The following is a 144179-nucleotide window of genomic DNA, read 5'->3' as shown; positions in this document are numbered from 1 at the left end:
TACACATCAATCGAGGCTTCGGTCCACTGCCTTCCCAGTGCCATGTTTGGCATTCTCCGAACTTAAGTGAAAGCTCATCGAGAACTTTTTGTGCCTCCAAAAGGACACCACCTTCGGTATACATATTGGCCAATCAGTGCTAAGCACGGCGTTTACTTTCAGCATCTCCTTAACCGGCATTATCATTGTGAATTTTATTGCCAAAATTTTCCCATATGGCATACTAACCGAGCGGACTAGATTGGTACAGAACCGGCTCTTGGTTAACGGGCCAATATCTTGGCAACTAGAACTCCGATCGTTGATCTGAAAAGACTGACGTGCTGCACAAAGTGAGCACTTCAGACCCATTCATTCTCTTCATCTCTGATCCCTCAGCTGCACTTGCCCAATCCAAGAGGGATCTACAATTGACTCAAAATTCAAACTGCCATAACTTTTTCACCGTAGCTCCAATTGACGAGCCGTAAAGGCAGCCCGGTAGAGCACTTCAAGCAATACAGCTCTAGATCATAATCTCCCATCTATAATTACTTCACACATACTCCTTTTTAGCATCATCGAGGCATTTGTTGGCCCTTTAAAGCCGCATCATCTGGCATACATTAATCGTAAAACTAGCTTGTTAGCAAGCTTTGAACGCTGATCATTAGTCAGGTAAGATTCAATTAATCTCAATGTGCATCTTCCTAGTATCTTTATTAGCATGGGAGCGGAGCTACACGACATTCTTCATAAGTGAGCCAATTGCCAGGACTTTGGCAGTGCATGTATACCATTTGTGGATCTCTTTACTAAGACCCTAAGTGTCTGTCTATGCTTAATGCGGTATTGGTGATATTTTTTGAGTTTTCACTCAATTTTAAGGGGAAACTCTTTTTTCTATATTCTTGTCATGTTCTATGAGTATTTTTAGTTTTTCTCTCTGATGGTTTAGTGGTCGTGTTTGACTCCCACTTTGAAAGGTTTTGTCAGCTTGGACATAGTTTAGTGTTCTTGTACCGACTCTCGTAGGAGTGTGGATTACGTATGCTTATGTGGCTTGTGGGACATATGTCTAACCTCACCATCCTATCTTATTGCAGTATTAGCGAGAACCACAATTAAATTGTCAATCCATGGGACGAAGCTGACTCGACTAGTGCATAGAGGCTACAAAAGGTTGTCAATCTCTCGGAAAACAACTAACAACTCGCATCTAACTCAAGCTACACTCAAGTGACTGAAACCACCAAAAGCCAATCGCTCATATGCAAACAAATCACATCCGTTACAGCATCAAATGACATCCAAACGTAATGAAACTTCTAGGACATGTGTATAAGACCTAAGCAGGCATGCTCATGGTCTCAAACCCCACTTTAGGTCAAGTTTCAAAATCGTAATTATTAAGAGCAGTGGATTCTTGACCTAGTCGTTTCAAAAGGCATCTAAATGCTTGGCAATGATGCCCCAATACCCCGCCTATGCTTAGTTTTTGATTTGAAAGTGTAAATTCCTAGTTATGATGAAATTAGGTTGTTGGTCGATGACGCCAAAAGCTACAAAATACCGTGATGTGTTTACATCAATGCGTACAACTCTTATCTACGGTTGCAATGCAATAAACGTGACTACAATGTGACAAACCGGGGAGGGAGTAGGAAGCGCAAGAAGGAGAGGAGTGAGCACCATTAGCTCACACTGCGTATTTCATTATCGAAAACTGAAGAATAACTTACAAAAATTGGCTTTTATACCTTAGCCAAGGTTTTTGGTTGTTAAAACTAATAATCTGGGAGTTCTACCAAGGATGGGTAATGACAGGTTGATACAATCTGGAAGCTTGTAGCCCCGGCTCATTAATTACAGAGTTTATCCAAGAAAATAGGAGTTACAATATTCCCAATTTATCAAAATAATAAGTGTTTTACAATGAGAACTACGAAAAATGGTATCCGTGTTAGCTTGCTGCTAACATTCCCCCCCTCCTTGCCTGTGACGTCCCTTAACACATCTTTATGGGTTGAAGTAGTCTTCGGCTGGCGGTTGGCGAGGCGATGTTTAAGGCACTTAGTGCCTTTTGGTATTTATCTTCCTTTCTTTATCTGGCACTTGCAAAAACTACATAGTTACTCTGTTCTTCAGCTCCACTGTTGAGTAGCCTACAAACCTTGAGGTCAGATTGCTGATCATTGGCACAAATATCTTCATTCTCCTAGTAAAGAATCCCGTGTGAAACGCTTCCTCGAATGCCAACATATTGTGTGAAGGTAGAAACATGCATCTGGTGAAGAATCCATAGAGGACTTCTTTGGAAGGTTGGCCACTCAGATCATAGCACAAACCTTTATTACCCTCGAGGAATGAGATCCAAGGGGCACTTGTTTGCTCTGGCTCATCGAACACTTTGATGCATGTGAGCAGCATTCGGCAGATCTTATATAGCATAGCACATGATAAATCTGGTAGACTTTTAAAGAATGACATGGCGCCCTTTAGGGTTTTCACCATGTATTCTTCAGCCGCTGGTCCATATTCTGGAGCAGGAAATCTGGGGTAGTTTAGCCAAGTTGGCCGCTTCTTGAGTAGTGTGTCATGTGCTATCCAAGTCCTTACTCTTGGTACAAGACAGAAATTCGGATCTTTTTGCAAGGCCGCAAGTGCTCTCATGAACAAAATCAAGTCTCTTGGGTTTTGGTTCAACCAGCTCAGCCTCCACTTCGGGTGGTCTTTATTTGCGCCCTTGACTTGCATGTCTGTGTAAAGCCTTCCTTTTACCTGTAGTAACTCCACTTTTATCAAAGGGTATGGCAGGGACTGTTGGTGCCATTGCTCATTGATTTGATTAAGAGTGAGTTGTGTAACATTGACAGAGTGAAGAACTCTCAACTCCCAATCCATTGCTGCCTTCCATTGCTCATCTACCTCTTGTGTAATCTTTTCTTTTAGTGCATCTTCTTCAGCATTTGAGAGCTGGACCATGGGCACTGTGTCTTCTTCTGTAATGGGTACCTGAAAAACTTCTTCGCCACTCAACTATATTGTGGACGTGTCTCCATTTAGCAAATGATAATGAGGGGATCTCTATCTGAGGCTGCTCCGAAGTGCCTGCCTCTTCTTGAGTTTTCGTCCTTCCCTCTCTCAGTAGCTAGTTAACTCGTTTGAGTTCAGCTATCTCCTTCAATAGTTCATCTTCTCTTTGGACCCGCATCAAGGCCAGGTCTCTGCGCTGAGATTGCTCTAACCTTAGCTCCAGCTCGAGGTTTTTCTTTTTCTTTTTCTAGTTCCTTGTAGACCTCATCTGTACCTTTGATCAAGGCGACGGCTGGATTTTCTCATATTTGCCGCAAGAATATCGCATGATCATTGATTCGTTGTTTTGAGTGTTGTAGAGAGGCATTAGCTACATCTAGCTGTACTTGGATTTTCTGAGCTGAGAGGGTGGTAGTGAGAAGTTCATTTGTAACTTCCGTCAACTCATCATCCTTAGCCTTGCACACATCTGATAGTTTGGTAAGCAGCTCACCCAACTCTTCCATTTCTCTTTGTTGCTTAGAGCGAGATGATGTTGTTCAACTTCTGCTCTCAGTTCCTGCACTTGAGTGACAACTGAGTTGATGTCTCTACAGCCTCTTGTGTGTCTTTTGGCTGTGTCAGGACGGCTGGTTGCTGTTGTTCTTGTAGCCGTGACTGTTCTTTTTCCGTGGAGGTAGAGGGTGGTGCTTCTGCCTCTTGTTGTGATGCGGTAGAGAGTGGTTCCTTTGCATTTTGCTCCTTTGGATGCTCAAACTGTGTGGTGTCCTCTTCTATTGTAGGACTTGCTACCTTTTTGGTCTCTGGCTCCTTCTCTATTGGTTGCTCTTGAGTAGATCCAATTGCTTGTTGTGTAGATTCAACTGTCTTTTGATGTTCAAGCTCTTGTGTAGCTTCAACTGCCTTCTCTTGTTCAAGCTCAGCTTCTTTAGTTGGTTCATTTGTGGTGTCTTTAACTGCCGGTGATGGTGGTGGGCTCGGCATGGGTTGATCTTGGTGTTCAGAGATAGGAGAAGAGATGCGGGGAGACACATCACCTTGGGCTTGTTGTGCTTCTCCTTGCGCAATGGTCTCCTTTGCTCTCTTTTGTTCTTCTTACTCTTTTGCCTTCCTTGCCGCTTCTTTGGCTTCCTTAAGCTTTAAAGCTTCTGCTTCTTGGTACATATGTTCCAGTGCTTCAATGGGTTCTTCAGCCTCTTTCCTAGTGTGATGCTTGGTCCTTGGTTCCTTAATTCCACTAGGCACCCATTTTTTCGGGTCCTTTCCTTGTGCTTGTTGGCTACGTTGTATGCATGTTTCTCTCCTTCAAACCGGGCTTGCTTTTGGACGGGCTCTTCTTGGTGTGCTGCCACGGCCTTTCTCTTCATTTCCTCCCTTCGTGCTCTTTTTTCTTCATTATCCGAGCTTTCACTGCTGTGCCTTTCCGGCAAGCTTTCAGCCGACTCTTCATCAGATTTGTAGGATCTCTTTACTAATCTTGTAGCTCGAGAACATGGTTGAGCTGACAGTATCCAAGTGTTTTGGTCTGGGGCAGGTGGTAGGTTGTCGGCCATGCCGATGGCATGGTATGCAATCCTTGTCAATACCTGTGGTGCACCTAGGTAAGTAATCTTTCCTTCTTTCTTTGTGCCTTTCAGAGTGGTCAAGAAATATTGTGCGTGGTCCACCGGTTTCCTGGTTGTTGACTTGAGGACTTGCGTGAAAGTGGTGGCAACTGCATGATTTGGGGTGGTATACCTTGGTGGCCTTTTAGCCACAAAGTGGAAGTGTTGGTGGTATAACTTGGCTGGCTCTTCCACCTACTTGTGAATTAGGTCTGCAAAGGTGGCTGCGATGGTTTCTTTGGTGAAAGTACCTGCCATTTTCCTCTCCATTGCCCTCATCGTCATTCCTTCTGTGGGCAGTCTGAGTGCTTCTGCCACTATTTCCTTGGTTATTACCACTTCAACTTTATTCCCCTAAGGGTCAGAAATCTAGGTAGTTAAATCTTCTTTAATCGTGAATAAAAGCTCGTAAGATTTTTGGAAATCCACACCGCACGGCTCCTGTTCATAGAAATCTTTGAGTCCTAGCCTGCAGTTGGCTTCTTTGGTCTCAGGTTTCGTGGCGACATCATACACTTCTTTCGGTAGGAGTTACAACTCTACCTGATGTCCCTCCTCATTCTTGAATCTGCCGGTGAACACTGTGGTGTGATGCTCTTCTAGCTGTTATTTTGAAAGATAACCTACCTTGGCGGCTTTAAATGAATCTGGATCCAATTGGTATGCGGGTATCTCCTGCAATTTTTCTTTCTGGTTGACCTTCTTCTTGGCCCTCTCTGCTGCTTGCATGGGTCCTGTGCAGCGAATGGAGTGTCAAAGTTAGCAGATGTGACGGATTTTACTCTGAAATGTCCTTTAGTCTGAAATGCAGACAATTTTGGTCTAATTTGCTTCAAATCAATTTTTGAACAAGCATAGATGCATAAAAACATGCAAGGAGCAAAATTGTAAAGTCCAAACAAATTTTTGCAACCAAAGTAAATAATCGCGATTATTTACAGTTGAGTATTTTTTTCAACATTTTGCAAACTTGGCATCACAAGCTTGAAGTATATACCAAATACATGCTCTGAGTGAAATATGGGCTCATTTGGATGCATAGGATGAAAATGGTACCATATTTTGGCTTTAGGTCTATGAAACAGTAGATATAATGGTTCAAACTTGTCTAGTGGGCTTAACACATCATGTACTTTGGATATATGATGACAAAATATCAAAATTCTCCCATTTTGAATAGAAAGTAAATAATCGAGATTATTAACATTTCTACCAAAATCAACATTTTTTGGTACAAATTGGTTCTAGGCATTGTATAGAACCTGTGTATGTGATATGAGGTGATTTGAATCAAGAAATGTGATCCATAACCCAAAATTGGCTTGCAAAGACTTCTTTGCATTTTCTGACAATTTTCCAAGTTATAGATGCTCATTTTGGCTCATACATGATTTTTGGCATGTAATAGGTGTGTACACATGATAGGTGAGGTGATGATACAATTTCCAAGAAAAAATAGTGCAAAAGTAAATAATCGCGATTATTTATAGCAGTCACAAATGTTTTTGCAAAACTTATAAATTTTGACCTAAACACATTCTATACACCTAAAACAAGTCATAAATTGAATTTGGTCAAGTTTGGTCTTGCCGGCATCACTTTGTGCTTTGTCGACTCTAAAATCACCGATTTCTGTGACTACACTGCCCTGGTCTGTACTATCACACCAAATACATCTATTAACAAACCCTTGTTTGGGCTGTTGTCTTTGCCTAGGAAGTGGCCCTGATGGTTGGCCTTTTTCTTCAAGCTTTGCAAACTTCACCTTCAAGTCACGCATTCCCTTCACAAGCTCATCTAGCATGGACTCATCAAACTTAGGAGCGATAAAAGTAGGCTTTACCATTTTGTCAGAAGTTGAGGTGGAAGGACTTGTAGTGTTTACTACCATCTTGTCCCTTCTTCTTTGTCGTTTGGCAAGCAGTGAGACAGCACCTTCAACCTCATTCTAGTCGGTCTTTAGTCCTTGCTCAGCATCTTTATCTTCAAGAAGAAGCTCCAAATTTTCTTGAAACTCTTTACCTGCAGCTTGTAAGAAAAGATCTGTCTTCTCTTCATCTAGTGTGGCTCTTTCTGTCCTAGTGAGTTGTGCATAGCGCCGCTCAAATTCCCTAAGTAGCTCTGTTATTAATAGTCCTTGCTTTGGCTTGACTACCCATTCTAAGAATGTCCTTTTGGTCACTCTCTCCGAGTCCTCCATGAAATATTCCTCCTTTAAAGCTACTTTGAGTTCTTCCCAATTTCTCCCATGCCCATCTTTAATTGCCCTAACATGCTCCCTAATTTCTGGAGCAACAACTAGCTCAAAGATTTCAATCATCTCACCTTCTGACACGCGATGCAGCTCCATCTCCTTCACATACTCGCGTAAGTACTTGGTTACATCTTTGCCATTGAACTGATCCATTCTGTTGACGACCGCTTGTATGGCCTTCGTTGCTGAAATCTCCCTTCTTTCAGTAGCATGTTATTGTTGCATGAACATTGCAAATGCTTGAAACATTTGCATTGTTGTTGGGTCAAAATGCATACCCTCTTGCTCAACATGATCACCCATGGTTACCCACAAACTCTCACCCTGGCAGTTTCGCGTCGGGTTCACCAAAAATATGTCGAGAAATTTGCGATCTTGCCAGGAAAGCACCGGGCTTATGGCTGTGAGAGTTTGTGAGAGAACTCAACAAAAAATATATGAAGGAGTTAAACCATAGATGCCATGAAGACTAGGGTTTGGAAAGAAGTGCAATCAAAGAAGACTCACTCTTTCTCTCTTGCGCTCACACACACAAAGAAAGAACACAAAAGAGAATGTCAAAACAATACGAAAATGAAAACATCAAGGCTATGGTCATATCATATCATGGGTAATATGAAAGGGTTAATGGATGAGTTAATGGCATTCAAGCTTGGCTGACTAAATAGGCTACGAATTGTTCTTTGGAATTGTAGTTTTGTGCTTACCATAATATAGATATTTTGTCTAGTGATTGGGATTAATTGTGTGTACAAATCCTCTTGGTTCATAGCAAGATAACTACGCTTACATCAAAAGAAAAATTATAGTCTATGAGAGGTAGTATGATGGGATCCGGTGAATCAGGTGATAGAAGTATTTCATTGAGCCTTTCAGGGCCGAAGAGAAACACTATACGTTGTTGAAAGTGTATTTTACGGCTAATCCATACGTTAACTCTAATAGATCGTACAGAGTGAAAGCGATAGAAATGATCATCATGTGGGTTATTCATCTAGGATAGTATGTGAGAAATGTAGATATGAGAGAAGTGAAGAGATGAGAAGTTTCCCTCCCAAGCCCTATTCTTGCCCGTAGGCAATAAGGATACTGCGGGGAGAGATGTACCTGTAGCAAAGAGAACCTAGAGAGGATGAATTACTAAGAATGAGAGAGATAGGTTTGGTTAAGGAGATGAGATTAGATACATATATATATATATATATATATATATATATATATATATATATATATATATATATATATATGTTGGATTAGAGATGAAAATGAAAACAACAAGAAATCAAGAAAACATCAATGTAGAACACATCTTACTTGAAACCCTTCGGCACCATTATTGATGGGAGAGAGAAGAAGAGAGGATAATTCCACTTTGATTGATACACCAAGTGCAAGACCTTCTTTGATTAGAGTTGATCTTCCAAGGTTAGCTTGTTGCAAGAATGGCTAGTCTCCCTCTAGGAGAAAGTGTAGGCTTGGGCTTATGTTAATGGCTAAGTACAATTAGGCATTACTACTCACTCCCTCAGGAATTCCTCTCATCAATGGCTTGAATGCTTGAGTTCTTTCCAAGGAAGAAGAGGTCCCCTTTTATAGGTGAAGGGAACCCCCAAGGTTTTACACAAGAAGAGAGGAGCCAGTGTGAACATGAATTGGAAAAGTTGGAAATGAGCTGTCCTTGCATGATGTGGGCAGACTGGGGTCCAGTATTTTGATCATATCTCCTCAACCGTGGCTCCAAATAAAAAAGTAAAAATATGGGCAAAAAATTAAGCTCATTAGCTACGATTTTTATTTTAAAATTGTTTTCCAATTCGGATTGGAACCTTGTGTAAAAAATTCATCAAAATAGGGTCCATTTATGGCAGCAAAAGTCTTCATGTGGTCTCCTTAGCCTAGACTTTCATTTAATTCACAAGGACACCTCATGCCATATGAAAGCATGACATTGCTCCTTGACAAAGTTTTGTAATCATGCTTGCAATAATGCATTAAAATAAGTGTATCTTTGAAATCATGCCACCTAGTGTCCCACTAGGATTTGATTCTCTCCTAGTAGCTATTTAAAAAGAAATATAAGAAAAGTATAAAAAATATGTAGAATATATATATATTGGAGTTTACCCTAGATATAGGATCTAGCTAGGGTGTGAGATGATAATGAAAAAGTAGAAATAAAGAATCAATGCTTTTTGCCCCAAGTTAAAGAGGCGGAGCTATTGATGCTTTTCCCATAGTATTTTCTGATGGTAAAGTAAGGATAGGTTACCCTTGAGAAAAATAATAGGATGAGATAGAAGGCTTATTATTATACTTAAATATGCATATGTACACTATAGGAAATATAATTATGTATCTAAAAAAATACAAGATAGATCTTGTAGCATGCGTTCCCACTATGGACGTGTCACAGCACGACACCGTACAAAATGGATCATTGATGAGTAAAGAACTTAGCCCTCATGTCTCGTGTGAGACGGCGCTGAAAACAGACAACTGTAGACTCTGGAAACGATGCACGAAAGAGGTTGAAAATCTCTCTCTGCAAAGGCCACAAGTGGAAATGAGGTGGTTTTAGCCTACCTTGGATATCTATACCCGGACTTCCCGAACCATTTTTACCCAGATTCCCCCGTTAGTCCTACTAGGCCGTGAAATCTATGCTAGACTCAAAAATTTCTTTGATCGGATTTCTGTAGCTCATTCTCCAAGAATTTTGTAAAAGTAAGTATGGCTGCCTAATTTAGGCTTCCCGCTTCCATCTTCTGATTTCATTGAAATTTTTTTTTCTTCTCCGCCTTGTCTTTGTGATCACCATCGTGTCTTCCGTTTTTCCATTTGAGCTTCTTTGCTATTTATTGTTAATTTTTGACCTGTTTATTGAAAAAATCAAAGAAAATAACAAAATGCTCTAAAAAAGTAAAGTGAAAATCCAATAATTAAGAAAGTCCATTTAAAAACACAGCTTTATTGTTTTTTATTGGATTTCTCTATTTTTAAGTCTCATTATCAATAAAAATGATGAAAAATAACCAAAATGGACTATTTTTTGATGATTTTCTTATAGTATATACACTATTTACACTCATCGAGAAGATATATTATCAGTGAATTTTTCCTTGATGATGAATTATAAGGGCATTATTAGGTAATTTTGCAAAAAATCACACGTTAACATCGAACTTTTTCCTCCCTCTTCGAACATTGCCCTTAATTACTTAGTGCCCTTCCACCCCTCCTAGATGGCGTACTCCGGGACTACTATGTGCATGGTTTGAAAAATCGTGTCTATGCGTAGCCGGGGTTGGCTCTATCATGCTTTGAAGATCAATGCAATTCAAAACACTATGCTGTGCAAGAGCTGGGTCTTGAGTAATTAACTCAAGGGTTTCTGATGTCGAGGTTTGTTGTTGATGTCTCCCAAAGAGCAAATCTTGTAGCTTGTGTGCTCTCTGTTTGATTGTACTATCAGGATGCTTCAACACGCTGATTGCTTGAACTGTTGGTAGCACTTTTGATTGTTGTTGAGCTTTTTCTCGCCATTGGTAGCTTGGTTTGCTTGTTGCTGTATGGTGTGGTGGAGTCTTTTGAGACTTAACTCTCTATTGCTTGATTGGCTTTACGGTTTGTGGCGACGATAAGTGCTCCTTTTTCTTCCAAACCAATTTCATGTTAGGTTCCTTGCTCGGAGATGCTCGTCTCTGTGTTTTTACCCTTGTAACCTTCTTTTGCTTTGTCAATGATGTTTTGGGCACCCAAATTTGAATCGGCTTATCTTCAAGATGTACTTTTGGTACCCAAATTTGCCTGACTCGTTGCATGCTACTTGTAGCATTTGCTTGTCAAGGGGATGGACAAGATTGACTACTTCGTGGTTTGGTCTGCTGATTGCTTCCTTTCCATTTCTCCTACCTTGGTGCAATTGGAACAATCAGTTGCCCGCCTTTAGGTGATAGCTTGAGTTGATTTGTATCCCAATCTGGTACTGCTTTGTATGTCCGCATGCAAGGAATTCCAAGAATCGTCGTGTCATTCATGTGTTCATCTGGTAAGCATACAAACTGATGAGGTCATGAACATCCATGTACTATCACGTTCAAGTTGACTACTCCCAATGTTGGGGTTGGGTTCTTGTTGCATCCTTTGATTGTCGCTATTCCTGCTGTCAATGCTTGACTTGTTTCCTTCTTGTACGTGGAATAACTGACTGCATTTACTCTAGCTCATGTGTCGACCAAAGCATTGGTGCTATGATTGTTGACTTGTACTTTAATGCGCAGGTCCATTCCGTCTAACTAGTCATCATCTGTTGATACTGCATCTTTAGGTAATTCCCATTGTCGGTCATCTATTTCCAGAGTGTTGATGGGAAGCGATATCTGTTGATTCCTGAGAGCAGCTTTTTGTTTGAGTACCCAAAGCCGAGCTTCCTCTTGGGCTTCATCATTAACCTGCTGTCGTTTAATCCTCCTTTGCGTGGCTGCATGCATCCTTTATAGCAATTCATTGGTTAGCAGCAAATTATATTTCTTTAAACGACATCCACTAATCCAATTAGCCATTGGTTCACCATCTAGGGTGGACAATTTTACGGCTCCACTTGGAGATACATCTTCAATGATAAACGGTTCGTTTCCCTTTTCCTTAAACTTGGGAATGTGTTGCTTAAGGGAATAGACTAAAATTAAGTCCCCTTTCTTGAAGATTTTTGTGATTAAGTGGGAATCAAAAAACTATTTTTGTTTCTTCTTTTGTGCATAGATGTGAGCTATAGCAGTTAGCCTTTGCTCATTTAGCTTTCCAAATCTTCAAGTCTTTCTGACAATTCATATCGAGTCCACTCAAGATTCCGTGCTACCCTTAATGTCGGCAATAGAAATTCTACTGACAGTATGGCATCAAGACCATAAACAAGGTTAAAGGGTGTAGCATTTAAAGCTGTTTTGAATGAAACTCAATAAGCCCATAGAGCAGCATGGAGATTCATTTCCCAGTCTGTCATTTCTGAACTAATCACTTTAGTCAACATGGAGCTAAGAATTTTGTTTGTATGCTCAGCTTGTCTGTTTGCTTGTGGGTGATAGGGAGCTGATTTGTTATGGATGACCATAAACTCATTAAGCAAAGACTCAATTACCTCATTGAGGAAATGAGTTGCCATAAACTCATTAAGCAAATACTCGATTACCTCATTGAGGAAATGAGTTCCCGATCACTGACAATTTCTATTGACAGTCCATATCTCATGAATACATACTCATATAAGAATGCAGCAGTGGTTCTGGCATCATTCTTTTGAGTTGCTTTAGCCTCGGACCACTTGGCCAAATAGTTTGTAGCTACAATGATATATTGAGCTTGGGCTCTATAAGAAGGTGGCTATATTGGCCCAACAAAATATATCCCCATTTTGCGAAAGCTCTAGCCCCCATCATTGGTCTTAAGGGCATGCTATCTACACGTGCTATTTTTTCTCGTTGACAAGCATCACACCTTCGAACATATTCTTTGGCATATGCAAAAAGTGTTGGCCACCATATGCCTGCCATCAAGATTGCTCTTGCGGTGGTATCACTAGAAAAGTGACCTCCAGCTAATCTAGCATGTGCTTGTTCTATAATCGGAATATACTCGTCTTCATTTGCACAAAGACGCAAATGTTGATCTTTACCTCTCCGATACAATTGGTTCCCAATAAGAGCACAGTCTCTTGCTTCAGTTTCAATTTCTCTTTGACGGCCTTTACTCATATCCTCAAGAAATGTTCGGCTTGATAAGTAAGTAAACAGATAGTTACTCCATTTAGAAGCATGTGACATTTGAAACAATGTTACATGAGGTATGGGTGTTTGTTTTTTACGTTGAGGACAAACCTTTATCAAACATCACTCCTCATAGTCGGCCAAAATACTCCAAGTCTCAAGATTCCTTGCATAGTTTGGTCTTCCGCAAAGTGAAGTCCTACTATGGTAACATGTGCTTGACTTATGTACTGTTTTTTTTCATCAGGATTAATACATAAGAGCAATATTCCATCTCGATTTCTTTTGTATAGCTTACCAGGTAGTAATTGTTACATAGCCAATTGCTCGATTAATCTGATTGTAATAGGAAGTGGCATTTGTGAATCCACTTAAGCTATTGTCATCAATGACACCATGTTTTTCGATCATCGAGGTATCATTTCCACGGAGAACAAATAGGCATCTGGTAGATCATCGTCTACCCCTTTAGGTGATTCTCGTGAAACAATCCTTGACAATTGATCTGCTCTTTGATGTGTAGTGCCCTTTTTTACAACCACAGTGAAATCAAATTCCAGAAGAATGATGAACCATCTCACTATTCTTCCTATGCTGCATGGCTTGTTGACCAAGTACAACAAAGCTTGGTGGTCTACAAAGAACACAAACTTGTTGGCTAATAGGTAATGTCTATACTTTTTAATGACATAGATCATTCTTAATCCTTCCCTTTTGGTGGTGGTGTAATTCTTTTCCGCCATGTTCAACTGTCGGCTAGCATAAGAAATAGGAAAGTCAATTTTCCTGTCTCCTGGTTGAGCTAGTATACAACCGATAGCAAAATTGGAAGCAGTTACATGTATATGGAATATCTTATCCAATCTGGTGCTTTCAATATTGGAGCTGAGGTGAGAGCTTTCTTAAGCTTCATGAAGGATTCTTCACATGCCTCGGTCCACTCAAAGTGTGTAATCAAGCTATACATGGGTTTTGCAATTATAGCGTACATGTAGATGAACCGTCGGTAATATCCACAATGCCCCATGAAGGCTTGTACCCCCTTGACTGTTGTTGGTTTAGGCAAATCAGCAATGATATGAATTTTTTCAATATCAGTAGCTATGCCATTTTTAGATACTATATGTCCAAGAATTTTTCCTTGTCTACCCATGAATTTGCACTTTTAGGATTTAAGCAAATCCTATAAAGTCTACATTTTTCAAATACCTTTTTGAGATGTTCAAAATGATAAGCCCATGATTGATGAATGTATGCATAGATCATCAATATATACTTCTAAGAATTTCCTAAGATATTCTTTAAAATCATGGCTCATCAACCTTTGAAATGTAGCTGGAGCATTAGTTAACCCAAACGGCATAACCCGATAGGCAAAAATACCCCATTCGGTTGCAAAAGCAGTTTTACGTTGATCTTTTGGGTCAACCAAAAGTTGATTGTATCCCGAAAAGACATCTAAGAAGCTATAAGCTTCAACTCGTTCTAAAACATGCTCAGTGATTGGAAGAGGAACGTTGTCTCTAATGGTAGCTGCATTCACCTTTCTGAGATTAACACACACTCCTAATTTTCCATTCTTCTTGGTACTACCACAATTGGAGACACCCAATTTGTGTGTTCAATTTCGTAAATGAATTTGGCTTCCTTTAGTTTTTCAAGCTCTTCTTTTATCTTTCTGGCAAATGTTTCATTATACGTGTATGGCCTTTGTCTACTTGGTTTCGCATCATCTCTCATGGGTATGGTATGTTGACAGATTTCTAGATCAACACTTGAGATCCTTGTAAGACCAAGCGAAGATATCTCGGTATTCATTTAGTAAGCTTAGAAAAAGCTCTTCTTCTTCTTCTGTTAGGTCATTTTCAATGTAAGCAGGTCTAGGCTCTTCTCCTGGTTTAGCCAGGTCTATCTTTTTAGCGTTTCACGCCCTTCGTAGGACTCGCCCTGTTTTTGTAGTTCCCTAACAGGTTGTTCGAGTATTATTTTTGATCTTGGAGAGTATACTTTTTGTAATGGGATGGAACACTCATTACATCCTTACCATCCTCTTCCGTGGTTTCCATTTCGGTTGTATATATCTCCTTTAGAGCTTTTTTTAACTCTTAATATTTTTTTTTCCACTCAACTGGTGTCATGATTGGCTTCTTATCCTGTTGGTTTGCTTGATTATCCTTCCTTGTTTTTCTCGATGTTTTAGACATTTTTGGATTTTTATTTGAAGGATATCTGCCAGTGATTTTGACCTTGACACAATCATTTGCATCTATCTGCATCATGAATTGTGTTCTACTGGAGACTGATGGCATAGGTCGTGTTTTTACGTTTCTAGTGTCTCTTTATCGTCTATACCGTTTCTAGTGTCTCTTTATCGTCTATACCGTTTTTGTCTTCTTGATTTTTGGTTTGGAAAGTCAAAAAACTTTTCCTCTCCTCCTTTCAAGAGTAGCTTAGCTCTCACATGTTCTTTTTCTGACCCCGAACCTTCTGAGGTACCTGAGTGTTCATCTAACTCATCTGTTGCATCATAGTAGAGGTTTGAAAAGACTTGTTGAGCTTTCATCAAGTCCTTGGGTTCCTCATCTTCATCTTCAATTTTGAGGGTTGAAATCATTTGGATTGGAATTATGTCGTAGCCATCCTCATTGCAAAATTGAGTAGGCATAGATGTATTCACACATACATCCATTGTCGTTAAAATTTGAGTCGAATCGAATGGCTCAAACAAATGCTTTGGAAAGAGTTCAGGTACATAGGCTTCGTTTGTGTAGTCCCTTTCTAGAATACATTCTTCTCGTTTTAAGCTTCCGTTTTCTGAAGCTCCACACATCCAAATAGGAGTGTCTTTGTTTAACCAGGAGGGAAGATTAGTTTCAGCCAAAGAGACTGAATAATCAAACTCTTGTATGGGTGTTTTCAAGACATCTTTATAAGTGTGTTCTTTTAGATTTACTCTTGTTATAGATCCCACTTGCTTCAAGTACAGATAATTGTTTTCCCAATCTTGGATAAGTTGTACCTGTCGCATCAAAGGTCTTCCCAATATGATTTCATAATCGAGTTTTTTTCCAAAGTCTACTACGGTAAAAGTGTGTTGATATTCAATTCCATAGGAATTGACTATCACCATTTTAAGCAGCCCTAATGATCTCTCAATGTGTCCGTCAGCCAATTGCAATTCCATTCGAGTTTGTCTAATAGCTAGTTGTCCCCAGGATTCCCATACTGCTTTCGTGGCTATGGCTATGCCTGTTCCACTATCCAATATTTCCATGGTTTCAATGTCATTATATTTCAGTGGAAGGGTGGTGTTTCCTTCTTCCCCTTCGTAATATTCATCGACTTTGTTCATTGGAACATATCGAATCTCTTTGTTGTCCATTTCGTTTTTTAATTTTCTCAATTTTTTTTGAGATTAGTTCCGTTATCCCCACCTTCTCTAGGGTTTTTTGTAGATCATTCCATAAATATGGTATGAGTTTTAATAGCTCTCCCAAGGTAAGAGTGCATTGAATGGGTGTAGACATGATTGAATGAATGTTGTCTACTTTTAGGGTCTGTTTAGCTCTTTTTACTTGAGTGGTCTTACACACTATGGATTCATCTTCGTTATCTCCCAAGTAAGAGGGTAATGTTTTCAAGGTCAATGGTTTCGATATTCGCGAAGCTTCAGATCCGCAATCCCCATACAAGAATTGTACATCCATATTCATATCAGAAGGTAGGTTATCCAACCAAACTTCATCTATAGAAGCTGACTTTAGAGTTAGGTTCCCATCATTGATCTCTCTAACTTTTTCCCATAAGTGTCTTGGCCAATCTTCCTCTACGAATGGAATTTCGTCTAAGGCATCTTCGCTGTCCGGCACTATAAGTTCTTGTTCTTTTTTTTCAAGGTGGGGTTCTACCACCACATCGGGTTTTTCTTTAGTGTCTCTTACCACAAGCTCTTCAGGTTTTGCGATACTTTCAAGCTTGGGTTTTTGTTTTTGAGCATTTCTTGCGTGATTCTTACCAAATTTTGATAAGTTTCCACCATCCTTCTCCATGTCTGGAGAATGATAGTTTTTCCATTTGTTTTCCATGTTTTAGCCTGCTTTAAGTCCTGTTTGGTAGGCTTCCAAGGCTGCGTTAATAGGCTCAAAAATTTTATCAACCAGAATGGATCCTCCAAATTTCACGATTATTTCCTTGATTTCACTTCTAATTTCTTTCACCTTTCCTTGGAATAGTTTTTTTGCTTTCTCCTCGATTTTAACCCGTTGTTTTTGTTTTCTCATCTCATACATTTTGCTTCTGCTTCTTTTGATCCTTTGAGAGGAAACTTTCGTATTTTCCAAATCATCAGAGGAGTTATGTTTCTTTTTCTTGGCCTGGGCTCTAGTGATTACCTTGATTGGAACAATCGGTTCACTCTCTAATCTGCTACTAGGTATCACTTGGACTACGTTTACTACTGTTTTACCCTTGTTTAAAGGATTTTTAGGACAATCTTCCAGAAAGTGTCCTCCCTTTTTGCAACATTGTATGCAATAGGCTTCAACTGGCTTGAGGTTTTTGTCACACTCTGGACATTCATTTTTCCAATGATCATCTACGCCACAGTTGTGATAGTTTCCCATTCTTGGCTTAATCATGGGTCTTACCATGGGAGGTCTGACACCTTGATTAGCTATATAATACATTGGTGTGAGCTCTAGTGGAGCATAAGTCACGGTTTCCTCCATTGGTGGTGGATGTGAATTATACCAATCTCCTTCTACAATCATTGTAGATGGACTAGGCTCCGCATAGGGTGTAACAGGCACTAATGCTTATTCATCTATGACTCCTTCGGAATGCATGTACTTTACAGGCACTACATTATGTCCTGGGTACGGAGGTTGTTGACCCAACACAGGTTGAGGTCTTTCCATACCCATTGGTGGTCTTTGAGCTTGGGCCATATTAGGCTGATATTTGTACATGGGTTGTCCTTGTGGCCTCATTGGCACGTACTGAACATTCCCATCATCCTTTGGTCTGCAATAGCACTCGTGGGTCTCATGGTTGGTCCATTTACCCTCAATTGTACACCATTTTTGTGGCCTTATTGGTTGTCCCTGTTGAGGTATCCCTTGTCCTGGTCCCCTCATAGGTGCTTTTTGCATGTTGTTCATCATGTCGGTCATCCTTTTGACCATATGTTCTATGGTTGAAAGTGGTGTTGCAGCAACCGTTCCCACTTGTGCTGATTTAGTGGATGTTGTTTTCTCGCTTTGGTTATCCTTAAGGGCATATTCTTCGTCGAAAATATCACAATTGTCTCCTAAGTCAATAGCATCTGACACACACTCTTCTAGGGTTGTATACTTTTTACTATAGAGTATAGCATGAAGTTCTTTGTTTAGCAATCCCTCTAGAAACAAATATACGAGTCGTTCTTCTGCAGGTATCTCTAGCCTTGGGCATTTGGCAATGTATTGTTTCATTCGAGTTGCACAATCCCTAATAGACTCACCATGTTTCTGTTTAAAGCTGTAGATTTAAGCTACCGTATTATGTTTGATACCCATTTTGGAACAAGCAGCTACAAATCCTTGAGCTAATGTGTTCAAGTCCATGATTGACCTTGGTGGAATGTTTTGGAACCATGTCAATGCTTTTCCTTCTAATGTCATTCCAAACCCCTCGAATTGAGTATGGAAATCGAATATACGTTCTGCTCTTAGCACTTGCTTAAAGCTTGCTAAGTGGTCGTATGGATCCCCTGATCCACTGTATGTTCTGACCCATTTTTGAAAATCAGCTGGTCTGACACGTCTGTCTGGTTCAACTCTCGGTCTCCTGGTAGTTGGTCCTATTCCGAGTCCTTCAAACCAGTCTGTTGGAAATGGTGACTCATGTAGCCCTGGAATGGCCTTAGTGTCACCAGGTTTTCTACGTGATGAGGTGGTTTCTGGTTTCTTAACATTACTCTCAAATGATCTCTTGTGGTGTTCATCTCTTGGGATTGTTTCTGGTCCTTGTCCCAATATCCAATCCCTTATGGAATACCCTTGGTATTTGGTTTGTTCTATCTCCTCAGGAGTCATCATAACAAAGTTGTTATTATAACAATCCCTAAACAGGTAGGTTGGTAGGTCTGCTGATCCCTTATCTTTGATCTTGAAGATATAGATGATCTTCATGCCCATTAGTTGTCCTGGTTTGGCATGTGAAGTCCACAGAAGATATTTTATGTTTCTATCCTCCCAACAATAGACTCCGATCCTAGGATTATCCGTACTAAGCCGTTTCAAAGGCTTCAGATTTACTTGATCGTATCCCTCGAATTCTAAAGTTGGTGGTCCTTTTTTTGCTGACATATCTGGGATTATGTTGTTTACTTATAACCCTCATTTGTCTATCATATCAGGGTTTTCGACTTGTACATACTGAGTTCCGTTTCTGTCCATGTACATTTTTCCTTGTTTGTTTGCCACAATCTCTTCTTCGAACTCAATAGCATGGTCATCAATGCGAATAGCATACTCCTTGTTAGGGTCCAAGTAAACCTGAGCTCCATGGCGGTTAGTCTTATAAAAAGAGAGTATATGCTTATAGCGTATTGTCGTTCTGGTTTCCGAGTGAGTTGAGTAAAAAGACATTTCAGATGTTGAATCTGAAAAAGTGTCTGAAACTTCTGCAAGGATTGTGTGCAACCTGGAAACTGAGTGAACATGTACCAATTCGGATCCGATTGAACCCAAAATTGCCTGGTGGCTTCGTATTATGATGGTCTAACACTTTACAAGTTCAAAAGTCAAACTGGTGTCCCTGGGTAGCAATAATAAATAATCACGATTATTTACTTTTGCTAGTTTGTTACACTTTTTGGCTTGGTTTGGCAAGTATATAACCTGTTAAAATCCCTGCACAAGTTTCATCAAGTTCGGACAAAATCTGATCAAGTTTATCAACTGTTTGTGTCCGTAGACTTTGATTTCAAGAATCTGGCTTAAGTCTCACTTTTGTGATCCAAATTTCACCAAAATTGATTTGTGGGGTCTACTTGATATGCTTGACCTAGTGGTATACTCACATTTGCAAAATTATCAAGTTTTGAAGCAGATGTAAATAATCGCGATTATTTACTCCAGCTAAATTTTTGTAAATTTTTGTCCCAACTTTGACACATATATGTTAAACACCTCAAGTTAAGATCACTAGCCAAGTTTCATCAAGTTTGAGCAATTTTGGTCAAATGGTCACCAATTTTCTGTCCGTAGACTAACTTTGCAAATTTGGTCACGATTTTCAATCCAGTGATCCAAATCTTATCATATCTGATTTGTGGGCTTATTACAACATGGTAAAAGTAGTGGTATGCTGACTTGGTCAAAAAAGTTGAAAAATGGGATAGTTGTAAATAATTGTGATTATTTACAACTGGTAACTTTTTGCATCTTTTTGGTCAACTGAGCATGTACACATGTTTATCACATCAATATAAGCCTATGAATCAAATTTCAACAAGTTTGGACAATTTTTTTCCCAATTTACACTCAAGTTTTAAAAAGTCAGTACAAACTTTAGTTTTTACCCAGTTTTTTGTCAGTTTGACGATCCAAATCTTTTGTGCCTTTACAAAAGTTGTTTGTACACATGGAATGAGTCAATGGTATGAACCTTGGTCAAATCTGAGCTAAAAGTTAATAATCACGATCATTATCTTCAGGCTTGAAAGGAACACTTTTTTGTAAATTTTTCAAAGACAGCTTTTACATGAGCTATTTTAAGCCTATGAATCAAGTCAAAACTTAATTTGGCCTAAAATGTCAAGAAAAAGTGAATAATCTGGGTTTTGGCCAACTCTTGAAATTTTTACCTCGAAGTGTCCTTGAGCTTACCAACTGGTTCAAACAACCTTTAAGCTTACTCTCCAGCCAGATTGAGTGGTTTCGAGTCTTTTCGTGTTATTTCTAGCCGTAGATCTGAAATTCTGCAACTTCCAATAACAACTCACAATGATTCTTTGAGAGAGAGCAATGTTCTGAATTCCACCTCAGATCCTACTTACCCTACTCCTACATTCTCATGCAATGGAGTTGTGGAAAGTGTCCACAAACACTCGTTTTCTTGTCTTTTATGGTTTTCTGAGCATTGATCTTAAAACTTGTGTCGTCTACCAATCATCCTCAAAATCCTAATCTATTTCTACAATCCTACAATCCTAAAGGCACTCAGCAAGTACCATTACTTCCAAGCTACCTCTACACAGCAAAAGACAACAATCTTAGGCTATGCGGTTTCTAAAAGAAAGTTTTGAACTCTAAGAGATCCTAGAGGAAGTTAAAGGATAACTTCATAGGACACTCCCGTTTTTCCCTAGTTTAGGTCTCTTCGATCTCCGGCAACGGCGCCAAATGTGGGACGCATGTCTAACCTCACCATCTAATCTTATTGCAGTATTAGCGAGAACCACGATTAAATTGTCAATCCATGGGACGAAGCTGACTCGACTAGTGCATAGAGGCTACAAGAGGTTTTCAATCTCTTGGAAAACAACTAACAACTCGCATCTAACTCAAGCTTACTCTCAAGTGACTGAAATCGCCAAAAGCCAATCGCTCATCTGCAAACAAATCACATCCGTTACAGCATCAAATGACATCCAAACGTAACGAAACTTCTAGAACATGTTTTTAAGACCTAAGCACACATGCTTATGGTCTCAAACCCCACTTTAGGTCAAGTTCCAAAATCGCGATTATTAACAACAGTGAATTTTTGACCTAGTGGTTTTCGACCCAGAGTGCATCTAAATGCTTAGCAATGATGCCCCAAATACCCCGCCTATGCTTTGTTTTTATTTGAAAATGTAAATTCCTAGTTATGATGAAATTAGGTCACGATCGACGACACCAAAAGCTACAAAATACCGTGATGTGTTTATGTCAATGCGTAGAGCTCTTACCTGCGGTTGCAATGCAACAAACACGACTGCAATGTGACAACCTGGGAGGAATAGGAAGCGCGAGAAGGAGAGGAGTGAGCGTCGTTAGCTCACGCTGTGTATTTCATTATACAAAACTTAAGAATAACTTACAAAAATTGGCTTTTATATCTTAGTCAAGGTTTTTGGTGGTTAAAACTAATAATCTGGGAGTTCTACCAAAGATGGGTAATGACGAGTTGATACAATCTAGAAGCTTGTAGCCCTGGCTCATTAATTACAGAGTTTATCCGAGAAAAATAGGAGTTACAATATTCTCGATTTATCAAAATAATAAGTGTTTTACAATGAGAACTCCGAAAAATGGTATCCGTGTTAGCTTGCTGCTAACATGACAGACAGATAGTCACAGGTTTCATAGGTCTTTTACAGATTTCTTGTAGGCAATTTCTCTTGTGGGATACATTTTGAGCTAGTTTGCTTACTACTTGCGTATATGGTTATACGCTTTACGTTCAGTTGAGCTATTTGTCACATATTGTATGCTTGCAGATATAGTATATTGTAGAGCTGGTTTATGCATATGTGAGTATTGACTTTGATGCGTATTATCGTAATTTCCATGATTGTGTAGTGGTCAAGTTATCTCTCACTTTGCTGTCAGTTTGGCATGGTTTATGGTTGAGCTTTTGCAAGAGCTATTTACTCGGTTTATAGGGGAGACTACTAGATTTCTCTTAGGATTTTTCTCAGGATTTCTTGCCATAGTTTGATTTCTTGGCATCCACCTAGCAGACATGTGTGAGAGTTTAGAGTCTATGGTGATGACTCGTGAGAGACGACGGTCTCGTAGTTGCCGATATATGCGTTGTTGGCATTGTGATCACACGGGGCACATTTGACACCATTGTTTCAGACATATGAGGTAGCAGTGGAGATCTATACATGATACACATGAGGTTTTGACACATGCTAGAGGAGTGGCTTCATATGTTAGTGACGATTATGACATTTTTACCTTTAGCATTCCTCCAGATTAGATGTCTTTGAGAGGTGACACTTCTCTCCGTTGGTTACTAGATCAGGATGCAGTTTTCCACATCACACCGCATCGTGAGTGGTTTAGCACCTTCTCTAGTGGGAGCTTTGCTTGTCTACACTTGGCCGATGGTTCGGCATTTGACATTGCAGGTGCAGGAGATGTTTACTTGTCATTGCCCAGTGGTGCATCATATACGCTACGACAAGTGTGCTATGTTCCTCAGCTGAGACAGAGCTTCATCTCATAGAGATAGTTAGCAGATTGTGGGTGTCACGCATTGCCTACAGAGCACTCTTTCCAGATACATTGTGTCTAATTAGTGATTGCCACAGAAGCCCGCACTGGCTTGGTATATCCTATGCATGTATCTGAGATTTGAGAAGACATAGTCTCGGTTTTGTTGCTGAGATGCTTTGAGCGAGAGACGAAATGTGTCTCCTTCTTGGGTGAGCTCTACCATGCTCACGAGACAGAGCATTTAGCTGTGCAGGACGTGCCATTAGACTCTGTAGAGATAGAGGTAGAGCAACAGTGCTCTAATGAGACATAGCAGGTGTTGTCAGAGTCTTTGCAGGCAAAGGTAGAGTGGATCTACTTCCTAGAGACACAAGCAGAGATGACAGACATAGAGTTCTTTGATATACTCATGCTAGAGGCTGTTGAATTGGGGTCAGGACACACAGTTTCGCCCATGGGTGAGAGGGACGTAGCCATTCCAGTGTCAACATTGACACTTTCATACATGATGGATAGTCTTGATGATGCAGTACATGCAAATAGCGCAGGGAAGGCGAGTACAACCAGGTTTGTGTAGATTTCGTCAGTATTAGAGCGTCTCATGTACGACCTACTATTATCAAGGCCTGACCTAGCAACTGTAGTGGGAGCATTTGCAATAAGGATTGTCAGTCATACGATGACTGACACTATCATGATGCATAATGAACTTTTTGCGGACCATACATAGTAGTCTGCGAGATTTACTTGCAGGCTCTAGCATGGATACGTATGTTCGTCTACCACTAGAGCCGATACGGCTGCATGTAGATCAACTGAGCGAGCCAGTGGGCGTAGGTTGAGAGAGTCTCTTACCTGTTTTCATGATAGTAGTTTAACTAGTAGGACTCACTTATTGACACATTCGTCTTTAAGTGGGAGATTGTTTGGATAAAGGCGACAATGCCTTGCCCGGCCACCCAAACTATGGACGCCCGCCCACTATTCACCTTATTGTGTGTATATATATACAACAATAAGGAGTGGATCATTTGAGTTTTGCTCCACCCACACAATGTCTACTCTCTCCCTCTCCCCTTCTCGCGTATACACACCGCACCGTGCACACACGTATCCACGCACACGCACTCTTCAATTGGTAATGAGGACTACCAAGGTTAGGAGGCACATTTTGAGAGGGTGATGGTCAATCTACTAGAGCATAGTCGTTGTGTAGTTTGGTCTTGGAGTTTTTCTTTTCTTGGTTGAAGCACTTTGATCCTCCTCCCATTTGCAAATTGAAATTAGTGCTTCCCAGATACTTTGACTTCATCCAACTCTTATAACAAAGTTTATGATAGAAAATTAGTTTTTTTTTCTTTGATTGTTGCTACAAGTTCCATATGGCTAGAATGGCACCTATTCAAATCTTTTCACTCTTCCTCTTAGTTTCTCAACTAGCGCCATGGTTTGCCCTATCTCTAGAACAATTGGGATGTTGGATAGGGAAGCATTCAAATACTCAGTGTATGGAGGCCTCATTGCCCAATGGACCATTCACAATAGTGGTGTTGCCATTTCCACAAAGGGAGTAGGGAGGGAACGGTTTGCAAACCCACAATTTTTGTGGTGGATGATACTTAACATCAAAGAAAATTGAGTTGTAGTTGGGCTTACTCACTTTGTGAGGACTTGAGACTTTTAGGTTTAGGCTATTTTTTATTTATAATTTGTAGTCCTAGTTTGTATCTTTGGTTTGGAAAGATGTTTTGAACTATGTTGTGTGCAACTTTTGCGTAAGAAGAATGTTTCAAGATCATGCACTCACGACAATACATCCAAGGGTAGGCTTCATGATCTTGTTCAACTTTCTATTCACGCTAAGTTTTGGTGGATTGCAGAGTTGTAGCTATCATTTATTTGAGCAATGTTGAAGTGATGGTGTAGGGAATGGTCGCTTAGTGACCATTCCCAACCGTCAAACGTCCAGAGCGAGGGGGGGCAAGCTGAGGCTACACTGTGCAGAGCTACGACAGTTAGGCTGCAGAGCGACACACTGAGCAAATTCCACTTTGTGAGAGCAATGGTTCATTCCCACTGCTAAGGTGGCACAAGTTGATTGGACCTCAGGGTTGAGGAGGCTGGTGCAATCTGCATGTAGAGCTAGTGGCTATCCATGCATGATAATGTCTGATTCCAAGGAGGAAAGGTGTGTAGATGGACAACTGAGAACCTCTGTCCCCTCCCTGGACTTTGACAATAGATTAGACACCCAAAGGTTGCCTTAAAAGTTTATGTACTTCAAGGTTTGGAGATTGCTAGGCACTGGTACGACACATACTTGGAGCTATACAACTCACAAACCACACATAAATATGGTGAAAGCTTCTCTACATGATAGGTTATCTTTTACACCTTGTCTAAATAGCATACCTACGTGACATATCACCTTCTTGAATTGAATATATGAGTACATTTCTTTTAGGACATTATATTTTAGTTTCTTTTGGATAAAATATCTCAAAAAGTTGTGATCCCTCTCTTTGACATGAGTTCTCTGTTCCTTGTGTGTGTGTTAGAGAGAGAGAGAGAGAGAGAGAGAGAGAGAGAGAGAGAGAATTGGCACTATCTCTCTCTCTCTCTCTCTCACTCACACACACTCACACACACACACACACACACACACACACACACATACATTAGTCATTGACTAAATATGGTAGTAGCTCCTTTTGCCACTTATGGCTTCGGACTCTACGAGATAAAAATACAAACATCAGACACACACATTGTCCTAAAAAAAAATACACACACATTGTTCATTACTTTCACCCCTCAAAATACTCATGCCTTTGGTGAGCCAAAAAAGGTTTTTATGCAAGCATGACACCTTTTAAGTGACTCTTCAACTACCAACACTTTAGTTATCATCAATTACTCCCTCACTACTTCTATGAGGGCCTAAACCAATTGTGAGCTTCATTCAATATATATATCAACAATTCTAAAGCCATTTCTTTAAGTGGAATCTCCTAGAGATGCTATTTCAAGGAGGGAAGAAAAAGAGCGATAGCCAATTGGGATGAGGCAATGCAAAGGATGGGAGGTAGGTGGCAATCACAAGGGAGAAGAAGTGCAAGGGTGGCAAGCAATTGATGACAACTAGCAGGAGGTACTCGTCGACGTAACTGGGAGGTGACATGGGACAGCTACCACAACAAAGAAAAAGGAGCATTTTTTCATGAGAATACATTACAAGATTTATAAAGCACAATCATGTGCTTTGAGGGAGGGGAGGGGGGGGGGGGATGGGATATTGCTTGGTCCTCAAGTGCTCCTTGTATAGAGTCATTAAAAAAACAAGGTGAGGAGGCATAAAAGCTTGTTAAAGTTTAGGGAGGATGAAATTTATAGGGACTAGATTTAAATGAGTGCCTGCAATCAATTAGATGTCATTTTTGTTGTGTTAACACATGATCACAAATGCCTTATATATTACGAAAGCCCCACTTAAACAAAAAGCTTAAGGTGCACATTGATATTTCAAAACAAAACAAAATAAAAACAAAAAGGTGAAAAGTGCACATTGGTATTTCAAAACAAAACAAAATAAAAATTAAATAAAATAACAAACAATAAAATATAAAAACCTATTTACAAACTAAAACAAAAATATATTTAAATATTTTTATTAAAAAATGTAAATTTAATAAACATAAAAAATAATAAAACAATTCAATGAAATATATTTTTATGAAGTTTTATATGAAAAGAGTCTCATAAAGTAAATTATTTATTTTAAGAAAATAAATCAATATTTCATATCACGTGATCAAACTCTTACGAATGTACTCCTTAATCCCTTGTTGTCTAAGGGGCCAAAAAGGTTAACAGTACTATCGAGAGGATGCAAAAGGCTATTTTACCCTCAAAACGTGATTAGCAATCCAGGAATCTTTGCAATTACTACCACAACCAAACTTCAATAAAGTGGACTACCCACCAAAAGGAAGTTCACACTTATTTTGCAATACCAGGATTCTATCGATGTCACAAAAGGACGTGTATACATTGTTTCATGGTGTTGAAATAGACATTCTTCTAGGACCTTTTTATTTTGTCCAGTAGAGATTAATCATGAGAGGACTAATAACTCTGTAATTGCTAGGGTTTCTCTCTACACATGTAATTTTGGAAACAAGTGGCATATTTCAAAAATGACTCCATTTGTTGGAGAGTGCAATAATATTTGGTGCAAGCACCATAATTGTTGCCAAACACATAAAAGGTGACACTACAATGGTTCTCGCTTGATCCTTGTCGTAACGTAATTGGTATCTATATTAAGTATATGGGGGGAAGAAATTCAGGTCCCCCCTCCTGCCACGCGTCAAAAGCTCCTTCAAACGATAGGTCTGGCGTGCGGTTTCGAGAGCATTGCGATGCACACACACACACACACACACACACACACACACACACACAGAGAGAGAGAGAGAGAGAGAGAGAGAGAGAGAGAGAGAGGTGACTGAAAGCCACCAATCGCACTAGTCTATCTAAGATGGAAGAGACAAAGCTATGCAAGGGTGGGTTTGTTGGGTTACAAGGGCTTGCATATTGTGTCTTTTAAGGAAGCCTACAATAGACACATCCCAAAAGGACACCATACTTTTTAGCGTGTTAAAATGTCTTCGAGAACAGCCAAAAATGGTGGAAATATTTGAATCCAACTTTTATACTAGTTTTTAAAGTTCCTCTAGAACCCACGACTTCCTTTACAGCTTTTTTTTATTTAAAGACTTATTTTAATTTGTAAATGGTCCCCTCTTCCAAACCCATGACTTCCTTTTCAACTTTTTGTTTTAAAATGCCAACACAAAAAGTTTTGAAATGCCAACATGGGACTTCACCTTGTTAACAAAAGAAAAGGAAGGGTGGCCTCAAAATTGCCCACACTTCCATTAAAGTGCTCCAGAGGTTTCTAGAAACAAGTCTCTTTGAAAGGGGAGGGCTATCTATGTCTTTGCATGTTGTGTCCCAAGTCCAAAGGGAAAAGTGCAAGGGTCTCTTTGCTCACATAATAGCGTAACTACTTTAAAAACAAGTGATAAAATCACAAGGTCTGTTAGGCCCCCTTTTATATGTTTTGTGTAATGCAATCAACTTATATAATTGACCATATATAACGTTAATTTAAAAATATAAATACAAAAAATGACAGGCAATTTTGAGATTGTTTTGATAGACAAAATAGCCCTTGACAAAAAAAGTAGCATCAATTTTAGGCCTTGATCTGAAGGTAGATTCCACTTTAAAATCACTACATCTCTAAGCTTTATTTAAAAAAAACAGAAGCGTGCACATAGAATTGAATTAAAAAAAGCACTCTAAGCTTTAGATCCCTATGCTCTACACCCCACTTTAAAAACTTTACATTTTTAAACTCTAGAATCTTTTTTACAAATTTAAAAGTGTAGATCCGTAAGTTGTAAATTCCACTTTAAAAGCTTTAAAGTTCGAAGTCCTAAAACTCTAGCGTCTCGGGGTGACCTTTCCCCTACTTGTGGATCCATGTAACATTTTCACTTTCTTTAATTCAAAGTTTTACCTTCTAATAAAAAATCCTCTAGGTCCTCATTGGATCATGGGAGACCTTACTTTAAAAGTTCTAGATTTTTAAGTTCTAACTTAGCTTTAAAATCTTTAAAACTAAAAATAAAAAATCTTTAAAGGTTAAAGTCCCAAATGATAAATTGCTTCTATAAAGTTTTAACTAACAAAACATGCAACTTTAGTCTATTACCTGAAAGTTTAAAGGTGTGAACCAAATTCTCAAAATGAAAAGGTGGGTAACACAAATTTCAAAATGAAAAGGTGACTCTTGGGATTTGTGGAGCCTTTAAGGCTTTATCATTTAATATATAAGGCTGTCAATGTTTCATGCTTCCAAAGGCCAAAGGCATTGGGCAACCCAAAATCTTTTCCTTGATATAAGAGAGTTCATTTCATATTTCAAAACTCAAGACATGCCCATCATTAGACTTACACAATTCATTTCAATGAGTACCCACTATCTTATTTCAACCAATCAACATTTTTGACATGTCAAAAAATGCTTAAAAATACAACTCAACCTTTTTCCTATTTTAGTCAACAAAAAGAGAAGTGATCTCTATAGCTTTTACCCTTTGAGCAGGCCAAAAACTCTTGATGTTGCGTTCAACTACCTACATGCGGAATCTTTTCTTCATGTATTTGTTGTTGCAATGGACTCTCATGCCACATCAGCTGTAATGTCTACAACTTTTTTGTGCATTTATTTGTGTACCCTTATCCCTATCATACTTGCTACCTACCTCAAAAGCAAAATCATTTATGGGGACATAGTTCTTGTGAAGAGGGTAGCTGAATGAAACCTTCAAATTTGTAGTCATGCTTATTGAGCTTTCACCTAAAATTGAATGGGGGCAAAATTTTCATCTTCACGTGTGCTTTTTGTTATGACACTCACAACTTGTATTATAGAGCTATGTACATATCATATGGTTGGCGATTGGGTACTGGATCTGTAATGGAGTGTTTAAGCGGGGATCTCAAGGAAGATTGATCATAAAAAAGAAGTAGCACAATCATGGGTCCCCCACGTTTTGAACCTGCAACCCCCAAGTTGATAGGTTGATTATTTCATCCTTCGCCACATCACAATCACATCCATCCTCTTTGGCCTACTTGTATTTTTTGGTGACTTGATATCTCTAGAGACATGCCTCCACGTGGACTTGACCACCAGTTTGCTATCATTCACCACCTCAGAGTAGTTCCTAGCATAGTGGCCAATTCTAGGGCATTTGTAGCAAGAATTGGGGAAGGAGGCAAGTGCTAGATCTTGTCGAAAAGCTTCGAAGCATCCCATGTTGAGATCCAAATATTTGGGAATCGGTTTGCCCATGTTCCAAAAAATGTAAACCTTTACATCCAAGCTAGATCTAACCCGTTGTGGCCTCGGTATGAATAGCACTCGACCCATCATAGAGGCAATGGAGTAGACATGATCATGCAACCAAAGCAGAAGATTTTAGATAGTTACCCACACACGAAAAAAATTCATAAACTCTTCATTTGGATAGATCTTTGGCACCCATGGCATGGCGTATGAAAAATAGGAAGTCCCCCCAAACATCTCCTCTAATAACAAGATTCTGCATTGTTTGTTCAGAGGCACATTCCACCACATAAAAGCCTTTTCCCATTATCGTCGGTCCATGAAGTAGAACACCATCGGCCTAGCGCAGTAGGATACCACACTTTTGCAGAGCTAACTCTGGGCTAGAGTCAACATTCAACGCATATCCGTCCACATCTCTGTTCTAGCTAAACAAGATAAACCCATGAAGAATTTCCTCAATTAGATTGCGAGATCCTAAAGAGATGGCTTGAGGACTTTTTAGGGCCACTTCCCTAGCAACAAACACAAAATTTGAACTCTGCAACACCTCTCTAAAATAAGCAGGGTCCCGTTCCCCCCCCCCCCCCCCCCCCCTTAAAACCATCTTGCCGTAAATACAATCCTAAATTGGGCTCCATGGAGAAAGGCTAAATTGGGGACATCCCTTTTACCAAGAAGTTTAGTAAGGAGTGCTTAGTATGTGGCACAAAAGCGCTAATTATTTCTTTGAAGGGTTTGACGAAAGACCGCTTATACAACGAAGGGTCAAACAAAAAAGCGATTATTATGTCCTTGATGAAGGGTTTGATCACAAGAAGAGGGATGGGAGCAAGAGACACTACAGCTTGTCCAAGCCATGTATCTGTGTGAGACTGGCAACACCCGATGGCTACGAGGTTAGCACCGAAGGAGGCAGCACAACACCATCACACACACTTCAATCAATCTTTGCGGAAGCAGTCTGCTTGATGTAGACACCCACTACACCTTATTGGACAACTTCTTTCACCCACCTCAGTGGTCAATTTCACCGCTTGAGACCTAACTTATTGTGCAAGCTTCAGACCTCTATGGCTTGTTGGTGTTCAAGGGAAATGGGATAACCAATTAGACCATTTGGTTGCTAATATGCGGAATGAATATTTTTTAGCTAGCTTATAAAAACGAATCTATGGAGATGCTCACATAGCTTTGAGAAGAAAAAAAGGGAGAGACAGCACAAGGAGCATTAGGAAAAACATGGACTTTGCATGGGCCTTGTAAAGAATCCTAATGTTTAAGGATTAAAGCTAATGTTGTGTAGGGTTAAGGGGACAAGCATTCACGAAGCTAGTTTTGAGTAGGCTTTTCTAGCCTTTTTTAAGGCACATGTAGGATGTGGACCTACGAGGTCACTCTCTCTCTAGCTTTTTGAAAGTGAAGGGAGTAAAGGGGTGTGGTTACATCAGCAAAAATGTGGTTCATAAGCGCCAAAATTGTCATTTTCAGTTATTTTTGAGTTAAAACTCCCTCCCAACATAAATACATATCAAAAAAAAATGACCTTTTTTTAAAACTTACAAGCACTGATGGTTCACTTTTGAAAATATTTTCCCTAAAAAAAAAACCTTTGTTCTCTCCTCCTCTTCCCTTGTCTCTCCCTCCCCTCTACCTCCATGCCCCCTTCTCTCCTCCTCCTCCCCTCTCTCCTCCCATTTCCCCCCTGTCCCCTTCTCTCCTCCCATCTCCCTCTCTGCCCCCTTCTCTCCTCCTCCTCTCTCTCTCTCACTCTCCCCCCTTGACCCCTTGCTTCCTCATACAACAACTGCCATGGTACTCATGGACATCACAAATCGTATGCCTCCACCACCATGTACTCCGCACACCAAAAGCGTACACATTTTCTTGCCCACGGTGTCTGCACCCAAGGCTACACGTGAGGGTGAGAAGAGATCATCATAGGAACATCGTGCCGCCGGTGAGATCAATATTGACATTTAAGTGGATGGACATTTGTACCCTTACGATCCTATAAGCCGCTTTGATCCATTGTTTAATAATAGCCTTTTGATATCTCTTCAATATCTTGGGAGGGGAGAAGCATGCTTGTTAGGCTATTGCAAGCAGTTGTCTATGGGTGCAGGTGCTTCTTTGCATTCGTGGATGCACGAATGTCCAAGATCAAAGCAGTGGCATTACAAGAAAGTATTGCCTCTTTGACCTTAGGCAGCCCAGGGCTATGCTTGAGGTGGGAACCCGGCCCAAGCTTGAGGTGCTTGTCGTGCTTGCTGACTAAGGTGATTGAGGTGCTTGTCGTGCTTGCTGACTAAGGTGCTTAAGGTGCTTAAAGACTAAGGTGCTAAAGTGCTCCATGACTAAGGTGCTTGAGGGGCTTAAGGTGTTCCCAAAGTCAACCACAATCCCTACTCATGGGGGGGCAAGCCTTTATTGTAGGGGCATGAGAGAGAACACACAAACCCTCACACAAGTCAAGCCTTGCCTAAAGAAGCAACAGGGACACATGTCAAGTTCCTCTCCATGTTGCCCTCATAAGGTTTCTAAAGCCTATTGGTTGGCCTCTCAAGGGGTCCAATGATAATTTAGCTAATTTAATTGATTTTTTGTGCATTTATCAAGTCCTCTCTATCAAAGGGAAAAGGGGGACACTTTTTTCAAGGCTAGTAGGGTTGCTTGATATGCACTCTGCATGTGATTGGCTAGGCTTGTAGGGGTCCAATCAACTTCCAGTATGGGGGGGGGGGGGGGGGGGGGGGGGGGGGGGGGGGGCGTCGACCAAGGAAGATAGGGGCTTGCTTACAGAGTATACTCTCTCTCTCTCTCTCTCTCTCTCTCTCTCTCTCTCTCTCTCTCTCTCTCTCTCTCTGTGAAGTGCAAAGTGCAAGAGCTCCATCTCCTTCTTCAAGCTTGTTGAGAAGTTGAGAGCCTACACCAACACTCTTGGCTATGGAATGCAAATCCAACCAAGAGCCATGCTCCAATTCTTAAGCTTTCCATCTTCTTCATCATCATTATTATGCTATTATGCTATGCTATGCAAGAAGAGTGATGATAAGTGAGAAACTATCTCTTTCTCATATGGTATTTCTTCTTCCTCTTCCCTACTCTCATTCCCCGCTAGCTCTCTCCACCTTCAAAGGTATTTGAGGCCTTGGGACTGAGGTCGGGGATGGTTAATGCTTTAACAAGATTATGTTATGCTCGTGATGCATGAAGCTTTCCATCTTTATTGCATCACCTAGGTCACAAGGAACACAAAGATTGTATTGTACCAAGTCTCTCTTGATGGGAGAATCTATAATACAAAAGCCTATTGGAGGGGGGACCGGCCCCAAATAAATCTGGTCCTCAACTGTTATCAAGTTCTCTAACTCTCTCTCTTGCAAAAGTATTGTTCATGCCAAGTTAATTAAATCTATGGTTATGTTGCAGCGGCTAATGAAATTCACCGTCTATGTTTTCAAAGTAGTCTCATGGAAATGATCACTCTAATTCTCTTAATTCCGCTTTTCTCAAAGTTCTTAGGCCATTTCCATTACATCAGCAAATCATCCACATAGAGAATGACAATGAGAAGTACATCACCCTCACGCTTTACATACAATGTGCTTCTTGTTGGATTGTTACAAAAGCCTTGTTTGACCAAATGAGTGTCAGCCTTCTCATACCAAGCACGAGGAGATTGCTTCAACCCATACAAAGTTTTCTTACATTTAAACACTTTATCTTCCTACCCTTTAATGACAAAACCGCAAGGTTGTGTTACATAAACTTCCTCCAATATGTCACCATTCAAGAAAGCAGTAACAATGTCTAACTGATGTACATCCCAACCAAAATGAGCTTCCAATGCACATAGAAAATGCACAGTAGTCATACGACAAGCGGGAGCAAAAGTATCTTCATAATCTATGCCTTTTTTATGTGCATAACCCTTTGCAACAAGTCGAGCCTTATAGTGATCAATCCCACCATCCAGCTTGCGTTTCAACTTGTAAACCCACTTCCTACCAATAGCTTTTTTTCCAGGAGGCAATTCACATAAAGTCCATGTGTCATTTTCTATAAGTGCATCATATTCTGATTGCATGGCAGCCATCCAATTTTTGAATTTTGTGCTTCATCAAAAGACAAAGGTTCATCAACATCACATAAACTAGACACAGCCAAATCATAACAATCTAATGCATAAGATGCATTGCGAGAACTTGAACGAGTACGACTAGACAAAGGTGCATTCTATTTACTATCACGCAAAGTGTACACCGGCCGTTTTGGCATACCTCTAGCATGCTCATTCTCAACCCTTTCCTCATCAAGTACATCATGTACATATGCATCAGTATTAGGCTGATCTGTAACATTTTCAGAAACTTCCACAGGTTATACATTTGCGTCATTGGAATTCACATTTGAACTTCCACCACAAAAAAGAGGCAACAAAGTGTCATAAATGTCATGTGAGCTTACATTATTGTCTCTGGTACATGACAGCAGGGGATGAACAGAATCCTCCTACATTTGACAACCTTATCATCCAATTTTCAGCGTTGCGTTTGTGGCACCAAAACATATGTCAAACATCCAAAAACACGCATGTGCTCAATAAAAGTCTTTCTATCATGTCATGCTTCATATGGAGTTGTAGACTGCAAAGCTTTTGTAGGACACCTGTTAAGTACATAAGTGGCACACATAATAGCCTCAAGCCGAAACGAGTGTGGTAAAGCTTGACTTTTGACCATACATCTTGCCATTTCCGTAAGTGGCTTGTTTTTCTCTCGGGAATACCATTTTGTTGAGGCGTATACGGCACTTTACATTGGTGTTTTATCCCACGACTAGCCAGAAATGCATTAAATTCATGAGACATATACTCCCCCCCTCGATCTGAATGGAGGGTGCACATAGTACATTTTGAGACAGTTTTAGTCATAGCCAAAAATTGCTTGAAGCACAAAAACACTTCGGACTTTGCTTTAAGCGATGTGAAGTAATGTTCTTTGTAGCACCACTGTCAAAATACCACACATATGAATCTATAGCAACTGACATGCATGCATCATGGACAGAAGGATCATAAGTGCACTCTGCACTAAAAGTCCATTATGCATCAACATTAACATCACTGTCTCCTTTCACAAAAGACTCAATAGTAGTTGCATTTGTAGTGGAACCAGCCTCTTGCTTCTTAGCCTCTTTGTCCTGTAACTTAAGACACTGCTTGATCAAGTGATCATTAGCTTTACAATAATGGCCCTTTTCACCAAAATTCCCAGAAGAATTGCTGCCATCAGAAGCATTAGAAACAAGTGATCCACCACTCATAGAAGAATCATGAGAAGTGGCTACATTGCTACTACCATCTTTTCTTTGAGCAGCAATAAAGGCATGTTCAATTGCACGTTGTCTAGTCATGTTTTTTCTGGAAAGTGACTTTTGCAGTAGCAATGTGCAGGCATGTTCAATTGCATGTTGTCTAGTCCTGTTTTTTCTGGAAAGTGACTTTTGCAGTAGCAATGTGCATAATGCAACAACTTCTGGATTTCCTTGGGTCATAAGTCTCCAAGTACTAGCAAAATTTAGTAAGAATCTGGCAAAGCATCAAAAACGGTCTATACAAGGGAACTGTCAGAAATGACTTCGCCTACAAAAATAAGTACTCATTGATATCGTTGACTCCAGCAAGGAAAGTCTCATTTTCATCTTCCTCCTGCATAATCTTCGACTCTAGCTCTTTACATAGCAATGCAATTTTTGTCTCATTGCGAGTTGCATAAAGACCGGCCAGAATATCCAAAGCTTGTTTTGCAGATTTTGTTGAAAAAATGTGAGGAGTAATAGTGCGCTTCACAGAGAACGCAATCAATGCATGAGCCTGCATATCTTTCACATCTCAACGAGCTTGCTCAGCCGTAGGCAAAACAGCTCCGACAGCAGCAATCCTGCCACCAGCAAAACCTGCAACATCCTCAACATCGCCTACATCCTCAGAAGGACGTACATCAATGCCCTACACAATATTCCAGGCACCCTTTGACACAAGGACATGTTGCATCATATAAGCCCACATAGGGTAATAGTCCCCATCTAATTTATCCGTAGCAGCAACCATCTTGAACACATATGTGTTACTGTCAGCCATTGCGAATGTTGCACCTGATGTGAAAACTACTCGAAAAGAGGAGAAACAAAGCGGGAACAACATGTGCTATATAGCACCACCCGTAGAAGAATGTAAGGGGCCTGTTATGCAAAAAATGGCACTGACAAAAATTATACACAAAGTGACGAAATAGCATGTGTAGTATTGCATGTAGTGGAAACAGAGGCAGAAATGAGCCCTAATAAAAAATCTGAGCAGACTGAGCTCTACGAACTCACAGAAATCAAAGAAAGTGTGTAGGCATGTGCTGGAGTTGTTGGCGACTAAGCCAGGAGGACGCAACCTGCTTTTAAACCATTTTTTAAAATTAGGATTGTCGAAAAACACACATAGCTTGGAAAAGACGAAGGAAACTCAATGCACACGACAGAGAGTGTATTACTTAGTGTGCAATGGAAAGATAAGATAGCCCTAGAGTGATGGCATATATACGATGCACGAGGGAAAAACCTCCTAGTGAGGGAAAAAATGCCCCGACGGTCCTAAGTGTGTTCACACACATCACTACCACATGTATATGGTAACAAAGTGGGACTGTCCACAAAGAAGGCAACAAGAAAGATTGTTTGTTGTGCAACATAGCATTGTGTCTGCATAACGTATTGATTTGCGGTGATAATGCATAATATGTAGATTGGGGTGCATCAAATCACATGACTAGCCATAGAATTGTTGAGCAATGGAATCGGCTACCTAACTCAAGTTTGGAAATGCCAAGAGTTGACTCCTATTTGTAACTTTGAAATTGAAGCGGAACCAAATACTTTTATGTAAGAGCATCCTTGTGTGGGAACCAAACGTTGTTGAAAAAAAACACATTTTCTTGGGCTTGAATGAGGTGAAAGTAGCAAGACTGCCATAATTTATGCCAAAATCTAAGGCATCTATCGAGATTTATAACTATAATGCCCAATTCTTTACCTTGAAAATTAGGTTCCAATGAAATTATAATTGGGATTTATCATTTTCAATCAAGAAATTTACACTAGAAACCGAGATATCTGATCACTAGAACAAAATCACTATCAAGGTTGCGATGCAAAGCATTATTCATAGTATCTAGATTTCCACCAATGCAATGAAGGATTTGGCTCCTTACACTAAGTGTCTGCATAACTAAACGGTCTCCCTTTGAAGCCTCTTTTACATGGCAAATATGGTGTTGTATTAACGATAAGTCTGATCATATCATATTTATCCTTGTGGGACCTTCTTTTGGTCACAATGAACAAGTTAAATGAGAAAGTGTTGAAAACTAGATGGCTATGAAGGATGCACAATCGTACCATTCACTATGAAAGGAATCATTCGATCTATGCTAAGAATCCTCCCCTTAAACCTAGGAGTATGGACAAAACTCCCTCGCCTTGAACAAAATGAAGTACAATGACTTATAGGTCTTCGCCTTGAACAAATGAAGTACAATGTCCAAACTCCCTTACAAGCAACAAGGGGTAAGGTAAGGCATCCTACATGGATACATAAACCATTGACAATACCCAACATTTCTAACTCATACCAACCGATATACACATTTATTCAACAAGCTTTTGAGTATAAGCTCAAAGGTGATCGACTCTTTATGCTTGAAGGAGATATGGTTCGCCATCGAGTACGATGGAAAGAGGAGAATTACCAGATTCTTGATGCTAATAATGAAAGTGTTTCAACAAGCACTATGCAATCAAGATTATTCTTCTAAAAATCTTGCTTAAAGGCTATGTATTACCTTACATACATTCATTCTTCGTTCACTGCTACTTCTATAGCATGTATAAGCAACCACATAATTAAGTTTAAAAATTAGTTCCCACGCATAATGAGAAATTTATGACCAAAGCAATGGTTTTCGGGCAATTTTGATCTTTTGTTTCTTCTCATGTCTCATGGAATCACTAGACCATTGCTTCCTCCCTTTTTTTTCTCACTTTTTTTTAGTGAAATGACCAATTCTCTTCAAACTAACAAACCTATATTGTATTGCTGTCACTACTTCAATTAATATGTTAACGTAGAGCATCATTTATGAGAATTTTCTCATCTATCTGTTTGATGGTCACAAATCCATCGACAAAATCAGTAAAGACATTTTGCAAAGTTATGTTTTTCGTAAACTAGCAATTTAAGTGGCTGCTCGCGCAAAGTCTTGGGTTGCCAAACTTAAGAGAAGGGTCACACGCATCAAAAGCGTCAAGTTATAATAAAGCAATCTCACAAGCAACCCAATTTTGGCAATCATAGTGAATAGTTTTTTAACTCAAAAGGCACAGTTGCACACTGAATCTATTATCGAGCTTCCAGGAAACTGTGACATTATCTTGCTATTGTCTAGCAACAATATGTATGGATTTCACATTTTTTGTGTGCTCCATCTATGTGAAAGAATTAGACACTACCACAAATCTATTGAGCTACAAGACCATCCTAAATACCATTACCATAACTATATTTATGTTGGCATCTACACACTTAAGGTGTGGCTATGAGGTCTTGAAGACTAGAGAACTATGAGACCCGAACCAAGGACATACCAAATTCCAAAAAGGCACCAAAGGATGAAGGTAGGCGACAATAGCCAAGGAGCAATGAAACTTTGTAGAAGACTATCACAGTTCCTCTATCTTGGGGCCATTCAAAGCCTGGAGAGCTTGATCCTACCATAACTACCTTGATTAAGGGGAGGATTTGCTCTCCTTCATGGAGACGTGCATGGCAAAATAACCTTATGGCATTGAGTACCTTCCTCATGTCATAGTCCAAGGCCCAATGGGAGGGTTTCAGGGTATTATGGGCCATGTCTAATGACCAAAAACCAACTCTCATTTAGAGAGCATGGGAGTCAAGTTAATAATGAGCCACACTAGTGGCAAGAAGAGTGCATGCACAAGATACTTGTCTGCAGTGAGAACCATGTGAGTTATGCCTATAGAAAGATGCTTTGTATCCCTCCCCATAATGGATAATCAAGTGATTTGCTTAAATCTACATTTGAGTTTTCTCTCTTTGGTTAGACACCCCCCATGAATGTTTTTCTCACGCATCAACCCTATGCCTAACAAAATGGGGGTAAATGGTTTTCGGATTTTCTATTTCATTGATGAGGACCATTTTGACCACACGTTTAATTATCGATGACGCACTACATGATTGACTTAACGTGTAAGAGCAAACCTTGAAGAAGCGTCAACACATTCATGCTAAGAAAATATATTTGTCCATGTGCTGAAGCTTACCTTCAAAATATCTCTGCACTTTTCAAATGTCAGGTCACCTTTTATCTCTGAATAGAGGACACTAGATCTAAGAGAATCATATTTCATAATGGCACCATCCCTCGTGCTTTTCAATAAATGCAAATATATTTTTCAGCAAGTATCTTTGTCAAACAACCTGATGGGCAGGCATCTGTGGATAAGGGGCTGACATGCGAGTCCACTACAAAGGAGTTTGCAAATGGAAGGCTCAAGTAGCATTGTGTGTGCATAACCTCAGTGTTCCAATGCCAGACTGGAAGCAATACCTTTCATTGAATACAAAGGAAAGCTGCAGGTAAGGCATGAATAGGCCTTCAAACTAATCACTCCTCCTCCTCGATGGTCCTCTCCCACTTGACCTCTTTCCAAGCTTACTTCGCCGCTTCTTGAACATGTAGATGTATAAACTCTGCCACAGGAATGCATACAGCATCAAACCGCCCTGAAACACCAAGGCAGCAAGTTTAGCACATGTTGCACATGGTCCAGGAAGTATGAATTTAAGCCTCCATTCTCACCGTAACAAAATTGTAGTAAAATGGTAGCCGACTGAATAGATTGCTGTAAAGATTTGACTGCTTTAGATATGGCAAGGCCTGGTAATATAGAAGTAATGCAAGCACACAACACCCCTCATAGCTCAGTGATGGTCAAAATCTCCATATCTACAGGAAGTACAACCTTGCTCACCTTCCCCACAGAGAGCCCCAATAGGATATAAGGGTATAAATACTGAGTACCTGCATACATGAATAGGAATCAACAATTTGCACCGCTTAATTGAATGTTTAGCCAGACATGAACCTTCAAAACCCAAACCTATACCTTAGCCAGGTTAACCACCATGGACAAAGACCAATTGTGCTTAATGCATACTGTGGGTATCGAACGACCTACATGTCACTTTGCACTCACTCAGTACACCCAGCAGCAAAAATGTACAAAACGGAAGCAGTTTGTGGTAGTAGCTTTTCTACCTCAGTCAATGACCATGCTGCAAAAGTGATAAATACTGACGGAAGCCTCTGGACCTAAACAAAAAGTGATTTCGTAGAATTAGTCCTTGCTGGAACTGTCCTAGGCCCTACCAACCAAATTAGACAGCTGCTTAACACAAATACTTTGGTTTTAGCTTTGACGCTTTCAACAAATAAAAAATATATGAAAGTAAAAATAACACTGAGCTACTGCAAGTTACATGATGGGAGGCAGCCAAGACATTGGTCACCATCAACTGACAATCTCAAAGTCACAATTTATCAGCAAATCAAACTGATAGTAGTTCTTCGTAATTACCACTACTCACCCTTAGCATGTGTCTATGCATTTTTGTGAAGCTTTATTTTCTGGAAAGAACATGATCAAGTCTTTATGAAAGTGTTGCATGCTGTCCTGGCTTCACAGTTGGAGAAAAATATTGGGTTTATGTTTGAGGCAGAAAGAATATCCCTATTGTGAGAAGTTGTTTAATCTAACAACTGAATGCGCTTTACCAACGAAGTCAAATAATCGTCCTTTAGAGATAATAGCGAACACTAAAACAACTTCCTTACAACAGAGCAAAAATACAAGTGTGATATAATTAACCAGACAGAAACCTTTGAAACATATAGGTGTATGCAAGCATTTACAGTCGAAGCTTTTAATGAGAAAGAATGTTTCCTAAAGCTCCCACATACCTGAACCGTGTTGTACCATCACCTACAGTGGCGCGACCAAGGAGTACACGTGGCATGCGCAGACTGGGGTGGAGTCCACTAGACGACACCGGATGTCAAGAGGCCAAGCACACACGTCTGTGGTGTGATGCGCTACACACACATATGGACATCTAAGGCCTCTTGGCATCCTGTGTAGCCATGTGGCAATTGTGTGCTCCACTGTCCCGCTTTGATTGTGCATTGCTAGCTTTTTTTGAGAATTTAGAGATCTTGTGCCAAACTGAGAGACTCCATCTCCTTATCAAAATGTGTAGAGCCACCAGCTTTAACTAGTTTGGGACCAGGTAACATGGATGGAGCATAACAAGGAAAATAACCAGGAAACAAGTTTGATTTTTTTCTATAAAGAAGCTGTTGAAGTTTTTTGAAGCAGTGCAGTTCAAACATGTGAGGAGAGAACAAAACCAGGAAGCAGATTGATTGGCTAGCAGTCGTGTTCAGACTCAAGTGTCGAGCTTGTATGTGGGACCGGCCACTTATACAGGTAGAGAGACTTCGAAGGATATTGATGATTTCTTGAGTACATGTCAATGTTTCGACGGGCTTTCCAAGCTACAAAAGAGGAGAGTTGTTCAAAAAGCCAAAAGGTTCACTTAGGTTGGAGAAGATCTTATGATGCACGGTAGAGATGGGGTGCTACGTCATGTCCTTTACAAGGAAGAGATCGGTATGGTTTCGGATCAATGCCACGAAGAAAGCGGTCATCAGGGTAAGAGTCAAGTTTTGTTTCGTATCTTAAGAAGTGGGTTCTGGTGGCCTTCTGTTGTGGGAGATGTGCATTATTGGTGCAAAACGTGTCAACATTGCCAAGTGATGGGTGAAAGACGACTGGTAGCCGAGTAGCAAGGGACTATCATCGCACATGATACCTTTGAAAAGTGGGGTTTGGATGCAATTGGTCAATTTCCCAAGTCAGCGAGCGGTAAGAAATATGTGGTAGTGGCCATAGACTACCTTACCCGGTGGGTCGAGGCTAAAGCAGTCAAAGAGGTAAATGCACATACTGTTGCTCAGTTTGTATTTGATTGCATATGTTGTCACTTTGGAGTGCCTTGGGTGCTTATATCAGATCGGGGACAAGGGTTCAGAAGCAAGTTGGTGCGTGCCTTGGTGGACAAATTGGGGATTCAACACTGATTTTCATCTCCATACCATCCGCAGTGCAATGGTTTGGTGGAAAGTGTCAATGGGCAGATAGTCAAGATGCTTACGAAGTATATATACCAATAGGTTGAAGGGTGGGAATCTAACCTTGACAAATGTTTGTGGGCTTACAGGACTTCATATAAGGTGGCAACCAACTTTACTCCATATGAGTTGGTATATGGCAAGGAAGCGGTCCTACCTGTGCAGCGAGAGAGAAGAGTAGCAAAGTTCAACCAACATTTGCGAGCCAAGCGGATTGAGAAGGGCAATCTAGTGATGAAGTACGAGAGTTAAATTGACTTCACCTTTCAGAAGAAGTTCAAAAAAAAGTGGACGGGACCTTACAAGGTTCATCAAGTTTTTCCCAATGATACTTATGAACTAGTCAGGATGGATGGTCGGTTCCTCAAACACAGGGTAAATGGTCTGCATCTCAAGCTCTATTTTGAAAGGGAGCTGGTGCCAGCAGTGCATCAGATTCTTATGCAGGGGGTGGGGCAACCCACTTGAAGGTTTGGCAGTAGGATGCAATAAAACTATGTAAATATGGTTTTAGTTTTCTCATAGTGTGTGCCAGGTTTTTCAGTTAGTAGTGGAATAAGCTTTTATGTGGTTGAGCATTAATGCTCAACTGGGGGGTGGGCAATGATTGTGTCGACTCTAGAAGGTGGCATGGGCAGATATATGCAGGCTAGCAGAAGCATGGAAAAGGGCTGCAGCAGCTAGGAGAATCATGGGATGACAGGTAGCAGCGGAATTGTATGCCTAATGCAGCTTATAGGCCAAGGAAGGCTCCATGAGGGGCTAATTTTGGATAGCAGATGAAAGAGATGCAAAGTGCATCTTTTGGGTCCAGGAATGAAGAGCTTGAAGTGCTGCAGGAGCAGGTCCAAACGGCTCACCAAACCGAGCTACGGATAACCATTAACTCCATCATCCATAGTACGTATTGTTTGCAAAATAAAGATACAAAACTGACAAGCGTGAATTGATGAAAGTATATCAATGACAATTGTACACATAGGCAAAATCACTTGATTGTTAAACTTTGCAAATGTAATAATTACAAACCATTGTCATTATTGAAAAAATATACATGGTTTTCAAAAAGACGTATAAAAGTCGTCTCATGATACATAAGCTATGACAAAAAGAAACTAATGCTATCTAGCTACGGCTAAACTGACGTTGTCTAATCAGACGTCTCATCGCATCCAAGCGGCGGGATAGGGCATTTGGGGATAGGTGGTCCAAGTGGAAGTCGAGGTACAGGTTTGTAGAGCTCAATTTATGGAGCCTACCCATCGTTTCAGATTGCGAATCAGAGCTATGGTGTGCATTTTATGGCCAGTTGAATTTTTCCCGCGGGTCGGGTCTGAGCCCACTTGGTCGCATTGGAGGATATGCCATCTAGTATCTTTTGGGCCTTGCCAAAGTTCTCGATGATAGTGTGTGTCATGTGGAGTCAGCACGAATCGACGGTGCATCAATCGGATACTCGGTCGGCTAGATGCGGCACGATGACGTCGGGAGGTAATGCCAAGAGGAAGGTGGCAGAAGTTTTTTTGGCTTTTTTTGCAGCCTCGGAGGACAGACTTGGAGATCTCAAAGGGGGGCAAGAGAAGGTGACAATGATGAAAACGATGGGTTTCAAGTCAGGCTTCAAAGCCGGTGCATAGGCCTACTGGGCAGAACCAAACAGGGTACCCAATTCAAGCAAAGAAGAGGTTTTTCTAAGATTAAAAGAGGAGTTTTTGAAGGCCATTGGAGGGAGAATCGCCTGCGAGTTTCCACGTGGCAGGCAGGTTATCCCACATGCGCAATGGAAGGGCTGGAGGGACACGGTATAAGTACTGGGCCGTGAGCCCTCTAATGGACACAAGGGAGGAGAGAGGGGAGCTCTCCCTCCCGTTGGCTATGGCGCGTGAGCGGCAGCCCTTCTAAGCGCTGCGTGGGGCGATCGGTGGTGATTTTGGCCAATGGCGAGGCGGCGATGGGGCGCTCGCGCCTGCGTGGAGTGGTTGATGACACGGCAGGTCCGCGCTAGCGATGAATCCCGCGGCTCCGTTGGAGCCCCAAATGTTTGAAGATACTCGGCCATTGAATTACAAAATCCCATCACAAATGCATTCATGTTAGAAAAAGACAAGAATCTATGTATCAAATACCAAGAGGCTTAGGAATAGCTTCAGCAGTGGAGGAATAGTTCAGCACTAAGCTAACAAGTACATCCTAGTATATTATGAGGAGCAATTTGTAACATTCCATGTATTTTTCACATTATTTTATGCTCTTGACAGTTGGTCGTTTACCCACCCGACTTATGCAAAAAAAGTTTATTGTGGATGTTAAGTTGGGGCTATAAGCTTCTAGATTGTAATTCTCACCTCTAATATCATTTTAAATTGATGTGAGCCACTTTTGTCCATGGACCAAATTCTTAAAGTTTGATCTAAGTAAGGTCACTTTTGACCATTTTGAAATGTTGAGCGTACTATAATTGTGTCTATATATCTACAAATTCTATCTACTCCTTACTCCCTTGTTGGTTGTTACATTTCAATTCTAATTGCTTTTACACCTTGGGAGATGAAGGCTCTTCAAGTTAACGTAAGTCTCATGCTATTTCTTAATACTTTTGATGGGCACCTACAATTTGTTTGATGTCGTATCTTAAGATTTAGGTATCAGATTGACAAACCGTGAGGTGCATAAGATAGCTCTCTTTAATCCTAAGTTGTTGGGATCTGAATCTAGTCTTTGGAAATTTAAGATTCACATGAGTGAGAGCATAAATTGTTGTTTGCATTGATATTGTTTTCCAAGGATCTGACACGTCCTTGTTGCCTCCATGCCCTAGCCAGGTCTACTATGTCCCTTGTATTGACAAATAATGTGAGGTTCGTGCTAATGCTACAATAAGATTAGAATAGGTGGGAAAACCATTCAACAAGCTCCTCTTGCCAAACCTTGCAACTGCAATTGACTTTTTGGTACTCAAGAATTGCAGAAAGCTTGCTTCATGCATCTGTCATAGCAGCCACTTGTGACTTGTGGTGACTCAGCCGCGATGGAGGTAGAAAGCTCATAATGTCAGTCCTGCAACCAAGATGAGGAGAGATATGCTACGAATAGGTTCTTTTCAAAAACTCGACGGTTCATGACCTTCCAAACTTTTTGAAAGTATCTATTAGCCAAAAAACTTAAACTAAGCAAAAAAAAAAAAGTGATCTATTAATATATAACCAATTCATTTTGTTATTCGTTTTCAAATCTAGAATATAAATGTCAAATCGAAGGAATTCCCATTGTGCTTCTTTTAGGAGAAACAAAACCATTCAACAAGCTCCTCTTGCCAAACCTTGCAAGTCCAATTGACTTTTTGATACTCAAGAATTGCAGAAAGCTTGCTTCATGCATCTAGCATAGCAGCCACTTGTGACTTGTGGTGACTCAGTTGCGATGGAGGTAGAAAACTCATAGTGTGAGTCTAGCAACCAAGATGAGGGGAGATATGCTACGGATAGGTCCTTTTCAAAAACTCGATGATTCTTGACCTTCCAAACTTGCTGAAAGTAGCTATTAGCCAAAAAACCTAAACTAAGCAAAAAAAAAAAGTGTGATCTATTAATATATAACCAATTCATTTTGTTCTTTGTTTTCAAATCTAGAATATAAATGTCAAATCGATGGAAATCCCATTGTGCTTCTTTTAGGAGAAACAAAACCATTCAACAAGCTCCTGTTGCCAAACCTTGGACTCCAATTGACTTTTTGTTACTCAAGAATTGTAAAAATCTTGCTTCATGCATCTGTCATAGCAGCCACTTGTGATTTGTGGTGACATCAGTCACGATGGAGGTGAAAACTCATAGTGTGAGTCCAGCAACCAAGATGAGGGGAGTTATGCTATGGATAGGTCCTTTTTAAAATCTCGACGGTTCTTGACCTTCCAAACTTACTGAAAGTAGTTATTAGCCAAAAAACTTAAACTAAACCAAAAAAAAAAAAAGTGTGATCTATTAATATATGACCAATTCATTTTGTTCTTTGTTTTCAAATCCAGAACATAAATGTCAAATCTATGGAAATCCCATTGTGCTTATTTTAGGAGAACGAGAGAAGTCGTATCAATTTAATCATACAACTATTCACCCCTCAAAATACTCATGCCTCTGGTGAGCCAAAAAAAAGTTCTTATGCAAGCATGGTACCTTTTAAGTGACTCTTCAACTACCAACACTTTAGTTATCATCAATTACTCCCTCACTACTTCTATGAGGGCCTAAACCAATTGTGAGCTTCATTCAAATATGTATCAACAATTCTAAAACCATTTCTTTAAGTGGAATCTCCTAAAGATGCTATTTCAAGGAGGGAAGAAAAAGAGAGATAGCCAATTGGGATGAGGCAATGCAAAGGATGGGAGGTAGGTGGCAATCACAGGGAGAAGAAGTGCAAGGGTGGCGAGCAATTGATGACAACTAGCAGGAGATACTCGACGATGTAACTAGGAGGTGACAGGGGACAGCTAGCACGACAGAGGAAAAGGAGCATTTTTTAATGAGAATACATTACAAGATTTATAAATCACAATCATGTGCTTTGAGGAAAAAAAAGAACAAAGGTATTGCTTGGTCCTTAAGTGCTCCTTGTATAGAGTCATTAGAAAAACAAGGTGAGGAGGCATGAAAGCTTGTTACAGTTTAGGGAGGATGAGATTTATGGGGACTAGGTTTAAATGAGCTTACAATTAGATGTCATTTTTGTTGTGTTAACACATGATCACAAATGCCTTATATATTACCAAAGCCCCACTTTAAAAAAAGCTTAACGTACACATAGATATATTTTAAGAGTCTCATAAAGTAAATTATTTATTTTAAAAAAATAAATCAATACTTCATATCATGGGGTCAAACTCTTATGAATGTACTCCTTAGGGTAAAGGGGCCAATAAAAAATCGCCCCCCTCTAATGGGACCGTGGACCCCCCAAGTTTAAAATTGTAAAGGTCCAATATTGGGACACAAGTGGCCTTGTGGTGAGGTGGTTAACTCAGCTCAACTTTAAATCATAGCCGTTGGATCCAAGTTCAAGCCTTGTTGGCCGCCATGTCTCATAATACCCCCTTGGTATGGCTTTTAACTCACGTCCATTTTTGTTACACATAAAATCTTCGACGTTATTGCGCGTCGTCGTTGAAGCACCGTCTGTGGGCGAGATTTTTACTATAGGTAGGCATTGATGAGCTCTTCCAATTGCACACATCCAACCTGAAAACGGTGGAGTATGCTGGCAACAATTTGCAATGCCCCTTAGGTGGCATTAAGTTGGGGGTTTTACCGTAATCCCTTGTTGTCTAGGAGGCCAAAAAGGTTAACAATACTATCGAGAGGATGCAAAAGGCTATTTTTACCCTCAAAACTCTTGCACGTGATGAGCAATACAAGAATCTTTGCAATTACTACCGCAACCAAACTTCAATAAAGTGGACTACCCACCAAAAGTAAGTTCACACTTATTGACCACGATTCTATCGATATCACAAAAGGACGTGTATATATTGTTTCATGGTGATGGTGATGAAATAGACATTCTTCCTGGGACCTTTTTATTTTGTCTAGTAGAGATTAATCATGAGAGGACTAATAACTCTGTAATTGCTAGGATTTCTCTCTACACATGTAATTTTGGAAACAAGTGGCATATTTCAAAAATGACTCAATTTAATGGCTTATATATCCTAACGTTGGAGAGTGCAATAATATTTGGTGCAAGCACCATAATTGCTGCCAAACACATAAAAGGCGACACTACAATGGTTCTCGCTTGATCCTTGTCGCAATGTAATCGATATCTACACTAAGTATATGGGGGGGGAAAAATTCGGTCCCCCCCCCCCATGCATCAAAGGCTCCTTCAAACGGTAGGTGTGGCATGCGGTTTTGAGAGCATTGTGATGGATGGAGAGAGAGAGAAAGAGAGAGAGAGAGAGAGAGAGAGGGGTGACTGAAAGACATCGGTTGCACTAGTCTATCTAAGATGGAAGAGACAAAGGTATGTGTGGGTGGGTTTGTTCTGTTTACAAGAGCTTGCATATTGTGTCTTTTAAGGAAGCCTACAATAGACACATCCCAAAAGGACACCATACTTTTTAGCGTGTTAAAATGTGTCTTCGAGAAGAGCGAAAAATGGTGGAAATATTTGAATCCAGCTTTTTTAGTTTTTAAGTTCCTCAAGAACCCATGACTTCCTTTACAATTTTGTGTTATTTAAAGACTTATTTTAATTTGTAAATGATCCCCTCTTCCAAACCCATGACTTCCTTTTCAACTTTTTATTTTGAAATGCCAACATGGGACTTGAGTCACTTCACCAAAGAAAACCAAACAAAAGAAAGGGTGGCCTCAAAATTGCCAACACTTCCATTTAAGTGATCCAGAGGTTTCTAGAAACAAGTCTCTTTGAAAGGGGAGGGCTATCTATGTCTTTGCATGTTGTGCCCCAAGCCCAAAGGGAAAAGTGCAAGGGTCTGTCTCTTTGCACACATAATAGCCTAGCCTAGTTGCCATAACTACTTTTAAAAAATCTCTTGATGTTGCGTTCAACTACCTATATGCGGAATCTTTCCTTCATGTATTTGTTGTTGCAATGGACACTCATGCCACATCAACCATAATGTCTACAGCTTTTTTTGTGCATTTGTGTACCCTTACCCCTATCATACTTGCTACCTACCTCAAAAGCAAAATCATTTATGGGGGCATAGTTCTTGTGAAGAGGATAGCTGAATGAAACCTTCAAATTTGTAGTCATGCTTATTGAGCTTTCACCTAAAATTGAATGGGGCAAAATTTTCATCTTCACGTGTGCTTTTTGTTATGACACTCACAACTCGAGTCTTGTATTATAGAGCTATGTACATATCATATGGTTGGTGATTGGATACTGGATTTGCAATGGAGTGTTTAAGCGGGGATCTCAAGGAAGATTGATTATAAAATAGAAGTAGCACAATCATGGGTCCCCATCATTTTGAACCTGCAACCCCCACGTGACAGGTTGATTATTTCATCCTTCACCACATCACAATCACATCCATCCTCTTTGGCCTACTTGTATTTTTTGGTGACTTGATATCTCTAGAGACATGCCTCGTGGACTTGACCACCAGTTTGCTATCATTCGCCACCTCAGAGCAGTTCCTAGCATAGTGGCCAATTCTAGGGCATTTGTAGCAAGAACTGAGGAAGGAGGCAAGTGCTAGATCTTGTCGAAAAGCTTCGAAGCATCCCATGTTGAGATCCAAATATTTGGGAATCGGTTTGCTCATGTTCCAAAAAATGCAAACCTTTACATCCACGCTAGATCTAACCAGTTGTGGCCTCGGTATGAATAGCACTCGACCCATCATAGAGGCAATGGAGTAGACATGATCATGCAACCAAAGCGGAAGATTTTAGAGAGTTACCCATACACGAAAAAATTTCATAAACTCTTCATTTGGATAGATCTCTGGCACCCATGGCATGGCATATGAAAAATAGGAAGTCCCCCCAAACACCTCCTCTAATAACAAGATTCTGCATTGTTTGTTCAGAGGCACATTCCACCACATAAAAGCCTTTTTCCATTATTGTGAAGTCATTTATTGTGTTTCTATAGTTAATAGCTGCAAACACCCACTTGCATAAGCTTTGGGTCGTCATTCGTCGGCCATGAAGTAGAACACCATCAGCCTAGCGCAGCAGGATACCAGACTTTGCAGAGCTAACTCTAGGCTAGAGTCAACATTCAACGCATATCCATCCACATCTCTGTTCTGGCTAAACAAGATAAACCCATGAAGGATTTCCTCAATCAGATTGTGAGATCCTAAAGAGATGGCTTGAGGACTTTTCAGGGCCACTTCCCTTTGCAAAGTTTTTGATGGTACGTTTTTGGCCGTTAGCAACAAACACAAAATTTGAACTCTGCAACACCTCTCTAAAATGACCAGGGTCCCCCCCCTTAAAACCATCTTGCCCTAAATACAATCCTAAATTGGGCTCCATGGAGGAAGGCTAAATTGGGAACATCCCTTTTATTAAGAAGTTTAGTAAGGAGTGCTTAGTATGTGGCACAAAAGCGCTGATTATTTCTTTGAAGGGTTTGACGAAAGACCGCTTATACAACGAAGGGTCAACCAAAAAAGTGATTATTATGTCCTTGATGAAGGGTTTGATCACAAGAAGAGAGATGGGAGCAAGAGACACTACAGCTTGTCCAAGCCATATGTCTGTGTGAGACTGGCAACACCCGAGGGCTACGAGGTTGGCACGGACGGAGGCAGCACAACACCATCACACACACTTCAACCAATCTTTGCAAAAGCAATCTGCTCGATGTAGACATCCACTACACCTTAATGGACAACTTCTTTCACCCACCTCAATGGTCAATTTCACCGCTTTAGACCTAACTTATTGTGCAAGCTTCAGACCCCTATGGCTTGTTGGTGTTCAAGGGAAATGGGATAACCAATTAGACCATTTGGTTGCTAATAGGTGGAATGAATATTTTTTAGCTGGTTTATAAAAGCGAATCTATGGACATGCTCACATAGCTTTAGAAGAAAAAAAGGGAGAGTCAGCACGTGGAGCATTAGGAAAAATATGGACTTTGCATGGGCCTTGTAAGGAATCCTAATGTTTAAGGATTAAAGCTAATGTTGTATAGTGTTAAAGGGACAAGCATTAGGAACCTAGTTTTGAGTAGGCTTTTCTAGCCTTTTTTAAGGCACATGTAGGATGTGGACCTAAGAGGTCATTCTCTCTCTAGCCTTTTGAAAGTGAAGGGAGTAAAGGGGTGTGGCCATGTCAACAACAATGTGGTTCATTAAGCATCAAAATTGTCATTTTCACTTATTTTTGAGTTAAAACTCCCTCCCAACATAAATACGTATCAAAAAATCATTTTTTGACCTTTTTTTTTAACTTACAAGCACTGATGGTCCACTTTTCAAAATCTTTTTCCTCAAAAAACAAACTTTGTTCTCTCCTCCTCCTCCCTCCTCCCTCCTCTCTCCCTCTCCTCTCCCTCCCTGTCCCCTTCTCTCCTCCTCCTCGCCTATCTCCTTCCATCTCCCTCCCTGCCCCCTTCTCTCCTCCTCCTCCCCTCTCTCTCCCTCTTCCCACTTGCCCCCTTGTCTCCTCCATCTCCCTTTCCCCCTCTCTCTTTTCATCATTTTCTTCCTCACACAACAACTGCCATGGTGCTCACGGACATCACAAATCATATTCCTCCACCACCATGTACTCCGCACACCAAAAGCGCACATATTTTCTTGCCCATGGCGTCTGCACCCAAGGCTGCACATGACGGTGAGAAGAGATCATCATAGGAACATCGTGCCACCGGTGAGACCAATATTGACATTTCAGTGGATGGCCATTTGTACCCTTACGATCCTATAAGCCGCTTTGATCCATTGTTTGATAGCCTTTTGATATCTCTTCAATATCTTGGGAGGGAAGAACCATACTTGTTAGGCTATTGCAAGCAGTTGTGTATGGGTGCAGGTGCTTCTTTGCATTCGTGGATGCACGAATGTCAAAGCTCAAAGCAGTGGCATTACAAGAAAGTATTGCCTCTTTGGAGAGGGAGGTTGAAACTCTCCAATAACAAATGTAGTAAAAGGATGTCCACGTTATGAAGCTTGCCAACAACATCACATATTTGAAAGAAACACCCCTTGGTGCAAAGGAGCACAAGTGCACATTTTCATCCATTGAAACTCTTGCACATTTGGGTGGAGCACACAAACGACGAGTGACAGCCACAAGGTGATTTGTTCTTCACTTGCAAGATACATTTTTACTTAACACTATTCGTTAACATTTATCTTATTTGTTTCCAGAAACTTCATCTAGGAGGCATGCAGTGGAACAAGCCAAGACGATCAAGTCAACCTTCTCACTAGTTGTTTCAATACCCATGATGTGATTTCTATCTTATAATCACATGGGGGAAGCACATTAGGGATGCAGTTACCAAGGAACTTATGCACAAATTGGAAAGTGTGTTTAGTGAAGATGACATGCAACAAGCTTGTGATGATGCTTGGATCAGCACCAGAGCATACAAGGCTATTTTTCAACTCCTAAAGGATGCCCTGAGAGAGCATGGTATTGTGGAGAACCTATTTTCCATTCCGCACAAAGTCAACCTTGAAAAGAAGGCAACAAACAAAGATGTGTATCTCTGCATTGGGGAATACCTACACATTGAGGACACGATGCCAGCTTCGCTTTATGCACATCAAAAGCAAGGGAAAAAGATAGGAAAAACTACATAAGACCTTCGGAGAAGGGCTCCCCTTACACAATATGGATAATATTTTTGTGGACCTTAGAAGGTTTCAACAAGCTATGCTTAGATTCTACGAGTTACCTCAAGAAGGTGACATAATATACTTCTTTCTTTTGGTTGTGTTCTTCTCATCATAAACTTTGAAGTTTAAAATCTTGCCTCTACTTGTTTTGCAATGCTTGGCACAAAGGTCGCTTTTGTGCTGAAACTCGATGAGTGTCAAATAGTGAAAGGTTGGCTAAGTGTCGCTCTAATTAATGAAGGCATGTTGCAAACCAAGCGAAGGGATTCAATCAAGCCATCTCCCACCCCGTCTTTCAGTGTGTAATCAGAGAGAGACATTTGGTGGTTGGGTGCTATTGAGGTGCCCAAAGAGACTAATGGAGTACTTTCATGGATTTTTGAGATGATTCCATGGATCACAGAAGTAATACACTCCAACTTAAAGGTGAGAATTTAGAGGTTGAGGGTTTTGGTAGCTTTGATGTAGAGTGGCACCTAGGCGGGGACTTGAAGACCATAAATTGTTTGCTTGACTGCAAACAATGGGCTTCTTCTCTCTTTCCTTGTCCATTTTACACTTGGGGGTACAAATCTAACAGACAAAAGTCACACAAGAACTTTGCAAAGGGTGGTTCAATGCTTCCATGGCAAGAGAATAGAGACGAAGGATTGGACAATCTTGATGTTAGAGATGAAGGCACACAATGAGAAGTGTCTATTTTGAGATGTCCCATGGTCAATGCCTGAGATCGTGCACCAAACAACAAGGCTTGGAATCCAATCTTTCCATTTCCTCTATCTAATGTATATTTTTGTACATTACATACATTCATGCGCATTTTTGATAGGCTATCCACAATGACTATGCTTTCACAATGAAGCCATTGAAAAAGTCCAATGAAGCAATCAAAAGGGTGGAGACACTTCTAAATTCCATTACCTGTCACGGTGGAAATGTATCAATTGTTACTACAAAGAACACAGGGGAGGCCCATGAAACCACCCCACAAGTGTCCACAATGAGTGGACCAAAAGCCAGACACTTTTTGAAGAACGCAACCCAAGGAAACCCAAGCCGATATGATGCTCAAAATAGCCCCAACCACAAGACAGGTAACCTTTGGGAACTCTGGAAGGAATTATGCAAGTCTTCTAGTGACAATGACTCGAATGGTGAGCTTGTAAACAAGCGTAAGTAAGTTTGGGCAATTTTTGATAAAATGATCAAGCTTATAGGTCTTACCAGCACAACAAAAGACAACGCCAATCATTTCAAGAAGTGTTGGTGGATTTCACCGAGATCTTTATCGTTTCTTGGGGTGAAAATAACATCACACATTACATGGTAAGCCATATCACATAGTGAACTTATTACAAGAGATTGTTTTCATTTAATATTGTGCCTCATTTTCACATGTGAACGGTATATCTTCTTTGCGCATGAAGCATTTTTTATGCACAAATATGGTTCACTTGAGATTTTTAGCACTCAAGGCATGGAGAAGTCCCATTATCGAGCAAAGGGGGTGTACATTTAAAATACTCATCATGGTGTTGGTATGGTGCAATCTAATTATTTAGAAGAGATGTTCAACTAGTTTTTTTGCGCGAAATTTGCTCGTAAGCTCACCATGGAGCGTACGTGACAATCCAAGATTGCAAGGAAAGTGCACGAATTGAGTCGTCAAGAGCACAACAACAAGTGGCGAATGTTGCAAGGCCCCACCAAGCATCATGCATGGCGCCAACGTAGGGGGTGGCAAGGGTCCTGGTGGATTCAGTGCCAGTGACTACACGTGAACGCAAGGTCCAACTCTTCTTTACATATATTTTTATTAAAGTTCGGGAAACCCTTTTAAAAAGTAATAGCTTTTTGTAAAAATTATAGTGTGAATGGGCCCTTATAGATATTAGGTCCACTCATTAGTCGCTTATTTCTTCTGCACACATGAGTTCTTACCATACCCGATGGCGTGCACCAAAAAAACCGCCAAAGAGAATTCGCCTGTCAACAAAAATACTCTCTATGGATGCGAGGAGCCGGCGTGGCTGAAAGGCATAAGGAAACATCCAAAAATACCTGGCCGTTCTTGGCGCTCTTCAAGCACTGGGCAGGGTAGTCATACATAAGAGTCATCGCGGGCAGAAGACACGTCCCGGGCACATGAGTAGCACCAGCAAGGGGAGCAAACACCACAATGCAGAGTTAAGAAACGCGTCGAGCATTGGTGAGAAGAAGAGAGACCACCATCATCGGAGAGTAACAGGGAACAGCCGCCATGCCACCAATCACAAGTAGAACCATCTAGAGCTCAAGTGGTGCATACAGATAGTGAGTCAGAGACAAAGCCACCATGGCAGCGTGCTAAGATATTGTACACACATCGGGTGCCAGTGGCGGGGAAGACACTACCCTGTGGCCAAGGAGCTCTCCCTATAACAGAAGTCGAGAGGCAAGGGCAGAGGAAGATGATGAGGAGCTTGAGGAGGCGGCACAACCCGGTAAAGCATGTAAATTGTTGCAAGTAAAAAGAAATTTAAGAAGCCCAAGTGCCACCTACCAACAAATGTACAAGTGCCCCCCTGACAACCTCAACGTAATCACAAAATAGCAAGGGCATTTGCAAAAATCCGCCACTACCAGAAGACAACCGAACTGTTGATTCAACAATCCCCCTTTGCTTGCACGATGAAGGAGGTGCTCCAAAGATATGGTAATCAATACAGAATGCAAGAAATGGCATTGTGGGTGATTCAAGAAGCTGCAGAGGTCCACATCATCTCTGTGCTAGAAGATACCAACCTCTACGCCATACATGCAAAGAGATTGATGATACAACCAAAGGAAATGCAGCTTGCACATTGATTGAGGTGGGACTTTAAGCATTAGCCGAAGTGCAAACCTATCATTTTGTATTACCCACCGTGCTTTTGTAATCAAACTTTTTGACAATGACCAAAGGACTGAGAGTTTTGTATTTATTGTCTCCAAAATCATTTAACTTTTAGCTTCTTAATGTGTCTAAGTTAAACAATATATGTGTATAGAACAAACTTTGAGTCCACGAGTGTGAAGGGGGAAGGGAGTGAGTACAGTGCATGAATGTTTAAATTAAATCATAATTTGTGCATTTTTAGAGTCCTGGAGTGCAGACAAGGGCAAAAAATGCAAAAAGGGGGTGGCCACAAGGGCGCACAGATCAGCCAAACAGGGACGGTCCCTGTTTGGTTGATCTGTGCGCCCTTGTGGCTAGCCCCATTTTTGCATTTTTTGCCCTTGTCCCGACTCCAGGATACCAAAAATGCACATATCTTGTATAAATTCAAGTGTTTATGCACAATTGAGTGTTGTCTCCAACAAAGGGGGGAGTTTAGTGCATGAACAATTTAAATCAAGCATAATGTGTGCATATCTAGAGTCCTTAGGGGCAGACAAGGCAAAAGAATGCAAAAAGGAGGGTGACCACAAGGGCGCGCAAATCAGCCATACAGGGGTCCTTGTCTGGCTGATTTGCGCGCCCTTGTGGCCACCCCCCTTTTTGCACTTTCTTGCCTTGTCTACCTCCCAAGGCTCCAAATATGCACACATTATGACTGATTTAAATTGTTCATGCACAAACTCACACCCCTCCCCCTTCCCCTTCCCCCCCCCAAATCCCCGTGGCAGTGACACAATGAATTGTTACGTAAGTGAAAAAAGACACCAATTTCTTAATCACAACACTAAGTTCAAGAATTTACAAGATAGAGAGAACATTGAAAAGAATGTGCAAGGTAGAGAGGAAATTCTATGTATTTCATTACTTTTGAGAAGGTAGAAATTTACATCATTCATTCGAGGAGCCCCTAAGTCTCTAAGCCATTTCTTGGTGCCTCTCTTGCACATAGGGCAACTCCCCGGCCAAGAGGGAGTGCGCTATCACCTGAGGGTCAATTGAGCCAACCGAAGCATGTATTCCTATATGGGCAAGCACCTTGCCACGGAAGCTAGTGCCAAATGCTATGCATACAAGGGATCTACGCACTAGAAACACAAGATGCACAGTTTGGGCAATGATGCATAAACACAAAACCTTGCTCAAATCTTTCAACGACCACGTCATGAAATGGATTTGGGGAGTAAACTCATTGTGTACAATGGCAACATCGTCAGGGGGAGTTTTCCTATGTAATGCGCAAGGGAAGACTGTGGTCCAAAGGACTGTCGCTTATCGCCCGTCCGTGCTGTAAACGCACGGACGTCCGTCCTGAGGGTCAATTGAGCCAACCGAAGCATGTATTCCTATATGGGCAAGCACCTTGCCACGGAAGCTAGTGCCAAATGCTATGCATACAAGGGATCTACGCACTAGAAACACAAGATGCACAGTTTGGGCAATGATGCATAAACACAAAACCTTGCTCAAATCTTTCAACGACCACGTCATGAAATGGATTTGGGGAGTAAACTCATTGTGTACAATGGCAACATCGTCAGGGGGAGTTTTCCTATGTAATGCGCAAGGGAAGACTGTGGTCCAAAGGACTGTCGCTTATCGCCCGTCCGTGCTGTAAACGCACGGACGTCCGTCCTGAGGGTCAATTGAGCCAACCGAAGCATGTATTCCTATATGGGCAAGCACCTTGCCACGGAAGCTAGTGCCAAATGCTATGCATACAAGGGATCTACGCACTAGAAACACAAGATGCACAGTTTGGGCAATGATGCATAAACACAAAACCTTGCTCAAATCTTTCAACGACCACGTCATGAAATGGATTTGGGGAGTAAACTCATTGTGTACAATGGCAACATCGTCAGGGGGAGTTTTCCTATGTAATGCGCAAGGGAAGACTGTGGTCCAAAGGACTGTCGCTTATCGCCCGTCCGTGCTGTAAACGCATCAAGCTCCACGACATCCTATCATAAACCAAAAAAGGGTAATAAAAATATAATTAAGGTTAGTACAAACAACATTGAAATTAGGGTAGAGTTTACCTCTGCTCCTTGTCCTCCTCCTCTCTATTGCCCATGGCATCCAAGTCGATGCATGACTTCAGTGCATCCAAAGGCAAGAGATCGCAAGTCACTCATATCCTTGCATGTGGGGGGATAGATATGGCATATTTTATGATGTGCTCCTCCATGAACACTGAGAAATCTCGACAAATGCGTCCGTGTGGAGTTCAATTGTGGCATCAAGGTCGAGGAAACGAGTGAAGAAGGTGTGAAGATCACAAATTGTGTACGCATGGAATCCATAGCAAGTTTAGTATAGGAGAGACAAAGACCAAGGTAGAGAGAGAGAGAGAGAGAGAGAGAGAGAGCACGTGCAGCTGCACCTCCTAGAGTGGAGTGCTACACTAGCATGGAGAGAGAGAAGATGGAAGAGGAGAGAATAAAAACACAAGCACTCGGTGCAATCTCCCCCCGTGCACGAGTGAGCATTTTCCTCTTGCACGTACTTACTTTATAGATTTGTAAATTCTCAGAATGAATACACAGTGTTTGGCCAGACATTAATTGGCCATCGCTCATAAAGAGCACTTTAACAATAATCTGGTCTCCTTTGTACATTCCATAAAGCATCTATGCCTTTGCCACTAGTCAGGTGGAATAAACAATAAACACAATTCATCATTTCCATTACATACCTCTTCGTTGGAAAATGTCCTCTATTAAAAAGTTAAAAATTTGCAATCATACTTGGTGTCTTTAAGGAAGAGGGTGAAGCGTGACAAAGCGGTGGATGTGGGTGCAGATGCAGAGGTTGTGGAAGCATCCATATCTAGTCCGGGGTGTGGACAGAAAGTGGAAAAGCTAAAGGGTTGCAAAATTGAAAAGCTAGAATGAGTTATCCAATTCCCCCTTTTATAATGGTGCCTTTTTGCAAGAAGGCACTTTTCCACACCAAAAAAATGCTTTAAAAAGGCACTTTTATCAAAAAGGGACTTTCGTCTCATTGTGACGCGTACATTTCAACAACTACTAAAAATGGTACTGAAACAAGTTGTACACAAGACCACTATTGTAGAATGAAAAATCTTATTCAAATTCTAAATTTGCCGAAGCAAGGCCAATTGATTACAGAGGGGATTGTTTCCGAAAGTGTAAGAGTTATAAAGCTATAACAGCGATAGCATGATTCCATCCATGCCCCAATCATCCTGGAACTTCATTTTTTCTTCCATTCTCTTTTCAATCCACAGACATTCTCAACAATAATTAGGCAATGATCCTCAAACTTTGATGGAGTGAAAATTTGGTGGAAGGATTCTCACCTTGTGACCTTGTAGACAAAATTGAACTTGTTGAAGGTCCTCAAAACCCATAATGGCCAAATGTTCTTGCACATTGCTGAGAATCCAATGCTTGTTCACTTTGAAAGCTTCCAAAGCATCATTGGGAATCCTCATAATGTCAAAGCTTGCAATAGGGCCATCTACACATTGTAAGGGAGTCCACACTCCAAGCTTGCACATCCAACGATCATAGATTTCTCGTATGTACAAGGAGGTGTGGATTTTACTTAGCACATCCCAATACCTGTTACTCCAACCTTACACCGATATCTATCCTACCCTCCGCAAAACCCTAGTCCTCTTCTAAAAGCCTCCCTAAATCCTTATAATACACATACATACAAGCATTGGGGTAGTCTCCACAAATCCAAACTCTTTGAAGATATGCACAAAACAATGAATAGGCAAACACCAACTCAACCTCCCAAATCTAGAAGCTTTAGAATGTTTCAAGGAGTGTTGCACATCTATTACCGTCTTTTGCTTGAAAGATGCTACCGATCGTAAATCTCGATGTGGCCACTTTATACTTAATAACGAAGATACTTTGATGTGTTCAAGCTTCCCATACCCTTGTATAGAAGTAGGTGCAATATAAGAGTGAGAATAGAACTAGTTTGGTTGGACAAAGGTGTGAAAAAATTGTTGCTCCAATATCCGCATGTATAGCATTGAATGTGTTGGAGAGGTTATGAAGTGGCTGCTCCTCCACCAATGTGGATGGAAATATGACTGCAAGATCATGGAAAATCATAATTATGAAGCCATGAAAATATTCCATTGTGACTTCACACCCAGTTTTGTATTCTCAAAACATGTACTTACAATGTGCTGAGAATCGAGGTGGTTGCAAGTGCATGCTTGACATTGTGAAAACATGTTGCACAATGGCTATGGTCCCCTTGTCCTTGCGATTCTTAAAGCCAAGGACCTTTCCTTTCCAATGATGATCCAAGTTTTCATGGTTTTGAAGACGATGAGGGCCAATAGCAGATGGTTGCATGTATATCCAAGCACCTTTGGTGAACTCTTGTGGCACCCACTCGCCATCTATACCTCTTGTGTTGTGGCATGCAAGTGTTGTGATGTCATCCTTTGGCTGCCTTTGGGGAGTAGAGCTGGCCATGGATGAGCAACGAAAATTAAGAGGAGGAGAAGGACCTTGCTTGTTGCTACAATATAGGGGTGGGAGAAAGGAAATGAGATTACTTTGTGTTTCAATGGGAGGTGGTAGTGGCAGAGGGGCGGAGGAGCGTGGTGAAAATGGAGATAGGAGAAGGTGGATGACCCTTGCTTGGTGTGGCAATTGGAGGTGGGAGGGGAGAAGAGAGGAGCTTCTTGCTATAGCAATGGAGATGACAATAGAGAGAGAGTATTGGAGTAGAGGGTGAGTGTGATGGTTGCAACCAAGGAGGGCTTGGAAAAGGGGTCTAGAGAGATAAATCACTTTTTAGGTATGGAATAGTTTTGGGGGGGCTTTGGATAGTAGAAAGTGATGTTTCAAAAAAGTTAATTTTCTTGAATTTTATGATTTTTTTGTGCACGTTTTGACTTTTGAAGGTCTAACAATTTCGTTTTTTACCATAAAATAGGTTTTGCGGGCTTTTAAGAAGATAAGATTTGATCTTTGAAAATTTTAAAGTTTGTTAAATTTTTGGGGTTTTTTCAAAACCGGATCAAAAAGGAGGGAAACTTGAAGGTTCCAAGTTCCCCCCCTCCCCCAACCCCACACCTTCTCACTAGGTAAGAGGCCATTAAGAAGGGTAAGACTACTTTGTCCCCCTACTATTTTGAGGGCATAGAGTGTGTCCACCACTCTCTTCTCATTGGTTGGCCTCTAATTAACCTTAATCCCAAAGGGCCCAAAGGGTTCACATTTTTCCTAATGAGAGAGAGAGAGAGAGAGAGAGAGAGAGAGAGAGAGAGATGTCATGCGTCAGCACGAGTGTGGAGGTAGAGAGAGACTTTTTTGATGTGTGATGTAGCAGTCAAGCCGGGAGAGATAGAGAGATTTTCTTTTTCTATCACTCACAATGGTGTATAGGATGCCAAGCCACCTCTCTCTCTCTCTCTCTCTCTCTCTCTCTCTCTCTCTCTCTCTCGCACGCTCAAGCTCTCTTTATACATATATATATATACACATATACATATATATGTGTGTGTGTATGTGTGTGTGTGTATATATATATATATATATATATATATATATATATATATATATATATATATATATATATATATATATATATGTATGTATGTATGTATGTATGTATGTATGTATGTATGTATGTATGTATGTATATGTATATGTATATGTATATATATATATAATAGAGAGAGAGAGAGAGAGAAGCTTTTTTTGTTGCAAACTTTGGGTAGTTTATTTATTTTCTACATAAATGTACAACAGTGATGGAATGAATGCTATTGCTAGTGAAAGCTAGACAAGAACATACCAATGTCATGATGGATAAAGGTTATTGTGAGTACATTGAAGGTGAACAAGAAGAAGCACTAGTGTTGCCTTGAGGAGGATCTTACTCGTGAATGCGACATTGCTACTACCATCTTTTCTTTGAGCAGCAATAAAGGCATGTTCAATTGCACGTTGTCTAGTCATGTTTTTTCTGGAAAGTGACTTTTGCAGTAGCAATGTGCAGCCATGTTCAATTGCACGTTGTCTAGTCCTGTTTTTTCTGGAAAGTGACTTTTGCAGTAGCAATGTGCATAATGCAACAACTTCTGGATTTCCTTGGGTCATAAGTCTCCAAGTACTAGCAAAATTTAGTAAGAATCTAGCAAAGCATCAAAAACGGTCTATACAAGGGAACTGTCAGAAATGACTTCGCCTACAAAAATAAGTACTCATTGATATCCTTGACTCCAGCAAGGAAAGTCTCATTTTCATCTTCCTCCTGTATAATCTTCGACACCAGCTCTTTACACAGCAATGCAATTTTTGTCTCATTGCGAGTTGCATAAAGACCGGCCAGAATATCCAAAGCTTGTTTTGCAGATTTTGTTGAAAAAATGTGAGGAGTAATAGTGCGCTTCACAGAGAACGCAATCAATGCATGAGCCTACGTATCTTTCACATCTCAACGAGCTTGCTCAGCCGTAGGCAAAACAGCTCCGGCAGCAACAATCCTGCCACCACCAAAACTGCAACATCGCCTACATCCTCAAAACCAGGACGTACATCAATGCCCTACACAATAGTCCAGGCACCCTTTGACACAAGGACATGTTGCATCATATAAGCCCACATAGGGTAATTGTCCCCATCTAATTTATCCGTAGCAGCAAACATCTTGAACACATATGTGTTACTGTCAGCCATTGCGAATGTTGCACCTGATGTGAAAACTACTCGAAAAGAGGAGAAACAAAGCGGGAACAACATGTGCTATATAGCACCACCCGTAGAAGAATGTAAGGGGCCTGTTATGCAAAAAACGGCATTGACAAAAATTCTACACAAAGTGACGAAATAGCATGTGTAGTATTGCATGTAGTGGAAACAGAGGCAGAAATGAGCCCTAATCAAAAATCTGAGCAGACTGAGCTCTATGAACTCACAGAAATCAAAGAAAGTGTGCAGGCATGTGCTGGAGTTGTTGGCGACTAAGCCAGGAGGACGCAACCTGCTTTTAAACCATTTTTTAAATTAGGATTGTCGAAAAACACACATAGCTTGGAAAAGACGAAGGAAACTCAAGGCACACGACAGAGAGTGTATTACTTAGTGTGCAATGGAAAGATAAGATAGCCCTAGAGTGATGGCATATATACGATGCACGAGGGAAAAACCTCCTAGTGAGGGAAAAAATGCCCCGACGGTCCTAAGTGTGTTCACACACATCACTACCACATGTATATGGTAACAAAGTGGGACTGTCCACAAAGAAGGCAACAAGAAAGATTGTTTGTTGTGCAACATAGCATTGTGTCTGCATAACGTATTGATTTGCGGTGATAATGCATAATATGTAGATTGGGGTGCATCAAATCACATGACTAGCCATAGAATTGTTGAGCAATGGAATCGGCTACCTAACTCAAGTTTGGAAATGCCAAGAGTTGACTCCTATTTGTAACTTTGAAATTGAAGCGGAACCAAATACTTTTATGTAAGAGCATCCTTGTGTGGGAACCAAACGTTGTTGAAAAAAAACACATTTTCTTGGGCTTGAATGAGGTGAAAGTAGCAAGACTGCCATAATTTATGCCAAAATCTAAGGCATCTATCGAGATTTATAACTATAATGCCCAATTCTTTACCTTGAAAATTAGGTTCCAATGAAATTATAATTGGGATTTATCATTTTCAATCAAGAAATTTACACTAGAAACCGAGATATCTGATCACTAGAACAAAATCACTATCAAGGTTGCGATGCAAAGCATTATTCATAGTATCTAGATTTCCACCAATGCAATGAAGGATTTGGCTCCTTACACTAAGTGTCTGCATAACTAAACGGTCTCCCTTTGAAGCCTCTTTTACATGGCAAATATGGTGTTGTATTAACGATAAGTCTGATCATATCATATTTATCCTTGTGGGACCTTCTTTTGGTCACAATGAACAAGTTAAATGAGAAAGTGTTGAAAACTAGATGGCTATGAAGGATGCACAATCGTACCATTCACTATGAAAGGAATCATTCGATCTATGCTAAGAATCCTCCCCTTAAACCTAGGAGTATGGACAAAACTCCCTCGCCTTGAACAAAATGAAGTACAATGACTTATAGGTCTTCGCCTTGAACAAATGAAGTACAATGTCCAAACTCCCTTACAAGCAACAAGGGGTAAGGTAAGGCATCCTACATGGATACATAAACCATTGACAATACCCAACATTTCTAACTCATACCAACCGATATACACATTTATTCAACAAGCTTTTGAGTATAAGGTCAAAGGTGATCGACTCTTTATGCTTGAAGGAGATATGGTTCGCCATCGAGTATGATGGAAAGAGGAGAATTACCAGATTCTTGATGCTAATAATGAAAGTGTTTCAACAAGCACTATGCAATCAAGATTATTCTTCTAAAAATCTTGCTTAAAGGCTATGTATTACCTTGCATACATTCATTCTTTGTTCACTGCTACTTCTATAGCATGTATAAGCAACCACATAATTAAGTTTAAAAATTAGTTCCCACGCATAATGAGAAATTTATGAGCAAAGCAATGGTTTTCGGGCAATTTTGATCTTTTGTTTCTTCTCATGTCTCATGGAATCACTAGCACTCTCACAAGCAACCCAATTTTGGCAATCATAGTGAATAGTTTTCTAACTCAAAAGGCACAGTTGCACACTGAATCTATTATCGAGCTTCCAAGAAACTGTGACATTATCTTGCTATTGTCTAGCAGCAATATGTATGGATTTCACATTTTTTGTGTGCTCCATCTATGTGAAAGAATTAGACACTACCACAAATCTATTGAGCTACAAGACCATCCTAAATACCATTACCATAGCTATATTTATGTTGGCATCTACACACTTAAGGTCTGGCTATGAGGTCTTGAAGACTAGAGAACTATGAGACGCGAACCAAGGACATACCAAATTCCAAAAAGGCACCAAAGGATGAAGGTAGGCGACAATAGCCAAGGAGCAATGAAACTTTGTAGAAGACTATTACGGTTCCTCTATCTTGGGGCCATTCAAAGCCTGGAGAGCTTGATCCTACCATAACTACCTTGAATAAGGGGAGGATTTGCTCTCCTTCATGGAGGCGTGCATGGCAAAATAACCTTATGGCATTGAGTACCTTCCTCATGTCATAGTCCAAGGCCCAATGGGAGGGTTTCAAGGTATTATGGGCCATGTCTAATGACCAAAAACCAACTCTCATTTAGAGAGCATGGGCGTCAAGTTAATAATGAGCCACACTAGTGGCAAGAAGAGTGCATGCACAAGATACTAGTCTGCAGTGAGAACCATGTGAGTTATGCCTATAGAAAGATGCTTTGTATCCCTCCCCATAATGGATAATCAAGTGATTTGCTTAAATCTACATTTGAGTTTTCTCTCTTTGGTTAGACACCCCCCATGAATGTTTTTCTCATGCATCAACCCTATGCCTAACAAAATGGGGGTAAATGGTTTTCGGATTTTCTATTTCATTGATGAGGACCATTTTGACCACACGTTTAATTATCGATGACGCACTACATGATTGACTTAACGTGTAAGAGCAAACCTTGAAAAAGGGTCAACACATTCATGCTAAGAAAATATATTTGTCCATGTGCTGAAGCTTACCTTCAAAATATCTCTGCACTTTTCAGATGTCAGGTCACCTTTTATCTCTGAATAGAGGACACTAGATCTAAGAGAATCATATTTCATAATGGCACCATCCCTCGTGCTTTTCAATAAATGCAAATATATTTTTCAGCAAGTATCTTTGTCAAACAACTTGATGGACAGGCATCTGTGGATAAGGGTCTGACATGCGAGTCCACTACAAAGGAGCTTGCAAATGGAAGGCTCAAGTAACATTGCGTGTGCATAACCTCAGTGTTCCAATGTCAGACTCGAAGTAATACCTTTCATTGAATACAAAGGAAAGTTGCAGGTAAGGCATGAATAGGCCTTCAAACTAATCACTCCTCCTCGATGGTCCTCTCCCACCTGACCTCTTTCCAAGCTTACTTCGCCGCTGCTTGAACATGTAGATGTATAAACTCAGCCACAGGAATGGATACAGCATCAAACCGCCCTGAAACACCAAGGCAGCAAGTTCAGCACATGTTGCACATGGTCCAGGAAGTATGAATTTAAGCCTCCATTCTCACCGTAACAAAATTGTAGTAATTAAATGGTAGCCGACTGAATAGATTGCTGTAAAGATTTGACTGCTTTAGATATGGCAAGGCCTGGTAATATAGAAGTACTGCAAGCACACAACACCCCTCATAGCTCAGTGATGGTCAAAATCTCCATATTTACAGGAAGTACAACCTTGCTCACCTTCCCCACAGAGAGCCCCAATAGGATATAAGGGTATAAATACTGAGTACCTGCATACATGAATAGGAATCAACAATTTGCACCGCTTAATTGAATGTTTAGCCAGACATGAACCTTCAAAACCCAAACCTATACCTTAGCCAGGTTAACCACCATGGACAAAGACCAATTGTGCTTAATGCATACTGTGGGTATCGAACGACCTACATGTCACTTTGCACTCACTCAGTACACCCAGCAGCAAAAATGTACAAAACAGAAGCAGTCTGTGGCAGTAGCTTTTCTACCTCAGTCAATGACCATGCTGCAAAAGTGATAAATACTGACGGAAGCCTCTGGACCTGAACAAAAAGTGATTTCGTAGAATTAGTCCTTGCTGGAACTGTCCTAGGCCCTACCAACCAAATTAGACAGCTGCGTAACACAAATACTTTGGTTTTAGCTTTGAGGCTTTCAACAAATAAAAAATATATGAAAGTAAAAATAACACTGAGCTACTGCAAGTTACATGATGGGAGGCAGCCAAGACATTGGTCACCATCAACTGACAATCCCAAAGTCACAATTTATCAGCAAATCAAACTGATAGTAGTTCTTCGTAATTACCACTACTCACCCTTAGCATGTGTCTATGCATTTTTGTGAAGCTTTATTTTCTGGAAAGAACATGATCAAGTCTTTACAAAAGTGCTGCATGCTGTCCTGGCTTCACAGTTGGAGAAAAATATTGGGTTTATGTTTGAGGCAGAAAGCATATCCCTAGTGTGAGAAGAAGTTTAATCTAACAACTGAATGCGCTTTACCAATGAAATCAAATAATCGTCCTTTAGAGATAATAGCGAACACTAAAACAACTTCCTTACAACAGAGCAAAAATACAAGTGTGATATAATTAACCAGACAGAAACCTTTGAAACATATAGGTGTATGCAAGCATTTACAGTCGAAGCTTTTAATGAGAAAGAATGTTTCCTAAAGCTCCCACATACCTGAACCGTGTTGCTCCACTGTCCCGCTTTGATTGTGCATTGCTAGCTTTTTTTGAGAATTTAGAGATCTTGTGCCAAACTGAGAGACTCCATCTCCTTATCAAAATGTGTAGAGCCACCAGCTTTAACTAGTTTGGGACCAGGTAACATGGATGGAGCATAACAAGGAAAATAACCCGGATAGTCCTTGCATGGTAGGATAGAAAGGTTAAGGCGGTGGTGGGGATGGGGATGGCAAAGAAGAGGGAATTGTAGTGATAGGGAAAATAGGATTCTCACCTTAGTCATGGTGAGGAAATAGCTCCCAGAATAGAGAAAACAGGTGGAAAAGGTGGAGCAATTGACGGTTGAGGTTTAGAAGCAGGTGCCAACCGAGGTAGAGTACATCCCAATATCTCATAAAGATTCTAGGCATCTTTACCTTCCGCATAAGGTGCATACTGTTAAGAGTTCAGATTCATGTCCAGTGGTGGGTCTAATATCTCCCAGGAGCAGATTAGGGAGTGAGGGTTGTTTTGTGGCTGTGCCCGCGGCCGTATTTGAGATAGACGTACCTTTCTCGGCGATGCATTCCACGGTGTTGCCCACCCGGTAGGTTGGCACGAGGCAAAACCATACTGGGTGACATGAGGTACGACCCCCGTTCCTAGGGTTTCCTACGGTCAAAGTCTCGAGTCTTCCGCATTTACCCTTTTCTGTTGCACCTTTGACATGGTATTAGAGCCACAGTGTGCTCTCAAATCGAATTGGTGATCTGTGAGAGTTTTTGGTGCTGAATTTCCACGACAACAAAAGACTGTTTGCTCTTTTTCTACATTTTTCACTCATTTGGGGCTGATTGTGGCGGAAGTGGACAGATTTGAAGTTTTCCTCTCTTCTACCTCTCGTCGCATGCCCAAGTTCTTCCACACGGTGGAGGAGCAATGATTGTGACATGAATTCGGTCCGTGATGAAGAAGTACAACCTGAGGTTGCGGCGGCAGTGGTGGTGACCACGCGTCAACGAGGAGTGGGGAGATTGGTCCCAGTTTTACCCCAACATAGGTGATCAACCAATCAAGATACCTACCCTCCCTACCTATCCATCAAATCAGCAATTGAATCGCAAGAACTATGCCATTTGGAAATCGACCATGATGGCACCTTTACGAGCTTGAAGGCTTTGTTTTGAGCAACTTTCAAAAGCCAAAGGACCCTACGAGCAAGAGCAAAGTTGTAGGAGTGTGTCAATGCTCAAAACCGGTCTTTCATAATCCTCAACAGTGTACCATCAGTCATCAGTCACATCCAATTGATAAAGGACGCAAAGTTGATTTGGGATCGGCTTTCTTCACTATATGATCAAGTTTTCTCCAATGAAGCGGATAGCCCTCAAGGTGCAGTTGAGGACACTGGATGCGAAGAACTTGTTCATGAGGGATCACGTCAACAAGATGCAGGAGATTCAACAAGAGATACTTCATATGGGAGAGCTTATCAGTCCATAGGACATAGCCATCCACCTTTAGGCCCAATTACCTCCTCTATATACCAATTTCTATTCTTCGTTGATTACGAGTGGTCGACTCCCGTTATTGGGGACTCTCAAACCCCCTCACGCGTCCGTACTCAACCAAACTTCATGTACGCGCGGTGCCACGAGGGCTCCCGCGCGTCGATCTAGACGTGATCTCGGGCCGTTTTCTGGACGAGCCCATCAACGAGCCGCCAAAGGGACTCAAGTCAGTGGACGCGAGCCTCCTAGCACGCAAGCTCCAAGTTGCGGGCCCTTGGCCTCTAGGTGAAGGTGTTCGTCTTGTGTGAGGTGCAACGGAATAAATGTTTAAACTTTGCTCAAGATGAGTGCTCCGAACTGTGCTCAAGGTTCCTTTTACTTACAGAAGGGAGAGCCTTCCGTTCCTTTAGTGAGAGAGTGCAATGGACACAAGCAAAGTGAATGGACACTGTGAATGGAAGTGTATGAGACTGAGAGATAGAGAGAGAAGAGAATACGACACCAGAGACGTTGTAAAACCCTCCTCCAAAGGCCCCACTCTCTACGGCGAGAGCGGTCTACTTATGATTGCACAAATCTCCACAATGCTTGGACTTGCCGATGATGTCGACGACGATGAGGACGACGACGAGACGGACTGAAATTTGAAAACTCTAATGGCTGAAATCTGCAAATCTTTATCTGCTGAATTCCGACTCTATGTCGATGGCGACGATGCGACGACGCGCTGAAAACGCAAATGCTGAAATCTGCGTTTTCCGGGCTGAAACTGTAAACCTTGTGAAATCTGACCGTGCGGCGAGGATCTGCTGCGGGAAGGTGAGATCTGCAAGGTTCGGGACTCGATTTGCGTTGGCTAAGGGCTGAAAATTGAAAACGCTGATGGTTCTTGATAATCCGTCGCGGTAAATCTGCGGGCTGATATGCAAATCAAAAACGCTAGGACTGAAAATGGCTCTGCTGTCGTCGGATGGCCTGCAACTGCAAAACACTAGGTCTCTTGTTGAGTCTTCCGTCGCCCGGGATTTGCAAAAGCAAAAACGCTGGCTGATCTGGTCCAAAAACGCTAGGGCTTGGGGTTCTACTGAGAAGTTGCCTGTTGAGCGAGTGCTCATGCTGCCTCTTCTGCCAATTAGTGCCAGTCTAGGTTTGCTTATATACAAACTTACTCAATTTGCCCTACATACTTTCCAACAAAAGTCACTTACAAATAATAAGTGAAAAATGTCAAAAATAGGGAAAATAGGCTAAATGCACTGAAAAATTCCCCTGAAGGATTCTGATGGGAATGCTTATGATCATGTTGTGTGCAACCAAACGATATGCATCTACACTAGGTGTCTGAACATGCACGGTCTGCGAACACACTCACAAAAGTCCCAGATCACTTCTAAATCTAGACTGACTGGACTGACTGAACCCTGATCATGTTGTAGCTTGCCCACGGACACATAGGGTTGGATGTGTCACGTGACATCTTGAGTGTCCCTGGCAACCCCGTAACAACTGAATATTGTTTCTTGGGACGAGATTCTTTCAATGGTGTTGGACTAGGTGGAGTGGTTCAATATGGGGAAGAAATCAAGCTCCAAAGCCTTGATCAATTCTTTCAACAACAATAACAAGAAGCAAAAGGGTAAGAAGAAAAGCAACAAGAAGAAAGAAAAGAAGAGTGATGCCGAAAAGAAAGCCTTAAAGGCAGAACGGCATTGCAATCATTGTGGGGACAAGGGCCATCATGGCGGAAGTGTCCAAAGCGAGTTGGAGATGCTTCGAGTTCTTCAACCGAGTGCTGCAATCACCAGCCTTTGTTCATTTGGAGATTCTACCCTCAAAGTACTCTCTCCAAGGACATCGGAGATTGGAAGATGGATAGGATTTTCCAAGAGTATTGATCTTTTGTGGGCACTTTCTTTGACGACATTATAGTTTTCTCCAAGAATGAAGCAGAGCATCGACATCATCTACTACAGGTCTTTCATGCATTGCGCAAGCATAGATTGGTTATCAATGCCAAAAAGAGAGAGTTTTTCCTACCGGAGATACAATTCTTGGGACACATTGTCTCAACAAAAGGAGTGCAAAAAGAACTGGCCAAAATCAAAACTATTCACGATTGGCCTGACCTAAAGAATGTTCACGATGTTCGAAGCTTTTTGGACTTGTGCTCTTATTATCAGTGGTTCATTCGGAAGTTTGCATAGATAGCTTCACCTTTGCATTTATTGACTCAAAAAGGAGTCCCTTTCACATAGGGATCGACAGAGGTGATTGCTTTTCAGATGCTCAAAGCAAAATTGACTACAGACTAGTGTTGTCTCTACCGGACTTGCAAAAGCCATTCGAAGTTTATTGTGATGCTTGTGGTCGTAGTCTGGGAGCAATTTTGATGCAAGAAGGCCATGTTATTGCTTACGAAAGCGGGATGTTATCACGGCCAAAATTGGTAGCACAGATATATGAGAAAGAGCTATTGGCAGTCATCCATGCTCTTACACAATGGCGGTACTATTTACTCGGAGCTAATTTTTTAGTCTTCACGGATCATCAAAGTTTACGATATTTCTCGTCACAGTAGCAGCTTTCGGAAAAGCAGATGCAATGGGCTAACATCCTCTCACAGTTTCATTTCAAGATTGTCCATGTTCAAGGACATAAGAATTTGATGGCAGACGCATAGTCTCGGAAGCCCCTGGTTCTGGCTATTTTCGCGATTCATCACAAAAGCTTCGAGGATATGGTAGACCAGTACGCCACAGATCCTGACTTTGTTGACATTTTTTCTCAAATACAGAATGGGGAGACAGTTTCAAGTTCTTCCATAGTGATGGCTATTTGATGCGGAAAACGATGTGTTACATGACCTTTGAGGGAAAGGTCTTAACAGAGTACCATTGTCCACCTTTTTCGGGTCGCCGCAGCATAAATACGACCTATAAGGGTGTGGAGCGTTACTTCTTTTGGCCAAGACTCAAAAAGGAGATGGATGACTTTGTTCGCAGTTGTTTAGTATGCCAAAAAGTCAAGTTTGACGCACAGGGACTACTACAACCTTTACCCATTCCCATCTGCCCCTGGGAAAGCATTGCTATGGATTTGCATCTTTGATCTCCCCAAGACTCAAAGTGGGCATGATGGCATCTAGACAATCATTGATAGATTTAGCAAGCAAGCTCATTTTATTCCAGTAAAGAAGACGGTCAAGCCTGATCATTTAGCGAGACTATTCATTGCTCAAATTTTTTGGTTACATGGCTTGCCTAAGACGATAGTGTCGGACACAAGTCCTCAATTCACAAGTTTGTTTTGGAGGGCCATTTGGGAGAGCGTTGGCACGCGGTTGCAGTTCTCATCATCATTCCACCCACAGACTGATGGGCAATCCGAGATAGCCAATTCAGTGGGTTTGGATTTATTGAAGTCTTACATCTCTGATCAAAAGACTCAGTGGGAAAAATATTTGCCTTTGGTGGAATTTGCCTACAATAACACAGTTCACTCTTTGACGGGAAAGGCGCCATTTGAAGTAATTGAAAGTGCTAAGAAGGTCCCTCCCTTTCTAAGCACCAAGGACAAGATTTTTTAAGTCTATCAGTACACGAGGGATTTGGACACTGCTTTTGCCAACATTCACAAGGCTCTAGAGAAGTCTCAAGCAACAGATAGACATAGACACGACTTGCAGTTGAAGGAAGATGATTGGGTGCTCTTATGTTTTGAGAAGGCACGCCCAAGGAAACAAAAGGGAACGGAGCGGAATTTTCAAACGCTTAGCATGAGGTATTATGGACCTTTCCAGATTCAGGAAAAGATAAATGATGATCCTTCAGACTCAAGTTGCCAAATACTTAGAGGATTCACAATGCTTTTCATGTGAGTCTCTTGAAACCCTTTTAAGGGTAAGGTGCCATTGACGGGAAGCCTGATGAGCAACCTGAAGTGAAAGAGAGCAAGGAGATACTCGTTCCAAAACGGATATTGGTCCATAAGGACAAAAAAGTGAAAGGTAAAGTGATTCGGCAGTTCTTAGTGAAATTTAAGAACTATCCGGCATTGGATGCAAAGTACATGGAGGAGGACCTCGCAGATACTCCTCAGATTTTGGAACTTTATCTTGAGGCTTTCAGCATAGCTGCGTCTATTCTAAAAGATCCCGCAGATCAATAGGGTTGAATCTGGTGCAGAGAGACTGCACGAGAGGCGAGTCACTCCGCTCCTTTGTCACATATTACTTGGATGGAATAAAGTCACTAATTTCTCTTTGGATTTCAGGGATACTCCTGTGCTGACAGTATTCTGTTGTATAACTTTATGAAAATTGAAAATGGAAATTCTTGAACTTGAACCTGATTGATGTGTACTCTCTCCATGGTTACCAGGAACACGAACGGGGTACGGGAATAGGAGGGTCTGGAACGAGACGGAAACGGGGAGGAAGAGGGGAGGCCAGAACGAGAACGGGACTGAAACAGTCGACTAGAGTAAGGCTTGAATTATCTCCATTCAGGTTAGTCCCAAATCAACTCCTAAACAACCCCAGAACTACACTCAAATTGCCCCAAATATGTCCCCCAAACAACCCCAAATATGCCTCCAAATGCCTATTTTTTTGCCCCCAGTTGCCTCAACTCGGCATTCCGCCGTTCTGCCTCATGTTTCTCCTCGATCCGGAACACCATTCCGGTTACACCCCGTTCCGGAACGACGTTCTGTTCTCGGCTCCGTTTCGAGAACGGGACTCATTTGGAACACCGTTTCGAAGTGTTTGGGCTGTTGTCACGTGACAAATCCAACCCTATGTGTCTGTGGACAAGCTACAGCATGACCAGGGTTCAATTCAATCAAGTCAAATTAGAATAAGAAGTGATCTGGCACCTTTGTGAGTCTGTCGCAAACCGTGCATGACCAGTCACTTAGAGTAGATGCATATCCTTTGGTTGCACACAACATGATCATAAGCATTTCCATCAGAATCCTTCAGGGGAATATTCCAATGCATTAAACCTATTTTCCCTATTTTTGACATTTTTCACTTATTATTTTAAGCGACTTTTGTTGGAAAGTAGGTAGGCCGATTTTGCTAAGTTAATATATAAGCAAACCAGAGTTAGCACTTTCTGGTAAAAGAGGCAGCAGGAGAACCTTGCTCAACAGGCAACTTCTCAGCAAGACCAACACCCGCAGTAGCCCTAGCGTTTTCAGCCATCTGAGGACCTAGCGTTTTTGCATCAAATCAACCTTAGCGTTTTGTGCACAGCAGATAAGCCCCGGCGTCATCACGACACAGCAGATCAGCCTAGCGTTTTGCATTTGCAGAACAACCGGCGACAACAGAAGACCATTTCAGCTCTGGCGTTTTTGAATCTGCATCATATACCCCAGCGTTCTGCAAATTCACCGCGACGGAACATCAAGAAACCCCAGCGTTTTCAGTTTTCAGCCCTTAGACATTGCAGAACAAGTCCCGAACCTCGTAGATCTCACCTTCCCGCAGCAGATCCTCGCCGCACGGTCAAATCCCGGAAGGTTTACAATTTCAGCCCGGAAAACGCAGATTTCAGCATCTGCGTTTTCAGCGCGTCGTCGTACTGTCGTCATCGGCATCGTCACCGACTTAGTCAGAATTCAGCAGATAAAGATTTGCTGATTTCAGCCCTTAGAATTCTCAGGTTCCCTTCCCGTCTCGTCGTCGTCCTCATCGTCGGCAAGTCCAAGCATTGTAGAGATTTGTGCAATCATAAGTAGACCGCTCTCGCCATAGAGACCATAGAGAGTGGGGCCTTTGGAGGAGGGTTTTACAACGTCTCTGGTGTCGTATTCTCTTCTCTCTCTATCTCTCAGTCTCATTCACCCTCACGCACAGTGTCCATTCACTTTGTTTGTGTCCACTACACTCTCTCATTAAAGAACGGAAGGCTCTCCCTTCCCTAAGAACAAGGAACCTCGAGCACACTTCGGAGCACTCATCTTGAGCAAAGTTCAACATTCATTCCGCTGCACCTTACATTGGTATCAGAGCTTTGGCAGTGTTCTGTATCACTCAAGGAAAGAACCACAAGAAACATAGAATTTTTTTGGCTTGTTGAGGTCGCACGAACCCAAGTTCGCTTGGGCGTGTCGATTCCTAATCGTGTTTTTGAAGAGTGACAGGAAACCCAAGAAAGAAGGGCTTGTCCAGCCTCCCCTTGTGCCTCTTTTCACTCATATTTTCCCCAGGAGGTTTTTCCGACCCTCCCCCTTCCCCATCTACGCCAAGGATTACACTAACTCCTATGGAGGAGTTGGAGCAATTGTTTATGGATAGGAAGTTAATAGGATGAAAGAATGGCATCCATAGCACGTGAACACGAACAAAGAAGGGCACCCATAGAGCGTGAGCGCGAGCAAGCACGCTTGGAGGCCAAAGCAAGAAGAGCCGAAATGGAGCATGAGCACAACGAAAGGAAAGCCGCATTCGTCCTATTTTTTTCCAATGTACAAGCGCAGCTTACAGAGATTCAAGAAAAGGAGACTCTCTCAGTATCGTCTTCTTTTCCAAAGCATGACACACAAGATTTGCATGATGATACGCATGATGATTTGAATGATAATGATGAGCATCATGATTCGGATGACAATGACAAGCATGATGGTTTGCAAGATGATCAAGATGTGGTTTCTCACAAGCATGATGATTTGCATGAAGATGATGTGATTGTTCACAAGGATGATGGTTTAGTAGATACTTTCTCTAGTGAAGCTAACCTCATTGCATATTCGATCAGTCACGAAGAACCGATCTTGGCTCTCGAGCCTAGGTCCAAAGAACCCCCTCAGGAAGAACCGATCTTGGCTCTCGAGCCTAGGTTCAAAGAACCCTTATAGGAAGTACTATGTGTTCGAGTGATTTGTCAGCACGCATTGTACGAGTGTTTCATTCGTGATCGTTTCCTGTATTTTCGTCAGCGTCTATATGTGATCCCTTTTCCTAGGCATGACATATTGTACGTTGAGTGTCACAAAACGGGAGCGTACACGAGCACTTAGAAAATCTGAAAATCATAATTCTTTGAGAACATGAGAGAAGGGAGAAGATCGACACAATATTGGGGACCAGAAGATGGGATGGTCCCCGCCCGTAAAGAGTATTCTTTTATTCAAGGAGAATTCTTATACAAGCACGAGAACCCGAGGAAACCCCTCCGTTCTGTAATCTTAGACCCGAAGGTCGTGCTTTCCCATAAAGAGGCTTGGGCACAAGGCCGTTCCTTTCCGTAAGGGACTTAGGCGCGAAGCCGTGCTTTCCCGTAAGGGACTTAGGCGTGAAGCCGTACTTCCCATAAAGGGCCTTCCCGTAAGACGGGAGATTCCTGCAAAACAAACCACACAAACACGCAACAACAATTCGTATGACGAATCCACAATAGATACATGTCACTCTTGCGCGGGAAAAGCGACTTCCGTGCTTCATAGTCTCGCGATCTCTTGCGGCAGAGTCTTCTCTTGCTGATGTTGGTACCTCCCGTGAGTGAGGGCATGTGGTGCTTTTATAGCTCCCTGGCCACGGCACGAATAACTGCTCGCGTAGAGATCGCGGCCGTTTTTTCTTTTTTTTTTTGACGCTGTTCTACTCGAAATAGGGAGAGAGAATTCACTGGCTGGTTTTGTTGCTTTATCTTCTAAGTGGCTGCTTTATTTTATTAATAAAGAGGCCGGTCACTTTTAAGTGACCGGTCACTTTATAAAAAGTGTGAATCTGTTCAAACTTTAAAAACTCACTCTGTTAGTGAAAACAATGCTACACGGACACATTCCAGGCGTCCCCGGGTGCAGGACACGACACAGATGCAATGCAGACACAGACTCCTCGCGGGAAAGCATCTGCCCTCCCGCAATTGTTCCTACTTTTCGTAAAAAGCTTCATTGAACCCATCTTTATTCTTGTGCTTGCGTTCTTACGCGTACTTTCTTACTCAGTTCGGATTTCCTCCTTAGCCTACGGGATGCCCCCTTACTGATGCACCCGTCACCCATCATGTGACGCATCAGAGGCACTCGTAACTCGACCCTTTCCACCGAACTTACGAAAACTCCTTCGCGATGTTTACCGTCGCCCATCAAATGACACATCAGAGTTGTCCGTTCCTGATGGCAGTTCCTGTAGCTACAATCTTTTAACAGTTCTTAGTGCACATAATAAAATATCATAAAAAGAGATTAATCATTAAAAATAAGAAAATAGTCCAATTAGCAACATCCCTCTGGCTTCTAAACAGTTGACCTCAACTGTAGTGCTTGGACATATACCTCCAGTATCTCGGGATAAGCTGCTAATTCCTCCTGCGTCATCCGCTGAGCATCTAGATTCGAATAGTTCTTAAACTTAACCAAATACTTTCGTGTTATCTTTCCGGATTTGAGAGACCGCTCCTGATGACTTACCATCTGCTCCGGTTGGAGTATTTCTTCTGTTTCCTCAACCTCAGGAGGTTCCTCAGCACTAGGCTGGCTTGGAGACGGTCCCACATACGGCCGGAGTAAACTGACATGGAAAGCATTATGGATCTTCCAATTAGGCGGTAGCTCTAATCGGAAAGCGACATCATTCACTCACTCAATGATCTTAAACGGCCCATAATAACGGGTAGAAAGTTTTACCACTTTCCCCTTATGAGACGCTTGTTTCTTAAGTCTTGCCTTCTCAAACTTGAGTAAGACTAACTGTCCGACTGTTAAGTCTAGATTCCTTATGTGCTTGTCTGCAGCTTTCGTATGCTTTTCCTGAGAGCGTAGGATAGCTCTCCTAACTTGCCCGTAGGCGGTGTCCAAATCCCGGACAAATTCATCTGCCACAAAGATCTTATCCTTAGTTAAAAGGATGGGTGGAAGCAGAGGCTTACCATAGAGAATCTCAAAAGGTGCTTTCCTCGTCGATGAGTGTATGGTATTGTTATACGCATACTCGACAAGAGGCAAATATTTCTCCCAGTCAGATTGCCGGTCTGACACATAAGCTTTTAACATATCCAATACGGTGGAATTGGCTATCTCACTTTGCCCATCCGTTTGAGGATGGTAGGCAGATGAAAAATTCAGCTTTGTACCAAGATTATCCATCAAGGCACACCAAAAATTTCCTGTCATGCGAGGATCTCGATCGCTCACAATAGACTTAGGCATTCCATGATGCTTGAAAATCTGTGCTAGAAAGACCCTAGCCATATGATCTGCTTTGATCGTTTTCTTGACTGGTATAAAGTGTGCTTGCTTGCTAAACCTGTCCACAATGGTCCATATCGCGTCATTTCCAGTTTGAGTTCTAGGGAGATCCATGATGAAGTCCATGGCAATACTTTCCCAAGGTTCATTAGGCACAGGCAGAGGTTGTAGCAACCCAGGCGTCTTATGCCGATCATACTTCACTTTTTGGCAAACCAAGCATTCCCTGACATACTTATCAATGTCTTCTTTAAGGCTAGGCCAAAAGAAATATCTTTCCATTGCTAAGGTCGTAGGGAGAATACCCCGATGACCCGCATAAGGCGAAGCGTGTGCTTCATCCATGATCTTCTTTCTTAATGGTTCCGCCACACATATGGCCTGATGGTGGTAGAGATAACCGTCCCGAATGGAATAGGGAAACTCATTCTCTCCACGATGTAGCTTTCCCCAAATGGTGGAGAAGTCTGGGTCATTCGGATACAAATCCGGTAGTGCTTCTAATTCTTGGTGATATACCGAAGTGATAGCATTCACCCTTGGCCGCCTAGACAATGCGTCTGCGACCACATTCTTACTCCCAACCGTGTGAAGGATCTGGAAGTGAAACATAGACAAAAAGTTTGTCCACCTCATCTGCTTCTCAGATAGTTTCCTTTGCGTAAGAAAATACCGCAAACTCTGGTGATCAGTCTTGATCACAAAATCCGCTCCTAGAAGATAGTGCTTCCAGTTGGATAAGGCATGAATCACAGCCGAGAGTTCCTTTTCGTAGATTGATGCATGCAACTCTGCATCCTTAAGCCGTCTGCTTTCATAAGCCACTACATGGCCTTCTTGGTTTAACACTGCTCCGATGCAATCGCCTGAAGCATCGCAGTGAACCTCAAATGGTTTCCTTAAGTCAGGCACTATCAAAATAGGTCCATGGCTTAGCAAATACTTGAGCCGATCAAAAGCTCCTTGTTGTCTCGATCCCCATCTGAAAGGAATCTTCATGAAGTGGTCCTGCTACATGAGCAAATCCTCGGACAAACCTTCGATAATATGAACATAATCCCAGAAAGCTACGTACATCATGTACCGTAGTGGGAATAGGCCAATCTTCTACCACTCGGATCTTGGCAGGATCCATGCTCACTTGATTGTGAGAGACTATATTGCCGAGATAGTGTATCTCAGAGAGAAAGAACTCGCTCTTCTTTGCATTCACATGCAACTCATGCTTTCGCAATTCTTGAAACACTAAGTCCAAGTGCTTCCGATGTTCCTCTTCTGACTTAGAGAAGATGAGTATGTCGTCAAAGAATACTCCCGTAAAAGCTCGATACGGGCTGAAAATGCGGTCCATCATGCGATTGAACGTCGCAGGAGCATTGGTCAAGCCGAAAGGCATTACCAAAAATTCATACAGTCCAAAGGTCGTGCAAAAAGCAGTCTTATGGACATCTTCAGGGGCGATCCGTATCTGATGATACCCACTCTTTAAGTCTATGCGACTAAAGACACTTGCACCCTGCAACTTATCAAGTATATCATCAATCCGCGGATCGGAAAGCGATTCTTGATTGTGATCTTGTTTAAAGACCGATAGTCTATGCACATTCGAAACGTGCCATCTTTCTTCTGCACCAGTAGAACTGGAGAGCAGTAGGGTGAAGCATTGGGCCGTACTAACCCTTTCTCTAGAAGCTCGTTGACTTGCTTCAGAATTTCCTCTTGTTGAGCAAGACTTACCCGATAAGGGGGTTGATTGAGAGGCGAGCTACCCGGTATGAGATCTATGCGGTGATCTTCCGGGCGTACCGGAGGGAGTTCATCAGGAAGTGTTTCCGTGAAACAATCCTTGTACTTTTCAATAAATTGAAGACGCTTAATTTCCAGACTAGAGAGAGAGTCCCTGCTAGTTTTATCCTTTGCAAAAATCAAGCAGAAACACACTTCTTCATTTCTTTCTTAATGGAGATATGGCTTACTATTGGGAACAGCCAATCTCCTGCATCAGCTTGAATCTTTATTTTCTTACCCCCATGATCAAATGTGAGGGTCTTTTCCACATAATCGGGAATAGGTGTCATGTGAAAGTGCCATGGCATACCCAAGATGATATCACATCCCTCGATGGGTGCCATCAAAAATGATTCGCGGTCCTTGTACTCGCCAATCCGAAGATTGAGTTGTCCTTGCACGGGAGTTGCATTGGTTGTCAACCCCTCGAATGCCGATCTGGATGTAACCCGTGTGCCAAGCTGAGCCGGTGTAAGGCACAGACGTTCTGCAGTATACAAGGAGATGAAGTTATCAGTGGATCCTGGATCATAGAGAATCAGTACTCGCTGGTTGTTCAAAGACCCCCAGCCCTTCAGAAGTTGACGCTTCCCTTTCTCCGTTTCTGTGTTTCCTTGAACATCTGGAATTGAATTCGAGCTTGGCGGTGCGGGTTCCTTCCTTGCTTTCTCTGGCCTCGTGGAGGCTTGCTCTTGTCGTTGCTGCTTTAGCAGGCAATCCGGTTTCATATGTCCTTTCTCGCCACAGTAGAAGCATCTTCCTTCCTCTCTGAAAGTTTGAAGTTGAGTAGGAGAAAGATACTTAGTTCGCTTGCCAGTGCCCTCTGGCTTCTTAGAATGGTCATCGTCTCTAGATGGAGGACGTTTTCTTCCTTGGCCCCCTTGGTCATCGTAGACCCCTCTTTGTCTTGCACGGTAAGTGCTATGCTCCATCTTTCTGGGCGTCCCAGTTGAGTGCAAATCCTCAGCAATGATTGCTGACTCCATCATCCTTTGAAGAGTATCATGCGGATACACCTTCATACTCTTTCGAAGCTGCGGTTGGAGACCCGCTTCGAACATTCTTTTCTTTTCCTCGTCGGCAATCTTCATGAAGGGAGTGACCTTCAGAAGAACCGATGTCACAAAGTGATGACGTGGCGGACAGCAGAAACCCTAATTTCTGCCAGAAACCCTAAAATTCCTGCAAACCCTAATTTTTGCCAAAAACCCTAAATTCCGAAAATCGCGGAGACGGATTTTTTTATTTATTTTTTTTTAAAAAAAATTTAAGGAAAATGATGAGCGACGCGAATTTTGCTTTTGCTTTTTTTTTATAAAAAAAAGAGAAGACTCTCAAGAGAGAGAGAGAACTGATGCTTTTGATTTTAAAAGCTTTTGGGGCTCTGCTTTTGGGCATCCCTTGTAACCTTTAAATTAGTGGTGAGGGCCTCACTTCTCAGAGCATCTGGACGTAGAGTCTGAGAGTGAAACCCTAACCGCTCTCTTGTACTTTGATGATTGATTAATATAAAAAGAAATACCGAAAGGGGCGCCAGTCTTTGGGGACAATATCTTTAGGCACGGAACTCCGCCGGGCCAATGCAAACCTATTGTGATCTGTGAATTGTTTTGAAGTGGTTATTTGGTGCTGTCGCGGTTGATTCTTGACTTGGAGTGTCCAAGTTTGTTACAGTGGTATCAGAGCACGGCCGATTTCTCTTTTACGGGAAATCCGATCCCCGAAAATTTTTTTCCGCGGCACCTATGGCTTCAGGCAATGATCAGTCGACTCCCTCTGCATCTGGAGATGCAGGCTAGGATCACAACGAAGATTCAGACAGAGAGTATGGCCCGCCTCGGCCTACTCAGGCGGAGCAAAGAGAGATGGAGCGTCGTCAATTGATTGGTGATGCAACAAAGATTATGCTCAATTTTGCCAAGGACCCGAAGATGGCAAAATATATGAACCAGACCTCTTTGAAAGAGGTACAGATGGAGTGGCAGAGAACCACAACACCACTCCCGAAACCCGCTCTCAAGAAACCTTCTGCCTCCAAGAAATATACGGAGAAGGAACTGGAGAACGTGGTTGATGCACGGATTGCTCAGCTTTTCGACGTGCAAAAGAAAGGCAAAAAGCACGGCAAAAAGCAGAACAAAGGTACTGACTTCCCGGGATATTTGGGTCGTCAGTCGACATTCGACAAAGCAAAGAAACGGAAGAAGCGTGTTCGATTTGAAGGAGTACCCAGTTCTTCTTCTTCTTCTTCTGACAGTTCTTCTAGCTCCTCGGATTAGAGCGAAGAAGACAGAAAAAAGCAAAAAGTGAAGCAAGACACAAAGCTTCGGAAAGGGCAAGAAAAAGGCAAAGAAGGCTACATCTCGCCCAGAGATTGACAGTTCTACTGAGGACTCGTCTACTTACAGCTCAGACTCCGATGACGGAAAGTTTTATGCGAACAAGAAGAATTTTTTTTACAAAGCCAACCAGAATGACTTTCTCGAAGATAAAAGCAAGAAAGTCCGAGAGTTTAAGGAAGGTGGCCACTCGATCAAGTTTGATACTTTTGAGGATACTCAGATGCTTCGAAGGCTTTGTCTTTTATACCGCAGTTTGACATCGCTTTCGCGGGAGGACGCTATTCAGAGCACTCCAAGATTCGGAGAGCTGCCTCTTACTTTAAGGGGAATGCTCGTACTTGGTGGTCCACGCTTCTATTAAGCAAGACTGTGCCAGTTACATGGCTGAAATTCAAGAGGCTTTTTATTTCTTCTTGGTTGACTCAAGAGTTTGAGCGAGATATACGAGCTGCTTGGAACCATCTCCGGATGACCAAGAGCGATACAGTGAATTTTATTGTGAAAGATTCTGGAGCTCTTTTCTACCCGCCTCTTCATTCAAGAAGATCTCGTTCAGAGAACAGATTGAGCGGTTTACCTTGGGTCTACCTACAGAGATCCGAGATCGCTGCTTGGAACAGAAGTAGGCTTCTATTCAGGAGTTGATGAGTCATGCGAAGCGGGGCTTTGCCATTCACTCTGGCAGTCTGACCTACCCCATAGATGAGGCCATGACACAACGAGCCGAACAGACTTCTGGGAATGAAAGTAGAATGAAAAAGAGCAACCCAGAGACAAAAAAAGGATGCACGACCCAAGCTTACTCCTGAGGAGAGAGCTCGCTTCATCAGAGAGGGGAAGTGCTTTGGATGCGGGGAACATGGACATATTTCCGCAAAGTGCCCTGATAAGGCACAGAAAGAACAGAATGATAAAGACGACGACAGGTCTGAGAGTTCGAGAGCAGCTGAGGAATGTGGCAGAAAAGGCAGATAGAAGAGCAGAACTGGTACCACATGGCGTGGGACCTGCACCGAATCTAATGAATGAAAGTACAAACTTTGCCGCTTTCGGGGCAAAGTGAAGGATCAAGAAGCTCTTTTGAAGGAGCCAAGGCCAACTTCTTTTCACTTGGAATTGGCGGCTCGATTTGGAACTGCGCCCGGCAGACTGACGCCACAGGCGGAGGTAGTTCGACTGGCACCCGGATGGGATGTTGCCATTACACCGAGCATTCGCAAACTTCGTTTGCAATGACAGGGGTGTTCAGGGCACGTGAGTGACGTTCTACTCGGGATCCCTTGGTACCACAAGAACTACGCCGTGGTTGACTACCGAGCTAAGAAAGCGACTTTGATAAATGAAGGACTTAGAGATTGTACTTGATGAACTTCAGTTTTCTTACTCATTCTTTTGGGAGAACTGAACGATGGATAAAGGTTGAATATGTTTTGACCTGAAGAAAAGAACGCCAAGATTTTTTTCTCCACGCTCATGCCGATTGCTTTTGAGAGGGCCTGAAGATCATACCATTGATCTGATATCTGGAAGCACGCCACCGAATCGGCCACCTTATCGTGTGAGCCGAGTACAGAATGAAAAGATTATGAACTCAGTGAAAGACCTCTTGGAAAAGGGTCTTGTCCAGCTTAGTACTTCACAGTATTGCTCTCCAATGTTGTTGGTTTTGAAGAAAGACAGATCTTTGAGAATGTGCATCGATTATAGCACTCTCAACGAAATCACCATCAAGAACAGATTTCCGATTCCTAGGATCGATGATATACTCGACAGGTTACAGGGATCCTCGTGCTTTAGCAGGATTGACTTGAAGAGTGGATATCATCAGATCAGGATAGCGCCAGGAGATGTCTACAAGACAGCTTTTCGGACGACTTTTGGGTTATTTGAGTTTTTGGTGATGCCTTTTGGCTTAACCAATGCTCCTGCGACATTTAACCGGATGATGGACAGGATTTTTCGAGAGTACAGGCTATTTGTTGGCACTTTCTTTGACGACATCATTGTTTTCTCGAAGAATGAGGCAGAACACAGAGATCATCTGCTTCAAGTCTTTTAAGCATTACGAGATCACACGCTAGTGATTAATGCAAAGAAAAGTGAATTTTTCCTACCATGGATACACTTTTTGGGACACATTGTGTCAGCAGCACAACAGGAGTGCAAATGGACCCGGCCAAGATAGAGACTATCCGTGATTGGCCCGATTTCAGGAATGCCCATGAAGTTAGAAGCTTCTTGGGACTATGTTCGTACTACAGGCGGTTCATACGAAAGTTTGCAGAGGTTGCTTCCCCTTTGCATATCTTGACACAGAAAGGAGTACCTTTTTCGTGGGGACCCACATAGGTGACTGCCTTTCAGACATTGAAAGAGAAATTGACTACGGGACCTATTTTGACTTTGCCGGATTTGCAGAAGTCATTCGAAGTATATTGTGATGCTTGTGGTCGTAGTCTGGGTGCGGTCTTGATGCAAGAAGGCCATGTCATAGCTTACGAGAGCCGTTTGTTCTCTAGGCCGGAGATGACAGCACAGATTTATGAGAAAGAGCTTTTGGCGGTTATCCATGCTCTTACTCAGTGGCGGCATTACCTACTCGGAGCGGATTTTATTGTCTTTACAGACCATCAGAGTTTGCGCTACTTCTTGTCACAGAAGCAGCTTTCGGAAAAGCAGATGCGATGGGTGAACATCTTGTCACAGTTCCACTTCCAGATTGTCCATGTGCAGGGACAGAAGAATGTGGTGGCAGATGCTTTGTCTCGGAAACCATTGGTTCTGGCTATTTTCGCGATACATCATAGGAGCTTCGAGGATATGGTCGATCAGTGTGCCACAGATACAGATTTTGCAGATATTTTCACACGGATACGGGATGGGGAGACAGTAGCTGGATACTCCCTTCGGGAAGGCTACTTGATGAAAAAGACTATGTTGTGCGTTACACAGCCGTTGAGGGAAAAGGTTATGACTGATTGCCACTGTCCACCTTTTACGGGTCACCGCAGCATTGCTACCACCATGAAAGGGGTAGAGAGAGATTTCTTTTGACGGAGACTGAAGAAGGATGTGGAAGAGTTTGTGCGCAGTTGCTTGGTATGCCAGAAGGTCAAGTTTGACAGGCAGAAGGCACAAGGATTGTTACAGCCTTTACCCATACCCACCCGCCCCTGGGAAAATATTGAAATGGATTTCATTTTTTTTTATCTCCCGAGAATACAAAATGATCACGATGATTTTCCGATTACATGGCACGCCTGAGACGATTGTCTCCGACAGAGACCCCAGATTTATGAGTTTGTTTTGGAAGGCAATTTGGGAGAACATTGGCACGCGGTTGCAGTTCTCGTCATCGTTCCACTTGCAGACTGACGAGCAATCTGAGATTGCCAATTCAGTGATTTTAGATTTATTGAAGTCTTGTATCTCGCATCAGAAGACTCAATGGGAAAAGAACTTACCTTTGGTGGAATTTGCCTACAATAACACGATACACTCTTCGACGGGGAAACGCCATGTGAGATTGTTGAAACTGCTGCGAAGGTTCCATCCTTCCTGAGCACGAAAGATTAGAAATTTGAAGCGGATGAATATTCGCGAGATTTGGATACGGCTTTTGCCAAGGTTCGCGAGACTTTACAGAAGTCTCAAGAACGACAGAAAAAGGCAGCGGATCGCCATCGTCGCGACTGGAAACTGAAGAAGGATGATTGGGTGCTCTTACTTTTAAGAAGGCACGTCTAAGAAAGAAAAGGGAAAGGAGAGGCTTTTTCCAAAGCTTAGTATGTGATACTACGGACCTTTCCAGATTACTGACAAGATAAATGATGTCTCCTTCCGATTGAAACTGCCAGATACTTGGAGGATTCACAGTGCATTGCATGTGAGTCTCTTGAAACCTGTTAAGGGTGATGTGCCTGATGATGGGGAGCCTGATGAGCAACCCAAAGTGGAAGAAAACGAGGAGATCCTTGTTCCTGATCAGATTTTGGCACATAATGATACCAAGAAGGGTAAAGTCCGAAGGCGGGTTCTTGGTTAAGTTCAAGAACTTTCCTGCATTTGATGCAAAGTGGATGGAGGAGGAGGACCTAGCAGATACTCCTCGGATTGTGAAACTTTACCTCGATGTTTTGGTTTAGCATAGTCTACTCCAAACGGAACCCAGAAACTCAGCTTGGCCGAAGATCTGGTGCAGTGGGATGCACAAGAGGGGAGTTACTCCGCTCCTTTGTCAACAGATGCCTCGATTTTGATACTAAAGTCATTGATGTCTCTTTGAGCTTCAGGGATACTGAGAGCTGACAGTATTCTGCTGGATGACTTTATGAAATGGAATTCCTGATTATGATACTGATTTGTTCTTGACTTCAATCGGACATCGATGAGGTCCCGATTGGACCTAGATGTGATTGCTAGCTACATTGCCGATAAATCATGGTCTAAGATCCGAATGAATGTTGAATGTCATGTGATGTCCTGTGATGTCTGGTGATGTCCTGTGATGTCGTGTGATGTGACTGTCGATTTTGTACATGTGCTAGATGTGTGTTCCTAGTACGTAGGTACTAAAAGTCAGTGTCTGCTAAGACGGTTTATGGCTTTTGTCGGTTTTGCAGGCGTAATCGCGGTCGATTACAATGCTTTCAAGAGGGGGGTATGTCACAAAGTGATGACGTGGCGGACAACAGAAACCCTAATTTCTGCCAGAAACCCTAAAATTCCTGCAAACCCTAATTTTTGCCAAAAACCCTAAATTCCGGAAATCGCAGAGGCGGATTATTTATTAAAAAAAAAAATTTAAGGAAAATGATGAGCGACGCAAATTTTGCTTTTGCTTTTTTTTTATAAAAAAAAGAGAAAAGAATCTCAAGAGAGAGAGAGAACTGATGCTTTTGATTTTAAAAGCTTTTGGGGCTCTGCTTTTGGGCATCCCTTGTAACCTTTAAATTAGTGGTGAGGGCCTCACTTCTCAGAGCATCTGGACGCAGAGTCTGAGAGTGAAACCCTAACCGCTCTCTTGTACTTTGATGATTGATTAATATAAAAAGAAATACCGAAAGGGGCGCCAGTCTTTGGGGCCAATATCTCTAGGCACGGAACTCCGCCGGGCCAGTGCAAACCTATTGTGATCTGTGAATTGTTTTGAAGTGGTTATTTGGTGCTGCCGCGGTTGATTCTTGACTTGGAGTGTCCAAGTTTGTTACAACCGACCAATACTTGTCCACATAAGTCGTTACTCTTTCATGTTCCTTCTGGGCAAGCCAGTCCCATTCCTTCCGTATGCCCTGCTCGAAGTCAGGTGGAAGAAATTGTTCATAAAATTCAGATTTGAAGCTCTCCCAAGTTCTGGCCTGAGAACCTTCCAGAAGCTTGGCTAACCACCAATTACTTGCCGTTTCCTTGAGGTGCATCCCCACATGGCGTAATTTGGATTTTTCTGTGAAGTGCCCATTGGTAAAGGCAACTTCAAACTGTCTGATGAAGGACAGTGCTTTGGAGATGTCTCTCCGTCCGTTGTAGGTTTCGAACTTGATGTCCTTGTCGCCCGATTTGAAGACTCTCATGCGATGTTGAGACTTGCGACCATGCTTCTTGAATCGAGGCTTATCTTTAGGTTGATGTAGGGTAGTGGCAGTAGTAGCGGCTTCCTTCTTCTGACGAGATGATCGAGAAGTAGAAGTATAATCAAGAGAGTAAGATGGAGATGAGATAGAGATGTCCTTGCTCTCATCTAGCAAAGAGAGTGCTTTTTCCTGGCCTTTCCTTGAAGTAGGCCGTTCATTCCGATCCGAAGATCCTTTGTGCACCTCGGCACGTTCTTCTTCTCTTGCCTCTTGTGGTCTCACGCCAACAGTGTTGTCTGGATGCTTGGCTGCATCAGTTCCATTCGTTTTCTTCATTCCGCCCAAAAGCTTTTGGACGTCTGGCAACAGTAAGATTTGTTGCAACTCCGCAAGCTGAGCTTGCACTTGTTGAAGCTCCTCTTCAACGCTTCTCCCTTGGCTCGACATGGTTCTTCCCGTTCTTCCCGGAATCGTCCTTCTTTGCAGAGAAAGAGAGGAGTCCGAGCTCTGATACCACTGTCACAAAACCGGAGCATACACGAGCACTTAGAAAATCTGAAAATTATAATTCTTTGAGAACATGAGAGAAGGGAGAAGATCGACACAGTATTGCGGACCAGAAGATGGGATGGTCCCCCCCTGTAAAGAGTATTCTTTTATTCAGGGAGAATTCTTATACAAGCACGAGAACCCGAGGAAACCCCTCCGTTCTGTAATCTTAGACCCGAAGGTCGTGCTTTCCCGTAAAGGGGCTTGGGCACAAGGCCGTTCCTTCCCGTAAGGGACTTAGGCGTGAAGCCGTACTTTCCCGTAAGGGACTTAGGCGTGAAGCCGTACTTCCCGTAAAGGGCCTTCCCGTAACACGGGAGATTCCTACAAAACAAACCACACAAACACGCGACAACAATTCGTATGACGAATCCACAATAGATACATGTCACTCTTGCGCGGGAAAAGCGACTTCCGTGCTTCGCAGTCTCGCGATCTCTTGCGGCAGAGTCTTCTCTTGCTGATGTTGGTACCTCCCGTGAGTGAGGGCATGTGGTGCTTTTATAGCTCCCTGGCCACGGCACGAATAACTGCTCGCGTAGAGATCGCGGCCGTTTTTTTTTTTTTTTTTTTTTTTGGGCGTTGTTCTACCCGAAATAGGGAGAGAGAATTCGCTGGCTGGCTTTGTTGCTTTATCTTCTAAGTGGCTGCTTTATTTTATTAATAAAGAGGCCGGTCACTTTATAAAATAAAGTGTGAATCTGTTCAAACTTTAAAAACTCACTCCGTTAGTGAAAACAATGCTACACGGACACATTCCAAGCGTCCCCGGGTGCAGGACACGACACAGATGCAATGCAGACACAGACTCCTCGCGGGAAAGCATCTGCCCTCTCGCGACTGTTCTTGCTTTTCGTAAAAACTTAAAAGCTTCATTGAACCCATCTTTATTCTTGTGCTTGCGTTCTTACGCGTACTTTCTTACTCAGTTCGGATTTCCTCCTTAGCCTACGGGATGGCCCCCTTACTGATACACCCGTCACCCATCATGTGACGCATCAGAGGCACTCGTAACCCGGCCCTTTCCACCGAACTTACGGAAACTCCTTCGCGATGTTTACCGTCACCCATCAAATGACACATCAGAGTTGTCCGTTCTTGATGGCATTTCCTGTAGCTACAATCTTTTAACAGTTCTTAGTGCACATAATAAAATATCATAAAAAGAGATTAATCATTAAAAATAAGAAAATAGTCCAATTAGCAACATTGAGCACGTTTAACTCATGAATGAGCACAAATGTATGCAGATTTTTCATTAAAAGCTGAAAAGTATACATTCACGGAAGTCACATTCCATGTCTCTTCCTTGGCATGATACATTCGTAGAAAGAGCACATGAAAGTATGAGCACCAAGCATGGGCATTTCCATTGTGAATTGCCACAATTGATTGATTTAGATCAGAAGAGAAAGATTTGATCTCATTGTTTGCGTGTGTGTGGTGAACAATTTGGCACTCCGTCTCTTTGTTCATCTACATTGCATGCACAGTCTTTTAGGAAGACGAGATTTTTTCCAGTCACTTTACATGGAATAGGTATGTTCATGTTTTTGTGTTGAAAGTGGTTTCAGGAATTTTCAGCCATGGAGATTCTTGAAGAAGGAAGAAGCATGACTCTAGACGAAGTTGAAGCATTGAACGAGCCACAGAAGACTTTGTGTAGCTTTCGACGCGGCCCAAAGAAGCAAGCGTTGCAGGCCTTTATGAAGTTCAAGTACCGCACGACCCACACATCAGAGTGGGCAGGCGAAGAGTCCCTTCCAGGATTCGGATGTTATTGGCGATCTCCCTCGACGCCATACAATTCGGTACCAATACATCACTTTGAAAAGGAGGGGATGTCACGTGACACAACCAACCCTATGTGTCCGTGGACAAGCTACAGCATGACCAGGGTTCAGTTCAATCAAGTCAGTCTAGAATAGGAAGTGATCTGGCACCTTTGTGAGTTTGTTCGCAAACCGGCTTGACCAGTCACTTAGAGTAGATACATATCCTCCGGTCGCACACAACATGATCATAAGCATTTCCATCAGAATCCTTTAGGGGAATTTTCCGCATTAAACCTATTTTCCCTATTTTTAACATTTTTCACTTATTATTTTAAGTGACTTTTGTTGGAAAGTAGGTAGGGCAGTTTTGCTAAGTTAATATATAAGCAAACCAGAGTTAACACTTTCTGGCAGAAGAGGCAACAGGAGCACCTTGCTCAACAGGCAACTTCTCAGCAAGACCAACACCCACAGTAGCCCTAGCGTTTTCAATCGTCTGAGGACCTAGCGTTTTTGCATCAAATCAACCTTAGCGTTTTGTGCACAACAGATCAGTCCCGACGTCATCAGGACCCAGCAAATCAGCCTAGCGTTTTGCATTTGCAGAACAACCGGCGACAGCAGAAGACCATTTCAACCCTAGCGTTTTTGGATCTGCATCATATACCCCAGCGTTTTGCAGATTCACCACGACGGAACATCAAGAAAACCAAGCGTTTTCAGTTTTCAGCCCTTAGACATTGCAGAACAAGTCCCGAACCTCGTAGATTTCACCTTCCCGTAGCAGATCCTCGCCACACAGTCAGATCCCGCAAGGTTTACAATTTCAGCCCGGAAAACGCAGATTTCAGCATCTGCGTTTTCAGCACGTCGTCGTCGTACCGTCGTCGTCGGCATCGTCACCGACATAGAGACAGAATTCAGCAGATAAAGATTTGCAGATTTCAGCCCTTAGCATTCTCAGATTTCAGCCCGTCTCGTCGTCCTCCTCATCGTTGTCGACATCGTCAGCAAGTCCAAGCATTGTAGAGATTTGTGCAATCATAAGTAGACCGCTCTCGCCATAGAGAGTGGGACCTTCGGAGGAGGGTTTTACAACGTCTCTGGTGTCGTATTCTCTTCTCTCACTATCTTTGTCTCATTCACCCTCACGCACAGTGTCCATTCACTTTGTTTGTGTCCATTGCACTCTCTCATTAAAGAACGGAAGGCTCTCCCTTCCCTAAGAACAAGGAACCTTGAGCACAGTTCGGAGCACTCATCTTGAGCAAAGTTCAACATTCATTCCGTTTCCGCTCGTGCACTGTTACACTAACTCTCCTGTGATTTTGTTTGAGTGCAGGCTTGAAAGATGAAATGACTATAATATTTCGGCCTTGAGGATCTATAGACATGATCGCAATAAGAATTAGCTAATCCACATCAATGATGTAAGGTGCAGCAGAAGTGGATGTTGAACTTTGCTCAAGATGAGTGCTCCGAACTGTGCTCAAGGGTTCCTTTTACTTACAGAAGGCTCTGAGCCTTACGTTCCTTTAATGAGTCTCTCGCCATAGAGAGGGGGGCCCTTGGAGGAGGGTTTGAGAACCATCTGGTGTCGTACTCTCTCTCTCTCTCTCTCTCTCTCTCTCTCTCTCTCTCTCTCTCTCTCTCTCTCTCTCTCTCTCTCTCTCTCTCTCTCTCTCTTAACACCTTCATTCACCGTGTCATTCACTTTGTTATGATCATTTGCACTCTGATCTATGCTATTGATTGCACAAATTTGGTACAATGGTCTAGATGCCATGGACTTGCCGACGATATCGACGACGATGATGACGGCAACGAGACGGGCTGAAAATTGAAAACGCTAGGGGCTGAATTTAGAAAATATGGTAACTGCTAAATTCTGACTCTATGTCGGCGAGGACGGCGATGATGACGACGCGACGACGACGCACTGAAAACGCAGATGCTGAAATCTGCAAACAGCGGGCTGAAACTGAAAACGCTGGCTGATCTGACCGTGCGACGAGGATCTGCTGCGGGAAGGTGAGATCTGCGAGGTTTGGGGATGCTATTGCGCGGTCTAAGTGCTGAAAATAGAAAACGCTGATGCTAGAGCTGATTCTATCGCGGGAATCTGCAAAACACTGATGTTGATCTGCAAGTTGCAAAAACGTCGGGCTTATCTCTGGATCTGCAAAACGCTAGGTACTCTGCTCCAGAAATAGCGCTGGCTGGTCTTGATGGCTGAAAACGCTAGGGAGTTCTGCTGGTCTTGTTGAGAAGGTGCACTACAAGTTGTAGGACTTTTGTTGCCTCTTCTACCAGAAAGTGCTAGCGCTAGGTTTCTTTTATAGAGCTTAGCAAATTTGCCCTACCCAGTTTCCCAACAAAGTCACTTATTAATAATAAGTGAAAATAGATAAAATAGGGAAAATGGGTTCTGTGCACTGTTAAATCCTCATGATGGATACTGACTATGTTGATGATCATGATGTGTGCAACCAAAGGATATGCAACTACTCTAAGTGTCTGGGCATGCACAGCCTACGCACAGGCTCACAAAGGTGCCAGAACACTTCCTAAGCTAACTTGAACCCTAGACCTGAAGTAGCTTGTCCACATGCACATAGGGTTAGATGTGCACGTGACAAGTGAGGTCCGTTATGGATCTAGATGCGATTGCTAAATACGTTGCTAGGAATCATGGTCTTTGATTTGGAATCAATTTCTATGTGATTGATATGATGTGAATGTGCACTGACTGAGTCGTCTGTGTGCAAGTGCTAGATTTGTGTTGTCTAGTGCGTCGATACTTAGAGTCAGTGTCTATTGAACTGGTTTATGGCCTCTGTCTGTTTTGCAAGCGTAATTGAGGGCGATTACAACTCTTTCAAGAGGGGGATATGTCACAAACTCATGATGTGGCATGTCTATAAGTGTACCCAACTTGTAGTACGTACCGACAAGGCCCTAGGGACACTAGAGAGCTTAAAGAGCTGGCAGATTGGCTGTTGTACGGAATTCCCGCAATTCATGTTCGTGCTAACGTGGCTGTCTGTACGGATTTCCGCATATCACGTTGGCTGTGTTGATGTCGCATGCCGTACAGAATTTCGCTTTTTGCGCTGTCTACTTGTCACGTGACACATCCAACCCTACGTGTCCGTGGACAAGCTACAGCATGACTAGGGTTTAGTCAGTCAAGTCAAGTCAAGTCTAGAATAGGAAGTGATCTGGCAATTTTGTGAGTCTGTTCGCAGACCGTGCATGTCTAGATACTTAGATTAGATGCATATCCTCTGGTTGCACACAGCATGACCATCAGATTCCAATCAGATTCCATCAGTAGCATTTTTACAATGCATAGACCTATTTTCCCTATTTTTGACATTTTTCACTTATTAATTTAAGTGACTTTTGTTGGAAAGTAGATAGGGCAATTTTGCTAAGTTAATATATAAGGAAACCAGAGTTAGCACTTTTTGGCAGAAGCGGCAACAAGAGCTCAGTTCAACAGGCACCTTCTCAGCAGGACCCCAACAGGCCTAGCGTTTTTGCATCTGCAAGAAGGTCTAGCGTTTTGCACCCAGATCAGCAAGCGTTTTTGCATCTGCAGCTGCCTGGCGACAGCAGAAGACAGAGTAGCCCTAGCGTTAGCAGTTTGCACCAGTAGATCAGCAGCGTTTTTGCAGATCACGACAAATCAGCCCTAGCGTTTTTTCATCAACCTGACTCCTCAACGTTTTTGCAGATCTTCGTGACGGAATTATCCCTAGAACCTGCGTTTTCAATTTTCAGCCTTTAGACACCGCAGATCAAGTCCCGAACCTCGCAGATCTCACCTTCCTGCAACAGTTCCTCGCCACACGGTGGGATCCATCGAAGTTTGCAATTTCAACCCGGAAAACGCAAATTTTAGCATTTGCGTTTTCAGTGCGTCGTCGTCGCATCGTCGTCAGCGACATCGTCATCGACATAGAGTCAAAATTCAGCAGATAAAGATTTGCAGATTTCGGCCCTTAGAGTTCTAGATTTCAGCCCGTCTCGTCGTCGACATCGTCGGCAAGTCCAAGCATTGTAGAGATTTGTGCAATCATAAGTAGACCGCTCTCGCCATAGAGAGTGGGGCCTTCGGAGGAGGGTTTTACGTCTCTCGTGTCGTATTCTCTTCTCTATCTCTCAGTCTCGTGCACTTCCATTCATTGTGACCATTCACTTTGTTTGTGTCCATTGTACTCTCTCACTAAAGGAACGGAAGGCTCTCCCTTCCATAAGAATAAAAGGAGCCCTTGACCATAGTTCAGAGCACTCATCTTGAGCAAAGTTCAAACATTCATTCCGTTGCACCTTACACTGCTTTTGGGAGCCTAATGCTCTTGAGTTGAAGTCTTTTCATGTATTGCTTTTCCCCAAGGCCAAGGGCCTTTAAATAACCCCCTTGGGCTCTCTCTCAATGAGTGTGTGTTGACCAGCCGATGAGCGAAGGAGTCCCAATGGTAACTCAAGCATTAATACAAAAAGAAATACCGAAAGGGGGGCAGTCTTTGGGGCTAATCTCTCTGCACACGAAACTACGTCCCATCGTGTCGACTCAATTGAATTGTGAGTTAAGTGTTTAGTATTTTGAAGTTATTATCTCTCGTGTGTCCTGTTAGATTCCAGACTTGGGTTGTCCAAGATTGTTACAAAACCTATCTCAATCCCTATGGATCCCAATCAAAAATTGTCACGGCATGACCCTCACATGTAGCAGATGCTATAAAGTATCGAAAACTTATCGATTCTCTCATTTGGGTTCTCAACACCCGATTTGATGTCATTTTTCCGGTTGGACTTCTCAATTCTTTCATGCAGAGACCCACCAAGTCACATTTGGATCACGCTCCTCGTACCCTACAATATTTAAATATGACCCAAGTCAATAGGCATTCACTATGCGACTGAAGGTAGAGACTCCAAAATCGTTCTACAAGGATGGAGTGACTCAGATTGGGGTGGAGACACAAATGGACGACAATCGACTACAGGTTACATCTTTTCTTTTGGCTCGAGTAATTTCATGGAGCAGCAAGAAACAAATGACAATTGCCTAATACTCCACAGAGACAGAGTACAAGGCTGTTTGCAATGCTACATGTGGGTCAATGTGGTTACGTGTACGGTGAAACGGAAGTGAATGTTGAACTTTGCTCAAGATGAGTGCTCCGAATTGTGCTCATGAGTTCCTTTTACTTACGAAAGGGAGAGCCTTCAATTCCTTTAGTGAGAGAGTTCAATTGATCACAAACAAGTGGGTAAACACTGCATGAAAGTACTGAAACTGAAAGATAGAGAGAGACGAATATGACACGAGAAAAGTTGTCAAACTCTCCTCCAAGGCTGTAACAGACTTGGACACTCCAAGTCAAAAATCAATCGCGATAGCACCAAATAACCACTTCAAAACAATTCACAGATCACAATAGATTTGCACTGGCCCGGCAGAGTTCCGTGCCTAGAGATATTGGCCCCAAAGACTGGCACCCCTTTCGGTATTTTTTTTTATATTAATCACATCAAAGTACAAGAGAGCAGTTAGGGTTTCACTCTCAGACTCTACGTCCAGATACTCTGAGAAGTGAGGCCCTCACCACTAATTTAAAGGTACAAGGGGTGCCCAAAAGCAGAGCCCCAAAAGCTTTTTAAAATAAAAAGCATCAGTTCTCTCTCTCTCTCTCTTAGAGAGTCTTTTCTTTTTTTTTATAAAAAAAAGCAAAATTCGCATCGCTCATCATTTTCCAAAAAAAAAAAAATCAACCTCCGCGATTTCCGAGAATCAAGGTTTCTGGCATAAATTAGGGTTTGCAGGAATTTTAGGGTTTCTGTTGTCCGTCACGTCATCACTTTGTGACATACCCCCCTCTTGAAAGCATTGTAATCAACCGCGATTACGCCTGCAAAACCGACAAAAGCCGTAAACCGTCTTAGCAGACACTGACTGTTAGTACCTACGTACTAGGAACACACATCTAGCACATGTACAAAATCGACAGTCACATCACACGACATCACAGGACGTCACCAGACGTCCCAGGACATCACATGACATTCAACATTCATTCGGATCTTAGACCATGATTTATCGGCAATGTAGCTAGCAATCACATCTAGGTCCAATCGGGACCTCATCGATGTCCGATTGACTAACCCCTATTGCAACCATGTCTATTCGAGATCAATCAGACCAAAATGTTGCAGTCATTTCGGCTATCAATTCCTGCACTCACAAGAAGTCGAGAACAAATCAGTATCATAATCAGGAATTCCATTTCATAAAGTCATCCAGCAGAATACTGTCAGCTCTCAGTATCCCTAAAGCTCAAAGAGACATCAATGACTCTAATATCTAAATCAAGGCATCTATTGACAAAGGAGTGGAGTGACTCCCCTCTTGTGCATCCCATTGCACCAGATCTTCGGCCAAGCTGAGTTTCTGGGTTCCGTTTGGAGTAGACTATGCTAAACCAAAACATCGAGGTAAAGTTTCACAATCCGAGGAGTATCTGCTAGGTCCTCCTCCTCCATCCACTTCGCATCAAGTGCAGGATAATTCTTGAACTTAACCAAGAACCGCCTTCGGACTTTACCCTTATTCTTCGTATCCTTATGTGCCAAAATCTGTTCAAGAACAAGGATCTCCTCGTTTTCTTCCACTGCGGGTTGCTCATCAAGCTCCCCATAATCAAGCACATCACCTTTAAAAGGTTTCAAGAGACTCACATGAAATGCATTGTGAATCCTCCACGTATCTGGTAATTTCAGTCGGAAGGAGACTTCATTTATCTTTTCAATAATCTGGAAAGGGCCGTAGTATCACATACTAAGCTTTGGAAAAAGCCTCTCCTTTCCCTTTTTCTTTCGTAGGCGTGCCTTCTCAAAACGTAAGAGCACCCAACGATGGCGGTCCGCTGCCTTTTTCTGTCGTTCTTGAGACTTCTGCAAAGTCTCGCGAACCTTGGCAAAAGTCGTATCCAGATCTCGCGTATATTCATCCGCTTCAAAGATCTTATCTTTCGTGCTCAGGAAGGGTGGAACCTTCGCAGCACCTTCAACAATCTCAAATGGAGCCTTCCCAGTCGACGAGTCTATCGTGTTATTGTAGGCAAATTCCACCAAAGGTAAATATCTTTCCCATTGAGTCTTTTGATCTGAGATATAAGACTTCAATAAATCTAGAACCACTGAATTGGCAATCTCGAATTGCCCGTCAGTCTGCGGGTGGAACGATGACGAGAACTGCAACCGCGTGCCAATGTTCTCCCAAATTGCCTTCCAAAACAAACTCGTAAATCTGGGATCTCTGTCGGAGACAATTGTCTCAAGCATGCCATGTAATCTGAAAATCTGGGCCACAAACAGTCTCGCTAAGTGATCCGGCTTGACTGTTTTCTTCACTGGAATGAAATGAGCCTGTTTGCTAAATCTGTCAATAACAGTCCAGATACCATCGTGACCACTCTGTGTTCTCGGGAGATCAAAAATGAAATCCATCGCTATACTTTCCCAGGGGCAGGTGGTTATGGGTAAAGGCTGTAACAATCCCTGTGCTTTATGCCTGTCAAACTTGACCTTCTAGCATACCAAGCAACTGCGCACAAACTCTTCCACATCTTTCTTGAGTCTCGGCCAAAAGAAATATCTCTCTACCCCTTTCATGGTGGTAGCAATGCCTCGGTGACCAGTAAAAGGTGGACACTAGCATTCAATCATAACCTTCTCCCTCAACGGCTGTGTAACGCACAACATAGTCTTTTTCATCAAGTAGGCTTCCCGAAGGGAGTATCCAGCTATTGTCTCCTCATCCCGTAGCCATGTGAAAATATCTACAAAATCTGTATCTGTGGCATACTGATCGACCATATCCTCGAAGCTCCTATGATGTATCGCGAAAATAGCCAGAACCAACGGTTTCCGAGACAAAGCATCTACCACCACATTCTTCTGTCCCTGCACATGGACAATCTGGAAGTGAAACTGTGACAAGATGTTCGCCCACCACATCTGCTTTTCCGAAAGCTGCTTCTATGACAAGAAGTAGCGCCAACTCTGATGGTCTGTAAAGACAGTGAAATCCGCTCCGAGTAGGTAATGCCGCCACTAAGTAAAAGCATGGATAACCACCAAAAGCTCTTTCTCATACATCTGTGATGTCATCTCCGGCCTAGAGAACAAACGGCTCTCGTAAGCTATGACATGGCCTTCTTGCATCAAGACCGCACCCAGACTACGACCACATGCATCACAAAATACTTCAAATGACTTCTGCAAGTCCAGCAAAGTCAAATATGGTCATGTAGTCAATTTCTCTTTCAATGTCCGAAAGGCAGTCACCTCTGTGGGTCCCCACGAAAAAGGTACTCCTTTTTGTGTCAAGGTATGCGAAGGGGAAGCAACCTCTGCAAACTTTCGTATGAACCGCCTGTAGTGCGAACACAGTCCCAAGAAGCTTCTAACTTCATGGACATTCTTCAAGTCGGGCCAATCACGGATAGTCTCTATATTGGCCGGATCCATTTGCACTCCTGCTGCTGACACAATGTGTCCCAAAAAGTGTATCTCTGGTAGGAAAAATTCACTTTTCTTTGCATTAATCACTAACTTGTGACCTCGTAATGCCTGAAAGACCTAAAGCAGATGATCTCTGTGTTCTGCCTCATTCTTGGAGAAAACAATGATGTCGTCAAAGAAAGTGCCAACAAATAGTCTGTACTCTCGAAAAATCCTATCCATCATCCGGTTAAATGTCGCAGGAGCATTGGTTAAGCCAAAAGGCATCACCAAAAACTCAAATAACCCAAAAGTAGTTCGAAAAGCTCTCTTGTAGACGTCTCCCGACGCTATCCTATTCTGATGATACCCACTCTTCAAGTCAATCCTGCTAAAGCACGAGGATCCCTGTAACCTGTCGAGTATATCATCGATCCTAGAAATCAGAAATCTGTTCTTGATGGTGATTTTGTTGAGAGCTCTATAATCGATGCACATTCTCCAAGATCCGTCTTTCTTCAAAACCAACACTGGAGAGCAATACGGTGAAGTACTAGGCTGGACAAGACCCTTTTCCAAGAGGTCTTTCACTTGGTTCATAATCTCTTCATTCTGTGCTCGGCTCACACGGTAGGGTGGCCGGTTCGGTGGTGTACTACCAGGTATCAGATCAATGGTATGATCTTCAGGACGAGCAAGTGGTAACTCTCCTGGCAGGCAAGCAATCGGCGTGAGAGTGTAGAAAATCTTGGCGTTCTTTATCAAGTTTAGACATATTTGTCCTATCATCATCACTCAACTCTTTCATAAAGATCGAGTAAACAAACAGACTGGATTTCATTAATTTTGAAATGGCCGAAGCCGATACAATAGGGACAGACTCGCCCTTCAGTTTAATATCAAGTACAATTGTTCTGCCCTTTTTTGTAGTCAAAGTCGCTTTTCTCGCCCGATAATCGACCACGGCGTTGTTCTTGTGGTACCAAGGAATCCCTAAGGGAACATCACAACCCTCCAAAGGCATTATGAAGAAGTCCTCATGCCCCAAATACCCCTGACAATGCAACCAAAGTTTGCCAATGACAGGTGTAATGGCTACGTCCCTGTCGGGTGCCGCTAGAACTGCCTCTGCAAGTGGTCCCATCCGATCGGGAGTAATCTCGAGCCGCGCCGCCAATTCTGGTGAAATGAAGTTGGCCTTGGCTCCTCCATCAAAGAAAATCAGGGCCTCTTGATCTTTCACTTTGCCCCAAGCTCGGCAAAGTTCTGTACTCTCATCCATGGTGTCGGGATCAGTACCCACACAATCAAAAACCAGTCTTGTTTTCATCTTGCCTTTTCGTACACGGTCCTCAGCTGCTCTCGAACTCTCAGGCCTTTCGTCGTCCTTGTCATTCTGTTCTTTCTGTGCCTTTTTAGGGCACTTCGCGGAGATATGTCCAGTTTCCCCGCATCCAAAGCACTTCCTGTCACAAAGTGATGACGTGGCGGACAGCAAAAACCCTAATTTCTGCCAAAAACCCTAAAATTCCTGCAAACCCTAATTTCTGCCAAAAACCCTAATTTCTGGAAATCGCGGAAGCGATTGTTATTAAACAACAAAAAAAAAAAGGAAATTCTGAGCGACGCAAATCTCAGCTTTTCGCTTTGATTTGGGAGAAAGATCGAGAAAAAGAGAACTTGCTTTTTACTGACTCTCATTGAGAGAGAGAGAGAGCAATTGCTTTTGATTTGAAGCTTTTGGGGCTTTGCTTTTGGGCATCCCTTGTAACCTTTAAATTAGTGGTGAGGGCCTCACTTCTCAGGGCATCTGGACGCAGAGTTTGAGAGTGAAACCCGAGCCACTCTCTTGTACTTTGATGATTGATTAATACAAAAAGAAATACCGAAAGGGGCGCCAGTCTTTGGGGCCAATATCTCTAGGCACGGAACTCCGCCGGGCCAGTGCAAATCTATTGTGATCTGTGAATTGTTTTGAAGTGGCTATTTGGTGCTGTCGCCGTTGATTCTTGACTTGGAGTGTCCAAGTCTGTTACAGTGGTATCAGAGCACGGCCGATTTCTCTTCTACGGGAAATCTGATCCCCGAAATTTTTTTCCGCGGCACCTATGGCTTCAGGCAATGATCAATCGACTCCCTCTGCATCTGGAGATGCAGGCTGGGATCACAACGAAGATTCAGACAGAGAGTATGGCCCGCCTAGGCCTACTCAGGCGGAGCAGCAAGAGATGGAGCGTTGTCAATTGATAGGCGATGCAACAAAGATGATGCTCAATTTTGCCAAGGACCCGAAGATGGCAAAATATATGAACCAGACCTCTTTGGAAGAGGTACAGATGGAGTGGCAGAGAACCACACCACCACTCCCGAAACGCGCTCTCAAGAAACCTTCTGCCTCCAAGAAAATATACGGAGAAGGAATTGGAGAACGTGGTTGATGCACGGATTGCTCAGCTTTTCGACGTGCAAAAGCAAGGCAAAAAGCAGAAGAAAGGCAATGACTTCCCGGGATATTTGGGTCGTCGGTTGACATTTGACAAGGCAAAGAAACGGAAGAAGCGTGTTCGATTTGAAGGAGTACCCAGTTCTTCTTCTTCTTCTTCTAACAGTTCTTCTAGCTCCTCGGATTAGAGCGAAGACGACAGAAAAAGCAAAAAGCGAAGCATGACACAAAGCTTCGGAAAGGGCAAGAAAAAGGCAAAGAAGGCTACATCTCGCCCAGAGACTGACAGTTCTACTGAGGACTCGTCTACAGAGAGCTCAGATTCCGATGACGGAAAGTTTTATGCAAACAATAAGAATTTTCACAAAGCCAACCAGTATGACTTTCTCGAAGATAAAAGCAAGAAAGTCCGAGAGTTTAAGGAAGGTGGCCACTCAATCAAGTTTGATACTTTTCAGGATACTCAGATGCTTCGAAGGCTTTGTCTTTTATATAGCAGTTTGACATCGCTTTCGCGGGAGGACGCTATTCAGAGCCTCCAAGATTCGGAGAGCTACCTCTTACCTTAAGGGGAATGCTCGTACTTGGTGGTCCACGCTTCTATTACGCAAGACTGTGCCAGTTACATGGCTAAAATTCAAGAGGCTTTTTATTTCTTCTTGGTTGACTCAAGAGTTTGAGCGAGATATACGAGCTGCTTGGAACCATCTCCGGATGACCAAGAGCGATACAATGAATTCTTACTGTGAAAGATTTTGGAGCTCTTTTCTACCCGCCTCTTCATTCAAGAAGATCTCGTTCAGAGAACAGATTGAGCGGTTTACCTAGGGTCTACCTACAGAGATCCGAGACCACTGCTTGGAACAGAAGTCAGCTTCTATTCACGAGTTGATGAGTCATGCAAAGCAGGGCTTTGCCATTCACTCTGGCAGTCTGACCTACCCCACAGATGAGGCCATGACACAACGAGCCGAGCAGACTTCTGGGAATGAAAGTAGAAAGAAAAAGAGCAAACCAGAGAAAAAGGATGCACGACCCAAGCCTACTCTTGAGGAGAGAGCTCGCTTCATCAAAGGGGAAGTGCTTTGGATGCGAGGAACATGGACATATCTCCGCGAAGTGCCCTAATAAGGCACAGAAAGAACAGAATGATAAGAACGAAGACAAGCCTGAGAGTTCGAGAGCGGTTGAGGAACGTGGCAGAAAAGGCAGATAAAAAAGCAGAACTGGTACCACATGGCGTGGGACTTGCACCGAATCAAATGAATGAAAGTACAAACTTTGCCGCTTTTTGGGGCAAAGTGAAGGATCAGGAAGCTCTTTTGAAGGAGCCAAGGCCAACTTCTTTTCACTTGGAATTGGCGGCTCGATTTGGAATTACGTCCGACAGACTGACGCCACAGGTGGAGGTAGTTCGATTGGCACCCGGATGGGATGTTGCCATTACACCAAGTATTGACAAACTTCGTTTGCAATGATAGGGGTGTTCAGGGCACGCGAGTGACGTTCTACTCAGGATCCCTTGGTACCACAAGAACTACACCGTGGTTGACTACCGGGCCGAGAAAGCGACTTTGATAAATGAAGGGCTTAGAGATTGTACTTGATGAACTTCAGTTTCTTACTCATTCTTTTGGGAGAGAACTGAACGATGGATAAAGGTTGAATATGTTTTCACCTGATCAAAAGAACGCCAAGATTTTTCTCCACACTCATGCCGATTGCTTTTTAGAGGGCCTGAAGATCAAACCACTGATCTGGTACCTAGAAGCAGGCCACCGAATCGGCCACCTTACCGTGTGAGCCGAGTACACAATGAAAAGATTATGAACCAAGTGAAAGACCTCTTAGAAAAGGGTCTTGTCCAACCTAGTACTTCACCGTATTGCTCTCCAGTGTTGTTGGTTTTTGAAGAAAGACGGATCTTGGAGAATGTGCATCGATTATAGCACTCTCAACGATATCACCATCAAGAACAGATTTTCGATTCCTAGGCAGAAGGTTTCTTGAGAGCGGGTTTCGGGAGTGGTGTTGTGGTTCTCTGCCACTCCATCTGTACCTCTTTCAAAGAGGTCTGGTTCATATATTTTGCCATCTTCGAGTCCTTGGCAAAATTGAGCATCATCTTTGTTGCATCGCAAATCAATTGACGACGTTCCATCTCTCTTTGCTCCGCCTGAGTAGGCCGAGGCGGGCCATACTCTCTGTCTGAATCTTCGTTGTGATCCCAACCCACATCTCCAGATGCAGAGGGAGTCGATTGATCATTGCCTGAAGCCATAGGTGCCGCGGAAAAAAAAATTTGGGGATCGGATTTCCCGTAGAAGAGAAATCGGCCGTGCTCTGATACCACTGTAACAGACTTGGACACTCCAAGTCAAAAATCAATCGCGACAGCACCAAATAACCACTTCAAAACAATTCACAGATCACAATAGATTTGCACTGGCCCGGCAGAGTTCCGTGCCTAGAGATATTGGCCCCAAAGACTGGCGCCCCTTTCGGTATTTCTTTTTATATTAATCACATCAAAGTACAAGAGAGCGGTTAGGGTTTCACTCTTAGACTCTGCGTCCAGATGCTCTGAGAAGTGAGGCCCTCACCACTAATTTAAAGGTACAAGGGGTGCCCAAAAGCAGAGCCCCAAAAGCTTTTTAAAATAAAAAGCATCAGATTCTCTCTCTCTCGTAGAGAGTCTTTTCTTTTTTTTATTAAAAAAAAAGCAAAATTCGCATCGCTCATCATTTTCCAAAAAAAAAAATCAACCTCCACGATTTCCAGAAATCAGGGTTTCTGGCAGAAATAAGGGTTTGCATGAATTTTAGGGTTTCTGGCAGAAATTAGGGTTTTTGCTGTCCGTCACGTCATCACTTTGTGACAAAGGGCCCCTCTCTCGATGGCGAGAGAAGTCTATTCTATTGATTGCACAAATTTGATACAAGGTGCTAATGCACCAGAAAGCACATGAATCACACGCAGTAGTTCTTTCTCATAGATTTGCATAGTCTTTTCCGGCCCTTGCAAGATTCTGCTTTCATAAGCTACTACCCGACCATCTTGCATTACAATTGCCCCAATACTATTGCCACAGGCATCACATTCGACCACAAATGACTTCCTGAGCTCTGGTCAAATAATTACTAGATCCGAAGTCGAGCACAATGATCAAATGATGCCTATGCTCCTCTTCATCGGTCAATAAAGAACGTGCCAACAAACGCTTGTTGTGGACGGAAAATCCAATCCATCATCCTATTGAACGTAGCAAGAGCATTTGTAAGGCTAAATGGCATCTGTAACAAACTACGCAATGATACAATGAGGATCTAGGTCGGAGATGATGGCGACGACGAGGACGACAGCTGGCTGAAAAATGCTAACTTCAAGGCTGAAAAACGATGTTCTTTATAGGCCGAAAACGCTGATTTGATTTGCTGACCTGTTGAAAATGCTAGATTGGACTGCTGAAAAATGCTGACTTCACCTGCTAAAACGTTGGTTTTGCTGAGGCTGAAAACGCTGTTGTCACAGGCTGAGGAACGTTGTGATAGACAGCTCCAAAACACTGGAATGGATGTTGAAAAACGCTAGGTTTATCTGCTGGAAAACGCTGGGTTTAGCTGCTGAAAACGCCAGTGTTTGCTGAGGTTCTTGCTTGAGAAGGGAGGTTAGAGAGCCTGCTACAAGTGGTTGCCTGTGCTCTCCTTTCTTCTTCTGCCATTACTGAGTGACTGTCAGTTTCCTTATATATAAACTTAGCAAAATTGCCCTACCCAATTTCCCAACAAAGTAACTTAATAATAATAAGTGAAAAATGGCTAAAATAGGGAAAACGGATTCTATGCACTGTAAAATGCTCCGGATGGGTACTGACTGTAATCTGATGATCATGCTTATGTAACCAGAGGAAATGCAACTACTCTAAGTGTCTAGACATGCACGGTCTGCGAACAGACTGACAAAGGTGCCAGAACACTTTCTACGCTGAACTGAACCCTAGTCATGAAGTAGCTTGTCCACCTGCACATAGGGTTAGATATGCACGTGACATCCCCTCCTTTCTAAAGTGAGGTACTGGTACCGAACTGTATGGCGTCGAGGGAGATCGCCAACAACGTCTGGATGAATCTTGGAAAGGACTCTTCGCCGGCCTACTCTGATGTGTGGTTCGTGCAATACTTGAACTTCATAAAGGTCTGCAACGCTTGCTTCTTTGGGCCGCGCCGAAAACGACACAAAGTCATCTGAGGCTGCTTTAATGGTCCAACTACGTCTATGGACGAAGGTCCACCTTCTTCAAGAATATCCGAGGAGGAAAATTCCTGAAATCATTTCCAACACAAAACCATGAACATACCCATTCCATGTAAAGTGACTGAAAAAAGACTATTCTTTCGAAAAAATTGTGCATGCAATGCAGATGAACAAAATGACGGAGTGTCAAACCGTTCATCAAACACACGCCAAAAATGAAATCGAAACTTGTCTTTCTGATCTAAATCTATCAATTGTGGCAAATCACAATGGAAATCCCAATGCTTGATGCTCTATCCTTCTTGTGCTCTGTCGGATACTGTGTCATGCCAAGGAAGAGACATGGAATGTGAATTTCTTGAATGCAAACATGTCATCATTTCATGAGTAATCCGCATATATCCATGCTCATTCATGAGTGAATCGTGTTCATCGTACAATATGGCTTACCTATAAAAAGGGAACACGTAAAGACGGTGATTAAAATACAGAAAACCGTCACGAATGAAACACTCGAATACGTACTGACTAATCATGCGTACAAACAATACTTCCTGTGGGGGTTCCTTAGATCTTGACTCGAGAGCCAAGATCGGTTCTTCGCGATTGATCAAATCTGCAATGAGGTTAGCTTCACTAGAAAAAGCATCAACTAAACCATCATCCTTGTGAACAATCGCATCTTTATCCTGCAAATCATCATTGTGAATAATCACGTCTTTATCACGCAAATCATGTGTCGTATGTCACGTGACACATCCAACCCTATGTGTCCGTGGACAAGCTACAGCACGACAAGGGTTCAGTCAGTCCAATCAATCTAGATTTCGAGGTGATCTGGCACTCTTGTGAGTCTATTCGTAGACCGTGCATGCCCAGTCACTTAGTGTAGATGCATATCCTCTGGTTGCACACAGCATGATCATAAGCATTCCCATCAAAATCCATCAAAATCCTTCAAGGGAATTTTCCAGTGCATTTAGCCTATTTTACCTATTTTAGGCATTTTTCACTTATTATTTTTAAGTGACTTTTGTTGGAAAGTAGGTAGAGCAAATTGAGTAAGTTTGTATATAAGCAAACCTAAACTAGCACTAATTGGCAAAAGAGGCAGCAGGAGCTCCGCCGCTCAACAAGCAAGTTCTCAAGCAAGAACCCCTTGGTAGCGACTTTCCCCTCCAAGCAAGAAGGACTCAGTACCTAGCGTTTTTCTCAACCAAGCATTATCGCCCTCATCAGCCTCAACATGGCGTTTTCAGCAGGAAGTCATCGCCATACAGATCCCATCTTCTAGCGTTTTTCATCCCAGTAAGAAGCGCCACAGATTTCAGCAATTGGCGATATTTCAACAGGTCCATTTCAGCGTTTTTCCTCAGCCCATTCAGCCCCATAGTAGATGCAGATTTTCAGCCCTAAAGACCAGCAAAATCAACATTTTCCATAACATTTTCAGCAACAGCAGAATTCAGCCAGCAACGTTTTTGGACAGTAGAAAAAGAGTAGCAGATTTCAGCCCTTAGATCAGTCTCGTCATCCCCGTCGTCGTCGTCAATCTAGTCTAGACTTGCATCAATCACATGCATTCAGTTTGTACCCGTTTGTGCAATCATAAGTAGACCACTCTCCCCACGAGAGTGGGGCCTTCGGAGGAGGGTTTTACAACGTCTCTGGTGTCGTATTTCTCTTCTTTCTCTATCTCTCAGTCTCATACACTTGCACGCACAATGTCCATTCACTTTGTTGTGATCATTGCACTCTCTCATTAAGAACGGAAGGCTCTCCCTTCCATAAGAACAAAAGGAACCTTGAGCACAATTCGGAGCACTCTTGAGCAAAGTTCAAACATTCATTCCGCTGCACCTTACATTGGTATCAGAGCTTTGCGCAGTGTTCTATATCACTCAAGGAAAGAACCAAAAGAATCACAAGAATTTTTTTTGCTTGTTGCGGTCGCACGAACCCAAGTTCGCTTGGGCGTGTCGATTCCTAATCGTGTTTTTGAAGAGTGACAGGAATCCCAAGAAAGAAGGGCTTGTCCAACCTCCCCTTGTGTCTCTTTTCACTCATTGAAAGCGGACCGTGCACTTAACGGCCGGCCAATCGACATGAGGTGGGAAAAAGCAACCTTAGTGTGAGCGCAAGGCCGCCAAGGGGTGCGTCCGTGGAAAAGAGTAGAACTCGGGTGAAGAGAAGAAACTTCTCAAACACAGATTGCAAGCGAAAGAAAACCTCAAGAACCTCAAGACCCTCAAGAACCTCAAGACCGCAGGAACTCAAGACCCTCAAGAACCCAAGTTCCTTGTGAACTTAAGAACCAAAGATCATAGTGCATGGTCATCACCCGAAGCGGAATGGATACCTCGCATACAGGTGATGAGCATGAGAGAGGCGAGGAAGAATGTCACGTGACACATCCAACCCTGTGTCCGTGAACAAGCTACAGCACGACAAGGGTTCAATCGGTCCAGTCAGTCTAGATTAGAAGTGATCTAGCACTTTTGTGAGTCTATTCGTAGACCGTGCATGCCCAGGCCCCAATCACTTAGTGTAGATGCATATCCTCTGGTTGCACACAACATGATCATAAGCATTCCCATCAAAATCCTTCAAGGAAATATTCCATTGCATTTAGCCTATTTTACCTATTTTTGACATTTTTCACTCATTATTTTTAAGTGACTTTTGTTGGAAAGTAGGTAGGGCAAATTGAGTAAGTTTGTATATAAGCAAACCTAGACTAGCACTAATTGGCAAAAGAGGCAACAGGAGCCAAGCTCAAAAGGCAACTTCTCAGCAGGACCCCTTGATGGACTTCCCTCCAAGCAAGACTTAACATTAGCGTTTTCTTCATCAGCATCCAACCTAGCGTTTCTGCAACAAGGCATCCTCGCCAAGCAAGGACCTTCCCTCGGCTAGCGTTTTTGCAACAGGTATTCACCGCAAGCAATCCCCATGCCTAACGTTTTTCCTCATGCATAGCGTTTCCAGTTTCAACACCGCCGGCAACGCTGCAGCACATCAGGTTTTCAGCCATTGCCATCGCCACAGAACCCCCCATGCCTAGCGTTTTTTATCCTTGCAAAGGCAGCCCCAATTTCCAGCCCTTGAACATTTTCAGCAGTAGAAAGACCATCAGATTCAGCCCCAAGAAACCTCAGTTTTCAGCCTAAGACCTGCAGATTTTCAGCGACAAAGATCATCAGAAAACAGCCCCAAAATCAGCGTTTTTGGACTTGCCGTAGATTTCAGCCCATAGCGTTTTTGAACAGCAGATAAAAGATTGCAGATTTCAGCCCTTAGGTCAGTCTCGTCGTCATCGCCGACATAGCCTAGACTTGCATCAGTCGCATGCATTCAGTTTGTACCAGTGTGTGCAATCATAAGTAGACTACTCTCGTCGACGAGAGTGGGGCCTTCGGAGGAGGGTTTTACGTCGTCTCTGGTGTCGTATTTCTCGTCTCTCTCTATCTCTCAGTCTCATACACTTGCACGCACAGTGTTCACTCACTTTGTTTGTGATCATAGCACTCTCTCATTGAGAACGGAAGGCTCTACCTTCCATAAGAACAAAAGGAACCTTGAGCACAGTTCGGAGCACTCATCTTGAGCAAAGCGCAAACATTCATTCCGCTGCACCTGACAAAGAATTTTCCCCACCAAGAGATTTTTATGACCCTCCCCCTTCGCCATCTACACCACAAAGTGTACCAAATCCTATGGAGGCAATGGTCAAGACGATGATGGACATGATGGCCAAACAAGAAGCGACTCGCATTGCCTTGGAACGCAAGTGCGACGAACGAAAAGAAAGAAGAGCACAAAGAAAGGAGGAAGCTGAAGCAAGACGCGCAGTCTGGGAGGCCCAACGTGAGGCTCAAAGAGAGCTACGCACTCAAGAATTGGTTAGACAAGTACTTGCCTCGAAGTCCGAACCAGCCAAAGATCGTGGGAGTTTCTCAAGTGGCGCAAGCCACGATGCGGATTCCAACAACCCGATCACAAAAAAGTTGACTTTCAGTAAGTATGATGGATGCTACGGTTATTCATTCTTGGTTGCATCAATTTAATGCTTATTTTGCGACAACTAAAAAGACAGGGGATAGCAAGGTTTTGACGACAACTATGTACCTTGCCGGTGATGCCATCAATTGGTACCACGCATGGCAAGAGGCACAGTTAGCCGCGCACCTAGAGGAAGCCGACGAACTCACGCCTCTTTCCTTCAATTGGGCCGATTTCCAAGACAAGCTCAAGGCGCGGTTTATGCAACCTCAGTACCTCGCACGATTGAAGAACAATTGGCGCGCTCTCAAGCAAAATGGTATGCTGGTTATGTCTTTTTCTAATCGTGTTTTGCAGCTAGGTACCCAATTACGCAAGTCGGATGATGAACGCAAAGAGGCATTCCTTTATGGATTGGACAAGTATATCAAGTACGATATCGAGGTGCTCGATCCAATCTATCTCAACAAGGCGGTAGCGATTGCTCTCACAGAGGAGATGAAGCACAACAAGGGAAAGCCTAAGGAGAACAAGACTTCCACAAGTACCTCGCAAACTTCTCAGAACTCTCAGAACGGTAACTCTTCTAACCAATCTTCCAACAATCTCTCAGAAAAGAATTCTTCCAATGAACCTAAGGGTAAAGCTAACACAATTGCTAAACCTAAGCTCACTCCATATGAAAAGGTAGCACAAGGAATTTTAGGAGGGTACATCACGTCAGAAGAGCAAAGCACTTATTCTAAGGAAGGTCGTTGTTTTCATTGTTACATGAAGGGTCACATAAAAAGAACATGTCCTAAGCTTGAATCGAATGAATCTAAAGAATCCACAGAACCCACTTCCTATGTCAATGCAATCACTGATAACACGAGTATGCCCCAAGTTTCTCCTGACCCTCCCATTCATGATTCTCTCATTAAATGAGATGGTCATATATGACTGGGCAGCGTTTTGTCATATTGTTTGACCCAGGTAGTATACATGATGTGATCAATCCCTCTCTTGTTGAGAGAGTCCGCCTAGAGGTTAGTCAAAAATCTCCTCTCGAGGTCTCTAGCTTTGTTCCCGGTATGGCCTCTCTCATCACGCAAGAGTGCCTTGGTGTGTTGTTTTCAATTCAACAAGCTGCATTCCATAGAAAATTTTTAGTCTCTCGTCTCTCAAGATGTGATGATTTTGGGCATTCGATGGTTTCATGAGCATAACCCTCTCATTGATTGGGAGGCTAACACTTCCACTCTCAATGCCAAAAGTGACTCTCCCATTGTCATTCGTGGAGAGAAAGTTGTTCGTTCTTCCTCTCTCATTGCTAATGTGTAGGACAAGATTGACCGGATTCAGAGGAAGGAGACTCTCTCGATCTCTTCTTCTCCAAAGCATGACACAAGATTTGCATGATGATAAGCATGATGCTTTGGATGATAATGATGAGCATGATGATTTGAATGCCAATGATTTGCATGATGATTTGGTTGGCTATGACAAGCATGATGATTTCCATGATGATCAAGATGTGAATTCTCACAAGCATGATGAGTTGCATGAAGAAGATGTGATTGTTCACAAGAAGGATGATGTGTTGGTTGATACTTTCTCTAGTAAAGCTAACCTCATTGCAGAGATGATCAATCACGAAGACCCGATCTTTGCTCTCGAGCCTTGGTCCAAAGAGCCTCAGAAGAAGTATTATGTGTTCGCATGATTGATACGCACGCATTGTTCGATTGTGTCATTCGTGATCGTTTCCTATTTTTAATCAGCGTCTTTATGTGATCCCTTTTACTAGGCATGACATTGTACATTGCGCACATTTCACTCATGAATGAGCACGAATGTATGCAAATTGTTCATGAAAAGCTGAAAAGTATGCATTCAAGGAAGTCGCATTCCATGTCTCTTCCTTGGCACGACACAATCGTAGAAAGAGCACATGAAAGTATGAGCACCAAGCATGGGCATTTCCGTTGTGAATTGCCACAGTTGATTGCTCTAGATCATAAGAGAAAGATTCGATATCATTGTCTACGTGTGTGTGGTGAACCGTTTGGCACTCCGTCTATTTGTTCATCTACATTGCATGCACAGTCTTTAAGGAAGACAAGCTTTTTTCCATTCACTTTACATGGAATAGGTATGTTCATGGTTTTCTGTTGGAAATGGTTTCAGGAATTTTCAGCCATGGAGATTCTTGAAGAAGGAAAAAGCAAGTCTCTAGACAAAGTTGAAGCATCGAAGGAACCTCAGAAGACTTTGTGTCGCTTTCGGCGCGGCCCAAAGAAGCAAGCGTTGCAAACCTTTATGAAGTTCAAGTATCGCACGACCCACACATCAGAGTGGACCAACGAAGAGTCCCTTCCAGGATTCCGGATGTTATTGGCGATCTCCCTCGATGCCATACAATTCAGTACCAGTACCTCGCTTTGAAAAGGAGGGGATGTCACGTGACACATCCAACCCTATGTGTCCGTGGACAAGCTACAGCACGACAAGGGTTCAGTCAATCCAATCAGTCTAGATTAGAAGTGATCACACTTTTGTGAGTCTATTCGTAGACCGTGCATGCCCAGTCAATTAGTGTAGATGCATATCCTCTGGTTGCACACAGCCTGATCATAAGCATTCCCATCAGAATCCATTAGAATCCTTCAGGGGAATTTTCTAGTGCATTTAGCCTATTTTACCTATTTTTGACATTTTTCACTTATTATTTTTAAGTGACTTTTGTTGGAGAGTAGGTAGGGCAAATTGAGTAAGTTTGTATATAAGCAAACCTAGACTAACACTAATTGGCAGAAGAGGCAGCAGGAGCTCCACCGCTCAACAGGCAACTTCTCAAGCAAGAACCCCTTGGTGGCGACTTTCACCTCCAAGCAAGAAGGACTCAGTACCTAGCGTTTTTCTCAACCAAGAATTATCGCCCTCATCAGCCTCAGCATGGCGTTTTCAACAAGAAGTCATCGCCATACAGATCCTATCTTCTAGCATTTTTCATCCCAGCAAGAAGCGCCACAGATTTCAGCCATTGGCGATATTTCAACAAGTCCATTTCAGCGTTTTTCCTCAGCCCATTCAGCCCCACAATAGATGCAGATTTTCAGCCCTAAAGACTAGCAAAATCAGCATTTTCCATAGCGTTTTCGGCAACAGCAGAATTCAGCCAGCAGCGTTTTTGGACAGCAGATAAAGAGTAGCAGATTTCAGCCCTTAGATCGGTCTCGTCATCCCCGTCGTCGTCATCGATCTAGCCTAGACTTACATCAGTCACATGCATTCAGTTTGTACCCGTTTATGCAATTATAAGTAGACCACTCTCGCCGACGAGTGGGACCTTCGGAGGAGGGTTTTACGTCTCTGGTGTCGTATTTCTCTTTTCTCTCTACCTCTCAGTCTCATACACTTGCACGCACACTGTCCATTCACTTTGTTGTGATCATTGCACTCTCTCATTAAGAACGGAAGGCTCTCCCTTCCATAAGAACAAAAGGAACCTTGAGCACAGTTCGGAGCACTCATCTTGAGCAAAGTTCAAACATTCATTCCGCTGCACCTTACATCGTGCTTTGGAGAGGACAAGACTAAGAGAGTCTCCTCCTGATTCTTTTCGATCTTCGCCTACACATTAGAAATGAGAGATGAAGAATGAACAACTTCCACCCCATGAATGACAATGGGAGAGTCACTTTTGGCATTGAAAGTGAAAGTATTGTTTAGATGCAAAAATTGGAATAAAGATCCTTTCACGCCAATGCACAGGCTTGTCGTTCCTTGGACTTCCGTAGCAGCTTGGAGCCTTCTGGAATGTGGTGTATGTTCAAAGGTGCAGGTTTCCGACTCTTTCCTCGAGGATGGACACTCTAGAGTTGATAAATGATCCAAAAACCTGTTTTTTATGCCTTTACCCTCAATTTTGAGGCATACTCTTCGAGCAATCAGCACAGTACCTTCAACAGATGTTGCTTGTGTAACTTGAGAGTTCACTGGCGTGAGGAGATTCTTGATAGAGCTGGATTTGCTTTCAACAGACAGGATAATACTTCCAGGACGTCTTTTGGGAATAGTGGTTGGATGATACAACGGTCGTGTATTTATTCGACCCCAAAATTTTGTAGCACATATCCTCGTCCTAGAAAACCCTCTCTTTTCAATTGCAGCATGCTCACTCCAGCTTCCTGGTCCGACTTCCTTTCTAGGAGCTAAGAGGGGGTGTTAAGAGTTCAAGCATCTCTCCGGAATCGTCCAATCCCAGTTTCTCCCTGGGACAAGTGCTAGGGAGTGAGGACTGTTTTGTGGATGTGCCCAACGAGTGTGAGATAGGTCTCTCATGTCGCATCGTGTCTAGCCATGTTTAGCTCGGGTTTTGCCTCAGTTCCATGGCCATTTGTGCTCTTGCACGCTAGAAATATTATTCCCCAGCCTTCTGCTTCCCATAAGCATCTGAGGATCCACAATACCTGCAATACCCCTCAGTATCCACGGTACCCCAATACCCGCACTACCATAATGCTTTTCATGTGAGTCTCCACCGACCATATGTTGGTTCTCCTCCAGTGATTCCAATACCTCTAGAAGTCGATGAGATTGAGAAAATCCTTCAACCAAAACACATAATACACCACTCATAGAGACAACTAAAATCAAAGAGATAACATCGAGAGTATTTAGTCAAGTTTAAAAATAACACCCCTTTAGATACAAAGTGGATGACTGAGTCAGATCTCGAGGATTACCCAGACATCTTGCATAGTTATATTGACGCTCTACATCTGAGGTCAACTGTTTAGAACCAAGAGGGATGTAACAATGTCAATCTTTGTAAATAATTAGCTTATTTACTAAAAAATAATTATTTAACTAGTTGTGTGTACATCAGAATAGAACTAGAAGTTCTAGAACCTCGAGTATACCTAAACGCGGGCTAGAACACCTTAGGGAGACCCTAGCAAAAAATACCTTTAAGTCTTAGTGATTGGGAAATCGTATCTTCAAAAAGGGATAAACAATAACCTTAGATTTTAGGCTCAGAAAGATTAAGTGCGTCAATCCAAGCCAACAAAAATGAGATGGGGTCCCTAGAACAGAAATCCTAAGGCTTTCATTATTTTTAATAAGACATTAGGATAAGCAAAGTTAAAATAACTTTAATTATTTGAGTTCCAACAAGTGGTCGGACAAGTGTGAACAGGTAATGCACGAGCAATGCCGGTGCGGCGTGCGTACTCTACGTGGTGGAGCTCTCCATTGGAGCTTGAGAGCAACCCCTTGCGACATGTGGTAGCTCTAAGCTCCTATTGTCTAGAACAAGGACTCTCACAGCCATTGCCATCTTCTTGAGAATTTCTGTCATAAGAAGTTGCAGCGAACTCTCCCCCTAGAGCATAGTGGCCGTAAATTCTTTGTTTTTAGTCCCTAATCATCTCAATTAGGGCGATTTTCAACACAGCACTCATAGAATTTCAATCCTCTCCACTTATCCTACACATACACAAAGTTTGGTGCAATTCTATCGCAAAAAAGGCCTCTGTTTCGGCATTAGAACGTGCACAAGTACGAATTATGTGCAAAAAATTACAGTAAGCATATTTGTGAGTTTTGCGTGTTTCTCTCTTGTGTTCATTGCAGAAATGATTAAGTATAGAGGAAACCAGATAACTAAAGATAGACTCTCTTCTATGAGAGCTTCCGAGAAGGTTTGTGAAAGATAGAAGGTTTGTGGAAGATACTCTCATTAAGAGAGCTTCCAAAATCTCACATAAGAGTGGAAAATCCTCTTAGCAGTTAGAGAGTAGTTCTCTCTCTCTCAGAGTCAAAGCTAGAAATAGAACAAGAATGGACATTTGCCTTGTTCCTATGCTTGTAAATATTCTCCCTTAGTAAGAAAGATAATCTCTTTATGGTCCCCAATGAAGTGTCAGACTTTTCTCTTAGTTCTTAGTTCTCTTAAGTATATGAATTTCATTTAAAAGTTAGTTTATGCTTCCCTCTTTGTGACAATTGCCCTGCTCATCCGCGTATTAAAATAGCTAGCTCCTCTTAATTTAGGCGGCAATTCACATGCCTTGCCAATACATCGATGAGACGGTCAGTCTACCAATATCACCATGTATTCTTTTGGTCATATGAATATCCTGTGTGCATTAAAGATGCAAGCATAGGTGAAAACGTTGAATAAAGACCTTTCCTTCGCAGCTATTAGGCATATACTGCAATCATTGTGCTCCAAGTGATGACTTTCCAAAGAGGCACGTTGGGTAGAATCCCGTAATCAAAACTTCAAGGTTTCATTGAACAAAGCCATTCTGAATATGAAGCTCCTCGAGCACTTTCTATGTTTTCGCGAGAGCTCCACATTTTTCTATCAACCCAAACATCGCATTTGGCATAAACATCTAGCAAAGCATCACTAGTCACAATACGCTCTCCAAACTCTTTGTCAATGAAAAATCTCGTCCCATGGCTCTCTCTTGGCATGCTTATCGACCAAAATTGCCCTTAAAAAATTGATTTGCTTCTCGAAGTGCACCACTTTTGGCATACCTTTCGACCATTGCCATGTTGAGCATATCTCTGCAAGCATAGTAATCTGTCTGAGAGACGATAATGCCTAAATCCTTGTATTTTATATGAGCTTCACCTCATGGACGCGGAGTGTCGACAACGTGCGACAAATCAAGGGTTGAATGCTATTTGCAAAAACACAGACCTGAGACATGAAAGGCGACATATCTTATGCTTGATGGGAGGCTGATGCGGTTACAAATGGGTCACACAGAGGGTGATGATGGCTGCAAATGATCGCTAGAGATGGGACGCAATCAGACAACGCTAGGGCTGTAAAAAAACTAGCGCAAAAAGGGGGCTACGACCTAGCACCAAAAGTGCAAGGAGATGGGGACAACCACCTTGCCAAAATGTTAGAATGCTGCAATCAATGGGCGCAAAAAAATCTGATGAATGTGAAGAGATAGAGGTTCTTTACATAGGGGGGACAAAACCTCCAATTCCACCATTAAATGGTTGCCCTGCAAGTGCTCGAGTGCACATGTGCACTTATGTGAGTTTCTAACATTCTACAAGCCTTAGCTCACTCACTGGTAATGTGCTTGACATGGGACTTGAACCGGCCCATTCCCCTAGACGTACTAGTACTGCATCCTCCTGTTGTCGGATGCCCCACTAAAGTGTAACAACAATGTCAAACACAGGTAAAAACCGTTTATGCAAGAGGGTTCCAAAAGGGGAAATGCCTATATGATGGACTTGTCAGACATCTAGGTCCTGCCAACAGGCTCACAAAACTGTCGGAATCAAATCCCTTGGAATTTGTAGAAAACCATGGCTTTAAAGACATAATAATAGCATGTCCAGGTGTAGGGACCCCTTATAAACCAAATCTAGAGCAGATATGCTGCAAACGAGAAGAGAAAACGCTAGCAAAGTGTCTATGTAGTGGGTCACCCACAACAGAAGAGAGCTCAGATGCTTGAAAACAAAAAATGTAGATGTAAATTGCATATTAGGGGGTCATCGAGGCAGCTAAAAGGCAAACATGGTGTTGAAATACAAAAATAGTGACGTGGCAATAAAAAACGCAGACACATGTACCTCGTAACCTCATCAAAAAGATTCATAGGTATGAAACGGGTTTCAATTGTTTTTGAAATGTGAGAAAAGAGGTATTAAAAAACTCAAAAATATAACCATATCCAGTGAAATTTTCTGTAAACATGGTTCAGAACACTAAACCTTATAGACACGATAAAGAAAAAAAAAGTTACAAAGAACACGTCATGTGATGTATTTCATTGGCAATTGCTACCAATCTAGTAAAATTTCAAGGCTCAAGCACACACAAGTTCAGAGCTAGAGCATGCCACAAACTACAATCTCCACCATTTTGAAATAATAGTCTGCTACAACATAGAAAAAAGGATACCTAAGCTATCAGCCAATAAGCATTCAAATGCTCAAAATAAAAACAATACATATCTCAGATTGTGCGGAAGTTATGTACCCTCTACTCGATGTGACTGTCCAAAACGCACGAAACGATTGGACACACATGTCCACGATAAAAACCCCTTTCAAGTAAGGTAGGGTAAAGGTATAAAAGATGCAGTTCATATGAAAGAAACGTTTCGCTAGTTTTGTATGGATACGAAACGTGTTTCTATGCAACATTGGTGGCTGGTTATTAGCCAAGCTTTAACACGACATGGCTGATAGGAGAGACGACTATTTTGAAAACAAAGCTCCTTCACATGAGAGATGGACAATGCAAAGCGTGATAGACCAATGAAAATGCCCGTTTCTAAAGAGGTGAATGTGTCACAGCCCAGTCCTATGCGTAATGAGCAAGAACACGAAACTATGTTTAGGCTGTGGTTATTGAGTGTTGTCACTACTTTTCTACCATTAATAGAGAAGGTTGAATTCTTCCAAGTCCATTAATCTCACAACACCAAAGAGAATTCACGTGTTGTGGAGTCTCATGAGGCTCAAGGGAAACCGCCAATGTCAAGCAAACAAATGGAGAAGACTCCCACCGGGACGACGCCAACCATCTCTACTTACTTAAAATGACTAATTTTGTAGCTATCCCTGTTGAAAGAACTCCCTTGATATCATGTAGTAGACAAATAAGATCCTACAAATGTCTTAAACTTCTATGCTTTTGGTAACTCCGAAGAGGTTGCCTTAGTACGTCATCATTGAATGCATGCGAAAGACAGTAGTGATTTTAAGAGGCCCCACGTTTAGACCAAAGGGTGTGCAGCAAGAGGTGTCTCTGCTTTTGCTGAAACATGTGTGCACACATAGTCAAACCAATTTAATGATCTTTATTGCAGTTCCCCCCAAGTCTTTTCTCACAGTTTCAAGGCGTTCACGGAATCCCAAGGCCCTCGAGGCAGAGTAAACCAAGGTGCTCACTATGGAATACAAGTTGTGATCATGATAACTTGTGAGAAAAAAAAATAGACCTCTTTAATGTTGCATACAACTGCGGCAATCCAATGGTAGCGTCCTCCCCATTGCAAAAAAGATGTAAGGGCGCCACTTGGAACAATACCTGCACTTAACAGAGCAGTCACATGAGCACGTCGAAGGATTAACTGTATGAGTAAAATGTCGATATGTAAGTTTTACCAGCTGCAGCGTGCACGACCTCCAGAAACGCTGAGAGCTGAAGTAACCCTGCTCGGAAAAGGGGAAGGAGGAAAACTTAGTAACTGCATGTCAGCATTGCAGTTGAAAGGAGGACGAAGATAGAAACAGTCAAAGGAGGACACGCACGGACAAGGTCTCCAGCAGCATCAAAAGTTCCCTCGATGGAATGCTTGCGAGCCGCCTGCCCCAGAATGCGCAGCAACACCACCCCCCTTGCAACAACCCGGACGTGCAGTTAAGAGACGCTACATCTTCGTGCCTAGACGCGTAGAAGCGTGTGTGTGAGTGCGGGGTTGGACGGAGAGAGAGAGAGAGAGAGAGAGGTACCAGCCTAACGCCTGTGCGAAGTTGTAAGCTGTGAGGTAAAGCACAAGCACGATGCTCCGCGCCATCAGCTACTATGAATGACGAGCAGTATTCCCGCTACGGACAACCGAAACCTGCCCGGTAGAGAAATGGATTTTGCCATACGGACAAGGCCCAAGGGGCAATTAATTGGCTAGGGGTAGTGCGTGAGCTAGCGCTTAGGAGTCGGGACTACTGCAGGAGAGAAAAGCTCAGCCCAAGCTAGGTACAACAGCTGTTTTCATGTTTTTAGAGGGCCTCGGCCCTCCACACTATGAAATTTACAGTTTGGTGAAAGTTGAAACTATCCCTCTTTGCATTCCCACCCATGAAAACTAATGCTTAAACTTCAAGTGGAAAGAAAAAACAGCTTTTAAAAATCGTGATGAACGTGCGCCTTTCTCACCGAACATAGGTTTAAGATTTAGAAAACTACTCCAAGTCTATGAAACTTTTGCATATTTGCAAAAGTTTCTCAAACGCACCATTTCTCCCTTTTCAAAAGGAAACAACTTTAGTTTAGGTCTGTGAGTTATGAAACTCACCATGAGAAGACTCTCTTAACCGGACCAAATCCAGGCTAGGTTTTGAGTTTGTCTCCATGAAAACCAATAAAACAATAAAAGTTTCAGTGTAACAAGTGATGAAACTAGAGTGCTTCGTTAGCTTGGAAACCAATAAACTATACAAGGTTTAGTGTAACAAGTGACGAAACTAGAGTGCTTCGTTAGCTAAGTTCATATTGAGTTGAAATTGAGCAAAGTATTGGAAAATGTATATGCCATTTCAACACTTCTCAAATGAAAAAAAACAACGACAAGTTCTATTATTTGATGCTATTAAGTATGTCTAAGGTTTAATTAGCTGGGAGGAAAGGCATCAGAATGAAGCAGAGAGAGAGAGAGAGTGTGTGTTCGGGATACCGATCGTCATGTTTCAGAGGTGTCCACCTCGCAAAAAGCCACAAGGAGGGTTAGAGTTTTGTCAAGCTCAATGTTTGTAATCATACAAGACGTCACTGTTATTAATTGTTTGTTGTTCCATTTTTCTGTTTCAAAAAAAAATTGCACGTTTCCTTGCATGGGAGAGTTTACACAGTCCTCTCAAATTATCATAATATGCGAGAACATATCATCGCCATGGCAGTGGCGGGAGCAAAGCGAACCCCGAACCCCGACGGCCTCTAAAACGCCAGGGGCCGAATGGCGCGCCTCGAGCCTGCCACGATAAAGTGAACAGGGGGCACTGTAGACGGCTGGATAATCACCATGTGGGAACGTGTTCTTAGAAGATGGGCAGCGAGTTACTTAGTAATTACTAGAGTAATTACTACAGTAAACCCGAAGTGTATAAATAGGGCCATTACATTGTTATCGGGGGGGCAATTGTTATCATTTGTATTAGCGCTTTGAGCTATAATTGCACTTGAGCATCAATGGCAGTATTACTTGCTACACTTTCTCTCTCTCTCTAATCATATTCGATGTAATCTCGATCATGGTATATATATTCCAGTGATACTTACTTCTCGACAGTCTTCTGAATCTGAACCTTATTCCAGTCTTTAAGTCTGATTCTCATTTCAGTATTCACATTTCAGTCTAATCACTGATTTCTGTCTAGTCTGTCGTCTGAACTCTTCCTACTCTAAGTAGCTGAAATCCTTCAACACTGGAATTAGTTGTCTCAAGAGATCAGCTCCAATTCCATTTTGGCGATCATGGTGGCTAGAGTTGAAGCTCGTTGACTAAAAGACTCTTCTCCCAGTTGAAGTTTTTAGCAATGGCACCAAAGTCCAATCGTGGCCGGAAATCTACCAATCGTGTGGACCCCATTCCTGAGGAGTCAGGAAGAGAGTCTGACCCTAAGCAAGAGAAAATGACTAACACTGAGGCTCAGGAGGAGCATAGTCAGGCTGATGAGGCGCAGGACTCACAACACTCCAGTCATTCTCGACGCAAACGGGCAGAACGGGAAGCACGAAAGGCGAAGAGTTCAAAGAGTTCTCAGTCTCGCCAAAAAGATGAGCATATCACGGGAAGAAAGGGAAATCGTCGTACTTCTAGCAGACAAAACAGAGAAGATACTGATACTGAGACAGAGACAGAGATTGATTGGGATGCTGACACTGACAATTGCAAGAAGGCTCCCAAGCGTCATTCTGAAGCCAAGAAGAGAACTGGTGGGATCAGCAGTAATCGAAAGGATTACACCGCTTCACTGAAGATTTCCTTTCCCATATTCAAAGGAGGGAAAAAGGATGATCCTGATGTTCACATACAAGCTTTCGAGCAGTATGCTGAACTAAAAAACATTGATGAAGATGATTGAGGGGAATATTTCCCACAAACCTTGAAGGAAGCAGCCAGAAAATGGTATTACCATTACCCGGCATGCTAGCTGAGATCATATAACAAATTATTTAAGGCCTTCAGGCTGGAATATTCCGACAATCGAGGGGACAAGGATATTCTCTGTGAATTGGATCAGATCAAACAGAGGAATTTGTCAGTCTGTAGCTATGTCGAAAAGATAAAAGAACTGACCAGGCAATTGCAAGAACCGCCGTCTGAGAAGAGATTGAGGGCATGGTTTCTGAATGGGTTCAGAAGCAAAAAGCTAAGAGAACAAGAAGTACCAACCCCTACAAAGAAATTCAATGATTTGGTCCAGCGAGCATTAAAACTGGAACAGCAGGCTAAGAAAGAAAAGAGTCACAAGAAGCGAAGGACCAGTAGCAGTAGTTCGGCTACTAAAGCTTCTGATTCCAGTGCAACGTCCAGCATTTCCGAGAGCAGCTCCAATGAACGGACAAAGGAAAAATCAAAGAAAGGATCATGGACCAAGAAAATTGAAGAATTGGCTAAGCAGATTGCAGAAATTAGCCACACAAGACAGCCGGTCCGGAAGATGGAGACTTGGTGTTCCAGATGTAAATCCAAGGATCACATCTCTACGGAATGTCCACAATGTACCTACTACAAGGCCTTTGGTCACCTATGGAATAATTGTGGCATCAGAATTCACCATTTTAAGAAAGGAAAGGATCTATCAGTGGTTGCCTACACTGAACCAATGAAGGCAGAGCCAATCAAAGTAACCCAAGAAGAGAGATCAGGTACCAGTGGTACTGGTCAAGGACGTGGCAGATACCAACCAGGAATGGCCAAAGGAAGAGAAAGAGGCAACTTCCAGACCAGGAGCATGAATTGCTATACCTGTGGGAAGTATGGTCATTTTGCAGCCCAATGTCCAGATGCACCGGTAACGACTGCTACTGAGGCTAAGGCACCAGAGCCAGTCCCAGTCAGAGTAGTTACCAGGAGCAAAGGAGCAATCATTGAAAAGATTCCATACATTTTAGAAGTACCAGCCAATCCCAACAGCAGCAAGTAGGCCCAACAAAGGGAAGTTTGGAAGGCCAAGGGTAAAGAAAAGGTGGTGGATGAGTGGCAAGAGCAGCGGGAACTAGCAGCTAAAATCACAGAGGATTTAGCTAAGAAGCTGCCAGAGCAGCCAGAAAGTTCCGAGGCTAAAGTCATTCAGAAGATACCAGCCCAATCGACTGATAAAGATCAGTCAGTACCGGCCATGACAGAGACCATGCTGGCTGTGGTACATGGACTAGCTGGTGAGATGGAAGAGAAAGGAAAGAGTAGTACTGCTAAAGAAGAATGGTAGTATGAAGACACTAGTTCTTCAAGCTCTGACAATCAGTCTGACCAAGAGCAAGAGGAAATTCGGGTGAAAATTTGTGATAGAATCCACAAGCTGACAATAGAGCTGGAGGATATAAGAAAGACCTTACCTGAGGTGGCCAACTTTATTAGACAACGTAGGAAGATTGAGGCAGAGGCCAGAACAGTGGACCTGAAGGCTGTCTGGGATGATGAAGTTCCACTTATTCAGGTAGACTACAAGGTCAGGAAGCAGTGGGAACCTCTCTCAAGCGTCATACTAGATGGAGGAGCAGGAGTCAACATAATGGGAGCCCATCTTCAGCAAAGAATGGGTATCACTAACATGAAACCAGCACCATTCAAAGTAAGAATGGCAAATCATCGGGTCGTACAAGCGATGGGCATGATTGAAAACATGCAGATAAGAGTTGGGAGGGAGAAATTCAAAACTAGTTTCCTAGTTTTGGATGTGCACGGCGTATATGGAATGCTACTAGGCCGCCCATGGTTAAGAACAACACATGTTGTTCATGACTACGCAAACCAAACTTTAACCATAGAAGGGGCCAGTGGCAGAATCAAAATCCAGACCAACAACACCAGGAGCTGGAAAAAGGAACTGAGGCCGAAGGAGTCGTGTCAGAAATACCGAGCTAAGAAAATTGAGCGAATGCTAGCAGCTATGAACATATTTCCTTTGGCAGAAATTGATTTGAATGCAGTCCTACTGAACAAAGAGCAAGCTGACAAGCAGAAGAGACAATTCCCTGATCAGTTTACTGAAGTCAATACAAGGGAAAGAACCGTTCAGCTAACTGGACGAATGGAGGAACCAGCTGATACTGGTATAATGGAAGAATCAGCACGTTCTGAAGAGTATCCACCTGATCAGAATAATGATTCAGAAATGAATGGACCTTCTTGGGACTACGCTGAAGAATTGACCAAACGAAAAGGAGGAGGACCAAATTGGTTGCTTCCAGATGATCAGGAAGTAGAGGAGTGGAACCTGGGATCAGAGGAAAATCCCAGAATGATCAAAGTCAACAAGCACCTGAAACCGGCAATGAAGGAAAAGGCACGGAAAATGTTCAAGAACTATAACGATATATTTGCCTGGGAATATACAGATTTGAAGGGAGTAGATCCTGAAGTCTGTCAGCACCGAATACCACTGAAACCGGATGCTAGGCCACTCAGATTGCAAAGATACCGGATGAACCCCAACTATGCAAAGAAGGTCAAGGAGGAGATTGATAATCTTCTCAAGGCTGGGTTCATTACGGAAGTAGCAAGCAGTGATTGGTTATTTCCAATAGTTGTCGTTCCTAAGAAGAATGGGAAATTAAGGGTTTGTGTCGACTATAGGAAACTAATGCCCAGACCATTTAAGGATCCAGTTCCCTTACCTTTTACTGATATGTTGCTTGATGAGATCGCAGGATATGAGATGTATAGCTTCATGGATGGTTATAGCGGCTATAACCAGTTACAGATTGCTCATGAAGATAGGGCCAAGACCACTTTCATCACTGAGTGGGGAGCATTCATGTATATGGTGATGCCTTTTGGCCTATGCAATGCACCAGCTACTTTTCAGCGGTGTATGATAGAGATGTTTAATGAATTTCTTCATCGATTCCTCGCCATTTTCATGGATGACTTCACTGTGTATTCAGATGAGGAACAACACCTTCTATTCCTAGAGATGGTTTTTAAACGCTGTCAGGAAAAAAGGATTTGCTTAAATCCATTCAAATCTGTCTTTCTGGTTTGGAAGGGACAGCTATTGGGACATGTGGTTTCCCGCAATGGAATAGAAATGGCCAATGACAAAATACAGTGTGTCTAGCAAGCTAAAGCACCCAGAACTGCTTTTGAGTTGAATTCTTTCTTGGGGTATGTGAATTTCTATAGAAGATTTGTACACAAGTTTGCTTCTCAAGCAGTACCACTATATGAGCTTACAAAGAAGACCAGTAGGTTCCATTGGACTACTGAGTGTGAGGAGAGTTTCCAAAATTTGAAAAAAGCCATTACCAGTAAACCAGTCCTCAGGCAGCCGAATTGGGATATTATTTTTCATGTACATGTAGATGCTTCAGGATTGGCAATGGGGGCAATATTAGCTCAGCCAGATGGCAGAACAGACTATCCGGTCTATTTTGCTAGTCGGAGATTCAGTCAGGCTGAACAAGGCTATACGACTACTGAAAGAGAAGCCCTCGGAATGGTTTTTAGTGCCACAAAGTTCAGGCATTACTTATTGGGGAAGTTATTCCATTTTTATGTGGATCATCAAGCTCTTCTATTTTTTATTAACAAAGTTATTATTCAAGGCAGGCTGATAAGATGGATGATGTTCCTTATGGAATTTGAATTCAGAATTTTCCATAAGCCTGGCCGAAATCACTGTGGAGCTGACTTTCTTTCCAGAAGTACAGAAGGATATTCAGAATCACCTCTGAGAGATGAGCCAGTGGATACTGATTTATTTCAGTTAGAAGCAAAAGAATAAGTGGATCTTGAATGGTATGATATTTATCAATTCCTTTCCAAAGGTGCTTTTCCAGAGGATTGGAAACAGAATCCGAAGAAAGCTCTGATCATAAAAAGTCTGAAATTTACCATCATTGGGGGAGTACTTTATCGATTAGGTGTGGATGGTATACTTCAAAGATGTGTCCCTATGGAAGGAAGAATGCAAGTTATCTCAGAAGAGCATAATGGCGAGTCTGGTGGACATTTTTCCAACGAAGTAACCTACAAAAAGATTCTGCAAGCAGGTATGTGGTGGCAAACAATGATTGCTGATGTCAGAAGCTTTTGTAAAACTTGTGACATATGCCAAAGAATGGGCCGACCAACAGCTGCAGACATGACTCCCTTAATGCCGATACAACCATTGGGAGTATTCATGAAATGGGGACTGGCTTTTATGGGACCTTTTAAGAAGGTGACTCCCAGGAAGAACAAGTACATCGTGATGGCTACTTGTTATGTTACCAAGTGGGTTGAAGCTAAAGCTCTTCCTGACAACACAGCCAAGTCAACTGCAAGGTTTCTGTTTGAGAATATTGTCTGCCGATATGGATGTCCAGTGGAAATTGTGACCGATCAAGGGACACACTTTATCAATGATACTATGGAAATCCTATTGGATATGCTTTCAGTCAAGCATCGGAAATCTACCCCTTACTATCCCAGATGCAATGGATAGGCTGAAAGTAGCAATAAGACAATCAAGACTATTCTCACTGTTGGACGGAGCGACTCACACACCCATGAAGTGCATGCAAACACTACCTAGATCAACATAATGTCAATCGAGGACACAGATGACACGATAGGCACACGGAGGAAATCTCTTTAGCTTGTCAAGCTGAGACCATCCTACACATACAACACTCTGGAAGGCCAACTAAACCACAATCAAGAACCTCACTGCTCTCAACTACACCACCTAGCCACATACACACATACGGAAGGTAACTCACCTAACCATGCCAGATTCGTATGAAACTTAAGGAACACCATCCCCTCACTAGGATACACCTGTCCCTACGCTTCTACACTCAAAACCCTCACTCTAAACCCGTTTGCGGCGGAAAATGTGTAGGATGACAGAGCAAAATTTTGAAAGTGTCCGAAACTGAAATTTATGAGTACCTATGTGTAGCTTATGTCGCCATGATTCTATAGACTACTAGCACGCCGAAAACAGACATCGTTTGATACACTTACGGCCACAAATAGCTCGTAGATGCGTTGGCGTATGCGCTTAGTCTCACGTGGAATGCTTGGCGTTGTCGCGTAGCTCTCCTCGAGCCTACAGCAATGGTCCAGTCGGATCTCCAATGTGTTGAGCGAGCTGGGCGTAGCGAGAGGATAAAGCTCACGCTCACTCTCTTTCTCTCTCACACACAGTAGACGGCAACGCTAAAGTTTTGATTATGATAAAAGTCTTCTTTACAAAATGACCTAGGTACCTTATATACTAAGGCTACCTTAGGTTTAACCAAAAATGGGGTTTTAAAGGGTCAAATGGCTTTGTATTTACAATCTGGAAGTGCCATTGACCCTAGCTTCTGAAACTAGAATAACTACTCATTACAAATGACGTTTATAGCCATAATCCGCAGCATTTCATAACTCGCAAAAGATAAGACTTTAGTACGAAACTTGAGTTATGTTGTGTTGTTGACCCAGCGGTCAACATTCCCCCCTTCCGCGTTCATGTCATCCCCGACATGACCTGATTGTCGATGGCGATGTGGTCTTTGCTGTCGTTTTGTTGTTGTAAAGAAAGTATAGACTATAGCCTTTGCAGTAGCTTGTCTTGTTCGTCCAATCCGATGTACATAATCTTCACATGATTCAGGAAAATCATAATTGATGACGAACTTTATGTCTTTCACATCCACGCTCCGAGCTGCAGCATATGTTTCTGTCATTATAGGTCTACTGCCAGATCTAAATTCAAAAAGAACCCAATGTCGTTTAACTTGTCTCTTATCATCATGGATAGAGAAAGCTCCATGCATCACTTGCTCCAGCAAATCTGTCAATTCGGAGTATTTGTGATTCTCATAAACAACTTCTACAATCTGTAGAATTGAGTGATTGGCTTTCTGATCTTGTGAGCCAATGACAACTTTGTAAAGATTTTGTAGAAATTTTATGGCTAAACCCTTAACTTCTTTAGGCCAAGTTGCACCCCAATGCAAAGTCTGTCTGTCAGGCCGAATCCAGGACTTAATTATTCTAATTTGAGGTTCAAAACCCTGCCAAGCATTCGATGCGCATTATCAAGGACAAGATTTTGAGATCCTCTGATTACCCTTATGTCTGCTCTTTGTCATTGAGGACTTCTTTGTTCTTGTGCAATCACGTTGTTAGTGTTGTCTGTAGCATTGTCGTTGTAGGCCATTCTTCGACTCGCCATTGAGGAGAAGTATGCTATGATCTGAAATTGGTGCTCCAATTCATTTGTCAATTGATTTGAGTAGCATTTCCTTATTGTTGATGTAGAAGGAATATGTACAAGAGGATGGTGATAGGTGTCTTTAGATTAGGGTCTAAAACCTGGATGACCAAAGGGAAAAAACCCGGTGGGAAAAAAATGCCTTTGGTATACGCTCTTATTGGAGTTGAGCAGTTGAACATGAAGTACATGTTCATGAAAGGTGAGTGCTTGGGTGAAACACGGAAAGAGTGCCTGATGCAAGTGCCAATTATGGGACACTCTATATGCATATGAGAAATTTGTCCACAAAAGCATGCAATGTAAAAGAAGGAGATGATGGGTGTTTCGAGGAATAAATGTAACACACGTGACATCAAAAGATGTCTCAATAGCTTCCACCTTTCCAAGAAGGGTTTTCGATGTAGAAGTTTCTCCACTCGTATCTCACTGTGCTCAGTACGTGAGTGTCTTTTGGACCTTCTCCTTCACTTCACCAGACTTAAGTACTTAGACTTCGACTCTTTTGCTCACCTATACCAGCATGAGCGACACAACGTAAATATGCTCAACTCTTCCAGCTTGAGCAGTACCTAGAATAGCTAAGACGCTTAGACCACAGAGAATATTACTTGAAGCTTTGGGACTAACACCTCACTCATTTTGTGGCTTAGCTCGACTCTGACTTGTATGACTTGTCGGTTGCATGTTGACATTGCTTTGTGACAAGTTCTTCGGCTGTTGTAGTGGCTGCTGAGACATACTTCGTGAAGTTTCATCGTTTTCCTGTACCTTCTTCTCTTTGTAGTGCTCAGGCCTCTCGTCAGTCTTTTCTTCATGTGGATTATCGATTTTTTTATTTTTTCTTAATAATAAACAAATAAAATCTTAAAAAAAACTTAACAAAAGAAAAATCATTCAAATAGAAATCTAAATGCTATGTACACTATACACATGTCCCTAGGGGCTCATATATGGATTTTGTCCCCATACTCCTCTGTAACACTACTATGAGGGCATATACTCTAAATTTTGTCAAAAAATTATCACAATAAAACGCAAAAATTCAATGCATCTCACAAAACATTGCCCTCTAATAGTCATAATGTTAGGTCCGCATTCAGAATGCCTCCCCCCTTCCTATTTGGAGTCATCCTTTACGACAGGGTATCGCAAAGTGTATGTGTTGTGCTTGGGCAATTAAAAGTTGTGCCTATGCAGGCCTTGTAATGTAGCCCTATTATGCATACACAATCAATGCATGGAAAAGATTTATGTTGTGCAAGATGTGGGTATAAGCAATTTGCTTATTGGCATTTGTTGGCGAGGCTTCCTATTCTAAGCAATGTAATGGTCTTTGAAGCTCCTGTATCGTTGCTTGATTGAAGCGACTTGCTCTCTTCTAACTGTATTGTAATCGTAGGAAGAATTGTAAGAATTCAAGCGGCGATGCATTGACAGCAGTTTTATTGTCCTTCTTTGGGACCCATTTCTTTGCGATTATTGGTTGTTTTGTTGGTGACTCTCGTTTGGGAACCCATACTTGCCCGTGCTTCATTTGTGTTTGAAGAGACTTCTTTGGGATCCACCTTTTTGTTGTGCGAGTCGACAGCGGTCTTTGCTTTAGCCCTTGTACACTTGGTTGGGGGTGAGATTCAGGCTTCGAAAATTGATACTGTGGTTATTTTGGAATCCAAATGAATTCCTGACTTTTTTGTGCTTGAATCAACTTCTTTGGAGCCCAAACCTGAGTTGTGAAAGCTTGCAACTTTGTGATATTCTTACCCGTTCGTGCACGCTTTCCTTGTTTTTGTTTTGGTGTTGGATCTTGTGATTTGTCATTAGAGATCTTTGTCTTCTTGATCCATATCTGTTTTTGGCCGATCTGGCTTTTTGGTATCCAGATTTGTCGAGCTTTTTGGCTTTGACTTGTTGTCCTTTTCTTTTGACCTGTCATGGTTGTTGCTGAAGGGGTTGGTGTTAGTGATGGCCTGAGTTGATGATAGGGGATGTCGTAAGATTCATCACTATCCTCAGCAAGGTTGACTTCTTGTACTTTCCCTTGATATTTTGGCTGGTAGTGGAAAGTTACTGTCTGTTTGCTCGTGGGTGGTAGTTTCTTGGAGGACTTTTCTAGCCCATTGATTAGAGCATTGTTAGCTCGTTGCTCTGGTCGTATTCCTCCTAGCTGAGTCTTTGCATCCTTATTAGGAGCCATGTATGAGGATGCTTGTGGTGGCTGTGTCTTCACCGAGGACTTTGGAATCCACTTTTGATGCACTTTATTCGTGTAGCGATGACATTGATTCCCGGGTCGTTGATCTTCATGAAGCTCAAAGTGTTCTATAGAGTCATAGAACTCGTCGTCTTCTTCATCTTTTGATTCTCCACATTTCTTTGTTTTCTCCTTATTTCGAGAGCTTGTTGATTTCGTTTTCCTGGATTACACTCACTACAAAATAAGGAACAATATCATAGCCATTTTCATCACAAAACTTTGTTGTGGGAGCATCCTCCACGGCGCACACGTCCAGAGTAGCCAAGATGTGTTCCCATCCAAAAGGCTCTAACTCTTCTTCAGGAAATGGTTCTGGGATATAGTCCTTATCCTCTATAACCCGCTCTAGCATACATTCCTCACGTTTCAAGCTACCACATTGTGAAGCTCCACACATCCATAGTTCTTTAGGCTTACCTAACCACGTTGGAAGTTCTGATCCTGCTACTGTGGCGGAATCAAACTCCTCAACCGGTGTTCTCGTCACATCCCTATAGCTATGGTCCCTCAAGTTTATCTTTGTTATGGTTTCCATATGTCGCAGGTATATATGGTCATAACCCCAATCTTGGACCATTTTCAATTGTCGCATGAATGGTCTTCCCAGAATGATGTCATAGTTGTTCTTCTTGCCAAAGTCAACAACAACAAAAGTGTGTTCATATACAATGCCACAAGAAGTAACAAGTACTTTTTCTAGCAGTCCTAGGGGCTTTTCTTTGTGTCCGTCTGCAAGCTGCAGGGTCATTCGTGTGGATGTCAGGGCAGGTTTTCCCCATTTTTTCCAAACTTCTTTGGTTGCAATGGCCACACCAGCTCCACTGTCAAGGATTGCCATGGTTTTTACACCATTGAATTCCATAGGAAGGGTGGTGTTTCCATCTTCTCCCTCGTAATACTCGCCTACCTTGTTTAATGGCACTGGCCTAGTATTTAGTTGAGGCGTTTCAAGCTCTTTGATGCCTTCCTCGATTTGAGTCATTGGGGTTTTTACACCAAATTTCTCTAGACATTTACCCACATTAGCCCACATGTTTGGTCTTATTATGAGAAACTGGGCTAACATTATTGTACAGGTGACTGGGGTAGATAGAATATCTACTAGCCCGTTTGAATCGATGGCCTTGTTGGGAGACAGTCTCTTTGATGGGACTGCAACCACATCTAACTTGGTCTCGTACTCTCCCATGTAGGACGGTAGTGTTCGTAGCGAATGGGGTTGACTATCCATAGATTGTACAGATCCTTTGTCGCCCCAATACAATCGCACGTCTAGATTCATTTGAGATCCAGTCTCAAATTCCTCTATTGGTGGTAGAAACACTCCTCGTTCATCACCAGTCTTGTCTACTCGTCTTCTTAGGTCATCGGCTTCATTGGCCTCTCTGAGTTGTTTCCACAATTCGTCAAGACCATCTATCTCTTTACAATCCTTAGGTATAGCTTGTTGAAATCCCTCGGAAGAGTTATCCGTGGTATTCAGTACTATCCTTGGTTCTAGTGCTTGGTCTTTGAGGTTTGGTCCGTGCTCATGATTAGAATCTGGCTCTTTTAGTTCCTGGTTTGGTGGGATTACTTGTGTAGGAATGACACGGATCACATCCTCAGGTTTTGCAACTGGTGGTTCTAGTAAAGCTTGGGCTGTTTGAATCATTTTCTGGCACATTTCAAACCTTTGCTTTTCTAGTTCCGCATAGGGATATGTCATCCACCTGTGTTCTTGGGTTTGGTTGTTTTTGAGCCTCACATCATAGGCTTTCAAGAGGGCATCTAATGTCTCATTAACCTTCTCTGCCAACACAGATCCTCCTGAACTAGCACTTCTCGGTTTCTCATTCGTGGATGGTTCTTCTAGAGGTTTAACCATCTGTGTAAGAGAAGGTGCCTCCTTTTCCTCATGTTGTTTTATCTTCTCCTCAGCTTCCGTAAGCTTCTCAGCTAGGGATTTTTGCTCTCGTTCCCTGCATGCTTTCATCCTAGTCTTTCTAGCTTTCCAACTATTTCGTTTGCTCTTGGTTTTCTGACTAGGTGCGTCTGTCTTTGGTCCATCATCTGTCTTTGGACTCGTGTCACTTTCCGTGTTCTTTGTCTCTGGATTCTCATCAGCTTTCTTTTGGGCTTGTGCTCTCGTAACCACTTGAACTGGTACAACATTTTCATTTTCAGAGCTATTAGGTAGCTAAACAATCCCTAATACATTTGTCGTGATTTTCCTGATTTGGTTTGGGTTTTTTGGGCAATCGGGGATCAAGTGAGTGATGCCACACTCAAGACAATAGGCATTTACTTCAGTGATCTCCGTATGAGGACATTGTTTGACCAAGTGGTTGTCACGACTTTTATGACAATCTGTCTCTGGTTGAGGAGATTCTTTTAGCATTTCCTCTTGGCTATAAGCAACCTTTGACCTAGATAAGCCATTATTTGCAATGAATCGCAATGTCCTTTCGTCCATTTCATACCTTCTTTCTTTCGACTGAAACCCAGGAGGTGGAGGTTGTACCGGCGTCACCACTCCATGTGTTTCTCTCACATTTTGTTGCTCCGAAGGGTAGTACTCACTTTGGTTGCTATACCACATTGTAGCTGTACTGGCGTTGGTTTATTTGATGCTTCCTGAAGGAGTACGAGCGGAAGTGCGAAGCAAGAGAGAGTGCGAGAAGAAGAGCACGACAATATGGTGAACTCGCTCTACTGTAATGTGTAGAGCATAGTGAGTTCTTATTAGGTTTTTACTAAAGAATATGTGTACATACCTGGCGGCCCGCCCACTTACCTGGGCGACCACATTGGGCTTTATACCCCAACAACCTCCCACTTAAAGTCCAATGTGGTACTTTAAGTGTGAGAGAAGCTACTATACAAGCTAATATACAAGAGATGTAGAGAAGTGATGTACTACCCTACACCTAACTGCTGGCGAAAATGCGCAAAGCTCTTTGAGGGAAGTCCTTTTGTAAGTAGATCAACAGGATTTTCTGTGGTGTGAACTTTGACAAGCTGAAGTTGCTTATCCTCGAGCATTTCCCTGATGAAATGATACTTCACATCCACATGCTTTGTCTTTGAGTGATAAACTGGATTGCGAGCCAATTGTATAGCACTTTGACTATCACAATATAACACAGGCATCTCTTCTTTGATTCCCAAATCTGTTACTAGTCGATTAAGCCAAATTGATTCTTTGCATGCCTTTGATGCTGCAACATATTCAGCCTCTGTAGTAGACTTAGTAACACAATCTTGTAATCTAGAACGCCATGATAGTGCTCCACCAGCCAATGTAAAGACATACCCTGACGTAGACCTTCGGTTGTCTAAGTCACCTGCATAATCTGAGTCTGTAAAACCCTTTACACTTAGCTCCTGACTCCCATAGCATATACGCATACTCTTTGTAGCTTTCAGGTATCTCAATATTCCTTTCACTGCCTCCCAATGTTTCTTGCCAGGGTTTGACATGTATCGACTTACTACTCCCACTGCAAATGCAATGTCTGGGCGAGTAGCAATCATTGCATACATCAAACTACCCACTGCAGACGCATATGGAATCTTATCCGTTTTAGCATGTTCTTCCTCAGACACAGGACAATCTTGTTTGCTAAGTTTCACATATGGTGGCAATGGAACACTCAATGCCTTTCCCTTCTCCATATTGAAACGTTGCAAAACCTTGTCAATATACTCTGTTTGAGATAACCAAATCAACTCGTTTGATCTGTCTCTCTCAATGCGCATACCAAGTATATGACTTGCCTCACCCATGTCTTTCATGTCAAACGATTTTGCCATCTTTGACTTCAAAGCTGAAATTTCTTCCAAGTGCTTGCCAACAATCAACATGTCATCCACATACAAAATAAGGATCAGCCAACTGCCATCCTTAGCCTTCTTTGTATATAGACAGTGATCGAACTCACTACGTTTGTAGCCTTGAGAAAGCATAAACTTGTGGAATTTATGGTACCATGCCCTCGGTGATTGTTTTAAGCCATAAAGACTCTTTAACAACTGGCATACCCAATCTTCCTTGCCTTTCTCAACAAACCCTTCTAGCTGCTGCATGTAAATTTCCACATCTAAATCACCATACAAGAACGCTGTCTTGACATCCATTTGGTGCAACACCAAATCTAATATGGCAACCAATGCAAAAAGCATCTAAATGTAGTCATCTTGACCACCGGAGAGAAGACTTCATCAAAGTCAATGACTTGTTCATGCTTAAAGCCCTTGGCAACAAGCCTTGCTTTGTACTTTGGCTGACTATCATGAGCGGTGATCTTATACCTGTAAACCCATTTACAGGGTAGAGCCTTTTTGCCCCATGGTAATTTAACTAGCTTCCATGTCTTGTTTTTATGCAGAGCTGTCATCTCTGACTGCATGGCCAATTGCCAATTCCCGGAGTCCTTCATTTGCACTGCTTCCGTGTAACATGAAGGCTCATTGCAATCAGTCAACATGACATAGTTCATAGATGGAACAAACCTATCAAGAGGTCGCGTGACACGTCCAGATCTACGCACAATAGGTGGCTCAGGCTCAGCCACAACCTGTGGTTCCACTCTATCCTGTCCTTGCTCCTCTTGAGCCCTGACATTTTGTCTTGCACGTGCAGGTCCATCTTCTTGGAAGACAACTCTTCTAATCTCCTCAACCCTCTCTGGTTTAGAATGATATTTGGATTCATTAAAGTGAACATCATTGCTGCGGACAACCTTTCTGGATTCGGGATCCCAAAGTCTGTACCCCATCTCACCAGAATTACCATAGCCTAGAAAGATGCACTTTCTACTCTTTGGCTCAAGTTTGTTCCTAAATTCCTTTGGAACGTGAGTATATGCCTCACAACCAAAGACTCTGAGATGCTTGTATGAGGGCATTTTGCCTGACCATACCATCTCTGGCACTGAATCCTTCTGCAAAACCTTGCTAGGAGATTTATTTACAAGATGAACAGCTGTTGATACAGCTTCAGCCCAAAACCCATTTGGCAGCTGTGCATTAGACAACATACTTCTGAACTTCTCTTGTATGGTCCTATTCATCCTCTCAGCAACACCATTTTGAGGAGGATTGTAAGGAGCAGTAAGTTCACGTTTTATACCTTTTGACTCACAAAAGTCCTGAAAGGCCTTTGAAACATACTCTCCACCATTGTCAGTGCGTAAGCATTTAAGCTTCTTGCCACTCTGATTCTCCACAAGTGTCACAAACGTTTTGAAAACACTAAACGCTTCATCCTTGTGCTTGAGAAAGTAAACCCATACTTTCCTCGAGTAATCATCTATAAATGTCATAAAGTAAGAAGCTCCCCCTAGAGATAGGTTAGGCATAGGTCCACACAAATCACTATGAACAAGTGCCAACTGTGTATCTCTTCTACTGCTTCTATGCTTATGTGGTTGCTGTGTTTGCTTACCATACAGACAATGTTCACAGAATTCAAAATCATTAAATGAAAAGCCAGGCAAATAACCAGAACGAGACAAGATTTCCATTCCCTTCTTGGACATATGTCCTAACCGGCTATGCCACAAAGAAACGTTCGGCTACTCGGTTACATTGATTACATTTTTAGAGACATTTGATACATAAATCATGTAAAGTCCTCCAGACTTTACTCCATGTGCTACTATCATAGAACCCTTGGATATCTTCCACATGTTCTGTCCAAAAGTGGTGACGTAGCCAGCATCATCAAGTAAACCTGTGCTGATCAAGCTCTTTGTAATTGCGGGAACATGTCTCACATTCTTTACTGTGAAAGAAGAGCCATTCTCAAACTTCAATTGAACATCTCCAACACCTAAGATCTCACATGTCTACCCATTGCCTAGCCCAACATGATCTTTAGTGGTCACATAAGAAGTAAACCACTCCTTGTTTGGAGACACATGAAGTGATGCCCCTGAGTCTATAATCGAGTCACTCAGTGCATTTCCATCAAATGCTATAAGAAGAGCTGAGTCCATTGTATTCTTCAAGAAGTAGATGTCTCCTGACACTAGACTGTCATCCTCTGCAACAGTGTTTGTCACATTTATTTCTTGAATCTTCACTGAGGACTTGTTCTTCTCACCATGGTCTTCAGCTTTCTCTTTGCCTTTTTTTGCTTTCCATTCTCTGCAGTCTCTTTTCATGTGACCCTTCTTGCCACAATGGTAGCATTCTATGTCACGATTGCCTTTAGCACTGCGGGACTTGCTACGAGACTGATTCCTCTTTCCACCTTTGTACTTTTCTTTGGTCCTTCCCCTGACAACTAAGGCTGTTCCTTTGCCTTTGTCCATTGTCTTTCTATTGGTTTCTTCAGTAAGGAGACTTCCTTCTACACCTCCTATGTTCAAACCATCTGGAGGTGCAGAATTACTCAAAGACGTGCGAAAAGTGTCCCAACTTTCCGGCAATGTGATCAACAGGAACATAGCTCTAACAGGTTCATCAAACTTGACACCTTGAGCTGACAACTGACTATAGATTGTGTTGAATTCATTCAGATGATTGGACATAGGTGTCCCTTCTTTCATCTTCAAGTCAACAAGCTTTTTAAGCCAGTATACTTGTGAAGCTGCACTCTGCTTCTCATAAAGATCACTCAGCTTTAACCATGCTTGATAAGCCGACATCTCGTCTGCTACATTGAAGTAAACGCTTTCTGCCAAAGTCAGCATAATGGTAGAAAGTGCCAATTCATCCATTTCGCTCCATTCATCTTCGTCCATATCTTCTGGTTTTATCCCCTTGAGCTTTATAGGTTTTATCTGCTTCTTTTGTACCAACACGTGCCAAATCTGCTTCTTCCACAATGGGAAATTGGTTCCATCCAGCTTCTTGATATTGTAAAGAGCAGTGTCCTGTGATCCAGCCATAGCTACGCTTCACAGTAGTTTACTTTCCTGGGAAAAATTCGACAGAGTTTCCCCTGTAAACTGACATGTGAACCAATATCAACCTGTGAAATGAACCAAGAAAGCTTTAGATTCTACGGAAATTTTGGCAGAGTCTCCTTTGTAAAATGGCTCTGGTGTACTAAAAACAGACCAAAAAACAGCTCAAAAAACCACTGTCTCTCTAACACTGTAAGCTGTGGGTAAACCTGTCCTGCACCTGTACTATCTCTGATTGTCCTGTCACTGTCCTGTCAGCATAGACTGCGACAATGCCTCAACGGTAGTAAAGCAAAGATGCAATCCCAACTGTCTAACTCACAGTCAATACATCCTAGCTGCCTATCTAAGGGTGCTCGAGGGATCGCTCCAAGACCTGTATCACCAAAAGGATCTCAACATTAGAGAATCCCCCAACTCAATAAAACCTCACTCGACCCTCAACAAAGGCTGCAGTAAATCTGACAGTACATAGACTTCCCACAAAGTCATACATCATCTCTGACAATACATCCCATGTGGAAGTACATGCAATGTCAGGATGAAATCTAGAATATCAAGCAGCAAACACAAGCTACCTGATGAACTAGTGGATGTCGCCTATAGTCTGTGTGTAGATGCGCCCGTGTCGTATGTGACACGTCTCCAAGAACTATGAGCCGTCCTTCGATGTGTAGACAGCCACAAATCAACACTCTGGGAGTGTCGATATCCTCAGCACCTGCAGTCGTAGGCCGAAAACCCCAAATTTGCAGAGTCAGATCTGCACTCGCCGAGACCACGTAGTCAAAAATGGCATGCGCAGACCTTTGTCGAAGCCGAACGGTGGCCAAGATGACCTCAGAATGAAATTCTGAGAACATCAGACCCTTCGAGCTCACCCACAGGATTTGGGGCCGTGTCTTTGCCTATCGAATTTCACTCCAATCTGAGCTGGTGACTCTAGCCTCCTGCAGTGCTGCCCCGAGCCTCGATCTGAGCTCTGATACCAGTTGAAGGAGTACGAGCGGAAGTGCGACGCGAGAGAGAGTGCGAGAAGAAGAGCACGACGATATGGTGAACTCGCTCTACTGTAATGTGTAGAGCATAGTGAGTTCTTATTAGGTTTTTACAAAAGAATATGTGTACATACCTGGTGGCCTGCCCACTTACCTTGGCGACCACATTGGGCTTTATACCCCAACAGAAACACTGTGCTGAGAGGATGTGTCATCTCCTCGACTCTTTAAGTCCTTTTCTTTGTATGCCTCACAGTTATCCACTACATAAAGAGCTTCTTTGATCAACTCGTTTAACGTTATCCTCCTTATCATATGCAGATCCTTCTGAAGGCCCGCATGTCTCATTCCCTGGATAAAGATCAGCATCAGTCGTCCTTGTGTAGGTAATTCCGCTCTCGGACAGAGCTTAACATATCTCTTGAGCCGGAATGATGCTTTGCGTACTGATTCATTCTCTTTCTGTTTGAATCTATGGATTTGCGAGACCGTGTTGTGAGCAATGCCTTTTGGCGAGAATTCTTCAATAAACTCCTCAAACAGCTCATCTAGGGTCTCAAAATCCCATTTTTCCACCGAGTCAAACCATGTAGCTGCATCATCTTCTAGAGTCAATCCAAATCCCGCAAACTGTGTCGCAAAATCTGAAACTTCCTCTGCTCTAATCACTCTTTTAAAAGCCGTTACGTGGTCTCTCGGATCTTTATCTCCGGAGTATTTTCTGTTTACCCATTTCTGGACTTGGGATGGTCTAACTCGTCGATTGTCTATAAGTCTAACCAGAGACTCTCCCAATCCTTCTCTCGTTATCGCTCTTGAAGGGAATCCTGGTGGCTCTCTTCTTGGAATTCCTATAGGAATTCTCGTGTTAGATGGAGGCATTTGTGGTCCTTCATTGACCAAATATCCACCTCTTTCTAGTACAGTCTGTGGATTTGTGCTTTCTACAACTCTGTATTCTCGTCCATACTTGTCGACAACTATAGATCTCCATTGACAGTCGACTTCGTATGTGTAGACATATAAGAGCTTGTAATCCGTTATCTTTTGTAGGTACGGATCTGAGCACCTATAAAGATTGACCTCATTGTCGTCAATGTATCTATATAGTCCTTCACTCTCATGACCAATCATCCAAACTCTCTCAACAAGATGGGTCTTTATCAATTGCAAGTTTGGAAGATCCATTGTGGGAGGATATTCCTCTATCGTCGGGATCTCCAAGCTTGTGTAAGCTGCGTTTGAATCTAGGGTAGACATGATTTCTGGGCTTAAGAGCTTTTGCTTGGTTCAAGTAGACTTAGTCCACTGTGTTCAAGTGCTTTGGTTAGGGAAAAGTCGAAACTATGTCCAAAACCGCAACCGTTTCGTCACAATTCTCGCAAATTGTCGCTTTAAGACACCCCTAACTTCCGGATGCATTTTGAGGCCTTAAACGATGTTTTTTTCAAAGTTGAACTAAATGGTTGCTGTTGGCATCCATTTAGTTCAGGTTTTGCTCTAAGATCTGTAGAGCCGCTCTCAGGCTACGTTTTGATACAAAAACTTTTCCGATCCGATACTGTTTGTGAAAGTTATGGGCAAAATAGTGAAATGCAGTTTAGAATGGTCAAAATGAGTCCAAATTCAATTTTGAAAAAAAGATTTGGGATCTCTGTGACACTGTGAACACTCTTGTATGGTCAAAAGTACAGTTGGACCCTAAAACTGGCCTAGAGACATCCTACACGTAGTATGTCTATATGATCAGAATTTAACAAAATTTGGTCTAGAGACTCCCCTTAAGTCCAACAACACAATGGTATGCTCATATTTTAATTTGAACCTAAAAATGGCCTTGAGACATCCTACGCGTAGGATGTCTTTTTGCTCAGAATGACTTGAAATTTTCACCCCAGCTTCTCCTTGATGTGCTGATCACAGTGGTGTGCTCATAGGTTGGTTTGGAGTCCTAAATCAAGCTGGAGACATCCTACGCGTAGGATGTCTTTTTGCTCTGATTTTGTCAAAACTTGATCCCAAGATTCTCCTAGTGCTCAGCAACCCAATGGTATGCTTAGATTTGAATTTGGATGCCAATAGGTCAAGATTTAGGCTGCAAGATCTTCTAATGCACTCCAAGAGTAGGATGTCTGACAATTCTTGTCTTTGCTTGGTTGTTAACCCTCACGGCACACGGACACCCTATGATCTACAAACGTTGTATTATTTAGAGTCAGGTACCGGGCTTGTCGGACCAATAGGAAAAGGGTAAGAGCGATCGCCGATGAGAGGCGCACTCTAACTGGGACATTCAAGGGATTAGTTGGCTAAGCATGGGCGCCCAAGTGTGAATGGGGTGAGCTCATATAAAAGCCAACTAAACCTAATTTTTACTCATTCTCTCATTTGTGCAATAGAAGAGTGCTCTTGCTGCATCTCCATCTCCATCTTCTTCTTCTTCACCTCATTGTGTGTGTGTGTGTGTGAGAGAGAGAGAGAGAGGGAGAGTGTGTGTGCGATCGAGCATTACGAAGGCACGACGGCGGCAAAGCGGTTGAGCGCGGCACGACTGCAGCTTCTTCTTCATTGCGGCGAGGAATCCACCACGAAGGCGAGCGTAGAGCGGTGAGTGACACACCCTTTGCTCTCTTGAGCTTGCTAGTTCAGGCTTGTTGTGTGCTTGGAGCCATTTGTGGCTCGCACACGGTGTATTGGCAAGTCCCTTGCTTCGACAGTGCGACAAGGAGCGCACATTTTAGGCACCGCTGCCGGGGATATGCCCTACACTAAGCTCGGTTAGTAGTTTACGCTTTCTTGTGGTGCAATTTCTATCATAGGAAAGGCAGGGAATGAGTGTGTGTAGTTGTGTGGAGATTTCTGTTTTTTACGTTTTCTACGTTTTCTGGTTTGCACTGCACAGTTAGCATTTCTTGCGTTTTTGCATTTTCTGCATTTTCTGGTTCTGTCAAGTTTCAATTTCTGCAATTTCTGCATTTTCTGTGTTAAATTTTCTGTCAAGTTCCAATTTCTGCAATTTTCTGCATTTTCTGTGTTTTTCAATTTTCTGCATTTCTTGCGTTTTTCAATTTCTGCGTTTTCTGCATTTTTTGTTTTTGTTTTTTTTAAAAAACATTATTTTTTTTTTGAAAAAAAAAATTTGTAAATTTTTTTTAAAAAAATCGGAAAATAAAAATGCGAGTGAGCGGGCGGTTAAATTTTCGAAAATAAAAAACGTGAGTTTCAAAACGGACGGGTTGGTTTGTATAAAAGATAGACCAGGATCATTTTCCCAAGCCCAAGCCTAGGCCCAGGCCTCAGTCCTCAATCTAATGATATATACTAGACTCACTCTTATATATATACCCTACTCCCTCAAGAGAGAATGAGAGCATGTGGGACAAGTCCTCCACTCTCCTCCCTTCTCTTCCCACTTGCACCCTTAGACTTTCTAGTTTGGGCCTAGTTCCCTACTGGAAATTGACAGTTTTAGGGATTCCGAGGGCATAGAGTGACCAAACGGAGGGCTGTAAAGCACGACACGACCCTCTGACCGAGACGCTCGTTTTGAGCTATCATACGCTCTATTCTATAGCCGGGTCAGAAAAAAAGGACCAAAAAGTCAAATTAAGGAAAGACTTGGGTTGCAAAACACCCAAAAATACTAGGTGAGCAGCCTTCACGGGCACTCACTGACACTTCTAGGGGATCAAGTCATATGAACCTACGCTCTGGACGAGTGTTAGAGTACGATCACATTGGTAGTGCCTCTGTTCATACGGACACCCATTACCCATCCACGATAGGCTCTAGACCCTCAGCGGGGACACAAGGTAGCACCACCGAAGACCCTAAAATAGCCGCTAGTGATTCCTCCTCCGACTCAGAAATCATGGAAGCATACCCTACCCAAAACACTGAGAGAGAAGGCCATGCACCTCCCGAAGCTCCACAGCCTAGTACTAGTATGTTTAGCCATTTCATGGAAACATTAGGTAGAGCTACTCGCTCGGAACCTGATGCAAATGAAGCACACGAAGGGGGTGGGGAAATGGACTCTCCTTTCACATCGTACGTGGACCCCACACCCCCAAAGAGTGTCCATATGGATATCCTACCTGGGATGACGAAGTCGGACAATGTGGATTGGGTCCACCTAGCAGCAACCATAGACACTTGGGGAAATAGGGGGACGACCTGGGTAACACTTGAGGGGGATGAAATGCCTGTACCCTTAAATATGCTACAAGCAATGCATATCGCTTCCGACAAGACTCATCCTAATGTAGCGAAGAAAACATACAAGTGGGTCCCTAAAGCTTCTTTAGTGACCATAGCTAGTGCTGAAAAACAGAAGCCTTGTAAGAAACGTACCACTCGCTCCAAGAAAAGTAAGAAAATGTTGCAATGGATCCCTAAACGACTATTGGAAGCCCAAGGCTACTATCAAGGAAATGAACAAATTTGGGTACCTAAACGTAAAATGTGTCCTTCCCTATCGACAACAAACCCATATGAGTCCAACAGTGTAACACTAAAGCCAATGGCAGACCGTGGGAAGGGAAAGATCACAGAATGCTACACACCTGCTCCCGAGCTAGTTTGGGTACCAAAGAAAGAACGATTTGTTCCACCTAGCTCAGGAAGGGGGGAGTCCCATGAAGATTCTAGCTCATCATGTAATACATCCATAGAGGTAAAAGCTTCTACACAGCCTCCATCTATAGTAGTGGACCTCCATGAAGCTACAAAAGAATCCACACCTCCCAGTGTTCAAGAATCACCTGATGAACCACTTCAAGTTCGATCCTGGGAGAGTACCTTACCACCCTTGCAACTTGACGAGGCACCTAGGGTAATAGAAAACTACTGGCAAAAATCCTCACCTATTACCAACTGGAACAATTGGTTTCAAAGGGTGACAAGCTCATTTCAAACGGTATGATCTACCCAAGGAAGGGGGGAGTGTTTGCTGACAGTCATCATTCATTTGTTCCCCTCTGAACCTTTCTCCCTGACCTCTTAATCTCCCTGACCTCTTAATCTCCGATCTTAGGGAATGTACATATAAAGCTTTATACTCACAAAAAACAAAAAGATAAAGAGCAAGAGCAATTAGCAAACGAGTATGCGCAATAAAAGTCAAAACATTGACTCAGACCTACACATGTCACATGTAATGGAATTTGCCTATTCAATTTGAGAATAGCGGAATTTAATGAGAGTACTTTCAAGAAATGATTTTGTGAGCATAGCGAGTAGACATAATTGAAGATAGCAACATAATCATAGCAATTAGTTAACTTGGCATAGACAATACTTTTGCAAGAGAGAGAGTTTAGAGAACATGACAACAATTGAGGACCGGATTTATGTGGAGCCGGTCCCCCCTCCAATAGGCATTTGTATTATGATTTCTCCCATAAAGAGAGACTTGTTACAATACAGTCTTTGTGTTCCTTGTGACCTAGGTGATGCCATGAAGATGGAAGGCTTCATGCACCACAAACATAACATAAACTTGAAGAAAGCTTTAACTATCCCAAGCCTCAGTCCCAAGACCTCAAACACCTTCGAAGGTGGAGAGAGCTAGCAGGGAATGAGGGTAGGGAAGAGGAAGAAGAAACATTTCGTAGGAGAAAGAATTAGTTCCTTACTTATCATACTCTTGTTTCTAGCATACATAATAGCATAGTAATGAAGAAGAAGGATATGGCAAGCTTAAGCATTGAAGCATGGCTCTTGGTTGGATTTGCACTCCATAGCCAAGAGTGTTGGTGTAGGCTCTCAACCTCTACTTGCTTGGAGAGGGAGCTCTTGCACTTTGCATATCACACAATGAGAGTGCTTGTGAGTGTGTGTGGGTGAGTATACCCCCTAGGCACCCCCCTAGCTTGCTTGGGTCGACCCCCCCTTGTAGCTCATGCCTGAAGCTCATTGGACCCTTCCAGGCCTAGCCAATCACAAGCAAGAGCCATTACAAGCAACATGGGTAGCCTTGGGACAAGTGTCCCCCTTTCCCCTTTGAGAGAGAGGACTTGATAAATGCTAAAACAATTAGATAATTCATGTAATTTATCATTGGACCCCTTTGAAGCCTAGCCAATAGGCTTCAAGCAACACATGAAGGTAACATGGGTAGGGGCCTGACATGTGTCCTTGCTGCCTCTTCAAGTTGGGCTTCCCTTGTGTCTGTGAGTGGGTGTTCTCTCTCTAGCCCCTAAGAAAAGGGCTCGCCCCCCCTCTTGTAGGAATGCTTTTGACTTTTAGGTGATCAAGCACCTTACTCACCAAGCATGACAAAGCACTTGAACTAGGGGGTGTTCCCACAAGCATCTCAGGCAAGCTTCTCAAGGCACCTCAAGTACTTTAATCATGCAGCAAGTCAAGCACCTCAAGCATGGAGCCAGTCAAGCACCTCAAGCATCTTAATCAAGCACCTCAAGCATGAAAAACACCTCAAGCATGACAAGCACCTCGAGCTTGGGCCGGGTTCCCACCTCAAGCTCAGCCCTAGCTTACTTAAGGTCAAAGGACTTTTACACACATTTATTGGAGGTCTTCAATGAAGCTAACCCTAAGGTCTTATGCTCCATTGGTTAGCCTTGCTCTTTGATAGACCATCTCCCTTTTGGGCCCCTTTACCATTGGCCCCGTGTTGAGATAGATCTATAAGCACATACCTATATCTTAAAACTTGTTCCCGTTTATTCTCCCACATTAAGTGATCAATTTAATATGAGAAAATCATTTGGGTTAGTTAGATATTAGATTTTATGACATCACATCTGGCACAGTGAAACAGAGACCTATGCCATAAAACACCTTTGATCCTCATCACTTGAGTGATGGAGGGTAGGTAAGATTAGTACGATAGGAGTGTTTCTGTTTTAGAGTTGAGAGATTAGCGAAGTTCTCTTTTCCCACTAATGTGCCTCCTAGAGGTATTGTTTGTGTTTCATAGTGTGTACAGGAGCGTGTTGCTATTGATAGGATTTGGACCTTCATGGAACCTTTCTCTCGTTCACACTTCAAATCAAGCGCGACCATCAACACAAACAGGTGTTTCATGTCCATTAGCATTGGCCCTTATCTTTTTGCATCCATGTTTGTCTGCTTTGATTGTGATTGGTAGCATAATATTCAGCGCATTGGCGTAGTATCAAACATTTAATTCAATGTAATGTTTTGTCATAATCACTTGTCTAGGTTTAAAAATCAAGCAGTCCGACTAAGCTAGTTTGACCAAGCTAGGTATTAGAAATCTTCTCTTAATAC

At 42.4% G+C, this 144179-nt stretch overlaps 2 protein-coding genes across 2 annotated transcripts; both read right to left on the bottom strand.

Moving 5' to 3' along the window:
* Positions 1 to 39153: 39153 nt before the first annotated feature.
* LOC147460366 (uncharacterized) lies at positions 39154 to 54533 on the bottom strand. The gene is made up of 7 exons (XM_086511694.1): positions 54477 to 54533; positions 45010 to 45054; positions 40151 to 40204; positions 39999 to 40066; positions 39864 to 39913; positions 39692 to 39769; positions 39154 to 39615 (listed from the first exon to the last, which is right to left on the bottom strand). The coding sequence occupies exons 1-7, from the start codon at positions 54531 to 54533 to the stop codon at positions 39545 to 39547; spliced, it is 423 nt and encodes a 140-aa protein (XP_086367820.1). The 3' UTR covers positions 39154 to 39544.
* A 10499-nt stretch (positions 54534 to 65032) lies between these two features.
* On the bottom strand, positions 65033 to 118306 carry LOC147460365 (uncharacterized). Its single transcript, XM_086511448.1, has 9 exons — positions 118090 to 118306; positions 117889 to 117974; positions 117742 to 117789; positions 117576 to 117664; positions 65963 to 66016; positions 65811 to 65878; positions 65676 to 65725; positions 65501 to 65598; positions 65033 to 65424 (listed from the first exon to the last, which is right to left on the bottom strand). The coding sequence occupies exons 1-9, from the start codon at positions 118152 to 118154 to the stop codon at positions 65305 to 65307; spliced, it is 678 nt and encodes a 225-aa protein (XP_086367574.1). The 5' UTR covers positions 118155 to 118306; the 3' UTR covers positions 65033 to 65304.
* Positions 118307 to 144179: the final 25873 nt, after the last annotated feature.

Source organism: Adiantum capillus-veneris, chromosome 4, assembly GCF_014529385.1.
Source record: "Adiantum capillus-veneris isolate H3 chromosome 4, ASM1452938v2, whole genome shotgun sequence".
Lineage (NCBI taxonomy): Eukaryota > Viridiplantae > Streptophyta > Polypodiopsida > Polypodiales > Pteridaceae > Adiantum > Adiantum capillus-veneris.
Note: the sequence above shows the minus strand (reverse complement) of the source record. Positions and strands in the feature narration are given on the sequence as shown.

Bases quoted from the DNA above. Each gene is read 5' to 3' on its own strand.
- LOC147460366 (XM_086511694.1), bottom strand. From the start codon at position 54,533: ATGACTCTTATGTATGACTACCCTGCCCAGTGCTTGAAGAGCGCCAAG. The intron at 45,055-54,476 runs GTATTTTTGGAT...GCATGAAGCAAG, and splicing joins AGAGCGCCAAGAACGGCCAG to CTTTCTGCAATTCTTGAGTA. The intron at 39,616-39,691 runs GTGAGAATGGAG...TTGGTGTTTCAG, and splicing joins TTTACTACAATTTTGTTACG to GGCGGTTTGATGCTGTATGC.
- LOC147460365 (XM_086511448.1), bottom strand. From the start codon at position 118,154: ATGGCGCGGAGCATCGTGCTTGTGCTTTACCTCACAGCTTACAACTTC. The intron at 117,790-117,888 runs GTGCGTGTCCTC...TTTTCCGAGCAG, and splicing joins TGCTGCTGGAGACCTTGTCC to GGTTACTTCAGCTCTCAGCG. The intron at 65,726-65,810 runs GTATAGGTTTGG...TCATGTATGCAG, and splicing joins TGGTGGTTAACCTGGCTAAG to GTACTCAGTATTTATACCCT.